At 44.7% G+C, this 119,166-nt stretch overlaps 11 protein-coding genes, 1 non-coding gene and 2 pseudogenes across 17 annotated transcripts; 4 read left to right on the top strand and 10 right to left on the bottom strand.

Annotated features, from left to right (window-relative positions):
- Positions 1-8,134: 8,134 nt before the first annotated feature.
- On the top strand, positions 8,135-15,443 carry LOC117847236 (uncharacterized). The gene is made up of 7 exons (XM_034728405.2): positions 8,135-8,426; positions 8,523-13,445; positions 13,570-13,733; positions 13,970-14,212; positions 14,315-14,437; positions 14,523-14,618; positions 14,832-15,443. Exon 2 carries the CDS (start codon positions 8,570-8,572, stop codon positions 13,433-13,435), a length of 4,866 nt encoding a protein of 1,621 aa, XP_034584296.1. The 5' UTR covers positions 8,135-8,426; positions 8,523-8,569; the 3' UTR covers positions 13,436-13,445; positions 13,570-13,733; positions 13,970-14,212; positions 14,315-14,437; positions 14,523-14,618; positions 14,832-15,443.
- Positions 15,444-18,251: 2,808 nt separating this feature from the next.
- Positions 18,252-18,391, bottom strand: LOC117851067 (small nucleolar RNA Z247). Its single transcript, XR_004639438.1, has one exon. It is a non-coding gene; the product is annotated as a small nucleolar RNA Z247 (small nucleolar RNA).
- A 1,333-nt stretch (positions 18,392-19,724) lies between these two features.
- On the top strand, positions 19,725-25,318 carry LOC117847951 (disease resistance protein Pik-2). 2 transcript variants are annotated; one of them, XM_034729258.2, is made up of 5 exons: positions 19,725-19,985; positions 20,756-21,698; positions 22,312-24,442; positions 24,514-24,673; positions 25,161-25,318. In XM_034729258.2, the coding sequence occupies exons 2-4, from the start codon at positions 20,836-20,838 to the stop codon at positions 24,628-24,630; spliced, it is 3,111 nt and encodes a 1,036-aa protein (XP_034585149.1). In that variant the 5' UTR covers positions 19,725-19,985; positions 20,756-20,835; the 3' UTR covers positions 24,631-24,673; positions 25,161-25,318. The 2 variants fall into 2 exon arrangements, with proteins under 2 accessions (XP_034585149.1, XP_034585147.1); XM_034729256.2 differs by having other exon boundaries at positions 19,726-19,985; positions 24,508-24,673.
- A 449-nt stretch (positions 25,319-25,767) lies between these two features.
- On the top strand, positions 25,768-27,377 carry LOC140222404 (uncharacterized). The gene is made up of 2 exons (XM_072292918.1): positions 25,768-26,739; positions 26,894-27,377. The coding sequence occupies exons 1-2, from the start codon at positions 26,670-26,672 to the stop codon at positions 27,064-27,066; spliced, it is 243 nt and encodes an 80-aa protein (XP_072149019.1). The 5' UTR covers positions 25,768-26,669; the 3' UTR covers positions 27,067-27,377.
- A 294-nt stretch (positions 27,378-27,671) lies between these two features.
- LOC117847953 (GDP-L-galactose phosphorylase 1) lies at positions 27,672-32,359 on the bottom strand. Of its 2 annotated transcripts, none has more exons than XM_034729260.2 (8): positions 32,204-32,359; positions 30,784-31,213; positions 30,271-30,386; positions 30,132-30,191; positions 29,068-29,292; positions 28,779-28,961; positions 28,099-28,350; positions 27,672-28,003 (listed from the first exon to the last, which is right to left on the bottom strand). In XM_034729260.2, the coding sequence occupies exons 2-8, from the start codon at positions 30,854-30,856 to the stop codon at positions 27,806-27,808; spliced, it is 1,107 nt and encodes a 368-aa protein (XP_034585151.1). In that variant the 5' UTR covers positions 30,857-31,213; positions 32,204-32,359; the 3' UTR covers positions 27,672-27,805. The 2 variants fall into 2 exon arrangements, with proteins under 2 accessions (XP_034585151.1, XP_034585152.1); XM_034729261.2 differs by lacking the exon at positions 32,204-32,359 and adding an exon at positions 31,655-32,172.
- A 654-nt stretch (positions 32,360-33,013) lies between these two features.
- LOC117847952 (WPP domain-associated protein) lies at positions 33,014-37,007 on the bottom strand. Its single transcript, XM_034729259.2, has 5 exons — positions 36,505-37,007; positions 34,381-35,810; positions 34,081-34,207; positions 33,681-33,782; positions 33,014-33,599 (listed from the first exon to the last, which is right to left on the bottom strand). Exons 1-5 carry the CDS (start codon positions 36,520-36,522, stop codon positions 33,546-33,548), a joined length of 1,731 nt encoding a protein of 576 aa, XP_034585150.1. The 5' UTR covers positions 36,523-37,007; the 3' UTR covers positions 33,014-33,545.
- A 1,968-nt stretch (positions 37,008-38,975) lies between these two features.
- On the bottom strand, positions 38,976-42,641 carry LOC117847169 (diphosphomevalonate decarboxylase MVD2, peroxisomal-like; annotated as a pseudogene).
- Positions 42,642-46,600: 3,959 nt separating this feature from the next.
- Positions 46,601-47,779, bottom strand: LOC117849399 (plastocyanin, chloroplastic-like; annotated as a pseudogene).
- Positions 47,780-48,022: 243 nt separating this feature from the next.
- On the bottom strand, positions 48,023-53,576 carry LOC117848916 (uncharacterized). Its single transcript, XM_034730504.2, has 9 exons — positions 52,467-53,576; positions 51,351-51,480; positions 50,721-51,205; positions 50,559-50,639; positions 50,331-50,429; positions 49,812-49,925; positions 49,654-49,725; positions 49,052-49,123; positions 48,023-48,895 (listed from the first exon to the last, which is right to left on the bottom strand). The coding sequence occupies exons 1-9, from the start codon at positions 52,785-52,787 to the stop codon at positions 48,635-48,637; spliced, it is 1,635 nt and encodes a 544-aa protein (XP_034586395.1). The 5' UTR covers positions 52,788-53,576; the 3' UTR covers positions 48,023-48,634.
- A 2,926-nt stretch (positions 53,577-56,502) lies between these two features.
- Positions 56,503-60,406, bottom strand: LOC117849398 (uncharacterized). Its single transcript, XM_072292917.1, has 4 exons — positions 59,092-60,406; positions 58,520-58,765; positions 57,912-58,103; positions 56,503-57,005 (listed from the first exon to the last, which is right to left on the bottom strand). Exons 1-3 carry the CDS (start codon positions 59,878-59,880, stop codon positions 57,972-57,974), a joined length of 1,167 nt encoding a protein of 388 aa, XP_072149018.1. The 5' UTR covers positions 59,881-60,406; the 3' UTR covers positions 56,503-57,005; positions 57,912-57,971.
- A 147-nt stretch (positions 60,407-60,553) lies between these two features.
- LOC117849772 (homeobox-leucine zipper protein HOX33) lies at positions 60,554-66,968 on the bottom strand. The gene is made up of 18 exons (XM_034731438.2): positions 66,570-66,968; positions 64,979-65,138; positions 64,698-64,816; positions 64,518-64,608; positions 64,330-64,425; positions 64,139-64,252; positions 63,951-64,034; positions 63,535-63,690; positions 63,338-63,412; positions 63,117-63,223; positions 62,796-62,991; positions 62,456-62,644; positions 62,291-62,371; positions 62,066-62,200; positions 61,638-61,969; positions 61,335-61,440; positions 61,092-61,241; positions 60,554-61,001 (listed from the first exon to the last, which is right to left on the bottom strand). The coding sequence occupies exons 1-18, from the start codon at positions 66,791-66,793 to the stop codon at positions 60,855-60,857; spliced, it is 2,562 nt and encodes an 853-aa protein (XP_034587329.1). The 5' UTR covers positions 66,794-66,968; the 3' UTR covers positions 60,554-60,854.
- A 14,200-nt stretch (positions 66,969-81,168) lies between these two features.
- On the bottom strand, positions 81,169-85,766 carry LOC117850848 (nuclear transcription factor Y subunit A-7). Its single transcript, XM_034732728.2, has 6 exons — positions 85,533-85,766; positions 84,506-84,657; positions 83,834-83,991; positions 83,016-83,087; positions 82,357-82,521; positions 81,169-81,810 (listed from the first exon to the last, which is right to left on the bottom strand). Exons 2-6 carry the CDS (start codon positions 84,531-84,533, stop codon positions 81,592-81,594), a joined length of 642 nt encoding a protein of 213 aa, XP_034588619.1. The 5' UTR covers positions 84,534-84,657; positions 85,533-85,766; the 3' UTR covers positions 81,169-81,591.
- A 2,740-nt stretch (positions 85,767-88,506) lies between these two features.
- On the bottom strand, positions 88,507-103,485 carry LOC117850842 (cationic amino acid transporter 1). 4 transcript variants are annotated; one of them, XR_004639377.2, is made up of 19 exons: positions 103,325-103,485; positions 102,072-102,229; positions 101,524-101,974; positions 101,309-101,431; positions 100,339-100,629; positions 99,892-100,236; positions 99,501-99,779; positions 99,105-99,417; positions 98,386-99,030; positions 97,667-98,088; positions 97,462-97,584; positions 97,296-97,376; positions 96,975-97,028; positions 96,747-96,898; positions 96,428-96,482; positions 95,798-95,902; positions 94,935-95,156; positions 94,126-94,203; positions 91,463-93,591 (listed from the first exon to the last, which is right to left on the bottom strand). XR_004639377.2 is itself a non-coding variant. In XM_034732718.1 (6 exons), the coding sequence occupies exons 5-6, from the start codon at positions 90,800-90,802 to the stop codon at positions 88,846-88,848; spliced, it is 1,791 nt and encodes a 596-aa protein (XP_034588609.1). In that variant the 5' UTR covers positions 90,803-93,591; positions 94,126-94,203; positions 94,935-95,156; positions 95,798-95,902; positions 96,428-96,471; the 3' UTR covers positions 88,507-88,845. The 4 variants fall into 4 exon arrangements, 1 of the variants encoding a protein (XP_034588609.1); XR_004639375.2 differs by having other exon boundaries at positions 96,443-96,482; XR_004639376.2 differs by having other exon boundaries at positions 91,463-93,585; positions 96,443-96,482.
- An 11,611-nt stretch (positions 103,486-115,096) lies between these two features.
- On the top strand, positions 115,097-116,807 carry LOC117850018 (protein LURP-one-related 10). Its single transcript, XM_034731792.2, has 3 exons — positions 115,097-115,433; positions 115,874-116,110; positions 116,205-116,807. Exons 1-3 carry the CDS (start codon positions 115,176-115,178, stop codon positions 116,598-116,600), a joined length of 891 nt encoding a protein of 296 aa, XP_034587683.1. The 5' UTR covers positions 115,097-115,175; the 3' UTR covers positions 116,601-116,807.
- The last annotated feature ends 2,359 nt before the right edge of the window (positions 116,808-119,166 follow it).

Below are 119,166 nucleotides of genomic sequence, written 5' to 3'. Positions count from 1 at the left end.
TGTGCATGCAGGTACCCCGGCTCCTCCGACGTCGCCCGCCGTGCATGGCACTGTGCCTGTGCATGCGCCTGTTGCCAGGTCCTAGTCCGCTCTTGCACCGCCGAGCCCTGGAACACGGTCGCCCAGCTCGCCCCTGACCGGCGCTACTGGCCCTGTGCATCCCGCACAGGCTGCTGCCAGTAGCGCCCCGGTCGCCTCGCCGACTGCACCATCCGGTGCTGCTGCCCCTGTGCCATTAGCACGGGTTGCTGCCAGCAGCACCACGGTGCCAGGTGCTGCTGCCCCTGTGCCATCCGCACGGGTTGCTGCCAGCAGCTCCACGACAACCGGCCGCACCATCGCCACTCGCCCGGTCTCCATCACCCCGGTCACCAATGCGCACTCAATGCGCACGCGCAGCAAGGCTGGCATCGCCCAACCTGTGGATCGCCTCAACCTCCACACTGTGCCCATGTCGCCTTTGCCGCGCTCTATTCGGGACGCTCTGTCAGACCCCAATTGGCGCTCCGCTATGCAGGCTGAGTATGATGCTCTTCTTGCCAATGACACTTGGAGCCTTGTTCCTCGGCCGCCTGGTGTCAATCTTGTGACTGGCAAATGGATTTATCGTCACAAGTTGCGGGCCGATGGTTCCCTTGATCGCTACAAGGCTCGCTGGGTATTGCGGGATTTCACACAGCGCCCCGGTGTTGATTATGATGAGACTTTCAGCCCACTGGTCAAGCCTGCGACTGTCCGGGTGGTTCTATCTCTAGCATTGTCTCAGCAGTGGCCCATTCATCAGCTGGATGTCAAGAATGCATTCTTACACGGCACCCTCACTGAGACAGTATACTGTGTTCAGCCCAGTGGTTTTGTTGACTCCTCACGTCCGGATTATGTCTGCCGCCTCAACAAGTCTCTTTATGGCCTGAAGCAAGCGCCCCGTGCCTGGCGCCACAGGTTCGCTTCACACCTTGTGTCCCTCGGCTTTGTTGAGACTCAGTCTGATACTTCATTATTCTCATACCATCGGGGTTCAGATACTGCCTATCTGCTGCTGTATGTGGATGATATTGTTCTTACTGCCTCCTCCGCCAGATTTCTCCAACAAATTATTGCAGCTCTCCAGCGTGAGTTCGCCATGACCGATATGGGATAGCTACACCATTTTTTGGGCATCTCTGTGACACACTGTGCTGGTGGCCTTTTTCTCTCTCAGCGGCAGTACACTCTGGATGTTTTGGAGCGCGCCGGGATGAGTGCTTGCAAACCTTGCAGCACCCCTATTGACCTTCACTCCAAATTATCTGCAGATGGGGCTCCGATTGCCGACGCCACACAGTACCGCAGTTTGGCTGGTGCTCTACAGTATCTGACTTTCACCCGACCAGATATCGCCTTTGCAGTTCAGCAGATTTGCTTATATATGCATGATCCTCGTGAGCCCCACCTTGCTGCACTCAAGAGGATTTTGCGCTACCTGCAGGGTTCTCTCTCACTTGGGCTGACCATGCGTCGGTCACCACCTGCGGAGCTAGTTGTCTACACTAATGCTGACTGGGCCGGCTGTCCCGACACTCGACGTTCCACCTCCGGTTACGCAGTGTTCCTTGGGGACAATCTGGTGTCCTGGTCCTCCAAGCGTCAGCCAACAGTCTCCCGGTCCAGTGCAGAGGCCGAATATCGTGCTGTGGCCAATGGTGTTGCTGAAGCTACTTGGCTCCGCCAGCTGCTTACCGAGCTTCGCCACCCGCCTCGCCGTGCCACCCTGGTTTATTGTGATAACATCAGTGCTGTTTACCTCTCTAGCAATCCGGTGCAGCATCAGCGGACAAAGCATGTTGAGATTGATCTTCACTTTGTCAGGGAGAAGGTCACCCTCGGTCACGTTCGGGTACTTCATGTTCCGACGACATCACAGTACGCCGACGTCTTCACCAAGGGCCTTCCTACCTCGTTGTTTCAGGAGTTTCGATCCAGCCTGAACGTCCGCCATGCTCCCGATCAGACTGCGGGGGAGTGTTAGCATATTGTATATATAGTAGGTCCCTTAATTGTGGATGTAATCACGCGCCTGTGCGATAGGCTTGCATGCCACCCCGGCTGCCCTATATGTACTCTTGTACACGTATGGAATACAACCAACTATTCCTACACTTTCAGGATCCTCATACTTCAGACGGAGAGGAGCTTCTCGTCGGACCGTGAGTTCTCAATGGTGATCACATCAGCATCCATGTTGATGATGGAGTGGATGATGGAGGCTCGCCATGCACAAGCACATCGATGTCAAGGTCCTCTTGGAGCTTAACAACCTTGCTGATTTCCTCCTCAGAGATCCTGCAATGCACATTTCCAATAAGCAAAACCGCCAACGTAGAGACAAGTAAAGCATTAGAATTAACTGTTACTCACTTCTTTGCCTTGTACCCTCCTGAGCTCCACAGTCGGCGAGAACGAACCAATTGTGGTTGTGGGAAGGACTGGAAGGTTCAACTTCTTCTGCTGAGCATCCAATCTAGCACTAACGTTGGTAGCTCATCAGGCCACCGCCCGAGGACGATGCCACTGCCACCCGTCGTCTCCATCCGCCGCCGCTGTGTTGGGCTCCGACGGGGAACGAAGCATCGAAGAAGCAGCTCAGCAGAGTAGTTTGGTTTGCTCCAATATTTCAAAATTCCCATGGTTGGATGACTTGTAACATAGGGAATATGGTATCCAAAGGCATGGGAGCATATATATATGCGCCACTCATCCAACAAGTGCTCATGCATCATTCATCCATCATGAACATTTTACACGATCCATCAATTTTTTCATTTGCCAGAGTTGCCATGCCGTACGTGTGTCTACAAGGAAACGAAGGGGATGAACTTGTGCAACTATATATACATGCTTAAGTGAATCTCGTCAGTTTTTGACCTCCGCCGGGGTGCTCTCATGGCGGGCACGGCGAGCGAAGGCGCAGCGAATCAGTGCTGCTGCCTCAAGGCGACAGCGATTGCGGCAGACGCAGGCCATCCTCAAGCCTCACGATGCTGTCTGGATCTCCGCACGGCTGGACCCGCGTTGCGCCTGGTCCGCACGGGACAGCCTCCCGTCCCGAGCTCAGGTCGTGAACCGATGTGGCTCATCGGAGAAGGGTGCCGGCATCAACTCGTGGCGGCAACATCATGCCATGGGTGGCCGTCGGTGGGAACCAGATGTAGGTTTCTCTTATCCTCAGGTTAGGGTTTCTTGATGGATAAAATTTGAGGATTTCTCATAGGATTTTGGGGATTTGCTGATGGGATTCAATTTCACCTTCTCCCCTCCTTCTAAATGCTTGTGCATGTGTCAATTTCAAGAATCGAGGACTAATTGTGCCAGATTTGGGGAATTCAATGCGAATTTGGGGAGGAACTGATGAACCCTAACCCTAATTTCTGAAATTAATCATTAACAGGGCTTAATTAACCATGAATTAACCTTAATAGGGCACCGATAGGCATGATTAAGATCTAATTCGGTACTTTCTTGACTTAACAGATCAAGGATAGACTTAAAACTTTGAACTTAAGCATAAAACCGAAGTAGATTAAAACTGATTGCACATGAAAACACACTTAAAACTAACAGTTCTAATTTTGCATCTAATCACGTATAAACTTGAACAGAGTAGATGCATGCCAATTGCTCACTTAATCTCGATCTAAACAAAATTTTAGGACTCATTATTAGGCTAAACCAGCTCTGGTGCCAAATGTAGGAAAATAACATGACTGATTCTTAGGATCTAATAGCCTAATGACATGAACACCTAAGAATTTAATTAATTAAGGACTTAGTGGCACTTACTTGTACATCAGTAGATGCCCCTAAGGCTGCTGATGTCCCATCACAAGAGGACAGTGGTTGACGCAGATCATCTAGTCCGTGCCCATACCGATATGATTAGCCTAATCTCGTTGGGATCAAGATTCCCTTCTTATAGTACGGGCCGTCCTAAGGACCAGGCCATTAGTTGGGTTTGTTGCCCCTTGACCAGGGCAACGTGGGTGGCCGTCAACTCCTTAGGACTCGGTCCTCTTTGACTAAGCCAAGATCAATTCCAACAGATATGGGTTGGGTTTGGTCTCGATGCGTTATGTAGACCGAACCTAGATCTGTGTGATCCATAAGAACTTAATTAAAATTAATTATCTGATATCTTTAAGGTTCTTACAATTCTTATAGAGAGGACTATCTAAGCAAAACTCAATATTGAAACTAGAATCCATCTGGCTCCTAATAATTTTGTTACAATTTCCTGTAAATTTATAGGTCGTTTTGACTTTTCTAGATTCATAGATATTATTATGCATCTAGACATACACTATATCTAGATGCATAATAATATTTATGCACCTAGAAAAGCCAAAAGGACCTACAATTTGAAATGGAGGGAATAGCTCGCTAGATACCCCTCATCTTTGGTTGAATTTTGTGCCGTATAGTCCTCTTGTAATGTAATATGCGTGTGTGCGGTGCCTACAAAGGACCGCGTTGTAAAAACCCTATTCCATTCTTCTTAATACAAAGATGTGCAGCTCTCCAATGTGTTCTCGAAAAGATAGGAGTGGTGCTTTGAGTCAACTTTTTTTTTCCTAGAATACGCAGGAGAGCTACGTATCTTTATATTAAGAAGAGTAAAAAATGTTTTGTTACATCGCGGGCCTACCGAGCGCATGCACACGGATCAAACCTCAATGGTAGTTACATGAATGCACAATACAACCGTAAACTACTCTAGCAACAGGAGGGAGCAGTTTCATATGAAACTTGCTGACGCCGGCCAACTGAAAGTGGCAAGGAACTTGGCTCCGGCCGCGCACCAGAGATTGGCTTCCTCTGAAATGGCACGAGATAGCTCTGTAGGATTCTTCTCCGTTGCTCTATTGAAGACTCGATCATTGCGTTCTTTCCAAATTCGACACGAAACCAGCATGAAGGTGGAATCAAGACCTTTTCTTTTGGCAGCATTGAGTCCTTCTCTCTTTTGCAACCACCAGTCCATCAGAGAGGCGTTCTGAGCCGGTGCAGCGTTCTGAATGGTTAGAAATGAACTGACAGCGTGCCAAACCTGCTGGGTGTAGCAGCATCTTGCAAAGAGGTGTTCTGAAGTTTCGATTTCCTGATCACACAGCGCACAATCTGCCCTATCTTGCAGCCCGTGGCGTTGCCTTCTCACCGCTGTCCACAGCCTCTCCCTGAGGGCCAACCACATGAAGAACTTCACCTTGAGAGGTGCCCAGGCGCGCCAGATTGATCCGGCAGCAGGAAATTTAGGGCCTGTTTGGCTCACTAGTGTTAAAGTTTAACACCCGTCACATCGGATGTTTGAATGCTAATTAGGAGTATTAAACATAGGTTAATTACAAAACTAATTGCACAGATGGAGTGTAATTCGCGAGACGAATCTATTAAGCCTAATTAGTACATGATTTGATAATGTGGTGCTACAGTAACCATTTGCTAATGATGGATTAATTAGGCTTAATAGATTCATCTCGCGAATTAGCATAGGGTTCTGCAATTAGTTTTATAATTAGCTCATATTTAGTTTCCTAATTAGCATCCGAACATTCGATGTGACACTGTTAAAGTTTAACACCTCGTATCCAAACACCCCCTTAGTTGAGCCAAGGAAGAATGCTTTGTATGCCGATTTAGCTGAGTAGATGCCTGTGCTCTCCCATCTCCAGGACACCCTGTGTTCAATTCCTTCGCTTAGCTGGATCCCTGCAATCGTGTGCCAGAGATGTACATACTGGGAAATGGCGTTCACTGTTGCCCGTCCGGCAATATCCCGGATCCACCGTTTGTCTTGTAGGGCGTCAGGCGTCAGCTACTGTCCTGGTTTTTCTGATTTTGGGCCTGATGAGCTGACAGAGATCAGGAGCAAGGATGCATGGAGAGGATTGGCGTAGCCAATTGTCCAGCCAGAACAAAGGTAGATTACCATCACCCAAGTGGACTTGGATAGAAGCCTGAAACATATGATGGAGGTTGTTTTCCTGCCCAAAGTCTGTCGGTAGATTTTTCCATGGCCTGTTGGCATCTGTCTTCTTGAGCCACAACCATCTCAATCGGAAAGTAAAGGATGCAATGCGCAAATCTGGAACTGCAAGGCCACCAAATTCAGTTGGCCTGCAAGCCGTCGGCCAAGTTACCATGCACTGGCCAACATGAGCCTCGTTCTTACCTGCCCAAAGAAATCCTCTCCTTCTCTTGTCAATTTCTTGCAGGACCCAATCAGGTATTTTCAGAGAAACGAGTGTGTGTGTGCATATGGAGCTCATTACTGCTTTAACCGTTGTCAACCTGCCAGCCTTGTTCATAAGAGGAGCTTTCCAGGTGGGAATGGTGGCGGAGACCTTATCAATCAAAGGTTGGAAATGTGTCTTTTTCAGATGTCCAACAGTTAGAGGCAGGCCCAAGTATTGGATAGGAAATTCAGTAACTTGTGCAGGTATAATATTCCTGATTCTGTTAATTTGATCCTCAGAGCAAGCTATGGGCGCTATCAGACTTTTGTGAAGATTAGTATGAAGGCGTGATGCATTCCCAAAGAAATTCAGCACCTCCTTGATTGTGAAAAAAAAATGAGTGAGTCAAGGTTTTGCTGTGCCATCTTGCTAACAATGCAGCAATCCATGCACATCCGGCGATCATCACTCATTGATATACACATCTGAAGGACAGAGCCTTCCATCTCTCCCTCACATAAGAGAGCTTGTTGTTTTTGTTTCCCTTGTCGTATGCCTACTTCTTTATCTGTGCCTTCCATCTCCTGAGCAATGAGCATGCCACCTGAAACTGACTGGATTGATACACGGATACGGCAGCATCAGCTTCCTCCGATGAAGAGCCATGTGTGGAGCGAGCATCACGAGGCTTCCTCCTAAATGGTGCTAACTGAAATTTGTCAGGTTTCAGAATGCATTCCATATGGTGCGGATCGGAGGGTAACTGAAAATTATCAACCTTCTTCTCTATTTACCTTGGATTAGATAGATCCTAGGATGTTTTCTTCCTCAAGACATGGCAGCTGTGAAAGTGTCATCATCATCAGCGTGCCCCACCCTGCTGCTCATGGCACTCCTCTTGGCTCCAAGTAAGTCCATATTCACATAAAGTTCATCCTCAAGAACAGCACTGGTGGCTTCGAAAAGCCCTTCTCATATTAAACCGATGGAAGAAGCCTCGCGCTATTGTCCACACTGCGATTTTAGTATATTGACTAAGTATGATGAAAAGTGAGGTATCAAGGGTACTCCTTCCATCCTAAATTATAAATTATTTTAGTTTTTTTAAATTTATAGGTTTGCTATGCACCTAGTCCTGATAGTCCTGATACAGAAGTAAAAAGTATGAATCTAGAAAATCGAAAATAAATTATAATTTGGAACGGAGGTAGTAGTAACAAGTAATCCAAAACGAAATTTGTGAGCAAACGCCGCATTCCAACCATGGAGCCGAATAGGCTCAATAACCTATTCCATTTGGCTAGGTTAGTTAATTGGTTAGTTGTGGACTTGGTGACCACGTCCAGCTCACCATGACCGCGTCTCCTAGTTTGTTTAGTGTACATGCAGGCACGATCCAGCTTACCCTAGATCATAGATCCGTTGCAATTAACCGTCTATTGCAATCCTTGCTGATATATAAAAAACACGATCAGTGAGAGGATCAACGCGTTTTTTACGGTTGTTTCACTAATTAAAACAAAAAACAAACTAATTAACAGCTAATATGGAGCACCAACCGGGTGGGTACGAAAGGATGACTTATTGACAGGTCAATGCATAGTTTTTTTTTGGCAGAATGCATTAGTGCACATCTTCAGATTGACGATGTCACCGTATGGATAACGAGCACACCTCTCGTTGTCGAGTGTCGCCTACCAGCAAAAGAATAATTAACCGAAAAATACTCAGAACCCGATGAGTGCACGACAAGCAAGGTATTAAATATAACCAGCTGAGCTACGCCCTGTACGCATACATTCATTTAGAGAGTAGGATAAATAATCACATGGAGCAAGAGGGAAATTAAAGAACTGGGCGAAGAAAACAAAAAGGGTTGGAAAACTGATGAACCAGCTGACCAAAGGACAATACACGCTGGCATGATTACTTGAATACTCGCTCCGTGGCAGTTGAACCGTGGGCGTAGTGGACCTTATAAATAATGTTCCTGGTTGTTCCGCACCGCTCAGCTCGTCGATCACCTCTCATCTCCGCCGGAATCGCTTGAGCTCTCCATCCTCGATCGACGTCTGCGCCGGCGCCCTCCCGCGTTGTGGTTCCTTTATTTCTTGCTTGCGGACAGTAAGAAACATGGGACCTGTGGGCTAGCATCGATCGTGTTCTCGACACAACTTTGGCGATCAGATCCTGCTCGTTTCTCTGGCTAGATTATTGGTGAGTAAGCATGTAAAGTTTCCTCCTGCAGCAACATCAGCATCAGTATTGCTCGGTGGCATTCGCTAATGGTGGTTTTCTCTCCTTTGCTTGCAGACGCATCCTACTCAGAGTTCTTTTCGATCCAGTGGTGGCTGGTGAGGATGGCGAATGCCATGGTCAGCGCTGCGTTTTCGGTCGTGGGCAAGGCGCTGTCTCCCTTGACGGGCAGCCTGCTCAAGGACTGGGCAGCCAGCGTCGAGCTCGGCTCCAACGTCCAGGCCCTCGAGCTCGAGCTGCTGACCGTGAAGGCTCTGCTTGAGCACGCCATCGGCAAGGACATCGACAACTCGGCGCTCAAGGAGCTCCTGGTGATGCTTCAGGAGCTCGGCTACGACGCCGAGGATGTGTTGGACGAGCTGGAGTACTTCCGCATCCAGGACGAGCTCGATGGCACCTTCGATGCCGCCTACGAGCATGCCAAGGGTGGCGCGCACAACCTGGCCCTTAATGTGCGTCACACCGCGAAAGCTGTTGGCAAACGGATTTGGTTGCCCGCATGCTTGTCTCCTGGCGCCAAGCGGGAGGCACGCAACAGCGACGACACCATCGTCTCCTCACCACAGCACACCAGCCAGCAGGCTAATCGAGAGCTCAACGATGGACGCAGGGAAAAATTCGCTTCCATAGTGTGCAACACCGTCGTCCACGCTGTTGGTAAATGCTTCCCTTGCTCATCTCTGCCACCTGCTCGTGATGATGATGACAATGACGACGACAATGGCTTCTTTGTTGAGGTTGATCAGGGCATAAAGATATCACCACATATTGTCAGAACAAGCAGCCATCCACAGCCACCCCATCCCACGCCCCGCGGTCCAGGCCTTTCGCTCACTCCGCGACCTCGTATCCTCCCCTCCCCCCGCCGCCGCCGCCGCCGCCGCTATGCTGAGCTTCACAGCTTAGGTTCCTTTTTTGAGGAAACTGGCATAATGCACAATTATTCATGGCAACAAAACCAAACAAATGATCCACCAAAGCTGAGCTTTAATAGGGTGGATGCCTCAACAAGAATGCAGCACATTGTAGAGCAACTGAGACTCGTGAAAAAAATGGTGTCTGGCATTATTAAAACGTTAGGTCCTAACTGGAGTGCTGCCCCAAATATTGCACGTCTTATCACCACCTCTGAAAGTACAGAACCCAAATTGTATGGGAGAGATCATATTATGAATAGCATCGTACATGATATCACACAGGGTAAACATTCTGGTGAGGTCCTCACAGTCATTCCAATTGTTGGTCCAGGGGGCATAGGAAAAACAACTCTTGCACAATATATTTATCACAGTGGACAAGTGCAACAATATTTTGATGTCAAGGTTTGGAAATGTGTGTCACTCAACTTTAATGCGAATAAGCTGATAGAAGAGATTGAAAAATATATACCTAAAGTTGATGGTGAAAGTACTACAGATACTGCAGGAGAGTTGATTGGACAAAGATTAAAAAATAAAAGGTTTTTGCTTGTATTGGATGATATCTGGGACTGTAGCAGTGAGGATGAATGGAAACGGCTACTGGTACCATTCAAAAAATCACAAGTACATGGTAATATAATTCTAGTCACAACTCGGTTTCAAGCACAATCACAAATAATGATTAAAAAGATTGATCATCAAATAAGTTTGAAAGGTTTAGAGCATGAAGAATTCATGGAATTGTTCCTAGATTTTATCTTTGATGATGATCAATCTAGAGAGGCCCAACCTGACCTCTTACTCGAAACTGGGGATAAGATAGCTCAGAGACTAAAGGGCTCCCCTCTTGCGGCAAAAACTGTTGGTAGATTATTGAAAACCCAACCTGACCTGGTTCATTGGAATAGAGTACTAGAAAGTAAGGAATGGGAGCAAATAGACGGCAAGGATGATGACATTATGCCTGCACTGAAGTTGAGCTATGATTGCCTACCTTTTCAGCTGCAGCAATGTTTTTACTATTGTGCTTTGTTTCCTAAAGATTACAAATTCGATAGAGAAGAGCTAATTAACTTCTGGATAGGACTAGATATTTTGCACTCATCACATGGTGAAAATAAAAGGGTTGAAGATATAGGCCTAAGCCATTTGACACGATTGGTAGGACATGGATTTTTGGAAAATGAAGGAAAAAACGATGGAAGTGCTTGTTACATTATTCATGATCTCTTACATGAATTAGCACGGAAAGTTTCATCTCGTGAATGCCTTAGCATAGATAGTTCTCAATCTCAATTGAACTCCTTACAAGTCCTGCCATCAATTCGCCACTTGTCTATCAACATAGATGGCACAAGTGTCAAGGATAGATTGACCCTCAAAGGTTGTGTGCAGGATTTCAATACATTGGGTAATAAAGGATTAAAAGTTGAAAAACTATGGTCTTTCATGTTATTTGGGGAACACCATGGTTGCTTTGTGAAGGCTTTTGGTGATTTATTTAGGGAAGCAAAGGCCCTTCGTGTTGTTTTTCTATCCGAAGCTTCTTATGATGTGGAAGATTTGTTGCACAACTTTTATAATCTTGTCCATCTTCGCTACCTTCGGATTCAAAGTTCTTCTCTAGGCCGAATAAGATTTCCCAACAAACTTTCTAGATTTTATCACATGATGGTCCTAGATGCAAAACACTGTGATATTGTTGACTTACCAAGAGACATGAGCAACCTTATCAAACTACGTCATTTTCTTGTTCAACATGATGCAACACACTCTAGCATTGCTGATGTTGGGAAATTGAAATCATTACAAGAGCTACGAAGGTTTACGGTAAAATACGCGTCTCAGGGTTTTGAATTAAGGCAGGTTGGACATTTGGCAGAGCTTTGTGGATCATTATATATTGGTAATCTTGAAAGAATTCAAGAAAAGGAAGAAGCTGATGATGCAAAATTGATACTAAAGAGCCGCCTACATGAGTTGATATTTTGTTGGGAGAATATTTGGCGATCTACCAATGACTCTACATTAGAAGAACATGTCCTTGAAAGGCTTAAGCCAAGTAGCAACCTTCTCAAGCTATCCATTATAGGGCACAGAGGAGCCACTTGCCCTTCGTGGCTTGGTATGGACCTCTCAGTAAAAAGTTTGGAATCTCTTTGTCTAGATGGAGTAGCTTGGAAAACATTTCCACCTATAGGAGAGTTGTGGCTAGTTAATGTGCCTCATGAGGAAATTTCAGGCAGTATCCCAGATAAAAAGTTTGGAAATTTGAGAAGGCTAAACTTTGAGAACCTAACAAGTTTGAAAAAATGGGCTGTACATGCCCCTTGTCAATTGTTTCCTTTCTTGGAAGTGCTTGTCATTAGGGGTTGCTCTAACCTTCTGGAGTTGTCATTCTCACATTCTGCTTGCTGTCAACAAGAGAAAGTGGCATATGCAAGTTTGTTTCCTAGACTCTCGCAGCTCGTGATTAGAAACTGTCCACAGCTATTGTCATTTCCTCCTGTTCCTTGGACTGAAGCTCCACGCTCCATTGAGATAGAAGGAACTGGCTCTTCATGTCTTCATAAATTGGTTTATGCAAAAAATTCCAATTCTGAATATTGTTTGACAATTGAGGGAAAGGAAACTCCTGGTAGCACGTTTGTTGATGTGCTGGCTTTTCAAAATCTAACTAGACTGAAAGAGTTGAGGATGCTCAGCTGCCAGCCTATGGCACTTCATCACTTGCAAATGCTATCATCCCTAAGGACCCTAAGGATGTCTTGTTCGAATACAGCCTTTCCATTTGCTGAATGTGATAGCCATGTCAAATACCAATTTCCAGTTGAATTCTTGACCATCGATGGGTGGAGTGCTAGCGGGAAGGAGTTAACACAGCTACTCACCCACTTCCTGAAGCTATCAGAACTGAAGCTGTGGTCTTGTGAGAAGATAACAGGGTTGAGTGTGATGGGACCGCTCGCAATGGCAACAACCAGAGCATCATCTTCAGCTAACAAAGAGGACAAGGCACAAACCGAGCAGGATGCAAAAGCAGAGGAGGAAATAGTCGCATTAGCAGCAGAAGGGCTGTTGCTTTTGCCTCCCCAACTGCAGGAGTTGAGTATCGTCAACTGCACAGAGTTAAGACTCCTCTTCAATCCCCTCGAGGACAAAGAAGATGGACGAACCGGGCAAGGAGTTGGCCTCCAAGGTCTGAGCTCCCTCCAACGGTTAAGCGTCATGAATTGCCCCAAGCTACTCTCCTACTCGTCTTCATCCTCCTCTTGTTTCCCCTTACCCAACTCTCTTGAATACATCCGTCTTGAAGGCACGGTGGGCATGGAGACGCTGGAACCTCTATCAAACCTCAGCTCTCTCACAAGTTTATCCACAGCCGGATGTGTGCTTCTAAGAGGCGAGGGATTGTTGTCTCTCGTTGCTCAAGGTTGTCTCACCAGATTATACGTCGCAGGAACGCCCGCTTTGTTTTTTGATCACGAGCCCTCATGGGTGCAAGAACAAGAACACCAATCCCGTTCCTCCAAACTGCAGGAGCTCAGCATAGATGATGTAGCTGCAGCCACTGCTACACCCATATGTAGTTTTCTCCTTTCCTCGCTCACTTCATTAAATTTTTTCGAGGATCAATTGCTGGAATGCTTCACAAAGGAACAAGAGGCCCTTCTGTTCGTCAACTCCCTTGAGGAAATCAGTTTTATGCTCTGCAGCAGACTGCAGAACCTCCCTGAACGGCTACATAGCCTTCCCAACCTCAAGAGATTATACATCTGGGAGTGCAAAGCCCTCCGGAAGCTGAACGGCCTCCCAAGTTCACTGCAAGAGTTGGTTATCACTGGTTGTCCAGAAATCTCGTCACTGCCCAGCCTCCCAAGTTCATTGCAAAAATTAGTGATCAAAAGCTGCCAAAGAGTCGATAGGCTGCCCAAGGTGGATGAACTTCCAAGCTCACTGCGCGAAGTAGACGTCCGTGATAGCAGAAGCGAGGAGCTAAGGAGGCACTGCCGCGAGTTGATTGGAATAGTTCCGATAGTCAGAGCCTGACAAATCCAAGGTAACAAAGAGGTGGAACTTCTCACCCACCAATTTCCCTTGCTTCCCCTTGACTCCATAAACGTCAGTCATTCTTGTTTTTTTATTTGACCTGGATAACCCACTTGTTTTCAACTACTGTGCAGGGCTCTTCTTCTGAATTGTCAAGCATGAGCATCTTAGCATGTGCCTTCCACCTTGTACATCAACTGTTTTAGTATATGGAAAATCACACTCGTAGTCTTATACATTCTTTACATGTCCAGCCTGTTGATTATTTTTGGAATCAGTCTTCTTTGCTGCTGTGCGGGTAAGTCCAGAAAACAGATAAAATTTATAACCTTTTTCATGAATTTCAGACAATTTGTTGTTCCGCTGTATGTTGTGTTCCTGTTGTTTCCTTCTAATAAAACTTGCGGCAAATCTCTTGCTGCCCTTTCGGAAAAAAAAAATTCTGCCAATTTGGTTTCTTCCACAGTATGGAGCATCCTTGTGATGCATTTAACAACTTGCCAGCTGAAACTAGAGCTGATTTTTTGTGTCCAGATCACCAGATGCACTGATTTACTCAACTAAAAGGAGGTCAAATTTGCATTCGACGTATTTGGAGTGATGATTGCCAAACAGGAGTGTTGCTTGGAGCCAAAGTTTGCCAAGCAAATTGCTGTGCCATCTTTCTAACAATGAAACAATCAATGCATGATGCACGTCCAGTAATAATCAATCATCGAATTATCAGTATACAATTCTGAGCTCTCTGCAACCGGAAGACAGGAGCCTATGAGCACGGTAATCATCCTGTTGTTTCCCTTGTCTTGTGCTTACTACTTTACCTGTACTTTTCTGAGGATGCCAACTTTAACTGAATGAATTGATACACGAACATTGCAGCATCTTTATCCCATGCGGCACAAGCGTCATATGTGCAGCAAGCATCATGAGGCTCCCTACTAAATGGTGCGAACTGAATTTTGTCCGGCTAAAATGCATTCCATGCTAAAGGGTAGCTTTATGGTAAGCCTTCTTCTGTTATCTTTTTACCTTGAGATGAACCGAAAGCATCCTTGTGGGTTATAAGAAGGATTTCCATTGATTACAGATATCTATAAGGTTTCTTCCTGGAGACATGGCAGCTGTGGAGGTATCACCATCACTGTCCTCAGCCTGCTGTTCATGGCACTACTCTTGGCTCCATGTAAGTCCATCTGCAGACGAAGAGAGCTCAATTACACAGAACGCTCTACCCATCAATGTCAAAGAACAAGATTAATTATTTCTTAAAAGAAGAACAAGATTAATTGCTTGCAAGCTAGTCTGTGGTTCTTTTTTTGGGTAGCAAATGAAATTAAGTTGCAACTACTGATGGTAACTTCTTCTTCTTTCTTTCTCTTTTTTGCTTTCCTTTCAGGCTGTGGGGCCAACGCGGCATGTGACAAGTGGCTGAGCGACAGATACCAGATTCTGCTCCTGTGCAGTAGCCATACATGCAACGAGAACTGCATCGCGCGAGGGCGAGGGCACCATCAGGGGGAAGTGTGGCTTACTCATCTTCAGGTCCTGCTGCTTCTGCGCCAAAGAATGAACGTTCCAGCATAGCTACGACTACGAAGCCTTCCTCCCGTATACAAAGTCATCCACTTCTCAGCTGAAAAGAAAGAGGCCGGGTTTGTGTCAAGGTGCACCTACACTGTTTAGTGAAAGACGGGAGCACTCATGGCAACATGTTTGTCCCTTGCGGTCCATGTCCATCATCTTTGCATGAACTGCCATTAGGTGGAAGCAATTCTGAATTGTCTGAATTTCATGAGACCTCCTGCTGCTGGGATAGTGGAATGTGCAACTTGAATTTTGTCAGGTTTCAGAATTGTGTAATAGCATTGCATGCTCACAACCAACTGTACCCTCAAAATCTGATCAAACTATATATTGACATGTAATTCATGGTGTAGGATCTCTAATCTGTAAGGTCTTTTATGTCTATACCCTGACATAAGAATAAATGAATGCAATTACGCATGAATGGCAGCACTGACCTGTCCTCATCAAGTTTCAGAGAGCCTTCCAATGTAGAGCCTTCTCTTCTCTGCTGCTGCTCTGCTTCGATTTGGTTGCGGAGGGGAATGGGAAACCCCGGCACTCCAACATCTCCACGCGCGAACGCCATTGCGCTTCGGCTGCCTAGCACAGCGCCTAGAGGTTGATGGACGCCGACGCCCGACGCCACCACCGGCCCCCATCGGCCGTTGTTCTCGTCTCCGACCCTTTTCTTCTCGCTAGGGCGTGGGGTGGTCCGCGATGGCGGCGAAAGGCACGCTCTGTCCGGTCGGCAGGGCGTGGATAGGAGGAGGCTTGAGCACTGAAGCCGGCGGGCTCGTCGGGGGTGGGTGACCGGAGCCGCAACGGGCCCACGGCCAGTATGGCAGCTTCCGCCAGCCCCAAATGTTTTGCAGAACACCCCCCTCAGTTGGATTGCCATTACAGATGAAACCTCCTCATTTGGACCGTGATTATTAATCGCAATCTGATTATTTGCATAAAACCTCCTAACTATTTTTCAATTGGTCCCTCTTTGTAGTCTTGTGCTCCTGTTATCCTTCTTCCCCATTGCTCCCGCGACAGTGACGGCCGCTTCGTTGCGACGCATCAATGGGCTTCCGGCTGGGTGCAGCTAGCTATCGCCGCAGGCGACAAACCAACGGATATCACCCGCAGGACGACCCATTAACATCCGGCCTAGAAGGACGTCGTTTTCCTCGCGACGAGTTTGTGACTCCCGTACGCCGCCACCTTCTTCGATTCGCGCCGGCATTCGCCCCTGCGCCACCCTTGACCTCCGTCTCCGGCGGCTCCCGCCGGCCACCGCCGCCCTAACCCGACTCCACCGGGAGCTCGCCATCACACCCCCGCCCCCTCCGCCGCCCACTAGGTAATCCTCCACCACCCACGACCGGCGGCACTCGCCGTCTCGCCGCCCCCCAAGCCGCCCCCCCCATCCCCGATAGCCGGGACTCACCGGAGACCCTATAGTTGCTAACTTATAATGACAAACAACAGTAGAACTGGTGGCTAAAATGTTGAAAGTAAGGACCTACACTAGTCGCTTTTGGCAAAACAAAACCCAGAGCTAAAAAGCTTGCATGTCTAGGTGTTAGTGGATTAGTACCACAGGTCAGTTAAGTCTTGTTGAGCATAGTTGCTCAGCCTTGTTTGTGGCACCTCTTTTCAGGTGAGGATGATGTTCCTGAGTTCGCTGCTAGTTCTGCTTGGCCTACTCAGCTCCCTTCGGGTTGGACGGTTCCTCGGACGGTGAGGACAGGGGTCAGTGATGTCATGATCGGCTTCTTCATGATATCGTGCAATGAAGTTTAGTTTCCATTTGTTTTATTTCCGCTGCTTGAACACTCTACAAACTATGTTTGAATTTCTGAACTTTATGTTGTAATCAATCGATGCACTTTGATCTGGATGCACTTTGTTTAATCTGGATGGACTGTTGTAATCTCTGTAACCACTCACCATCGTGTGAGTTTTGCTTTCTCGATCCTGCGTTACGTAGTTTTATCGGAAGAAATCTGATGGATGACCGAATTGACTTGTTTAAAGTACATGATCGCGTGTTAGGTGACTTAAGTGTGCTTTAGCTAAGTTAATTTAGGCGGTTCCGCTACAACACCTCAATAGATCCTAGAACATGTTTAGGAGTGTTTTAGACAGATTTTTTTGAAATGAACGCATCCAATCTACCTTAATAGACCGTGAAACATGTTTGGGAGTGTTTTGGAGCATTTCTTAACTAAATGAAAAATGATGCGAAACGGGTGCATTTCGGCACCCGAATGTAATGTTTCCGTGTAGCAAACTTCCGATGGATTTTTTCATAACGAACGCATCCAATCTACCTCTTTAGACCCTAGAACATGTTTGGGAGTGTTTTGGAGCATTTCGCTACTGCAGTTAAAACGATGCGAAATGGGTGTGTTTCAGCACCTGAATGCAATGTTTCCGGGTAGCGAACGTCCGACGGATTTTTTAGCAACGAATGCATCCAAACTAACTCATTAGAACCCAGAACATGTTTGGGAGTGTTTTGGAGCATTTCGCTACTACATGAAAAACGATACGAAATGGGTGCGTTTCGGCACCCGAATGCACTATTTAAGGGTAGCGAACTTCAGTTGTTTTTTTCACAACGAACGCATCCAATCTACCTCAATAGACCCTAGAACATATTTGGGAGTGTTTTGGAGCATTTCGCTACTGCACAAAAAACTTTACAAAACAGGTGTGTTTCGGCACTCGAATGCAATGTTTTAGGGTAGCGAACTTCAGACGGATTTTTTCGCAACGAACACATTCAATCTATCTCAATAGACCTTAAAATATGTTTGGGAGTGTTTTGGAGCATTTCGCTACTGCACGAAGAACGATGCGAAAGGAGGTAGATTTTTATGCAAGTTTTTTGTTCAGTAGCAAAGTTCACATACCAGTTTGAGTCATAACGATAACCAGTAGTAGCTGCCCCTGCTATCTTCTGATTTTGTTGATCTTCATCATCATAATATCTATACCAGCAGCGATTTGCTTCATATCCTACCTTCTTGCAATCTGACAAACTGTCTTGTTATTGCGACCACCTTGCTTGGATGCGTTGGTATTGTTAGAGCCGGAGCTATTGCTGCGGTATGATCCTCCACGCCCACCATTGCTACGACCACAAGCACGGTTGTTGTTATTGCCATGACCATGACCACCATAATTATAGCCGCGTCCTCTACTAGCCATATTACCTGATGATTGGAATTGACCTTCTTGAAACATCTCCAATGTTGATCATAGGTGAGCAATTGATAATACAAGTCACTCAGGGAGAGAAAACCAACGGGACCAAGCATAGATGACACAAAAGGGATTATAATCATAGCCAAAACCATTCAAAATAAAGTGAACCATCTCATTATCATCTATAATTTTTCCAACTAGCTCATCTTTAAAAGAACACATCTTGGTGAAATAAGCTGAGGAGGACATGTTACCCTTCTTGGTTGTTGAGAGTAGGACATGCAGATTTGCAATCCGCGCCTTGGAGTGTGATGAGAACATCCTCTCAAGTGCCCCCCATGCTCCATCTGTTGTAGTCGTTGTTGCCACCGGTGCTGGTGCATCCTTGGTGAGAGAATTCAGCAGGTAGCTTAGTACTTGCTGATCTTTTGCAATCCAAGAGTCGTGCTCAATATTGTGAACAATTTCCTTCTTGCTGTCCGCCGTGACCACCTCCAGAGTCTTGGGCGGCTCAGGGATAGATCCATCTAGGATCCCCATGAGTTGAGCTCCGCGTATAGCATGAAGAAATTAAGCCTTCCATTGGACGTAGTTGTCTCGAGTTAATTTCTCGGAGACTACTCCTAGTAGCACTAGCGCAGGGGCTGATGACGATGCTATAGATTAGTTTGGGAGGTTTGTGGAAGAGGAGCTGATGACGATGCTATAGATTAGTTTGGGAGGTTTGTGGAAGAGGATGCTCTGATTACTATGTAAGAGGATGAGGAAACGTGGTTGTCTATCATGGTTCGTCACGGTTATGTGTTTATAAAGGGTAAAATTCACCGAGAGATTTACATGGATACGGTCGTTGTAATCATCTACGACTCGATGCTTTGATTGTATTACAAGAAAACCCTATCTCTAAGCCAAACCGAGTCCATCTAGACCACAACCTGCGCGCGCACACACGAACCAGCGCACATATACTGTTTACACGTTTATCTCTAACATTGGCATCAATGTCAAAGCAGACTGTGATCTGAGGAATACCCCTGGGGGGTAGGAGGAATGCCAGAGAGGTCGAACTTGCCCAGCAGGTTGTTGTCACGGGTCCCAGTCCTCTCACCCTCGTACACCTGGATAAGAACATACACCTGCTGGCTGGTTGTCCGAGCTAGTATGAAGAGAAGACCTGCATGCTCCGGTCGTTCTTGGTGGCACTCCTTGGAATAAAAACAGTCATGACAGTGAGCTCACTAAGAACATACGCACATGGTGGTACGAATTGCACGTGACGCCGCTCGAGATCTACGATGGTGTGCAGAGACTGTCTACAAAGCACTGACGAGCTTGTTATAGTTTACCGTTCCCCTTGTCTGTTGTCTTGTACGCTCCCTCGATTATTAATTTTACATTAGCAATACATCATGCGTGCACGTGACTTTTCCTGCGATTCCGGGGCTAGGATAGACGCGCATGCAAATAAATACACTGTAAAGGACAAGTCATTCATTGGACATGCCAAACTATACTCGCTAAAAAGAAAAAATATTGGAGTGGTGGAGGGATCGACATTGGAGTGGTGGAGGGATCGTCCGGATAAATACTTATGTATAATTCTGACTCGTACGAATAGCATGTGACGCCACTCGAGATCTACGACGACTGTGCCCCGAGACTGTCAAAAGACCGGCCGCAATAAACAATGAGAAATTAAAATTATAAGCTATGGAGTTGAACTCAACCACCCATCAATCCTTCATTCTTTCCTCAAGCACAATCGAAGAGCTGAACCAGCAAGGTGCGTGACTTTAATTTGGCTCCCCATATCTTATCTACAGTTCTTGCTTAATGGCCTCGATCTAGATTTCTTTCTTTCTTTTGAATGAATTGTCCTCAGTCATTTTTTCTTTTCTGGCTTCCCGTCTCCATGCTTCTCGTCTGTGCTTTAAATCTTAGCTGGCAGGTTTCACAATTAATTAGCGTGCATGCGTAAATTTCTCTGAGTTGCTCTGTTAGAAAGGTTGATGATTAATTCGGGAACGAGAGCGTTAGCAAAGGTTGTAGGTCCTTCTGAAGGAAAAAAAAGCATGAGTAATCAAAGATCATACACAGCAGTTGTTTTTCATTGCTCCTTATTAGAGCCCGTAGAGATCTAGTATCAGTGACGCACTGCTACCACCTTGCTACCGTTCTTACACATATATATTGATATTGGATTGCACTTGTGTCAACTTGATGCATGCCTGGGTGAGTCCATAATCATCAGTTACTGTAATGTTTATTGCATATATCTCCCTTTTGCACCCCTGTTGACTAAGATATATAAGATATATGAAATTAGTCCACCAGTGCTTAGTTATCTTTATTCGATTGTGATCACTTTTTCATCCACATTTGATATGTGTTTATTACAGGAACCTTTAGTTTGAGCTATGTGTTTGGCATTAAAATCTTCATTTTCGTCACTTCTTTTCGTACATGTATACACTGTCTATACAGCGATAGTCATCACGCATACATACATATTTCTCTCACGTGTTTACTGTCAATGGCCTTGTATGCTTGCAGGTGTTTACATGTATTAATGCTGAACCTGTTATATCAGCTCTGCACATGCCAAGCATATTTTTTCATCTCAAGAGCTAGGCATGGATCTTGTGGCCGGGGCGGTAGGCAGCGTCATCGGCAAGCTCGGCGAGCTGCTCCAGGCGGAGTACAAGCTGCAGAAGGGCCTGCCTGAGCAAATCGAGTCTCTGAAAAATGAGCTCGAGAGTGCGCAGACGGCTCTCAGCAAGGTGGGCGAGGTGCCGCCAGAGCAGCTCGATCCCCAGGTCCGGCTGTGGGCTAGCGAGGTCAGGGAGGCGTCCTACGACATGGAGGACATCCTCGACACCTTCCTTGTCAGCATCGTCGACGTAGACGCCCCAGCTGAGAAGAAGGATGGCCTGCTCAAACGTCTCCAAAAGAAGATGTCCAAGATGTTCAGCAAGAGCAAGGCGCGCCACACCATCGCCGGCGCCATCGAGGACATGAAGAAGCGACTCCAGGAGGTGGCTGACCGCCGTGACAGGTTCTCCGTTGCGGTGGCTCTGCCTGCCCCGGCGACGAAGCCGGATCCTCGCCTTGCGGACATGCACAAAGAAGCGGCGCAGCTCATCGGCATCGACAATGCAAGGGCGGAGCTCATAGCCATGCTTCTGCCGGCGTCTCACGGCAATGGAGATTCTGACGTCTCTGGCAGCAGCAGCAGCAGCAGCAGAAAGATGAAGATAGTTTCTGTGGTTGGAGTTGGGGGACTGGGCAAGACGACTCTTGCCAAGGCAGTTTACGATGAGCTTGGTCCGCGATATGATTGTGGAGCCTTTGTTCCCATTGGTCGGACACCTGACCTGGCGCAAGTCTTCAGCAACATATTGTACCTTCTCGACAAAAACGAATACACGGCCATTCACAATGTAAAGGACCAATCCCTGCTCATCGGAGAACTCCGAAAATTCCTCCAAAACAAGAGGTATGCATTGATTAGTAGCCACTTATATTAATGCTCTTAGCTAGATGACAAGAATATCACATCAAATTAGTAGTTTCTCCACTTCATCTTTTTCTATGCCACACCACTTGTGTGTGATTGCCATTGGAAGCTTACATTGTATAGAGTTATGAAAATGTTTCTGTTTCCTTACGAATTTTTAGTTGAGCACAACTTTCACAAATTCGAGGCTTCAACGTGAGCACCAAGCGGTTGTTATTCCTTAACTATATCGTAGCCATAGACTATCCCAATGTAGTCTTTGATATGCCATCTATTGGGATGTAGACATTTAAAGTTACTCCCTGATAGGCTATCTATCATTATACTAAAACAATTGAACTTTAAGGAATGAGACTCTATTGTAGATAAAACTCTCCTGTGTTTATAAAGATAATATTTACTTTATAAACTACAATATTTACATCAAGATCATAAATATAGAGTAGATTCTAGATAATAAAATACATTACATTAGTAAATTTTCCCTAGCATTTTTAAGATTTTATTCTATACTTTGTCACTCTTCTTTTCTTTTATACATTCTCAACAGTTTATCAACTCTGGGTATTGATTTGTACTGTCATGTTGCCAGGTACTTCATTGTTATTGACGATGTATGGGACATAACAACTTGGAACATAATCAAATCAGCTTTGGTTAACAATGACACTGGAAGTAGAGTAATCACAACTACTCGCAATCGAGAAGTAGCCAGCAAGGAGGAGGTTTATGAGCTACGCACACTTTCCCCTGATCACTCAGAGAAATTATTCAAAACGAGGCTGTTTGGTGTTAATGGTGAATATCCTACTAATCACCCTGCTGCGGCATCTGAAAAGATTCTGAAAAAATGTGGTGGTATACCATTAGCTATCATCACAATGGCCAGTTTGTTGGTGGGTAAATCAAGAGAAGATTGGTTTGATGTGTGCAACGCTCTTGGTTTCTATCGTGGTAAGAGTAACCAGCAAGTAGATGATACTGAGTGGATATTGTCTCTTAGCTACTATGATCTGCCTTCTTATCTAAGGACCTGCTTACTGTATCTAAGTGTGTATCCAGAAGACTATGAGATTGAGAAAGATTCTTTGATATGGAAATGGATAGCTGAAGGTTTCGTGGAGAAGAAAAGAGGGACCAGCTTGTTTCAGCAGGGAGAGGAATACTTCAATCAGCTCATAAATAGAAGCATGATCCAGGTGAACGAGTCAGATTACTTGAGCATAGTATATGGCTGTCGAGTTCATGACATGGTGCTTGATCTCATCCGTGACTTGTCATATAAAGAAAACTTTGTGACTATCTCAAATGATGATGGAGGAACATCACCACATCAGAACAGGGTGCGCAGGTTAGCTCACCAGAACAGAATTATGAAGCAAACTCAGCAGGACGATCACATGGACATGGCACAAGTGAGGTCATTGGTTGCCTATGATTGTCATCTTGAGAGTTGGGTGTCGTTGTTGCATCCAAGCTATAAACTCTTGCGAGTGCTGGATTTAGAGGAATGCAGTGTACCTTGGGAATGTTTGCTGAATCTTAAGCCCCTTGGAAATCTGCTTCATTTGAGGTACCTTGGTCTACGACGTACAAGTGGTATTCACGAGCTCCCGGAAGAAATAGGAAAACTGAAGTTTCTACAGACACTTGACTTGAAAGGTTCTGCCTACATGGTACTGCCATCATGCGTTTGCCAGTTAACGCGGTTGGTCTGCCTACGTGGTGGCAGCCTCTCTACGTGCGTGCCGGATGGGCTATTCCTTAGGAAGGTGACGTCATTAGAGTGCCTGTGTATACGTATTGATAATCTAGATGAGGAGTCCCAGCGGCAATTTATGAAGGACGTTGGCAACCAGAGCGAAGTCAGGGTGCTCGACATTTATGTCGGTCGCTTCAAAGGGATGGTGCAGTCAGATCTAGTGCATTCACTAGGCAATCTCCGCAAACTCCAGCATCTGGCACTGACACATTATAAATCGAATCTTAGTCGCTTTGGAATTGAAGCTGCAACGAGGGAGTGGGACAGAGTGGTGCTTCCGCGGCATCTCGGGTATTTGAATTTACAAGCTATACTGTTCCATCATCTGCCATCGTGGATTAGTCCCGCGCGTCTCCCCATCCTCCGCTACTTGTCGTTGCATGTGGATCATATCGACGAGTCAAGTCTGCGAAACTTGGGTGGGTTGCCAGAGCTTCGTTTCCTCCAGTTGTCCACGGTTCGGCCGTCGATGGCTTGCATGGCAACTGTAGCTAATATAAATACTGCGGTCGATGGCTTCTTCCAGAAGTTGAGATGTTGCGGTTTGCATGGCTGGATGGTCCAGTTGGTGCTCAACGAGGACTCCACTGGTGTTTCATTTAGCATCTGGAATGGGATAGGTGCTATAGCCTTTGGTTCCAAAGCAAAGGACGAGTATAACAGATCAATAGCACCACCGCCCGTGATGCCGAACCTCCAAGAGCTTCGTTCTAACGTTTCCGTCAGGGCCTTATATAAGGATGGAAATGGTAGCTGTAGTGATCTTGGGCTGGAGTACCTCCCTTCGCTTCGCAGTGTCGAAATAGGTTTCCACGGTGAGGGTGCCTCTGATGATGATGTGGAGAAGGCAGAGGCTGAGCTGAGGAACGCAGCACAACTCCATCCCAACCGTCCCAGAATCGAATTCCATCGATATTTCATCCCAACGGTCTCAAAATTTACAGTCCAAGATGACAAAGAGGTACGTGCGTGGTAACTTCCAACATGCAATTCAACTTTTTTTTTACTAATAAAATTCCTTCCCAGTTCCAGTCCGACGATGGTGATAATGTTTCCGCGAAAGAAGAGGAAGGCGGGGCCTCAGCAGCTAGCGATGAAGTTGTTGTCACGGAATCAGGAGGCGACAACCCCGCGACACCTAGCTGTTAAATCTGTTCAATGCAAATCAGTCTTGCCTCTTCTACGTACACATGTACGCGCAGTCTCTCCACGCTATTAGCCCATCCTAGAATCCGTTACTACATGTTTAATTGTTGCTCACTTCGTTAGCATGATGCATTATGCCCTATTTATAACTCCTCCAGTAATATATATATATATATATATATATATATATATATATATAAAATCTTTGCACAGTCAGTACTTGGTACTCCCTCCATTCCAAATTGTAGGTTATTTTAGTATTTCTAAATTCACAATTTGCACTATGTTTATAGATATAGTATATATATAGATGAATACCAAAAGCTATGAACCTACATATGCTAGAATGACCTACAATTTGGGTTGAAGATAGTACCTTTTATATATATTGTTCGGTAGTATTTTATATATTGCATTTGACATTTACATACGTACATATATCCATTCTTGTGGCTGAGTTCCGTTTCCGGTGACTTGTTAATATCGGCATGCAACTTTTGTTGAACTAAATAGATTTTTATTTTCCTTGACAGTCCTCACACAGGTTAAGCTTGGCTTGCTCGGTGGGAGGAGTTAATTTCAAGATCATGGAATGGTGGCAGTGCGTGTTACCTGGCACATATTTGGTTTGAGATGCCTGTATTTGTGGCGCAAGTACATTCTTTTAAATATCATGTGCACAATATTTTCATTGCTTCTTAGCCAAGAAAAAACAAAAAAAAATGCAAGAAAAAAGTAAAACCTGAAAAACTACAAAGAAATTTCTTATTTCTATATTTTCGTTTCTTTTGAGTAGGTGGGTAGAGAACTCCGCCTATGCAATTTTAAGGTAACACTTAATTTCGCATAGCTAGTCCCAAGCCTAGAAAAAGGAAGAGGGGCTACCCATAATTGCTGAGATGTTATAAAACTCTGAACCTTTGGTTCTTCTTATTATTGTGTGTTTCCATTCGTGACATTCATAACAGACATGCTCAGGTTTGAACAGTGCTGCATCCTAGGAGGAAGGATCGTTATAGACAATGTCTTTGATAGTATTTTTATGATGCAAATGTCAATCTGTTGGGCGAGTGACCCGCCATCACACCTCTGCCTGCCGCCCGGTCCTGCTATGCTTGCAAACAGTGGTGTGGAGACACCTCTGCCTGCTAGTGTGTCTGCCGCCCGTCCTGCTGTGCTTGCACCCGCCGCTGTGCTTGTGCACAAGGAGGGTGTGGCCCAAGCTGCCATCGAGCAACAGATATTAAGGAGGTCATTTCCTTAATTTTTCATCTTGTGAGTTGTTATATTACTATTTGGTTTACACTTCATAGCTAGAAATGGTGCTGTGCACTAGCACTTTGCTAACGCGATGTAATACTAATATCTGTGCTGCAAACGCTGTTTTAAGATTTAAAGCCTGAGGTCTGAAAATTGTGCCTCTGCTTCCTACTTCATGGAAAAAGCCTTCAAGGTCTTCTTCTCCTCCGCCGCCGGATATTTCTTGTTGCGTTCCCTCTCGTGCTCCGTCTGTCTTCTCACCAGATGTTCTGCTCCGCCTTTACCGGGCATTGGGTTAGCGTAGGATCCCTCATCCCTGTCGCTGCCGGCGGTAGAGGTGGCGATGGCCTTGCGGCAGTCGTTCGGTTCTTGGACTCCTGCGACGTGTTAAAGTCTTGCTTTGGCCTGGAGACGTCCTGGATAGATTGGAATCAGATGGGATTGTGCTGCGAGGCTTGTTGTTTCCCTTGTCTTATACCTACTGCTTTATCTCTGTTTTTTTCTGAGAACTGAAACTGACTGGATTGATACATGGCCATGGCAGAATCTTTATCCCATGGGGCACATCAGCTTCCTCTGATGAAGAGACGTGTGGAGCGAGCATCATGATTCATGAGGCTTCCTACACTAAATCTAAATAGTGCTAACTGAAACTTGTCCGGTTTCGGAATGCATTCCATGTGGTGTGAAGTGGAGGGTAGCTACATGATCATCAAGCTTTCCTTTTCTCTGTTCTCTATTTACCACAGACTAGACTGCCTAGAAGGTTTCTTCCTCAAGACATGGCAGCTGTGAAGGTGTCATCAGCAATCTGCCTCACCATGCTGCTCATGGCACTCCTCTTGGCTCCAAGTAAGCCCATCTTCAAACAAAGAGCTCAATCACACAACAGATCGAACTCTCTGCATGCCAATTTCAAAGACCAAGATTAATTGCTTGCAAACTATCTGATTCCTTCTTGGTAGCAACTATTGATGGTGACTTTTTTTCTTCCTGCCCTTTGCAGGCTGTGGGAGTAAGGAGGTGTGCGACGAGTGGCTGAGCGACACATACCGTATGCTGCTCCTGTGCAGCAGCTACATATGCAACGAGCACTGCATCGGCGAGGGCGCCACCAGGGGGAAGTGCGGCCTGCTCTTCGTCAGGTCCTTCTGCTTCTGCACCAAAGAATGCGACTGAATCCAGTGACCTCAGCTGTGATGGTGACTTTCCATTTTTCAGCTGTGATGGTCACTGATGAATAAGAGCACAAGGTTGTGATCCAAGGTGGTTGCTCAGACCTTCAGATCAATCAATAAAGCATTTTGCCAAATATGTGCACCAAACAGTTGGTGGTTTTATGCATATATATTGCAGTAGAAATCGGTTGTTAAACTTTTGTTTTGATTTTTTTAGGCGTTGGTGAAAAGTCACTCGTGTGTGGTTGGAGGGAGCAGCAATACATGATATCCCTATTGTGTTTTGAACAGCGGTGACAAATGTCTAGTTGAGCTTTGTTTTCTCGAGACTAAACACACATTTTCAACAAAATGAAATTTTCATCGTGGGCATGAAAAAACTCTTCAGCAAAGAAGGTATGCGTTGCTCTCTGGTTCAGGCAATGCTGCTGCATCTTCTCAGTCAGATTGCCAACACTTTGCTGTATTCAATAAGACGATCGCACACTTGCAGCAATGTCAAACTAAACATGCAGAAGAGATGTTTGATCTAGATCCCAGAGTCACCAGCAATCAGCAAAGTGCTACGCACGGTTTCCCAATTGACTCACGTCAGAAACAGCAAGCTTTTTTAGGGAAAACAGCAAACTTTATTGATCAATCCTGATGTTCAGACATAGTTCCACAATGATCATATAGACAAACTGCTAAACACAGGTGGTTCAGACACGTTTATCACTGTAGTTACATTTTGCATGAGCTCACTTAATAAGATCATCAGCGATAGCACAACAGAGATGCTTCAGATCTTCAAAAGCACCATCTTGGAGTGATGCTGAGGCCATTCTGTTCGAAATTTCAGTCTCAGAAGCATTGTCAAATTCAGACCTGGTGTGGTACACGAAGTAGCCACCACACTCCCAGGCAGGCAGAGAGCAGCCAGCAACCAGATTTTTAACCTTAAACCAAAAGTTAAGATATTCATATGTTTCCATTCCTTAGTTGCTCAAACAAAATTTGCTTAGAAATAAAAAAACGGTTTAATAAATTTCACCTGTGGAAACAAGAAAACCTTTGTGCCATTGTTGGAAATCAGCAGGCTGTATGCAGCAGTGTTGTCATGCAGAGAAAAACATATCTCACTGACAACATTGACAAGTGCTTTTAGGTTGTTGCTGGTGAACACAAGAGCTTTTAGGGGGTAGTCAACCGTTTCAGACACAATAATGTCCGATCTGGCTTTTCCATCATGTACTGCAACAGTGGAGGCAGACTCCACTGGTAAAGGGTTTGCAAAGTAACAGGCCTGCAAGATTAGATTAAATTATATGATATTGGATTCTCCTCTACAATATACTGCATGCAGCCAAACAGGTATTTCTACCATCTAAAAAAAATCTTACTACAGAGAATTTGTCTACTCAAAGATTTTTTATTATAATAGGATTTTAGAACCATTGCTTGAACCTATGCCAATCTGCCTTATGAAATTTTACACATGTTAGAATTAAAATAAAAGAACATTTCGATGCAACAAAAGGCAGACATATGAGGTACGCTGTAACGACTCATTGTGGTACAGACTGCATAACAATGGTTTAATACTTTGTGATGAGTTTATGCTGACAAACAGCTCGCCTCTATGAAATAAGAAATGTAATTTGACATGTGATAAGTCAACATATAGATGAAATAAGGTGGAGGTCATAGGCACTGGGAATAGGCAAATGTTACCTGAAAAAACATGCGATCTGACATTACAGATGTTCCACCATCAAAGAAAACCCTGAAGGCAGCATTGTTTACTTCAAAGGCAATTTTTGTAGCCAGTCCAAACATCCTTTTGTCCCAATAGCAAGAAAGTTGATTGACTGCAGTTGGGACCAAGAAGATATGACCATATTCAACAGGATATTCCTTCAGGGAGAAAACGTCCATCAGAAGGGAACAAGCACAATGCGGATGCCAACTAGCATAGAGCAAGGGAGGGTAGGCAGTTACTTGCAGCAACACTAAAACATACATTTGCAATCAGGAGTAGTCCATCCTTAGGTGGTGATGCCAAAGGAGCAACCTCAGGTCTATCCTTCTCTCCTTGTGCAATGCACAAAAGCAATCCCTCGTAACTCTTCATACTATTTGGCTTCAAGCATCTGAAAGACTCAAAGAACTTGTCGTATTCCTGGGGGGAAAACGAATTCCATTTACTGTTCAGCTGACCAACAAAATTTCTTCCACCTTCGATGACCTGTACAGCCATTCAATTTCGATGATTCCAAATAAACTCAGGGCATATGCGTAAGACCTAATAATTTTGTAAGTAAGGTCAATGGCCCAGTCATATTTTTTATGGGGAAATATATTAATAGCATTTCAATTTCAGAAATTGTCAATGATATATATCAAAAATATTGTTTGATAGTTAGCCAGCTTAAAATTTCCAAAATTGCAATGTGCTTCCAAGATGTGGAAAGTGATAACCATTTGTTAGTATATTTCCTTTATTTTAATTCTTACCACCCTATTTTCCTGCCAGCCAACACACCTTTCACATCCTATCCACCCACAAACTCTACTGCTGGCCTACTGCCATAGCCAATTCAAAATTTAGTACATGTATAGGATTCACAAATAGATCACACAGTCAAGCATTTGGCCTTAGACGCCAGTACAATTGTAGATAATCTCCTAACAACCACCACAATGGCAGTGGCAGTGCTGGTCAGTAGGAGAGATGACAATCTGAGCAATTGTAAAACCGCAATGGCATTAGAAGCATAAGCAAGAAAAATATAATTCCAACATATAGGGGTGTGAAAGTCTGGCAAGATATTAGGCTGCTACCATGCCACTGCGTTAATGATGTGGCCAGAACACTGCTACTCTGCAACATACTGGTAATTCACATCTGGGGTAGGTAGTGGGGTGGGGAAGATCATGCAAAAAGGTGTTTTAACTATCACTACATGTTAAAAAAGCAACACAATGTTGCATACTACAAACTGATGTGAACAAACAGACACCATTTAAGGAGTTCCCTGAGCTCTTAACAATGGAAGAAATGAATAAAGCTTTTATTTGGATGACCTTAAGTTGGCAAGCTGTAACGTCATAGTCCAAGTGGCCCTTCCAAGCAAAATTATCCCACTGGCACAAAGAAAAATCACAGGTTACATATGGTGTTATGAGAATTCACAAAATGCGCCAACTCTTGGATTTACAAAACCTGAGAAAGAAGGATTGTATCAAGCAAACTTGGACCACACTGTTCAGAGCATACAAAGCTTTTAAGGTTATCATTTCCATGTTCTACACTGAAACAATATAGATGTGTCTTCACACCTGAAGATGCAAAGAGGAGTTTAGGAATTAGGACTAACATCAGTACAAATGAAAACTGAATATGTGACGCAAATACCAGTGAGAGAATAGTCAATTTGGTTCTGCAAAATTGTCTAGATGTTGTATTCCAAACCAACCTTTCGAGAATCAAGTGGGCACATATTATGAACTGAAACCGCGACATAACTAACTGATCTGACTCACGTAACATAGAGTTTTACTACAGAGAAAAACAAGTTAGCCAATTTATACAAGCTTTTTTGGTACTATTTTATTTCCAGTGCTACAATAAATGGAAGTATAGTGACATGGAAAAGTAGAATATTTTATTTAGGATGAGAAGATGGAAAATCAGTAATAAATGGTATAAAACCATCTGAAAGAAACTATTGCTAACCTTCAGGTTGATCCAGAGGAGAGTTCTTGCGCAGAAGCGAATATTCACCTTCTACCTTGGAGGCTGACACCATACTTATGATGCTTTATATATGTATAAATGTAACACTAGCTGAATATCTAGTTATCTACAATCCTAATTCAGGCTTCAGCAGAACCACCACCAGCAAGATATGTCAAATCAGAAGGATGCCCTCCAGCAGAGGGGAGGGCACCACGACCACCGTGAAAAGAAGGGGATGCAAGCAGAAACTTAGGAAAACACTGGGCACATTGTCTTCCCCTTCTTGGTGTAGTCCGGGATCCTATCCTTGGAGCCGTGGTTGATCCTCTAAAGCCAGCCCTATTGGACCAGCTATCCACCTTTGCAAGTCCAACTTGGTTCTTCTTAAGGAGCTTCCAAAAGGTGCTTGGATCGTAAAATGCAGCACCTGAACATGAGCAAATTTGAGTCGAAAGATCCAAAATTAGTATAGGTCTTAAGAGAGTACAAAATACGACTGTGTTAATAATCTCCAATTTTTTCACAACTTTTAAATTTGTGGAGGACCAATAATAAAATATGTCTAAACAAGTACACAGCCAGAACACATCAGACAGTAGAAATATTGTCAGATTCACAATCACAAGTAAATATTCCAATTAATTGGTCCATAGGTGATTTTTTTTAAGTCTCATGCTAAAACATATTCCCGCACACTGAGGAATTTCTTTTAAGTAAAGGATGGAATCACAAATGCATATCCATGTCAGCCTATGTTTGCACATGTATGATGCCAACATGTACAACATATTCCCCTACCATTGCAAGTCTAAACCTTGTAAAGAAACAGTTAAGCTTTCTTATCACTGATAATATGGTGCATGCACACCTTCCCATTCTTCCAAAATGGTAACATGAACCGGGCGATTGCCAACCAGCTGGCGATTCGGGGGAACAGAAAGCATGTATTGCCCACTCCATGCGCACACAAGCCCCCAAGAGCATGCCTCTAATTCCATCACACGCCCTAAAGAACAAGCAGACTAAAATCCAATGCCTTCATCCGAAATGCGTGCCTCATAATTCAAGAGCACATAAGCCCCCAAAATCCAGGACTACCGGATAGCTCTAAAACGCCCAAAGGAGTGATTTTTTCCTCCTCCATCCACTTTCCACCGCTCCAGTACGAGCAATTCCATTGAACCAGCACCCTGAATCGGGGTGCTACCGCCATCCACCACCAACACGGCAGCAATCCCCTCTAACAGCACGCATCGCCCAAGAAACAATGCATGCACGCGGCGGAATCGAGGGGAAGAAGAAACACCTAACACACACTTCGCTACAGGGAAGGAGCCAATCGCACAAGTATGAAGAGAGATTGCAAAGAGATCAAAGCAGATCAAAAGAGGGGCGGATGGGGGGAAGAAATCGGTACCGAGAAGCAAGGCCGTCGGCTGGGCGCGTCCCGTCCAAGAGTGGAGGAGATGGTGGGGACTGGGGAGGAGAAACGTGTGGAGACGAACGCCTGCGGGGGGAAAGTGGTGGTGAATTGGCACTTGGCTTCTCCTTGTCCTTGTTCAGAAGGCAGTCACGTGAAACTCACCAACCTGATAGAATCTCCGAAAAATGTCATACTTTTCAAAAATAATTTTTAAAAATTCTAGTGTCTTATTGAGTTATTGTATAGGAGTGTGAATGGTGGCTCGATGAACATCAGAACATGGATGGTGAAGAAGTCGCCTTGGGGATGTCTAGGCATCTGTTGTCTGGAGAAAAGGTAGTGTTCTGCATCTGTATGATATTGAGTAAGGCATGTTTTGTTGTTTCTTTCTGAAGTAAATGATTTTTTTTGGACAGTGAAGTAAATGTTTTGTTGTTTCTACTGACGTATGTGCATTGCTTCTTGTGGTGTAGGTACATGTTGACATGTTGTGGTGATGCCATATGTTCTTCTTGAATTGACAAATATAATGACTTTTTTCCCTTTAAAAAAAAGGTAGTGCGTAATGAGTGGAATTATCAAATTTAGAATTGAGAACTAATGTTCCATTAAATATTTATTATGAATGTCTTTTAAATTTAAAGTGTTTGTTAAATATATGGAGGGAAGCATCGATTTTTTTTGTAATTTAAAATATGTTTTAAAAAATGTTTATACTTCATGAAGTCAAACCAAGTGCCACTTCATTTTCAGATCATGAATCTACTGGTCAAAAGTATTATGGTCATGTCCATAGGTACCTCCTTCCACCAAACGAAAGAATCTTCATATATTTTGGACTGCAGCAAACAACTGGTACAACACATTTTTACTGCCCAATACAAATATACAGCACAGGACCACAAGAAGCTACACAAATTGAACAAACTATCACCCACATACAACCTAATTAAAACTGCAATCGCTACAGATACATACAATTATGCTACCCAATACAAGTATCAGAATCTAGAGTCACTGAACAAGTCATTGCCCACTTGCATCCTAAAACTGCAATGACACGAATTGACCTTTTGAATCTGTAATCTAAACGCAACTATAACTGCACACTACCACAAATGAAGCTAACAAAGATTAAATCGGTTACTCTGGCAATTGAATAGTCATGGCTACCCTTTCTTTTAGCACAAATAGTCTAAGTTAGCAAACTTCTTTGCTGTGCGTCGATACAAATGCTATCCAACAGCATATTGTATCGAAGTTTTGTGACTCCTCGGGATTTTGCACGTGTTTGTATGGACATTAATTTGTGAAGATTTTTCTAGGTGGCATGGTGCTAAATATTTTCTCCTTTCAACACCTTCTGCACAAGAATCAAAATCTCTGTAACCTGCAAACATAGAAAACGTTATATCCTGTAAAATCTCAGATAGCGAGAGACATGAATTTATATGTAGAGTATTTTTCTTACCCCAGGGTAATGCTTCAAAACTGGAGAATAATGATCAAGTGCTATATAGATTTTCCCCAGGACACTTAGAAGGGTGTCAACTTCATCACCAAGTATATCAACCTGAATTACAATAGGAAAAGAAACAGATGCTCTCATTACATGGGAAAGAAACTAACATAACAACGGTTTAGAGCCAAGGGTGAATGTCCTTCACGAGAAATGGATAAGCAATCAATGGGCAGTCATTCCTTTCTATGTCATCACTTTGTGAGGCTTTAACATCTCAAAGCAATTATCATTGCCTGGAATTTAATTCACCATGAACCTAAAGTTTCTTTGTTCCATTTTTGTGTACTATGGCAAATGTAACTTAGCAGGTCAAAAAAAAGAATGGCAGAAACTTCGGAAACAAACTAACCTCGGCTTCTGCTTTCCGAAGATTTGAACATTTAATCTCAAGTATTTGCTTATACCAGAATTCTTTTTTCCTTAAGACAGCAACTTGCTGCACCAATGGGTTAAACTGACAAATCATACTAGTCAACCTGCACAGAAAAAAATGAACAATTAAATATTACATACTGAATCTGCATGCTTAAAATACATAAAGTGATTACTTAATATGCTGAGAGTCAACGAGCCTAGCTGAGCAAGTGTGGTCCTAGATAAAATAAGGAACAATAGAGAAATGTGAAAGCATTTTAGCTAACTTCCACACCTGGTTTCATTTCTTTTCATAGTTTCTGCTAATCTGCTTTCAAAATCACTGTATGCTTTTGACAACTTCTCGATACTGGCAAGATCAGATTCCCCTGTCTGTTCACTATGCCTCCAAATGCTTTGTGCTGGTGTTTTCTTCATTTCCCGGATGGTGGCATCAAGTGAGCCATTCTGTTTTTTGGCTTCATCCAAAGCAATAGCCATAGAAGTTAAGTTTTCAGTCAGCTCAAGTATCTCTTGCTTGCATACTTGGATTTCCTGCATAGCCTCATACAAACATCTTTTCATTGAGTTATATTCGCTCTTTGACTCTAATATCAGCAGTTCTTGCTCACAGACTTTCTCCTTGAACATCAAAATCTCATCATTAACCAAGTTGACTTGGTCATGATGCTGCATTATTGATCCTGCAATTGATACTAGTTGATTATTTTCATACTTGAGCTTTTGTCTATCTTCATATATAATATTTAACTGGTCTTCTTTTTCATCAAGCAACTCTTTGAGGAAGGACCCCTCCTGATTCATATCATAAATCTGATTCTCGTAATCATCAAAAGCTTCCCTGAATATAGACGAATCCAATAAATTGTTCAATTGTCTCTCAATCTTTACATCTTCAAGTTCAACCCTAAGCTTCTCGAAATTATTCAAGAGGTTTGCCTCTGACAGTGAGTGCTGAGCTATTTTGCTCTTTGCATCTGAAACTTGCGAGGAGAAGTGCTTAACCTCCTCTCTTTTATCAGCCAGCAATCCTCGGAGACGATTATTTTCATGAAGTAACATGCCGATCCTGTCCTTCAATCTGCACATATCCTCACTCTCATTACGCTCAAAACAAGAATTCTCTTTCCCCGACGCTATCTCACCCAGCTTAGAAATGGTTTGGAGCAACTTTGATTTGATGAACTCAAGCTCTCTCTCTTTCTTAAGAGGCAATGAAGCTTTAGCTTTTGCATATTCCCTTTTCACCCTGAACAGCTCTTCTGTCTTCTGATGCAGCTCAGACTCATGCTGTCTTCGTAGTTTTAGCCATTCTGTCTTGAGAAAATTAGTGATTTCTTCACTTGGCATGTGTTTCAGGAGAGAAAAATCTGGGATCTCAAGCATAACCTCACTTGTATCAGTAGCTTTCTCTGTTAGAGGAGGCTCATTATCATCTTTCACCTTCACAACGATCTGGTCTTCTGGACTACTGTGGGATTGGTGAGGATGCATACCAGATTCCGAACCTACTACAACACTCAGAATACTGTGAAGCTCATCTCGCAGTACCCCAATCTCAGAAACCTTCTGTTTCCAATTCCTGTTCAGAGTGCTGATACAGTTCTGATGCTCCCATACCTTCATCTCAAACTCCCGTTGCAAACCGCAAACATAGTCCTGAATCATGATGTCAGAGATCTCTCTCTGCAGTTCATACTCCAACTGAAAAATAAAAAAATATTTGACCATGCGAGTCAGTCTAATTAGTATAAGATGATTTCCCAAGAGATATAGCAGCAAGTAATGCAGAATGCAGTCAATTAGTCCTTCCAAATTCCAAGAACACCACGCATAATTGTCAGAAATAACTATTCTCCTATGAGAATGATGAGCTGTTAGCAGACCTAATACACAAAAAGGTTGAAAAATTGTTGTCCAACCCATGTGAAACTAGCAACCAAAAAGGTGAGATTTTTCTACCAAAAAGCAGACACTGCCAAGTGCCCGTCGATGTTGACCACCCAAACACACGCCCTACAGTCATTTGCCGCGTCAAGAAGCAAGAGGCAGAAATAAAAACATCTCCTTTAAGCAATTACGACTTCACCTCCAATCCAATACTGACCAGCGGTAGCGGTAATTATCCATCGACATACAACAATCCAATTTACTGAAAGAAAAACAATGTGCAAACTGTGGACCACAACTAACGCATGGCATGGAACCAACACAAGAAACAAATGAATGAACCGGACCATTTCTGCAAATTCCTCTCTGTTCCTACCGCACCAAATCCAGAACCAAACCAAAATTCTAACAAGACAAATAGAAACAAATCGACTGCATAATCTCAGGCTACTAGCACCGGCGGCAAGGGGAAGCATTGAAGCGGAAGGAGAGATTGTGGTGAACTCACGGGGTCGGCCGCCTCCATCTCCGCCGCCGGACGGAGACCCTCTGCTTAGCTCCTCTCCAACCGCCACGAACAACGCGGCGACAAAGACTCCTCCGCTCCCTCTTGCTCTCGCTCCGGTTCCGAAGTTGCGAGGGGCGCGGCGCGGGAAAACGAGAGCAGGCGCGGCGCGGCGAGATTCAAGCGAAAGGCGAGGCCTTTTTCCTGTAAAGGCGCCTCCTTTTCGCTGCGCTGCCGCTGCTTAATTGAGCAATCATCGAGGCCAAAAACACTGCAGGCGCCGCACTTGGGCGAAATCGGCGCCAAGCAACTGCTCGTTCCTGTGTCTGTGTCACTGTGTGTGGAGACTGGTGAGAGGGAGCCAGGGAGGAACCAAGGAGGAGGGGTGGTTGCTGCTTTGGCGTGGGTTCAGACGGGACTGGGAGCGGACAGGTAGGAAGACGGCGACGCTGACAGGGGAGAGGGGAGGCGTTGCGTTGGGTTTGGGGATGGCGCCTAGCTGGTTGGTTGGAACGGTTTGTCCGGGGTGCCACGGCGTCGTTGCTGTCGACGCTTTACTCCGGCGGTCAGCCCAGCCGGGACGCTCCGCTCCACGCACTCACGGGGTGCCCCGCTCCTCACCGGCTCCACTGCTTCGGGAATCGTGCCAACGGGACAAGAAAAGGTATCTTTTTCCCCCACGTTTCAGCCCTTTGTTTCAAACTATTTCTAAAATAGAACATGCGAGGAAAGTACAGAAGATAGCAAAAACGGATGCGACCGTACTGCTTACTTGGTCGTGCTGTACGTATACTTGGATTTGGGACTCGTACTCTGCAGAATGAGAGAGAGAGAGAGAAAATCTGATGACATATTTGCAGATTGAGCGTCTAATTGACGTGTAGATTGGTCATCATATAAGGTTGTAGATTTTTTTTTTTGAGAGAGAGAGAGGATGTAAGGTTGTAGCTAATGATCAAATCTGATGACCACACGTGATTTGTTGCAGTTGATGAAATGCACGCAAGATTGTTCGGGGAAAAAAATGAAATGTACGCACGGCTTTTATTACAAGATCAAAGGAATAAACAACCAAATTAAACATGGATCAAATGAACTGTGAAGAAGCCGTAAACATGGATCAAATTAAACATGAGGCATGTGTTATGCGAACGCTAGGCATCAGGATTACCTCAGGCCAACCACCTTCCACTCTAGCTGGGATTCGAACCTAGGCTGGTTACTCCACGGATGGGGACCAACTGATTTAGGAAATTTAATTCTAATTAGGAGAACTAAACTAAATGATTTAGAAAATACCATTAGTTTACAAACATTTCATGAAAGACCGGAGGGTTGGCAGGTCGTCCGTCAGGTCTACTTTGAGTTTGAAGTGGAGATGACAATGGTCAAACATTAGGATTTGCCTAGCGTCCCTTTTCGATGCGCTAGTGAGCTGTTTGGTAAGGTCGGCGCTGTCTTCCACAATCATGGCAACGCCTTTTTAGTAGCTTAAAAAATTGTTTCATAAGCAAGCGCTAACACTGCTAATAAACTCCACGGGAATGCTTTTGCTTGTCTCTTCTGCTCTCCACCCATAAAAAAAAAATGTAGAACACACTAGCTAATCTATCATCTCCTCTTCAACAAGAAAAATACTATTTTATTTTTTTTCCTAGCATTTGGTTGCTCCTTTTGCTGTCCTTTTCTTATCCCTAGTACGTAGATCTTTTCTCACTGGCGAGTGGTGACCTCCTACTGTTTCTTTATTTTCCTGCCGTGTTCCCCCTATCCAATACGATCGATGGTAGTGGCTATCCGTGCTCTGACTCCTTCCCTTCCGATCCGTATGCCACCACAAATCTTCCCTTGAATTCCCTCCTGAATCGCCGATGTAACGGCCATGTTTCTACACTAAATGATTTGACAACAAGAGATCATGTTGCCTAATGGTCGTGTAGCATCAGCACGAGGTTATCCGTATGTGTCGTTGACTTCCATGTATTTGTGTGAGCTTAGCATTTTGGAATTGAGCTCTACCTGTCTGATTAAAGAAAGGTGGTTGCTGTGATGAATTGCCAACATGATATCGGCCGTACGTCAGGCCAATTTGGAGTACAGTAGCCATGGCATGTGATACAGCCATGCAGGTTACATACGACTTTATTGCCAATCTTGCAAAAACTTTCGGCAACATACGAGCTGGCTGGGAGGAGAAAACAAGGAGACAGCTTATTCCACAATCTTTTATTGAAAACAGCTAGCCATTCATGCCCTTTATTTAGCATCAGCAACAAAACACCAGGCCCAAATGGATGGATGGATCATGGATGGACAATTGCACAGGATGAAACCTACAGCCCTACAAGTTACAGCAAGATATGTTCTAGTTCCCAGCATGAAAACCAACCGGTACACAATCTCAATGTATCAAACCAAACTACTCCCTCCGATTCCAAATTATAAGCTATTCCAACTTCCTTGGAGTCAAAACATCTCAAGTTTAACCAAATTTATAGAATAAAGTACTAACATTCATGATACCAAATGAGTACCATTATTTTCTTCGTTAAATAAATTTTCATAGTACATCTATTCGGTGCCATAAACCTTTGTGATCCTCTCTATAATTTTGGTCAAATATAAAATGGTTTGACTCTCCAAGAAAGTTGGAATAACTTATAATTTGGAACGGAGTGAGTAGTAATCTAAAATTACACCACTTTTGGGAGCCCCGTGACCGAATCGAGCAACGCTTGGCTTTCGTCAACGCTTGGCTTTCGTCAGCGACAACGTTTATGCCAACCCCAAGCCTGCTGCAGATGAAGTAGCTAACGTCGCCCTTGAATTTCTGGTCATGTATCTTCATCTCTGGAGGCGCCGGGAGAGCCTCAACATCTTCTAGGGAGTGCAATCCAGCATCGCTTAGAATTGATTTGTCGCCGACCAAATAGCTGCGAGGTCATGTTGATCGGATCAGATAGATCCATAGACCTCTAAAGCAATACAGTCAGTGATATTGAGTGAATTTAATAGTGAATATCAGACAGACCTGCTCAAATCCTTGTCTTGTGGAGGGAAATAGTACAAGAGCTTCTGGAGGAGAAGTGCAGCGGTTTTACGGTTTCGCGCAATTAAAACAGCGTTAGGCCCAGCATCAAAGGTGTAGGCAACCTGCCATTAGAGAGGCTCATCATGATTAGAGGTGCCTACTGCACACTCATAAATGATCTCGCTATCACATCAACTGCACCAGCTCAGCAATGATAGCTTTGTAGTATGGATGAAATGCATATCAGACATCACAATGAGTCTATATAGCAATTGCTAGTGTCAAAACGACAGCAATGTTGGAGGAGAGAAGGGTTAAAAACTGGAGAATAAGCTCATTTTGGCACTGCTTTTAGACACATGCTAAGTATTATCTTGAAGTTAAATTATTCAATCCAGTTATGCAAGTAAAAAGTGCTTTGGCCAGTGCAGTAAAAACTTCTCGAACTGATATATTCATGAAATTGCAACAGAACCTATTGGATGTGTTTTGTGCTATTGTAGCAATATTCACTAGGAATGGGATACAACAACAGAATTAACTGTATTCACTAGCAATATTCTAAGATAGAGTTCAGGATTTTTTTAAAGAAAAATTGCCAACAGACGTTCATCAAGAATAATAGAAATACCTGTGGGCAACCTTCCAAGTGGTTCCACTTTTCCACAAGACTAATTATCCTGCAATTAGTTGAGACCTAAATTAACTATGGTATTTCGGGAGCAACAGAATTCAAAAGCAATACATTGCTAAAAACATACCTGTGTGATGTATCATTCATATAAAAGATGGGAGGGCTCGTATCTAAACATACAGCATGAAACTGATTGCTATCTGCACAAGTTAACTTGGCAAACAATTCAAAATCGCGATTCTTGATAGCCTCTTCCATTTTCAACACCCGACTTGGCACTACAGTCTGAAACAAAATAACAACCAGCGCAATGCACAATAAGAACATGGGAAAATTATTTTTGAGAAATTTAAGCTCCAACAAGTAAACCTTTTAATCAAGTTCAAGTTCAGAATGAGAACATAATCACCTGGGCCCTGTACTGCAAGAGGGGACTTGTTTCAACACTATCCCGCATCCCACTGGTGCTACTTGTTTCCTTCTGCTTTGAACTGACCTGATTCACAGATGTGCGTCAACTATTTACGATATCAGGTAGAGCAAAATTAAGGGGAAATGTACAGGTAAGGAACATGAAAAGGAGTTACTATGCAATTCATAATTGCTATCACTGAAGCCACATGACAATGAGAAGAGTGTGTAGCAGGAGGTCATGTTGAATATAGATCACATACCACTGCAATAATAATTACAAGATCCTTCCAATGTGCTTCATCAGCAAGCTGCACCGCAATACTGTCACTTCCATCATCTTTCTGTGAGCATACAATAAGGCCTCACTTAGACTTTCTGAACAGGAAAAGCATGCATTTAGCCTACGTTGTTTCTCTGTCATAGCCACAGTACTGCTCACTTTTCCCATACACCATTTCACAAATCCACCATAAATACTGCGGCATGCACTCCCAGATCCCTGCCTGCTTGAAGTTTGACAAATATAAGTTTAGGTTTACAAGACACATAATTTACTCGCATAATGATTGGCAAAATCCTTGCACTGTCTCAAGGGAAATGCGCATGAAAAGGACAGCACGAAAATGTTGGAAGTATTGTATAAATATAACATGCACAGACCTTGCTATTGAAGAAAGTTCTCCATAGTCTTCTTTCACATTCATTAGCTTTCCAAGAGTGAAAACTGCAGATTCGATAATAAATTATTATGCTGTGATAAATGGTTAATGAAAGAAAGAACATGAAGAAATATTTATGAATGACTAAGAAACAGCAGCTAATTAAAAACATAATAATGGCATTAGTAAAATCACCATAAAGTTACTTCCAAAATATTACAAATCTACAGTTTTTACTAGTGTAAATGTGTAACTGTTAAAAACAATCATTCAGTGCACTAGATAATGAGAAGTGAACACCATTTTATTTTTTAGAACCTACAAGAACATCATGATGTCTGAAGAGACTGTACCGAGGCAAGCAAAGCCAGCAGCCGAAGAGGCCAAACCAGCAGCGGTGGGGAAGTTGTTGTGCGAAGCTATGTGGACATGCAACTTCTCCCAATCCTCTTTCTTTATCTTGATCCCCTTCTTCTCATCCTCAAAATCACAAGCACGCTTCCTGATCTCTCTCAGGCAGCTCTGAAACCTTCCTCCTGACAACGAGATCTCCTGCTCAATTCAAACCAGAATCCTATGAAAACTATGCCATACAGAAGGATGATCAACTTTTCGATGATGTGTTTCATCAAGTCCTATACTACGTACTAGGATTCTATATATGCCAGTTAGCCAATGTCCAAAGTAGCAATCCTGCAACTACTGATAATAGACATACAGAAACCAAAAAGGCTGGGCATTTTTTATTTAACAAACGACAAAATTTTGGAGCTCTAGAAGCTACTTCGATCCAGATCCAGATCGAGGCAACAACGGCCACTTCGATGAACTGAACACAGGCATCAAAGGCCTGCACTAGCACACTTGAAGTGAGTCTGTGAGTGAGCAGGCGAATCCCGGTGACGCACCTTGCCGTTGAGCCACATGCGGTCGGAGGAGAAGGACGGGCTGACGGCGACAGTGGTGGTGGCGGAGAGGTGGTCGGGGTCGAGTGTGACGCTGACGCTGTCGTTGACGGGGAGGATGAGCGCCTCGTCGCGCTTCCCCCAGTACTTGATCACCGCGATGTTGGTCGGCGACCGCCCCGTCGCCATCAGCACCCACTGCCCATCCTCCGCCGCCGCCATCGGAACCTCCTTTCCTAGGTATCCTAATTCCTAGCGTATCGCCGAAGATCGCCGCGAGCGTGTCCGCATGCGGCGGGCAGCGGAGACTACGAGCCGATGGAATGCCGCGAGTGCGAGAGCTTGAGCGGCGCGGCGAGAGAGCCCACAAGGCAGCCTGCGGGGAGCGCGGGAGGCGGGAGCGGCGGCGGAGGATGCCGTGGATGGCGAGCACGGGCGGCAAGGAGGAGCCCGGACTGGAGCTTGCTGGCGGAAAACGGCGGCGCCGCTGCTTGCCTGGATGCAGCGGCTTAAGTGATACAATGGGCCGGCTTGGTGGGCTGGGTAGGCTTGACAGCCCACTTGTGGCTTTTCCTCTCTCTTTTTAGCAGCCCTTTGCTTTCTTTTTTTTCTTTTTTTTTTTTTGCGAATAGCCCTTTTCTTTCCTTTTCTTTTACTATTTGACATGTACGTGTGCTTCTTCCTTGAATATATCTAAACACAATTTCAAACAGAATAAAGAAGATCATCAAAAAGTCTAATTTTGCCTTCCAAATAATTGTGTGCATGCTCACGGATGGTAATCTATGCCGCGTACCAAATGGTTCGAAGGCTCACACTTACACGAGGGCCTTCTGGTGGTAGGGAAAAAAGACACGAGAAGTATATTTGTCCGTACGTTGTTTCAATCACTACAAGGAACTCAATTGTACGTGACAAATTTAAAAAGCTAAATATAGCTATATTTTAAAACTGAGGTATTTTTTTAATATATACCGTGTTTAATCACTCTCACACTATCGTTTCTAAAAATACTTGTCTCAAATTTTTCTACCCACTTCATACTTGCATGGGAATGCCTTACATAGATTGTGTATATTTCAGATTTCTCAAAAGGTTTTGTAGATGGTCTCGTTGCTTCTCTGGGAAAAAAGGTCTTTGTGCCTCTTGCTGCATTTAGCTTATGTGTGAGTCCTTCTGTTTTCTCTATTTTCATATTGTCTTGTTGATCTTAAATGGACTAGTTTTTTCTTCATCTTCTCTAGTGAAATGGCATGTAACCATGTTTGAGAAAAATCGATGTATATATAAATATTTATCTTTTGAGATCTTGTCATGATTAGCTTGAGATTGCACAATTTGGTACGGAGTGGTGTATTTATATATTTATTTAGTAGCGCTGACCATTTTTCTATTAGTCTTAGCAAGTATTGATTATATAAGGTAAAGAGAAATAGTACGATGTACTCTATAAAAAAAGTTTGAATGCAAGGGGAGAGGGGGCATATGCCCTGGCGTTTAAACGAGGCTATCATACACAATGTTGCTGGTCAATGATCATTGCTATAGCTACTATACACAATACTATAAAGACACCCTCGCAATCCATTAACAACATTCAGTAACAATATCGAGGACATCTTTTTGATCACCCTAATTATAGAGGCGACACCATTTTGAAAAAAAATATACCTAGAAAATGAATATTCCCCAAGGTGAATAAGAAATTCGTAACTCCGGTTGTGCCTCTATTAAAAAAAATTGAATACAAGCACAGAAGGGGGGCATATGTCCTGGGCATCTATAGGATGCTTAAATTAATCTCATCATTTATGTTAACTTGGTGACGTGTCACGGCATAGTGAAGAATATGTACAGTGTTAGTTTCATCTTTCTTTCATGGTCAATAGTGCATACCTTTTGAAACCCTTAGGTATAGCGACAAGCTTTCTCGATCATTTTGATGCATTTAAGCTTAAATTATTCTTGAGCATGCGTTTACCTACTAATAACACCATATAGTTTTTGTGATTCTCTCTTGGTCCTCAACATATACAACAGCACCTCCTCTTGGAAGAAAATATTGTTCAAGCATTTAGTTTCTAACCATTTTTTGCCGCTGGACATAATCCTTTCTCTCACTGGTGAGTGGTCACTGGGGAGCTCTCATCTTCTGCAATGCCATAGTCTACCGGTGTTTTGAACCTTCTCTTTTTGTATGCCATTGCCATCACATCCTTTAGTTTCCCCTTCATTACTCATGTAATAGCAGTGTTCGCCTAAACGGTGTCTAAACAATGGAGGAAGGTCTTTGTTTAGGCTGTAAACGGTCCATTAAACGGAAATGGGTTTAAACAGTCAAAAAAGGATTAAACGGGCTAAACATCCTAAACAGAATGGAATTAAATGCCATTATACATACTAAATGGTCGTTTAACACACTGTTTAGGTGAACACTGTCAATTCCACTTGAATTCTTACGTCCATAAATATATATACTTTAGTTTTTCCATTGATAAATATTTATATATAGTTTGTTGCATGCATGAATATATATACTTGGTATTTTATATGCATAAATATATATACTTTCTAAAATACTTGATCTTTTATGGGCATGATTATATATAATTTAATGATAAAGTGCAAAATTGTTTAGACCGTTCAATTTCATCTAAACACCATTTAAATTGTCTACCTACTGTTTACCGTTTAGAATTTAGAATAACACTGTGTAATGGACTTTGTACACTAAATAATTGGCAATAATTCTGACCGGTAATCTCTTTCTTCGAAACCTGAGCCAAGCTCAGGCAATACATTGGGCCACGTCATATGTATATTGCTAGCCGTGGGATCCCGTTTGAGTGGCTCAGATTTCTCTAGCGTTTAGCATGGCCCGTTAAGCGCCTGCAGTGAATATCAACATTTTAACGTAGCATTTTCGAGACCCTTCTCTCCTCGATCCATGCGGCGGCGCGGCGCGTCCCTTCCGCCGCCCGAGCAGTTGCGCCCGCTGGGGAGATGAACCTGGAGGCTTGCGGGCCTTGCCTCGAACGCGGGGTGAAGCAAGACCGGTGAAGCATGAGCGCGTGCACGTAGGGAGCCCACCCCCGGCGGTGTTGGCTACCTCGCCGTCGCGCGCAGCGGCGAAGCAGCCACGCTTGGCAGGGGACTGCGCGGGGCAGCCGCAGTAGTTCCCGTCGTGCGTGAGGGGAACGACGGCAACTGACCGACGACGCGTAGAAGCGTGGCGTGAGGCCAGAGGCGGGATGTTCACCGGTCACCGCGTTTGTGACCTTGGTCCCTGGGATAGCATTAGCAGTCAGCAAGCTTGCTATCAGTTGCGACTGCTCCTTCAGGGTCTACCGTCCATCAAGTACTACCAAGCTGTAGATTCGTAGAACTCTGTTGCTATGCTCAAATAGCTGCCGTTCACCATATGCTCGATGAAATCTCCGAGTGGGAATTGCATTGTGGTTGCTGTTTCATTCAAAGATTAATACTGTTGGTTTGGTTCCTGGTCAATTAAGCATGCGCTATTTCTTCCTTAACAGTGAGAAATATGGGCTTTGCTTTTCATCTGCAGTGAGAATTGGCTGGTCATCAGCATTGCTAACAAACTATGATCACCATATACTTTTTTTTTCAATTTTGATATACCATTTTCGGTAGGAATGTGCATATAATGTAGTAACAATGTAAAAATATCCTAATTTGTGGATTTAGCTATGGTTTTTATTTACAACTATTTATTTCAGGTTCACGACAATTTGATTTTATGATGGATCTAAGCATGTATTTATATATGGTGTCATGTATAAAAGTATCCTAATGTGCATGTATTTATTTAGATATGGCTTGAGTTGGCCAGTGTCCTTAGTCTTCGATGTAGTTGGGTTCAAGATTAACAGGAGATACACACTGGCCCAACTCGTGTCAGGCACACTGGCCCAACTCAAGCCAAGTGCGGCAACAGCCGCGCCATGGGCCTATTCGGCTGGACTTAAAAGCCAGCTGAAAAGCTGAAACGGTTGATTTGTTATGAGAGAAAAATACTGTTCGGTAGCTGATAAGCCGACTGAATAAGCTGAAACAAAGGGCAGACACCCGAGGCATTCTTTGACTTCTATGCATGACCATACCATCAGCCAACGCTTCAACAGTTGTATAACCCTTGCTTGTCCATTTTTTCTCATGTTTCTTCGCGTACAGAAACCACAATTAAAGGTAGTATATTATTATTATTATATACACACATTTTATAGAAATTAAAATATACACTCAGTACGTACGTACGTATATACACATATCCTCATGGAATTATAGTATTATACATATACATCGTAAAATACGAACATGCTACGTATAGTATACTCAACCAATTACCCGGCCGGGTCTCTCTCGCTCATTTGCAATTTAATTTATTTATTTATAGTATAGTACAAGCAAAGGCAAGCAAGCATGCTAACTAATACTACAAGGAGGTGGATCCAGCGATTCCAGCATCATCCATGTAATGGAACAGTAGTAATGGAACGACGGCGGCCACGTGCAGTGAAGAAGAACAAGGGTCGCTGGACGGTGACCTTTCCGACCATGCCGGCGCCCTGGTGCGGCGAGCAGTAGAAGCCGTAGGTGCCCGGCACGGTGAGGGTGACGGAGTAGGTCTGCCCGGGCGCGTTGAGGAGCTCCTCGTCGCCCTGCGAGATCGCGGCGGCGTCCGGGCACCTCGTCGTCGTCGAACACCACGTTGTGCGGGCCGGAACGTGATGGTCTCGCCGGACGTCACGGTGAACTCGCTGGGCACGAAGGCGAGCCCGCCGTCGTCCGTGCCCAGCATGCAGCACCTCCTGCGCCATGGCGGCGCCGGCGCCGCAGACGGGGAGGGACAGCAGCGCGCCGGCGGCCGCCACGGCCACCGCCGCGGTGCCCGCCGCCTTGCCGAGCGAGGCGCGCGCGCGCACTGTGGTGGCGGGCCTCCTGGTAGTCACGGTGGCGCGGGCTGGCGCGGCCGCGAAAGCATGGGCGGTCACGGCGGCGGAGCAGGAGAGGGAGGCCACATGGCGTGGCGAGCTCTTGTGTCTAGCTAGGGTGGTGCTGGCTGGGAGTCGAGAGCAGGGAGCAGCAAGCTCTACTAGTAGTAGTACTAGGTAGAGGGTGAGGCCACCTGGTCAGGGCAGCAGCGGCGAACACGAGAGGATCAGGCATCAGGCAACAGGCAACAGCAACGGACAATTGGTGTAGTGTTGTGTCGTGGTTTGTTTGGTGTGTGTGTGTGGTGGCTTCGGCTGCCTACGCTTCCAGACCCTCGTCGTAGCTGCATTGTTGTATTCTGTTTCCTTTTACTAATGAAAAAATGCATGGTCAGACACTTTCCTGAAAAAAGTCCAACGGGTGGCTAGCGATTTTTTTAAAAAAATTAATGCTAATTAACTCGTTATTTACATAAACAAATCACGAATATACAAAATTGGCATGTGTCAATGTATGTGGCTCCAGTTTTCTTCTTTCTTTCTTTCTTTCTTTCTTTCTTTTCTGCAAGTTATTGTCAGGATGTTAGGATGGAGTGCACAGGTCAGGTTTTATCTAAAGAGCAAGGCATGGCAAATTTGACAGCAAAACAAGTGAAGTAATCCATAGCAAAGATACCCATTCATCACGCCGAGCACAGACGTGGCAACACAAGTGTGCTTTAGTGAACGAGCAGTAAAAAAAAAACAAGAGAGAGAAGCCAAATAAAATGGTGAGCGAGAACTGAACCACTATTACCACCAGACCAGAACGGGAGAACGCATCCACAGCAGTACCTAGAAACAGGCAAAAATAACAGCACTGGGAACAAGACTTCTTTTACCACCAGAGCAGATTATCAGTAGGAATAAGAAATGGGCAATGGTTATAGTCCAGAATTAGACCTATATTATCACCTTAGAACGATACAGAACATGCTGTCAGAGTGTTACAGCAGAGAGACCTTGATTGTGCAAGTCTTTCAGAGGATTAGGTTTAATCAGTATACAATGTTACAAGCAGTAAATTCCAGGTGGGAGCTTTTAGTGTATTTACAGCCAGTCACTACTATCACCTCCTTCGCTTCTCCAGAAGATAATACCAGAAATTACTACTTTGACTAACATGAACATCCCTTCATATCTCAACCTTCTTCCAGTCCAGGCATGATGTTTCGGCGGTCTTCCAAATGTCGATCCCTAAACTACTGAAGTTAATACATCACAGAGACACCAGTGTTTGATCATAGGATGAATAGCATACTGTTTTGCAGCTAAACTCGTGGGATGTTAGCAGAGGGAACCAAGTTCAACAGTGAGACTTGTTACACCTATTCGTTCGAGTGTTCCTTTTACGTCCTGTTTCTCCTTTCGAACAAAAATTAGTTGCCCGCCCAGGCAAATTGTTGGTCAGTCTATTTACATTCACGAGGCCTTGCGTTATCGCCTTCTTTCCAAAGCGTGGTCACCCGAGACCCCTGCTGCATACTGCCATACCCTCATGATGATCTCCGCCAACTTTTAATCCCCTTTTGGGGCAGTTTGAATGGGCTCCAGCTTTTCCTGCGCTTTGGGCTGTCAGCAAAGACGCCTGATGCCAATGCCTGCTGAAGCCAGAGCTCAAATTCATCCTCAGGGATCATCTCCGCATCCAAGCTGAAGGGATACCGGGAACTGTAGGATCTCTGAGGCATCCTATCTGCTCCAACCATGTTCACCATAAAAGTTGGACCATGAGTGTTAGGCTTACACTCCATTCCCTGGTAATCAGCAACAGAAAAATGAATGAGAGAAGTAAATTTGCCTCTGCCTGAAGTAAATTGTGTTTTCCTTAATGGAGCAATGAAGCATTTCATGAAAATAAAACCCACATCTGTAAGCAATACATCAAAACATAGATCAAGCTAGAGACTCACCTGGCAGGTAGCCCACTCAGACACATCAAATATTTTGCTCTCAGCACAAACAAAAGCTCGGGGTATTTCCATCTGAAGTGAAAAAATGCACATTGCTCAAATACAAAGAACTAAAAAACTATCTGGGGACATTTCATTAGGAAAATAGGCATGCTAAAACTGAATAGCTTCCAAAAGTGCTTTGTATTCAGAATTAGAATGATTCTAACTCGTGTGAAGAAGAAATTTAATAGAGATTGAAGCTGAATGACCAAGACCAATGTACTTCAGGAATCCACCTATAAGGCTATAACAGCCTATAATATTTTCCTTCAGTAGCATAGTCAGATGCCTTACATACTTGGCCTATTACACCTAAAATGAATAAACCTCAAACAAAAATTGGCCTCAGAAAGTATAAGATTAGCTTACTTCATTTGTCCATCACACTGGCAGAATCATAGAATTCACATAATTGTTAATTGTGCTTTCATTTACTTCATTTTCCATTTGTTTGAAACCACTCCATACAAATTTTTCAGCAGTTTAATTACCAAAACCAACACTGTTCCTAAGTTCCTCCATTTAAAATTTAAATTTATAAAAGCAAGACATCAAAGTACCTTGTAGGAGGTTGAAAATCTGGTTTCAACCCATCCATCTCCATCCTTGGCTTGATGATACTGATCACAACCCTACAGCGACATGATTTCAAATAATTAGCTGCAGTGATACCCAATCAATCAAAAAGTACCTGAAAAGTCCATGCAGGGTGCCAAACCTGACAGAATCTTGCTTTTGTTTTGCTTCTCTTGGTGCATATCCATATATGGAAATTACCACACTTAGTGCATTGTATACGCCTGGACTCTTCGGAAAGAAACTCTACCCCACCCTACAAAAAGTTGTCTATCAGGTAAGTTTATTTATTACTATCCATTGGATCACCCAAGTTGAAAACACCATGTTGTGTCTCTGACATGTGGACCCAGGGCCTACATGTCAGCCTCACGAGTAGCAGCATTTTCCCAGTTTGTGCATCTATGCAATGGCACCTAGCTGGTTTTCTCAATAAGTTACAATGTACTCCCACTGTTCCAAATTGCAGGTCGTTTTGGCTTTTCTAGATACATAGCAAAATCTATGTGCCTAGACATAATGTATATCTAGATGGATAGCAAAAATCATGTATCTAGAAAAGCCAAAACGACCTACAATTTTAAACAGAGGGAGTATGGGATACTTGATTGGATATATAGAAAGAGTAATATAAATTGCATAGTAACAGAAACAAGATCACCTGTTGAGAGACAACACGTGATCTTGGGGTCATTTTCTGTGATTCTTCTTTCCTCAGCTGTTCATCGTAGATGTTTCTCTTTGTGAAATCAGAGAGGACCTGCATGGAGGTGTGAACACACAAGTTACCTTCATTGATATTAGAATAGTGATAAATAAAGGATACACTATGGGACTGAACAATAATCTAGACAAATAAAAGCCAAAGTATAAACATAAGAACACTTGCCTCGTAAGCTGATTGAAGCTTTTTGAATGATTCACAAGCCAATGGATTCCCCATATTTTTATCAGGATGTACAAGCAGGACCTAGACAAACAAAACACAAGACCATAAAATTAGAGAACAACGACACGAATTTCTCTTTTATAGGGGGTTGTGACGTATTACCATTCTGTGGTATTCTTTTTTCAGGGACTTTTGATCAATGCTTCTATTCCGAGGTATGCCCAGAACTTCATAGTGGTTTGAACCATCCATTATCCTCTTAATCTCATCCAATGAACTAGAATCAGATTTAACTACTTTACTAGGAGGTTCCTCTTTTTGTACATGTAAGACATCTTGGGTGGGTGATGAGCAATAAGGCTTTGCAGAAGACACGGTCTCAGGTTCACTGTCAGGAGCAGGAGGGAATTCACAGCTACGATAGAACTCATCCATAACTGGATCAGAATCCTTCATATCTTCAAATTTTTCTTCAGTGCTTTCCTCGTATCCTTGCAGTAACTTATTAAGAAGATCATTTGCCAAGAACGAAAGGTTGAGTGTCAAGAAGACTCCAAGCCACCCAACACGAACAGCCACACAATAAATAGCATATGTGGTCAAAATTGGTATCACATATCGAGCATGTTTCAGAGAGCACATACAACCTGCATTACCACATAGAAGCCTATTATCAGGTGAAAGAGTCAGATAATATGACTAATTGGGCAAAAGGAAACAGGTTATGGAGTTGTGGGAAATAAGCATTCTCAGGAGCAGATATATATATATATATAAGTTCAAAAAACAAACCTCCAGCAACTAGAAGCATTCCTGTAATCCAAAAGTAGCCATACATCCACATAATCAATATCCCAAACAGCCCAACAATGAAAAGGCCAGGTGTATAGCCCATATAGTGAACAACTGCACCAGCAGCCCCCTGAAATATTGAGCTATTAAGAAATTAACAAGCAACATATCTTCTGAGATCTTTCTAAATATGAAATCATGTACCCTTACTTGCAAGTTAAAGCTACAAAGCATACAAGTACATTTTGATGACAATGAAAAATGCAGTCAGCATCAAAATGTCAAAACCTAACAGAGAGAAAATATCTGGGGACCTAGCACTAGGATTCTTCCCTTTATTTTATTCCATTTATACAGTTTGAATTTATGCTATTAATCATAAATATTAACCTATTAATGAATCAAACAAACTGTAGTTAATTCAGCATGATGCATGAAACAACTGAACATCAACTTTGTAAGTCTCTTGCTGAGATGGGGTTATACGTTACTCCCCACAGGGTACATATTTACAGATATGGTGCATTATCATAAATAGCAAGCCAATTTACGAAAAATAGGGTAGCATCATGCCACAGTACCAAATTGATTAATTGATCAATCATATATTCTGAAACTGATTTCATTATCATAGATTGCACTAGTATTGCGCGATGTATTCACATAACAGGATTAGGTCACGTCATGCTCATCCAAAAGTTGTGCTTCATCACCATCCTACCTTTGGCAGCAAAACAAACTAGATAGAACTAAGTAGTGGGTGCAAAAGAAGCTTAAAAACGCAACGAGCAGTTCATGCTTCATACAGATGTTACTTTGAGATAGCATAGAAGAAGAGTACTACTAAAAGCTTCACACAAACATTTCGCAGCAGCAACATGAAGCCAACCAATGCTGCCACAGTTTAGGCCATCCTATCCTACTTTTTTCACCATCCATCAGGTAACACTTTAACTACACTTTTGTAAAGAAATGTAAACTCACATGCACCCCAAAGTTGGATAGCAAAAGCAGCACATGGCAAGATTTAGAATCTGTCACACATAAATCCTTATCCGGTAAATCTGAGCTAAAGTGAAGTAGCAACAAGACAAGCTGCATTTGCAGAGCACGAACCAGGAGAAGAAGCGCGAAGAGAGCCCACGCCGGCGAGGTCATGCACACGAAGAAGCTCCAGAGGATCACGAACACGGCGGCAGGGCCGAGGCTCGCCACCGCCAGCACCCCGCGCGCCATACACCCGCGCCATTGCAGCAGCGCGGCGAGCGCGAGGCGCGAGGAGGTGGCGCAGGCCCGGGACACGGCCGGCCAGTGCCGATCGACCAGGAAGGCGAGGCGCTCCCGGCTGCCGCACGCCGCCGTGTGGGCCCACGCCAGGATGTGCTTCTGGGACAGCACCCACCTCCACGCCTGCTTCCACAGCCCCAAATCCGCCATGGAAGCCCGCAAGAATCCGGCCGGAATGCTCAATCCAGAGAGCGCAAGAACCCCATCTCCCCCCCAATCGAATTCAAAAAATCGACCACAAGAGCCGCAGCAACAGCCCGCTGGACTCCCGGTAGCAAGAATCACCTCCCCCCAAACCAATCGAATAGCTCCAAGAAGAGGAATAACCGCCGCAACTAGCTCAAGAACTCGCCAAGAACCACCGCACCCTACGGGGCCGGGCCAGATGATACCCGCGCACACCGGATCGAGCTCTAAAACCACTTGCCGCCACCTCAGCAGAATTGGCCGGAGCCACTGGAAACCGCCGCTTTGGGGCCAAGAAACGACGAGAAATCCCCGGAGGCGGCTCAGAAAGGCGCCATCTTTCGCGGGGATTGCGAACCGCCGACACCTGCGGGTGGATCTCGCGCCGGTGAATCGGCGGGGAGATGGGGTAAAATAGAGGGGAATCCGAGCTTTGGCACAAGCGGCGCCCTCCCTTTTGGTGGTGCTGTGCTTGCTTTTGCGGCTCTCGGCTTGGCTCGTGACAAAAGAGGGATTGCGGTGGAGTTAAAAGGGAAAAGAGAAGACGAAGAAGAGATCTTGCAAAAGAGGGGAGAGAGAGAAATAGGGAGAGGGGATTAGGGCTGTAAGAAGCTTGGGAGGAGTGAGAGAGAGAGAGAGTGAGGGAGAAGAGTTAACTGTTGCTACTGTCTATGCAATGGGGGAGGTATGGGCAGTGCAGCCTGCAGAGGTGCTGATGGATATGGGGTGGGTGGGTGGTTTGAGAGAGATTAGAGAGGGAAAGAGTGTTTTGTTCTTCAGAGGAGAGAGGGAGAGGTTAGAGAAGCTGCCAATTGAATGAGCAACAGTGACAGCAGGAGGATGAGTGGTGATAGTGACTTAAATGTTGACAATTTTATGAGTTGGGAGTTTAATCTCTTTTTGGTTAATGATGAGAACGGAAATTAATACTGGTTCAAAAATGGGTAGATAGTGAGAAAATTTGGTCGTGGTAACAGAGTTCATTTATGTTGTGCTTAGCCTTAAATTTGAGTTATTAATCACGGAAGATTGGAGTGGTTAGCTGCTTCAGAATTACTCATCCAGAATGGTGGCAATGAACGGAAATCGGTAAGGTTGGCAGGGGTAACTTGGGTATTGTGAGGTGTCAGCTACTACTAGTAAAAAAAATTAAAGGGAATTTTTCCCCTCTTGCCAAAGTTATGGTATTTTGAAATTGAGAGAGTAAGAAATGTTTATGATCATTCTTTACTTTGTTTAGAAAATACAATACAGTAAGCCTAAATTACCATGTGTGAGGCACGTTTTGCTGCCTTGAGAAAACACAATTTCACCATCACCTGAGCATGATTATGCTTGCAAAAGTAATGCCAACCTCTCGTGCCTCTTCTTTTCCTCTCGTCCGAAGAATTCCGTAACAATGTAGGAGTTTGATAGCCTTTTTCTCCCCTTTCTTTCTCCATCTTATTTTTCTCCCCTTTTCCTTTTATGTGGGTCCATGCATATATGCAGCTGGTTTCTCCCTTCAAAGTCCAACCATTTGCTTTCATCTGCCTATTCTTTATACTGCTAAAATTGCAAAATACAGGTGTCCACATGGGTACCAAACACAAGAGAACAAAAAATGATATCAAGTCGAGAATAAAAGAACAAAAATAGACAATTCCTTTCCTGTCCCTGGTCATTACAGTTTGGTACCAAAACAGTTGGGGCGTGTTGGATCAAACATAGCAATTGTGCGTGGATGAGGAAGATGAACCACCAGAACTAACGTAGCGTCCAAAAGGTTACAAACTTGAAATTTGTCCTCACTATGCAAATGGTGCATTGCAAATGTCCTGACATTAACCTTTTTGTTTGAAACCTGCAAGAGAACATTCCAAGAGTACAATCTCTGTCCTTTCCATGCAATTTGGCATGGTCCGGGGGTGATTTTGCAAAATGAAATCAGTGAGTCACATGCTATCCACATGCCTAATTATTGGGGCAGGTGCTAGTAGAATTATAGGGCTGCATGGTAAAGATAAAAGAAATCGTTTTATATAAAAAAAAAGATAAAAGAAGCATGCCTCCTAGTTGACCTGTGATGAGATGAGATGAGATGTGAGATTCTGGTAGGTCAAGAAGCGTCTGCATGACCCCAACCAAGATTTGTTTTGGCCTCCAAGCAAAGCGACTTGGCATTTTTTTTATTTCTCTTTTACCCTTTTCTTTCTCCCCTCCTTCTTTCCTTTTTCTTTGCTTATTTGATTCATTCTGCATAGCTACTAGTATGCATTTGACCAAATTTTGGTTTACAGATCACAACTCACTGGGGGTGATTGCATCATGAATCTGAGATCAGATGGCAAAAGAATATGGTTTTGCTTCTCAATGATTGCATGCATTTGCCATGGCACAAGGGTAGCAGACACAGATACTTTTGGACTGCAAATCTTGACTTGGCAATTTAAATGTGCATTTGGATTTTGCACGGGTTTTGTAACATTATCTGCAGTGGCAAGACTAGTCTACCAAACCGGCATGATGTAAACATTTCTACCTTGACTTGGTGCAATTTGTTTTCAATTGTCATTCTATAATCTGCAATCTACAACAAAGAGAAAGTCAGATGAAGTACTCACATTGAACTCCGAACAAGCACATCTCTTTTCTCTTGACCTGACTTGGTGCTTGCTGTTGCTTACACAACAACCCTGCAAACCTCACCATCCGTCACATTCCCTCCCTGCATGTTTTCTAATCCTTATGCACATTATGATCCCCAAGTGCCCATTTCTTTCCACGGGAATGAAAAGTTCAGAAACGTCAACCTCCAAAATATCGTGTTTTCCGACAACAAAACCAAAATGATGCAAATCAACTCTTCTAATATTTGGCACAATCATCATATGGTCCAACAGTAGCACTGCAAATTGGTGGATAAACAAACCAAACGACCGGGTTGGATCGACAACGATGGGTGAGGTAGATGAACGGGAGAGAACCACTTCCTTCACAACTCACAAGCCGTCGACTTGCCATGCTACCTGCTCATCTGGAGGTAGTCAAGGAGTTGGCTAGAGATTGCATAGAAGTGTATAGCTTTTTGCCAATAATTTTATCTGCAAAGATGAGCAAGATGAGACGGCATCTCATGGCCCCGACATTCCCTTTCAGCGACCCCCGTGATGGAATCCTTAGTGTCACGTCTCATGATTTTCAGAATATTTTTCAAAGTAAAATAACTCTAGTGCTTTTCTTTTATTACCATGGATAAATTAGTGAGCACGGACTTCGAAAATGCTATGAGTGAATCATCAGCGGATCAAACTTGCATCATACCATGACTAGACAAAAGTGCAGAACAGAATTATGAAGCACAGAAGAATTCTACCTGCCATGCTAACTTGTAAAGCAAATAATCGGCGATTCAGCCAAAAAAACTGTTACTGCAGTGTAACGCTATTATTAGGTACTCCCTCCACAAAAACTGTTACTGCAGTGTAGCGCTACTATTAGATACTCCCTCCAATCCTCCGTTCCAAATTGTAGATCGTTTTAACTTTTCCAGATTCATAGATATTATTATGCATCTAGACATACACTATATCTAGATGTATTTATGCACCTAGAAAAGCCAAAATAACCTACAATTTGGAACAGAGGGAGTATTTCTTCTACTTTGTTCGTTCAAGTTCTCTGGGACAACTAAAAAGAATGAAAAGAAATAAAGCATGGACTTCATCTTCATAGAATTTACCTGGAGATGGATCCAAAGGAGGGAACAAAAAAGAAACAAATTACAAAAATAATCGCCTGGCCCACGGCATCAATCAATAATGAAACACACAAAGTGGCGTGTGGGCGGCGGAATAATCTTGGACGCCACAAAAGTCTCCACTTTAAATCACAATCATCACCCAACACGCTGCAAAACAAGTGGCCAAATACATGCTTCTGAATGCAAACTGCCACAAGAGTCTTGTCTATTGTACAGCTTCCTTGGGCAGATGGACCATGGATCGGTCCGCAGCTTGGCTTTGGCGAAATATTAGCTCGCATGCCTAAAGAATTATATTTGATGATTGACTTTGCGCTATATCATTGTCACCACCAGGCTTAAACTTCAAGTGATAAGCTCCGAAGAGGGGCAATGGTATGAGCTGTTTGCTTTCTGCTGAAGCTAGCCCAGACTGATCCCATTATTTACATGGCAAGGTCCTGACAAACAAAGGTAAAACGAGACAAGGATTAAATACTGCAAACACACAAAAGCAGTGGTGCAGCATTATACAAACAACAAAATTTTGCACAGGACAACTGAGAACAAAGAAATAATCCAGGGAAACACAAACAAGCAGAAGAGGGATTAGGTGCTCTGAAGAGTTTGTTTATATTGGCCTCCGTAATGTAATTTACTGATTCCACGGAGTTCTTTTTGCATGTGAATTATGTTCAGCTACACCATGCCACCATATTGCATGACTGTTTCAAAGCTTGAACTTGCCATCAGTTCAAATATAGATAGTTAAGATGCAATTCCTTATGGACTTTGTCAACACAATTCCCATCCAAAAACATGTAATGATAGAAAGCCTCTGGTATCTAAATTATGACCGTCACAATCATGCAATTAATTTTCAATGAGTGAAAATTCTACTGGAGAAGTTAGCAACAAGAGCAACAAAATTGAGGACTGAGGAGTTTACAGGGGACTAAATCTCCAACCAAAATAAACAAATGGAACAAGTAACAAATGCATTATTCTGATCTTGCAGAAGCATGGTGGTTGGTCCCATACCATGCCAAGAAAATGCTTCACTGTGTGCAAGCACTAAAAAGGTGTTACTCTTTTTTTTTTGAAAAATTAAAAGGTGTTACTCATGAAACTCTCTAACAAAAGTATGTTACATCATTACAAACTACAAGGGTATCAACAACATAAAGCTAAATAATATGTGTCAGTAAATTCTTATGAGTCTAATAAACAATTGTTCAGTTGATCAGTGCAGAAAATTGAGTCAAAGACGCAAGAGAAAACACGTGAACGATTAAAACTAAGACACTATCCAGCTAATGTATAAAACTGCTGCATTGTATCCAAGTCACTAGTGACATGATTCTTACCAAAGTCTAAGCGGGGAAAATTCGCCCCCAAGAACTACATCAACATCCATGCTTTGGTGTTCATCTGCGATATCCTGTTACAAAACGCTTGATTTCTGCGAAGTCTAATACTGCCTCCACATTATGAAAAGAAGAACTCCACTTTGTGCTTATCAAATCAACAAGGAACTCAGACTGCTTATTGCCATTAGTCTGCCAAACACAAACATAGAGGTATTTGAGTGTTACATTTCTTTGGAGCAACAATAACAATATAACAAGATTTGCAAAGCAACATGAACTATGTGCATGTCACTTTGTAAGAAATGAGTCAAAGCTTAGTAAGGGGACAGGATTGGGGTAGTCACGAATCATAATGGGTGCAGAAGCAACAGTTTTCTTGTCTCATAGCTTGAGATACTTCCATAAGAACATCAAGTCTTTTAAACAAATTCAATGTTGCTTTACTAAGTGATCATAGCAATTAAAGTTCCAATTCAGTTATATAGGAGAACATCTGGAAAGGAAAAAATTTAAGTTTCCAAATAACATAAACATGCTGAATTCATGAATCATATGTGCAGTGATAACATAACAGACTTTGAGAAAAAGTCTTGGATGATGTTTACCTCAAAAACAAAGAAACCTCCAGGCTTCAGAACTGAAGATAACCCTTCACAAAGATGGAGCAGATGCTCAAGGCCGTCCTTGCCTCCGTCAAGCGCCAACTTTGGTTCATGCCAACCAACCTCAGGTTGCAGTCGAGGTAGATCATCAGTTGGTATATATGGGGGATTACTAATCACACCCATGAGTTTTCCTTTCACATCTTCCAGAGGTTCAAACCACGAACCGTGCCTTATTTCAACTTTATCCTAATTTCAACATAGCAAAACTCTAATCAACAGTGAGTTTCTAGTACTTCTGCAAGGTCAAACAAATTGAACTATGCTTAATAATTATAAACCCGGAGCTTGTTGATAGTTTTCCCTTTTACTTCCCAGACCTTTATTGACACTACTTAGGGTGTGTTGATGTGTCGCTCATAAATCTTTAGGTGGATAGGCTATCAGAGAATGAGAGATACAGCATGTGCCGAAAATGCAAGCTGCAAATTAGCAGTTTGACACCTCGAACAAACATTTGAGCCGCGTTCTTCCTCAATTTCAAAGGGAAACACAATCCCTAGGCTCACGCTCACCTGCATTCCGTACCTCTGGACGTTGAGCCGCGCGACCTCGATGGCCACCTCGCTGACATCAACTGCGAACACCTTCCCCTCGGGTCCGAGCTCCCTCGCCACGGCCACGGCGATGGCGCCGCTCCCGGTGCCGAGGTCCGCCCACCACCCGTCCGCGAACCCCTCCACATTCCTCACCATGTCCACCACGGCCTCTGTCTCGGGGCGCGGGATGAGCACGCCGTCCCTCACGGCCACCACCAGGTCCCGCCAGTGCTCGTTCCCGACCACGTACTGGAACGGGCGCCGGTCACGCACGTGGCGGGCCCACATGGCCTCGAGGTCGCCCAGCGGCGCGCGGAGGAGCGCCGGGTCGGAGGAGGGATCGGCGGCGGCGGCGGCGGCGGCGAGGAGCCAGCGGAGGTGGCGGTGGAGGTGCGGCGCGGAGGGCGGGACGAGCGCGGCCGCGCGGCGGCGGAAGGCGGCGAGGGCGGCGGCCGGGGCCGGGTGGGTCGCCGGGCGGAGGAAGAGCGGGGTGGGGTCGGCGTCGGGGGGCGGGGTGGGGTCGGAGAGGGGAGTTGGCGGCGTGAGGGCGGAGGCGGAGGTGGAAGCGAGGGGCTTGGGGCGGAGGAGGCGGTGGAGGGGAGGGTTGGGGCGGTTCGGGCGGAGGGAGGCGAGGGGGCGGGAGGAGAGCGAGAGCATGGCCATGGCGGGCGGCGGCTTCACGGGGAAGTGGCGGGTGCGGCGAGGAAGGAAGGGGACGGATGTTGATGGGCTGGCTGGGTCGAGCCCGACCGAACTCCACGCCATTCAGCCCGTCATCGTCGTCATCATCACAAGCCCACCACGGCTGCATTGACAGGCCCACGGCCCGCAGTGCATCTCTCCATTGTTCATGACCACCTCAAAGATGATAGTACTAGGTCTTTAACCTAACACAAACTGCAGCAGCAGCACTGTCTGGATCCATGGGGTACTGAAACTTAGAACACAACAGGAATAACAAACATTTCACGTCTCGATTCGTTACAGCAGCACAGCATGACATAGCACACAGGATAGGTTGCATCCTGAATCCTCCTATCCCCTCTTCTGCCCTCTTTTGCTTAGCTACTCTCAATTTTTCATGCCACCCCTTCTTTCTCGCCCAACCCACGCTGAAAAACACAGTTCGACTGAAAAATACACTGGTCCGACAACTCTGTGGACACTTCATAGCAGTGAAAAGTGCAAATCTCCTTCACATGAACTGGCAAATACCAAAGATAGATCACTTGCAAGCAGATGTAAGCTAGTAGGAATTATGCATTTGATATAAAGAGTGACTGACTGTGGTCTTCATTCACCTGGCGCCCTCCAGGCTCCAGCTCCCAGTTCAGTGTAGTCAATCAAACAGAGGCACATGAAAAAATGAGGAAATTTTGAGCAACACAGCATCAAGCATTCAAGCATACTTCATCAACCCATTCAGCATAGCACAACATCACCGAAACCATGCATGGTCAATGATCCATACATCTCACAGATGATTTAGTACTAGGTCTTCAACCTCACACAAACTGCAGCAGCACTTGTCTTGATCCAGAAGATACAGAAACTCCAAACATAGCAGGAATAGCAAACATTTCAGGTCTCGAGTCATTACAGCACACATGATACAGCAGCACATAGGTGCAATGCAAGCAACTAGGTAGTAGGATACAGTCACCATCTGATGGTGGTGATGAGGGCTTCGTCCAACCCTTTGCTCTGGCGAGTGAAGTCGAAGCACAGGAGCAGCAGCATCAGATGAAGGTCCAGTTGACGAGCATGAGCGCCAGGCCCTGCGGCGCACCGTCATCGCCCACCACCTTCCAGGCCACCGCCTGCTCGTACGACGCCTGCCGCCCCATGCTCGACCGGCACACACCGCCAGGGAGGTACGCAAAGCCCTGCCCAGGAGAACAGACGCAGCCACATTTTCAGACTCAATGTCTTTCATCATGCATGCTGGGAAGGGTACAACCCTGGTCGATCAATACCTGCTGCATGATCTTGGGGAGCTCCGAGAACAGTAACTTCCGCCCCTCTTCGTCAAGGACCCCCTCCAGCGGCATGTCCTGGATGTTCACCATCGTCGTCTCTAGGATGTCAAAGCCGGCGCTGTTGGCGAACTTGAGCATGAATGGAGGCTGCAGTAGTCGACAACAAATCAGTGCCCGGTTTCAGGTTATGGCATAAGGTAGCAATTGGATCATGAAATCAACAGGCATTCACCAACTGACCTTCAGAGAGCAGCAGAGAATTGCGTCACTGTGCTTCCAGAAAGGCATTAGGGGATTGTCCACGCCTTCAGTGTCCGACCAGCGGATCTCCGATCCAGTGTGCACCCTGTAATTTTGAAATCATCAACAACTTCGCAACTTTATAACACAAATTCCAGGATAATGCTTCGATGAACACAACACTAATACATGTTATCGATGAACAGAACATTAATAAATTCTATAGATGATCAGAACATTAACAAAACCAGTGAGTGTGCATCAAACAAAGAACGCTCAGCTAGCTGAGAAGTAAGGTTCTACCTGTAGCTCCTGCCAATCCAAGTAGCAAGTGCAAGTGCCTCAGGAGAGCCCGGAGGATGCGGGTGCTTCAGTTGGATATGTGAGCCAAGGCGGGAGGGAGCAATTGCCATGGCCACCCTCTGCACAGATGCCATCACACCCCTGACATACTGCCTGGCCATTGCTGCCACACTTTCACGTAGGTGATTCTCGAATGAGAACTGGAAGGCGATAGTCAGGACTGATCGCGTGGTGCATGAACCCGACGCATCACTTGGGGAACGTGAGCCTGCACCTGATCCAACCTCAAGCGCTGAAGCAAGGTCTAGTGTGCGTGTGGCAGAGGGCACATCCTGCAGTTTGAGTGCATAATGAATAACCAGTGTGACAACTGGTAAGGCCAAGAAATTGGACTCTAAGATTAACTAATTAAATAAAAATGTACTAACCATTTTATCATCCAGTGGTATAACACGGAAGCCTGAGGGTAGCAATGGCGCATCATCAGCAAAAGATTCATCAATAGGTGCAAAGACAAGCTGTGCACATGCACCAGGAGCACTCTCATCAACCCCAGTGCAAAGCTGTGATAACAGGTAATATACATGCGATCAGAAGAATATAGAAAAGGCCATGGACCATAAACCAAGAATCAAATTGGAAAGGCCTAATACCTGCAGAAGGAACATATCTCGAGACATAAGCACCTCATCGTGGCTAAAACCATGTCCTTCAAGCCTAATAACCTCCAAGGACTGCAATCAAAATAGTTAGTTAGATGGACCTTATATTGGCTCTTCATAACAAGAGGGTGAAAGGGGGCGCATTTAATCAATTACCTCATCATGCTCCAATGTTCGTGCAAGGGGTAGTATAACCTGGTTGCCCATAAATCCACCAGCCCTTAAACCTGGCACAGCATAAGGGTTGGCCCTCAAAGAGGCGGCAGAATATGCATCAACACCAGGATCGGCCCATTCAGAGCGATGCTCCCTCAAGAATCGCACAAGTAAAGCAGGTGGCACATTCTACAATATCCAAAGAAGTACATTGGAGTAAGATCAAATATACAAGAATAATTTTATTTAAGCAAACAAGCATGAAGACTGTTTGTTCAGTCAACTAGATGGAGTATATATGGTTACTTAGAAAGGAACATGATCGAGCGCATGAACAAACCTGCAGTAGCATTGATGCTTTTGCGCACATAATGCCACCCCCTATAGCAGAAAAGAATGGGGAGGGGCTGACATGAGACCCAACAAGTTTGTTTGGAGATGAGTTGACTGTAATTGTAATATCCTCAGGGCCATCACTGCTCAACAAAGGAGACCAACCATCATCTGGAAAACCACTCACAGCATCATTGAAGCCTCTGCAAAATTAGAGTTTGGATTTCAGAGCAGTAATAGAGTAGACTAGCATGGAATGCTATTACAAAACAAAGACACTCTGGGAAATGCTTTTAAGAACAGAGAGCTATTCAATCTTTGTACATACCTGCTGAGTCTTTGACTGAAGGTTCTGAGAACAGCTGGCTGGCGCCCAGCACCATAGGGGATTTCACCACTTGATTCATGTGCAATTTGCCTAATGTGTCGCAATGCCTGTACACGAACCAGTACATGTCACTGGTGCATCAGTAAAAACTACAGATTCAGGAGTACCATAAAAAGCCCAACAAGTGCATAGCAACAATAAGAATGAACAGTGAGACATACCGCAGCTGTCATCTTCTGTGCCAGTATCTTAGGAGATTCATAGAGTGGTCGAAGAACCTCAGGCACACTCTTAGCCTGTTGTAGAAACGCAACATAAATTAGACACGCATCTCTGCTCACCAAAAAAGAATAGCTGCATAACTTACAAAACTAGTCAAGTGCAAACTTGTTAGTATGAAAGACTCGCTGCTACTTACATTCAGATCAACATGATCCACAATGTAAATCATGGAGCCTCCCCCGTCACATGGTCGAATCAGATAACCACTAGGAAGGACCTCAGCTCTGATAAAAGTCGGAGCATTAGGTCCACAAGGACCTCCAGTAGACTGAGTCAATGACCTTTCACAGATCTACAGAACAAGACACAGCAACATTGTTACCAATACTGTGGGTAAGGGACAAATATAATGGTAACGCAAAAGAAGTGTCAGTTAAGCACCAATTAGCACAATGGTGAAAAGAAACAATTTACAGCAGCATTTGCACAACTGAGAAAAGGGCATTAAAAAATTAACAGCAGGTAAGTTAAATCCAACAAAAGATTAAGCTTCGTCGGAGCACAACAATGAGAATAGAATGGCAGCAGGTAAATCAAGTAGGTAAGTCATACCACAAGACTGCCATCGTCAAGGCCACTAGTGTATCGGAGCGTCCAAAAGTCGCGCGGTCCCGCCAGAGTTGTCAGTGCATAAGTCTATAAAGTAAAACAGAAATTAACACTGTCAACAAAATCATAGCATACAGGTACATAAACAAGCACATAAAAAACTGAACCTGTGCAGACATTGAGACATATACCTGCATATATATCAGCTCAATCGTTCCACCATTACCCGTAGGGATAACATGGAGGATTTCAACATGCCGACAATCGCGATACCACGATGCGCGATCCTTAAGGATCTCAGCAACCTAAATGGAAATTCATTAGGAAATACCTTATGTCTGCAGAAGCTAAAAGAAGTCAAAACCAAGGAGAATCAACACACCTTTGTGGGCTCAAGGCTCACAAGGCCACAAGCTCGTGCTGCTACGCCACTGCAGTTGTGCGAAACAGCGATGATTCCAACGGAATCCGGACCAGGCTGTAATCAGCATAACATTTGAAATGGTTAGAAGTATCAACAACAGGTGCGTCATAAAATTGTACAGTATACAGTGTGTACAAGCACATTACCTTCATCCCAACCATTTGCACCCAGTTGACAGCAGTTCCAGTCGCCTTGGACATGAACTCTGCCAAGGTCTCCTCAGCAATAGCGAGTAGACTGCACAAAAGGAAAAAAATAACGTTTATTAAAATCACATAGAGCAAATGCAGCCTTGAAAAATGAATGGAACCAGGTTTTCCAGTTACCCTGCTGGGTTGTTCGCATCCCTTTGTGGAGGATGCGGAACTGCTGGGTTTTGCTGTTGATACTGCTGACCACTTGTCACCACAGACTCACAGCTTGTATCTGTGGTGGCTACAGAAGGCTGTCAAATTACAAGCAAATGTTACAGCAAGCAAACAAAGATAACACAGAAACTGGAAACAACAAGGCATAGAGTAACACACTATTGAATCAAGAATGCAGCAAATGTATTCTTGATTCTAGTTCAAGCGAGGTAGCATGGAAAAAGAGAAAGAGAGCTCACACTGTGGAGTTGATTCTTCATATACCCGTTGTCATAGACGAGCCGGGACACCTGCTTCTGCAGCCGGTCATTCTCCTCCATCAACAGCTTATTCATCGCACTCAGCTTCCGGTTCACAGTTTGCAGGCGGGATGCCTCCTTGCGCTGCTTCTCCCGGCATCTACCAATCACAAGAAAGCACGGTTCAGTGGCAGGCACAACTACAAAGGCAAAAGTCTATACAAACAGTGGCTTCCATTACACAGGATTCCCTCCTGGTTCTTGATTGGCACAGACCGAGAATGAAGATAAAGCATTTCGGTAATATTCTCTTATGAGATGAGCGGGAGATCATTATACAGGAATGTATGGAAAAGGTGCAGCAAAAGAGACAAAATGGCTACTACTATGTAAGAACCGATATATGTGAATCATTGCCTAATTGAAAGTGATGTGTGTCTGCATCTATGAAGTCTGGTCAAAATTAGCACTTCCTGAGCCCAGGGTGAAAGATTCTTGGTTCCTTTTACCCTTCACGAAAGCTTTTTTCTTAAAAGGTGTCGTTATTCTCATTCCTGCATAGTAGCACCACTAAGAACAAAACTGTTACCCAGCTTTTAATCAACTGAAAAAGAAGGCAAAGTGATATAGCCTACGAGTTGATGTTCAGAGGGGCCTGAAGCACAGTGAACAAGAACACCGCCACTTAGGTCGAAAAGACGGGCCTCAACTTAGAATGCTGTTGGATTGGTCAACACCGGAACACACAACGCTCGTGGGGAGAAAACAAGAACCCAAGGATTTTGTGGTGTGGCACAACACAACTACCACCTGCTTCTATTTTTCTTTCTCGTGTTCTCAAATTCAAGTTACAAGTACCATGATATAGAGGTAACCAACACAAGTGACCCTACATTCTTGACTTCTTGGCAGTTGGCACAAGGAAAAAGGCACCATCCTCACATTCACCCTTATGCTAGACAACATGATTTAGTTCTAACAGAAACAAAGAAATTCCAGGTAGCAAGTCATTGTCACCACGAGTGGCAGCACATTTGCAAGAACGCATAAACCAAAAACTCCTTCCCAATAAATCTGACAAAGATTGTTGCGTTAGCTCCCTACCTAACCCAAACGATGCAAAAAGTATGTGGCACTAGTACTGGAGATACAGGAACCCAAATCATTGTGCAAAGCTTCTCAAAATCTTTTTTTAAGAAAAAAACGAAGAGTATAAGCACAGATTCAAGCGAACCAACAGGGGGCCTCATTTCACAAAATCTCTGAAGAACAGACAGATTTACCCTGGGAAAATGACCCCATTGCCACAGCAAAGAACACCCAGAATCACTAAATCACTTCGAAATGTCCCATTTTTCTTCAACCCAACATGTTAAATCTGCTAGACAGCCAAGACTCCAACTTTACAGATACAAAGGCCATGAACGGAAGCCCATTCCACAAACCAAGCAAAGAAACCGTCCAAAAATCAACCCAAAACCAAATCTCTCACACCGAAACCGCAAAAAACTGCTCCTTTCTGCGCAAAAAGTAAATGCAGGGAGAACAACAATAGATCGAGCGGGGGAGGCGAGGGATGCTGCTGACTGACCTGCGGTTCTGGAACCAGACCTTGATCTGCTTGGGCTCGATGTTGCTGAGGATGGGGCAGTCCCTGATGAGCTGCTGGCGGCGCAGCGAGCTGGGCTTGGGGCACTCGCTGTAGACGCGCTCCAGCGCCTCCACCTGCTCCGGCGTGTACCGCACGTACTTGCCCGTGTCCACCTGCGGCGCGGCGCCCGGGGAGAGCCTCTCCCTGCTCGCAACCGCCGCCATCGTCACCGGCTGAAGCACGCTAGCACGAGGAAGAAGAAGGGGAGCTGGAGCCGCGAGCTCCCGTGGGCGCTGCCATGGCGGGCGCTGGGCGTGTGTGTGCTTGGGGGGAGGAGGTTGGTGGGTGTGGGGAGTGATGGAATGGGAGGAGGAGAGCTGGAGAGTGGAGAGGAGGGCAACAAAGCTCTCTGGGCTTGTTTAATAGAGTACTGCACTACTGCAGCAGCAAGGACTAGTTTTTTTTTTTTTCAGCTTGGCGGGCGCCAGGCGTGTGCGGCTTGGTCTTCCTCTCCTCCCGTTTCAGTGTTCTAGAGCTGATTGGTCCGTTGCCAAAAATTTGGCATGTCAAAATTTTGGCTTGAAAAACTTGCCAACATTGTGGTAGGATAGATGTGAGACATGATCAGCTTTTTGGCAGCAAATCAAGTGGTGGCCCAAGAATTGGTTTGCCAAAATTTTGGCAGCAAACCAATCCGACTCTTACTCTTTTGTATTTGGATTTTCTTGTTCATTCTGAAAAATAAGAGATTTTCTACGGTAATTTCATTATAAATTGGTATCACGAGTCATTTGAATTAAAAATTTTAGTGTTCTAAATGAAGATATATATGTTACTCTTTTAGCCCTATTTGAGAGAGTTTATATGGGCTTCAAATTCACATATTTTGCACAAACTGAGATACTGTAGCATCAATTAGATTTGCAAATCAAAATAAAAATATATTAGAAACTTAGTAAAGCTATTTTTTAGTTTTACCAATTTTGACTTCATTTATGAAGGGAGAAACCCTTCCAAACGGTACAAGACATCATTGGAAAAAATGTGATAAGAGCGTAATGTCATGTTTGGAACAGGAGATATGCTTAATTCTTCCTTAGTTTGTCTAGACCTTCTCTACTTTGCAAAAGTTCGTGAAACCGTTGCATAGCATCCTGTTTGAAATGGAAATCAGCATAAAAATGCTATAAATTTCTTAAAATAAAGTTCTTCTAGAATGACTTGAATATATTTTTGCTTGTTGGATGCCCTAACCTACAAAATTTGAAGTACATGTTGCCATTCGAACTGTTCAAAGTTGGAGCACCGTGCTGTCCGAAACAGAAAGGTTTGGTAGAGTTCACAGGATAAGCGGCAGCTTTAAACAGCATAAAGCTCTGTCAAAGCGAGATTCTTTTGGCATTAAGTATTTTTACATCACGCTTTTTAGAAGTCTGTGTGACTGGGCTTATTTTTTTCCCTCCTGGAGCATGGCTTCTATTCTTTTCAAGATTTCGGCTCTTTCCATGAAAAAAATTATATTGCACGAGAGCATAAACACAGTGCCTCATAAACTACACTACAGTGAGTCAGTGACAGTGAAGTGATGGCACTGTCAGCTCAAATCAGCCTCCGCAGTGATTTCAAAAATTTTCTTTTTCGGACCATGTCTCTGACTGAGAAAATGGAAATGGCAATTGGCAAGGCATCCGGGTTCTGAACCTTTCAAATCCGTCTCAGCAGTCAGCAGCACATGTGCAAGGAGGAGATGCTGGTGTGATTGTGTGAAGTGTGACCAAAACAAGGCAAGAAGCAAAAGATTGGATTTCAGAAGATTCATGAGAGGCAGAGTTTTTGAACTTCCTTTTCTTGTGCAAACTTATTAACTGCCTTCAATGTAGAGATGGACTGGCATTTGGGCAATGGTTGGGCAGGGGCAGGGAGTGAAATGATGCCCTCCCTCTCCCTTCTGCTCATCGAGCAAGCCACAGTAAAAGCCTTCAGAGCTCTCGCACACTGCACACGCCATAAAACTGTTGCGTCCTCTGTGCAGCTCTCGCAGATCCAAACAGTGAAACAAACTGTGCCTTCTGCAAGGGTGAACACTGAAGAGTGAACAGTGAAGACACACCGCTGCGAGGAGGCAGTGGAGGAGCGGCCGCAGAGGATCCCTGGCTGCTGGTCCCCTGCACGCCACATTGACGCTGGACCCGTACGCGCACTGGCTGCACGGCGCTCTGAGCGGACCCGGATTGACCGGTCTCCGGCCGTCCGATCTCGCACGGACGGCCGGGATCGGAGCTGCCGTACTTCTCGAGCGCGATTCGTCCGTCCTCGCAGTCGCAGCGGCGAGGATCTCGGTTGTCGTTTTGTCAGCCTGCATTATTCGCTGCTGATCTCTTTGTAATTATCTGAGCTGGGGATTTGAGAGCTCGTCGTCGATTCCCATGGCGGAATCAGACTTGACTCCTGAGAATGCATGCATAGCCATAGCTCGGTGGAGGCAAAGCGAAGCAAACAAAACCCTAGGTCCTGCGTGCTCTGTTCTCTCCTCAGCTCCGTATTGCTGCCGTGCATGCATGCAATGGCCGCCGCCCAGAGGAGCCAACAACGGCCACGTGTACCACGGCGCATGCAGGTGCAGTGTCTGGTCTGGGGCTGCACGCGTACGTCGTTCTAGCTAGCCCGGTGGTACAGTGTAGACGACAAGACGACGGCACGGGGATGCCTAGGAGCCTGCTGAAACTGAACAGTGTTGATGTGATGCGACTCTCTACTGAACATCCCCCTGCACTCTCTGCAGCAAAAAGTATGCCGATGCTCTGTGTGCATGGCAGCTCCAGCAGCCTTTCATCATCAGGCAGCAACAGGCATCAGCCGTGTTCATTCGTGGGTTCATTCCATCGGTCCCGGCCTGTGTCTGTGTGCGTTGCATTGCAGTGCATCTCCGCGACGTAGCTCGTGACCGCTGGGCGAGCTTGGCGACCCAAATGCATGCATGCATGCATTGCTGTATGGCACAAGAAAAGAGCCGGTGGCAGGCATGGGGTCATCTTGTATAATGCGTGGATCTTTTCTTGTGTTGAAAAAAGATCTGGAGAGTGGATATACTAAGGTCTGCATGGTTCGGAGAGAGAGGAGCGAATGGGAAAAAAGGGCACAGGCGGGGAGCAAGTGACGTTGGAACGAAGATTTAATACTCTAGGGTACTGACATAGGTTATATCCTGTCCACCCATACCAGCAAACAAAGCTTTCGATCATCAATCCTTCATTCTTCTACTCGAAACAATCACCGGCATAAACATACAAGCAAATAAACAAGTACAACTAAGAACAATACACCAAACAAGAAACGCTTAAAACGGAACTATGTTTGAAAAGACAAAGCTAACGAGAGATTATTATCAAACAACTAAAGACTATGTGCTAGATATATTTTAACTCAAGAAAATCATGTGTAAAGGTTATTTCATAGAAACGCCTTATGTTAGAATTAACACAAATTATATTAATATCTCAAAAAGCTGCAATAAAACTTAATCAAATTTTATTTGTAAATGTGTATATATAAATTATACAAATTAAATTTATTCAGAAAATAACTTAGGTGAGAACATCTAAGCGCATAGCTTTCTTATTCCTGTTGAACTAACCAAATTTAATTTAAAAACACATTTATATTCATATTAGTCAATTTAACATTTAATTATGAAAACTCAAAATATAACCTACATAGCTTTTATTTATAAAACAAATTAAATAAACATTAATCAAATTAAATTTAAATTATGAAAAATCGAGGTATATCTCTAATTAGCTTTTAGTCGGAAGAGTTGTTTAAACAAGCACTAACCAAATTTACATTATTTATGAAAATACGAGGTTGAACTCTAATTAGATTTTAGTTAGAAAAACAAGTGTATAAGTACTTAATCATATTAATATTTGAATAAATTACAAAACAGAGAATATGATCAACATTGCTTCTAATGCGTAGTTTAAGTTCATAAGAATCTAATGCAACAAGAACAAGGTTAAACGGAGCTAAAATGAAGGTTTGGTGGACTAAACAAGGTTGCAAGGACTTAGATGCGATAACTAAAGATCAAAAGGGCTGGCATAAAAGATTGGCAGGACACATGGAATAGTGTTCACCATTAGGTCAAAGCCTAGGGTTAGATCTGTTAAAGAGCTCAGGTTGGATCTAGTTGTGAAGATTGGTAACTCCTTGGGGGTTATCTGTGAGAGTTGCAAGACACAATAGATCTTGGAGGAAAATACAAAGTTTCTTGAGGTCTAATCTGCAGAAGCTCAAAGCTTTCTTCCTCATAGTTGACGGCGGCATGGGCGGCCAAATCGCTGGCGCTTCGGGCGGCGAGAGGCTCAGGCGGGTGGCGCATTGCCGAGGGGAGCTAGAGAGTATCGATGAGGTGTGCTCACCGAAGGCGGGGAGAGACAAAGGTGGCTGGAACCGAAGTGAATCGGTGTTGCATCGATGGAGATGGCGGGCAGCTTGGTGTGGCGGTGCGGAGCTGCTCCGACGACGGGATGTGGATGGCGACAGGTGGAGAGCGTGCGTCTCGGCGTCGTGGTCCTCTTGGCGGTGTTGATTTGCACCAGCTGCGTCCAGGAGCGACAGAATGGGCGGTGCTCGGTCGGTGGTGGCGCACGGCGGATGGTGACTCGGCCTTCGTGTGGTGGCGGCGCTCCGGTGTACGACAGGCGTCGAGGATAGGCAGAGGAGATGCGCGACGTCCTGGGTAACTCCTCGTGGTGGCCGCTTGCTCCAGGAACGTCGGGGTACGGCGAATCGGAGCGGTGGAGGCAGCAATGGCGCTCGGCTTCGGCGGTCGATGGTGTGCGGCGCTGCGTGAGTAGGTGGGGCAAGGCGAGGCGCAGGGCGAGCAGCAGGGGCGCGGGGTCAGGTGCTCGGGCGGCGGCTTTATAGGGCACGGGGCAGCCACGGCTTGGCGCGCACACCAAGGCCGATGGCAGCGACAGTGCAGCCTTGCGGCTCTGGAAGAGCTACTGAGCAACTAGGCCGGACTGGGCACGGGGCGTGCCTTGCGGGCTCGGCCTGAAAGGAATGCGAGGCCCACCTGCAGGAGAGGAAAGGAGGTAGAGCCAGGTAGGGTTAGAGTCTAGTGGGTTGCATTGGGCTTGGTTGAATCCGACCCGATAAGGATTTTAGTTTTTATTATTTTCCAAAATATAATTTCCAGTGCGAAAATAAATCCAAAATATACTAGATAATGTTTTGAAAGAACTAAAAAATATCCAAAAAATTCCAAAAAATCCAGGAAAATTCTTAGAGATAGATTGGGACACGAGGAGTCCAAATAAAATACTTGAAACTCGTAAAAAAGAATTTAGAGCCTTAAGTAGATTTAGCTCTAGAAAAATGAGAATAATTTCAGAAAAAGCTAAAAAATTCTCGGAAGGATCTGGTCATTGACTCAACGTATTTTAAAACCTTTTTTGCACTCAAGAAATACCAAGATGCATTGGCATGAATGCAACACATAGAACAACTACCAATTATTTTCCTATACTAAATTTCCTTCAAGAAAATAAATATTGGAAAAAAATTTAAAATTATGAGAAAATTATTATTTAATTATATTCGTTTTAATCACATCCTGAAAATTCAAAAATTTCAGTGTGTGACAGGTGCGGTACGGCGTTGCGGGGATGACAAACCATGCGCTCACCACCATCAACCGGTGAATTTTGATTTTTTTCAGTAGTGAATTTTGATCCTAGCAATCTAACCGGTCAATCAGCATGACCCCTTTTTGAAAGTTTGGATGTCATAAGGGATATTGTTGCCGATTTGTGATTATGTTACTACTATCATTCTGTCGTTAGGATGTATGATTTCAGCTTTGTATCTTGAATTTCAGTGTGTGATTCGGTAGCATGGCAGTAGAATATTCTTAATTAAGAACTCTGTTGTACTCTGCTTATAGAGCTCCTGAAGATAGGCTGATTGATATTGTGATTTGTGAGGGATGCAAATCGTAGAGAGGTAGATGCATGTTTGGCTGACATGTGGCCATAATTAGATCACATTACCATTTATTGCTGAACCACGATGGAATTCAGACTTCACTCTTTTCATCTCTTCGAATTTACTAGTCTGAATTATGCTAAGTCTAACCTTGCTTCCTTAACTCGTTAAAAATCTTCATCAGAGGCAAATGTCCCTTCAATTTGCCTAAACGTGTCCCTAGCTATATTAGACTAATGTTTCTACTATATTTCTAAAAAATATTAAGTCTTATTATATGTTAAATCATTTGGGATAATCCTTATGCTTGCCCAGTTCTGGTTGATGTTTTTATTCAAACTAGGGACAGGTCTATATGTATTGTGACATGTAAGAAGTACGCGTGTTATATGGTTAATCTATAGGTTCATATGTTATGTGTATATATTCTCATTGATCCTTTTATATTTTGTGCATGGCTAATGTTTTTAGCACAGCAAATTAACAAAGAAAATAGTACTTTTAGTGGTGTAATTTGTTTTGTCAAGGTACCTTGAATTACATAACATGCATAGTAGTGGCTCACATTGCACATTTTTCCAAGATTCCTGTCACTAAAATAGGCAGTTTTCATTATAGCATCAGGCATTCTGTGGTATGTGAACAATTCTGGTGGTACATAAACGGTACACTTGACATTTGATCATGTAACCTTTCGGGTTTGTATAAACTAAGCACCAAAATATTCTGCGTAGTGAGCTATATGTACCATTGATGTATGCTATGTCTGACTAAGTACATAGGCGAACACTTTACTATGCAATATACCTAAGAAAAAATATCATTGTATTTTTGTTTCTTTCTTACGGGTTGTTTTATTTTTTGTTTGGTACAGCCTTGCCTCCATACAATGACAAGTGCGATACATGTGTGGTACATGTTGGTAGCAAGCCAAACTCTTGGCACGACGTGCATTAATCTGGAGGTATAAAGAAGCTCTATACAGGTGTGGTACTCGTGACATTGGATGGTAGATCTTTTAGGTGTAAAATTTGTGCATTTTTCTCTCAGTGTATCTAAATGTTATTTGTGTTATTAGAAAGTAAGGAAAGAGTACATATTATATAGACAAGATGTATGCAATTTGAGTCAACATACATACATTGTATTTTTTGAGAGGTGGTACATGTTCCTTCAATTGTATTATTAAGTACATGGTACTGTGTTTTTAAACATGTACCCGTGTTCAAAATGAAATAAATATTTTTTTATTCTACCTTGGATTCAAAATTTGAATTAACGGATGAGGTTAGCTTTGATATGAGAGGTGGCAAGAGTTATTTTCTTCTGCCTTAGGTTCAAAATTTGAATGAGCGGTTGTCAAACAGGAACGAGTAGTACAGGTATCTAACACAAAAACAAAAAAAAATTCATATATGTTGAGAATACATCTACAAAAGGCAAAATTGCACATATCCCTTTGCGAAACAAATGGTCACGGTAGAATCTATGTCAACTCGCGCGAGTAAAACGTCCTTTTCGGTGATGTTGACCGTGCATGGGCACAGGGGCACTTCGATGGCGTCTACAGCGCTACCACCAGCTGCTGGCTGCTGCTACCAGTAAACTAGCTCATCGGCAAGCCGAAGCCTGTAGGTTGCGGCGTGCGTGGGCGAGCTCTGCCGCGTCCATTATTCCAGCCTCTCTCTGCAGCCGCAACCCGCAGGCCTCGTACTTGCATTGCACTGCATGCGCGAGGAGGAGAGGGATCTCTCTGCATGCTTGCGTGCGTGCGTGCCGACCTGGACCTGCCGCCGTGCCGGAGACCGGTGGCGGCAGTGAGCTGTCCGTGTGGGTGGCCGGCCAGCGACCTGCTGCTGCTGCTAGCCGCAGCTGCAAGCTACTCTCTGCTATAGTAGTAGAGTAGCGAGCCAGTGTACAGGAGGAGCTTGCATTGGCATTGCATGCTTGATGCTCATCTCAGCTGCATCGTAACAGCTTCCGTCCATTCTGCCGGGCCGGCCCCCGGCATCGGCAGTGACCTGCCCCTGCCGTGCATCGATCCATCGCTGAAATAATAATCGCCATGGACCCAATCACACACGGACCCGCACGTCGGTGGGGTAAGTTCCTCCGAGGTAAGGTAACAGGTGTCACTGTTCTTTCCTGGTTTACACCCCAATGCAGGCCTAATTAATTACTTTCTCACTACTCTAACAGGTTGTTTGGCTCAGGAGGCATGTCAGAGATTTAGATACTAATTAGGATTATTAAATATAATCTAATTACAATACTAATTACATAGATAGAGTCTAATTCGTGATACGAATCTATTAAGTATAATTAGTCTATGATTTGATAATGTGGTGCTACAGTAACCATATGCTAATGATGGATTAATTAGGCTTAATAGATTCGTCTCGCGAATTAGTCTAGGGATTCTGCAAATAGTTTTATAATTAGTTCATATTTAGTACTCTTAATTAGCCTCCAAACATTCGATCTGACAAAACTATAAACTTTAACCTCTGTTATCCCAACACCCGTGACATTAACCGTCGAGAGGAGAGGGAAGAGAAGGACCATCGCGGTGCTGCGTTGGCAAAGCTCTGGGCTTGTTGCTGTGGCTGTGCCTTCGGGAGGAGTGTCCGTGGCTACCTCCATGCCTGGCTGTGTCTCGTCGCGTATGTGTGTATCAGTGTACTCCGTATGTGTGTGTAGGAGCCTAAGCATACACCTGCATCGGGCCACGGGCCGTCTCTCTGCGGCGCGGCGCAGGCCGAGAGGTCGGTAGGATGCGCGTCGCCGCCGGCTTTTGCTGCGCCCACGGGCGACAGCGCCGCACGCCACCGAAAAGCCAACCCCTCCTCCGTCCGCCGCCCGCGCTCGCTCCTGTCCTGGCTAGTCTTGTGATGTTTCCTATCAGTGCGTCAGAGATGGTCGATCTCGCCATGGGTGTTCGAAACTTCAAATTTGAAGGTTTTCTTTGAAAGATTTTCGAGCCTGGAGGAAGTTTGTAGGATTCGAGATCAAATGTAATGTCGATCAATTTCGACAGTTCTGGGCCATTTCTACTTGGCTTGCTACCTGCATCTGCATGCATCAGCTCTCTCGTTCTTGGGGCGTGGTGCCGGTGCTTTGTCAGGGTCATCAGCTGAGCTCAGGCCGGCTCAGGAGGGCATCGGCATGCCACGCAAACAGAGGGTTCCAGGACCACTTTGCCATGGCAAAGAGAATATTTGGATACGGGGCATCATGGACCTTTCCTGTGGGGCTCTGCCCCTGCTTGCCGCTTTGGTCCATTCCATCTCGGCTCAGTTTCAGACTTTCAGCTCTAGTAGTAGTAGTAGCATTGCAGGATGGTACTAACACTTGCATCGCAAAATTAAACAAGACCTATTTCAAAAAAAAAAAACAAGAAAAACCTACAATAGATCGTGACACAAGATGTATTTAGTACTAGGTTTTCTTGCTACTGTAGTCAATAATCCTAAAACCACAAGAAAAATTTCAAATTCTTCAATGCCCTGGAATTCGGAGTCCACTGCCTTTCGGTCTGTTCGCTTCAGCTTAGGGGGTGTTTGGATATGAGGTGCTAAACTTTAGCAGGATCACGTCGGATGTTCGGATGCTAATTAGGAGGACTAAACATGAGTTAATTACAAAACTAATTGCACAGATGGAGTCTAATTCGTGAGACGAATCTATTAAGACTAATTAATTCATCATTAGTAAATGATTACTGTAGCACCACATTGTCAAATCATGGACTAATTAGGCTTAATAGATTCATCTCGCGAATTAGACTCCATCAGTGCAATTAGTTTTGTAATTAGACTATGTTTAATACTCCTAATTAGTATCCAAACATCCGATGTGATGGGTGCTAAAGTTTAGCATGGGGGAGCCAAACAGGTCCTTATTCAGCCGGCTTATCAGCCACCAAACAGTGTTTTCTCTCACAACAAATCAGCCGTTTCAACTTTTCAGCCGGTTTATAAGCTGAAGCGAACAGGCTGGGAAGTGGAAAACATGACGACGACGACGACAGCGATCCATGGCATTGGCATCCAAGGCGCGACAGGTTTATAGACGACGGGCTTTTCAGAGCCCCAAATGGGCGTAATTAGTGGGGCTGCTAGGGGATATCATAGTTTTATCACCTCTATCGTGCTCTCTGCCCTAGTGTTAGGGGCAGGCAGCGCGTGCGCGTGCGCGTGTGCATCACCTCGAACCAAAACCTGTCGACGAGTTGTGTAAATGATATAAGAATTTGCATCTTTTTTGTTAGAATTTTAGTGTCTTTGGGCTTTGGTTGGTAATGTGGCTGGCTTGCACCCAAAGGGATGCCACTTGCTCCACGATTGCAGGCTTTAATCCATGATCACCAACACCAAAACGTGCTTCAGATTTAGAAAGAAAAAACTAAGAATTTCGGCGAGAAAATGCGTGCGTAGCGGAGGAAACGGGGGAATAAAATAGGTAAAGCACGTGGTCGAGAATGATACGGGATCCGTCGTAGGTTTAGAGATGCTACACGGTCCGTTTTCAGAAGGTTCCTGAAAGTGCATCAGAAATCTGTACTCTGAAATTGCCCACTCCCCTCTCATCAGGACAGTGGGTTATGTGAAGTACTCTTTTTAGAGATCTTGATGATCTTGCTGTAATTTGCTGAAATGTGCAAAGATTGGGCACAACTTTACACCGGAAGGACGACTGGTGACCGTCCATGCATGCCACCTCCATCATCACTCTTCAAACCCTTGTATCTTGCAAGATCTACTATCCTTTCACCAGCAACAGCAAGGATCTGAGATGAACAACCAGAAGGAAACTGCCCTCAAGATCTTTTCCAGGTTTCCAAACTGAAGAAACCTGCACCCTTCAATTCATCAATGCACAACAACAACAACAACTGCAAAAGGTGATGTGCATTCAAACGAGCCCCCAAAATGTCAAACCCTATCTACAGGCCAAGATTTGCTCTTGCATCGGTAATTCAGAAAGAGGCGCAGGCCGAATTTAACTCCAGCGAAAGTGCTAGGCGCTGTTTGCTTCAGAATGGCAGGCGAGCTGGTGGCCCTGCGCGGCATTGAAGCACCTGGTGCAGGTCAATGGCGGTGCTCATGGATCATGGATGGGAGCCGGTTCGAGTGCTCTCTGCTGGCTTTGAAATGGAAAGCTCGAGCTCTGTCTCCCTCTGATGCATGACTGACAGAGCGCATTCAATTTGGTCGCTACTGTTGCAAGCTACTACGGAGTATGCTGCACTCTGCGTATACAGAGCACTGTTTCAAGCTACTATGCTTCAGTTCTTATGGATCTGATCTGATCTGGCCAATCACATGTCATTTAAAGTAGAGTTTAGGGTGCACTAACTGTGTTCATGATTGAGGAGATGCAGTGATGCAGGCCATTGACTTCAGCTCAACTTGTTAACCACCAAATTGTTTTTTCATTGTTTGCTTGCAGGTACATCCAGACATCACACACACTTGTTTTTGAGAGCTCACGAGTTTGTGCTTTCTGATGGACAGCTTTTGTTAGAAGGTAATAGTAACAAAAAGGAGAAGCTTTTGGCTGAGTGGCATGGAAAATAAGGTCATTACAAACAAAAACAGCCTTTCAAATCCACAACAAAAAGCAAAATTTGTCAAGATCATGCAGCCAAAGGAGCACCACATTTTAGCATTTGCTGACCATGGCATATCTGATCTGGTTAGTGATTAGTGGTGTACAATCGCAGCCTTAACCCCTAAAAACCCTACCAGGAGCTCTGCTTTAGTTTGTCCGGAAAGCCACTTTCTTGGCATGGAGTGAGGGGGGCACCACCAACAATCACTTTCCAATAAAATCCTTTCCCTCTTCTCTCTCTATCTCACTTTAATCCTTTCATTCCTTTTTGTTTTTCTCTCTCTTCCATTCCACGGGTGACAATTCAGAGTGCTGGCCACCCATCTCCCTTCACTCCCAAGCTTGTCACTGTCTTTATGCACTGAAAAGAAGAGAGAGAACAATTGAAGAAAAGCGCCATGCTACTTTCCAAATTCTTGATGGCATTTTAGTTTTGTCTAAGGTTGACATCCACAGCAAGCATGCGTGGCAGTATTTCCTTTTGTGCTTTTTCATGAGTCTCATAGCCAATGCATCCTTTCAGCATTTCTTTGTCAATTGTCAGCCGGGGACAATCATGCATGCTGCTGCCAGTACTAGACATAGTGGCATGTATGTCATATCACTTTGTAAATATGCTTGCAATTGAGTATCAAGTAGCAGAGGAAACAACAAAAGGACCAAAGCCACAAGAACACTAGAGAATGGTACTGCTAATATTCTTCAGGTCACCCCCAATCTTGTAAAGATTGATAAGACTCTGAGTGAGATGTAGCCCCAGGCTTTAGTGTCTGTACTTGCAGATGGTGCATGCATAGCCAGTAATTGAGTGCACATACACATACCTCCGACTACTTCATGTAATCTCCAAGCTGCTACATAAGTTAACATCACTACAATCTCATTGTTGTCATCCAAATAAACCATGCACTTATGCCAATACTACTGGGATGATGATACGCAGTTGCAAACTGCAATGAAACAAGAACGTGGAAGCACAAAGTTGCAAGCAAGGAAACAACAAGTGTAGCAACAACCACCAACCATAACAGCGCAATTAATGAATGGGACATGATGGATCTTGAGAGAGGAGAGGTCAATGTGCCTGGCTAAAGGATCAGACTGCCTCACTCTATCAGCAGAGTGCAATGCAATGTGCCAATGCATGCTTGTGGCTGTCTAGTCTGTTTGGCCCTGCTTGCCTTGTCCCCCCTGCAATGCCATGATGATAAGGGCTCATCTCACTTTTCACATGCCTCTCACTTTCCTTTCCTTCCTAGACCACACCAATTACATGGCAAGAATCAAACAAAAACAAATGGGAGAGAGATTGCATGGAGCATGGTGCAGCAGCACTCTTGGAGTTGGGGTCATGGGCCCTGGTTTTGTAGTGCAAGCAAAGCATGTCAAGAGGCCCTTTCACTGTTTCTCGAACGGGGAGCTCTACTTGTCTCCTCTTTTTCTATACCAGTTTCCTTTTGGGATGTCTGTTTGTCTGTCCATGGACACATCTTGATCTTGGCCTGTCTATCTCAACTAGCACTATTCCATCAGAATTCAGAAATGGACAACGTGGTCTTAGATTCAGAGAAGCACCTTCATATGCACTGACGACAGTCAACCTGTGTGGAAATCCTATGTAGCCAACGAGACCCAGCTTCACAAAGCAAATGCATGCAATTTCTTGTTTTTCTTTTTCAAATCTGAAGATAGAGATGGATCAATCAACCTAAACTTGCATGGGATGGAAGCATGATTGGTGTCTGTACGTGCATACAACTTTGCATTGGTTTATACTTTCTTGTTATCTTTTGCATAGATACTATGCTGAACATGTTCAGATTTGTGGTCACTTGTCATGCACAATTATTCAGATGAGGGTCCAATTTGCATGTCAGTTCCCACGCATCATTGGTGTGTTAAACCCATGTTAGTATAGTAGTAGCTTGTGGTTTAAGCTACAAGTACGGTACGGTGTCGGGCGTGGCCATTTGTTTAAGAACTTGATATGATCACGGTAGAGTGCTTGGTGTCTAAGATAATCACGTGGGGCATCAATGTCTGAATAAGTAGTAGTATTCAGAGTCTCAGAAACATTGTGCCAGAGGTTAATTTTCTGGATTTATGGTACTGGAACTTCACAATCAGAACCATCCATGGACAGTTTCATCTATTGCAATTGACCCCAATTGAACTTGCTAGAGATTCCTAGAGATTCAGTTCAAGGAAACCTAGCTCTAATGATTCATTTTTCAAAGATATGCTTTGGTTCAGGTTTTTTTACGAATCATATGCTAGAAATTCAGTTTTCAGAAACATTTTGACTGGAAATCCATTTTCAGGTCGTTGGGACCGTTTTGGGGTCACATGACCGAGTTACTAAAAACAAAAACATGTACTAAAGAGGTCTTGTATGTGATTTTCAGAAGAAAAAAAAATATCTACAAAGGAGCTACATTTGCGCACGACCGAGCAACCTTTTTCTTCTTCCGCAAAAGCATTTTCCTGAATGCTCAAAGCTGTCTGTCAGTGCAGAGATACAGGCAAGTTAAAAAGAGTCGGTGACGATCCATGAAGAAAGCCCCAGGTTCAGGTCTAGCAGATGCAGCTCTTATCAGCAGAGACGTTATGCACTTTCTTGCATCGTGCATAATACCTTTTTGTTTCCTTTCTGGTCTTTCCAAGCGAACAAAAGGTGAGATGTGCTCGTGCAAGAAAGGGTGCAAAATACGCTTGGGAGTTCTCGAGAAAGTGTACCCTGCAACACCCGAGAAAGTACATTCTTCTTGGTAATCGTTTGGCAATATTTCAATGCTCTCGAGAAAGGCCAATGACAGAATGATGCAGTTGCCAAGGCCAAATGTTCTTCAGGTCATGCCAATAGCATCTGGCAATCATCAAGCAATTCGATGGACAACAGATTAACGCAAACACCATATGTTAGGAGGCCAAAGAGTGGGTCTCTCGATTTCCAACCAATTGTGATGGTATCATGTGCAGTGAATGGATGAATGTATGCATAGGAAACAAAGCTAGATTCAGATGAGGTCCTCACATGTCCTACATTAGGGTTTATTGTCATCAACATACACATAGCCAGGGATTACCCAAATGATGACGCGGAACAGCAGGTTATGAACACCCAAGTTTCCAAGCAAGCAAACAATGGGCCGATATGCTACAAAGGCTTTTTCTGAATAACTGACTGAAGCTATCCATGAGAACACAATGCTACTCAAATTGTACAGAAAAGGTGAATAAACTGAGGACCAAACCAAACTGCAAAACCTGTCTGACTTGTCTATGTTTTTTCTATGGAACATGTCCTACCACAACCAACACCATTCTTGCTGTTGCCCGCTAGCAATTACTGTACAAAAATGTTTGCCATATCTAGCGTCAGGGGCTTAACTCTCTTGGGATGTGAGTTTTCGAAGCCTCATTCATGACTGTCTGCCCGATTAGCTGAAGATGCACCGTTAGGAGAAGGAGGGGTTGACGGTTGGCCACTCTTGTGGGGCACAACTCCGTTCTGCTTCTCTTTGTGACTGGAGTCGGAGTTCTCTTCCTTCTCATCTGACTTTGAATTGAGAAACCGGCCTCCAGCTCCCCTAGCCCTTTTCAGGGCATGCTGATGCCGTGATTCATGGAGATAAGGCTGTGCAGCACGTGTATCAAGTTAGATACAAGAAAGCAAGTAACTACAGGATCATCAGAAATAAAAAAAATTACACACAAAAGTAAATAAACATTCAAGTTGTTTTTTTGTTCCAGATCACATTAAACAGTATGAAACGTGTAAGCAACTTGCAGTGAGATCATCTAAGATTCTCAGAATTGAAAGCTGCATGATTCTCAGAATCCGGCTTAAAAGGCAGCAATTCAGACTTGCTTACATATTCGGTATTGCAACTTTGTGAATGTGTGGCATCCAATTTGTATTCCTGAATCCTTTACCCTTTTTTGTGTGATAAGCAATGCTCGTGCAGGCATTAAAAAAATGTTGTATTTTGGAATTTCAGATATCATAGATGTTCACCAGTAGTTTATAGTACAACGTGGGGCAGATCGATCTTCAGGTAGAAGTAGGGAGGGTGGATTGAAGAAATTTGCTTGATTATTTGCTCTAGCATCATGGACAGAAAAAGCTAATTAAAAGAATCCAGTTCATATCGCACTGCAGGAGATAGTTACAAAGATTTACCTTACGGCCCTTGACAAGCTTCCTTTCTGATTCAGCTTTAGCCCGAGATTGGCGTCGCCTTAATATGGCATTGTATTGTTTTGCATTTACATACACAGGCTCTTCAATTGCATCAGTAGGCAGAGGTAAGCCAGTTGGATGCATTCCGACCAACGGTGGATGCATCTGCAAAGTTCATCAATTTTATTAACTCCAACAGATCAGCATAAACAGAGAATGTTAATAGCATAAGAAGATCCATGGTGATGCAATGATCCTTTTTTTTTGATTGATTGCAAATCTGAATAGGCAATACTAGCAAAATTTGTTATTGAACTACCCTTCTTGAGGCACCCAAGCATGTTTAGCTGTACTTTGTACTACCTCTGAGAGACTGACTGCAACTATTGGTGGCTTGAGGTAAGCCATAAGAACTAAGGAGTCAAGTAAGATGAACTTGGTGACCATCAATCATTTCCAAATTTAGGTAAATCATCAAAAATATTGAGATGAGGCACGACCCAATTTCCATTAACAAGAATAACGGAAATACATGAGTTTGAGAGAACAGGTAAATCATAAAAGTTCCACAAAATGGAAAGAACCTAACATTTGAGGAAAGATTTTATTGGATCACAGTGACTTGTGTTTGCTAACAGAGAGTGTGCATAAAAGCTTACCATTGGCTGTCCACCATAAGCTGCATAAAGGCTTCCATAGTATGGGTCAATATTTGGGTAGGCGTATTGACCCTGCCAGACACAAAATATGAGATTAGCCAACACAGTTCTCAAAATATCCCCCAAAATAATGCATAAATCTTTATGGAAACCTGTAACAAGAAGGTAACTGAAAGGACAAAAAAACTGCAACATTCATTCCAGTAAAGGACTAAGAAAATGCTGAAACTATAGCAACAATTATTAGATTAAAAATAATAAAAGCATTCACATAAATAAAAAAGAATATACCAGAAAAACACATGCAAGGTAACAATTTAGACTAATAAGTAGGAAACTAATATTCATTAGGAAAAAATTGGTACCACAAAGGTGTGTGAATTCTCAACGAAGAAGCTTTGATATTTTAACAGTTGAATGTGGTAGGCGATTTAGTGACAATAAGAGATGAAGAAGTAACATAGCAGAAATTTTGAGATGGGGTATATAACTGATACGAGCAACAAAAGGTCTGAACTAAAACCGGAAATATTTTTTGTTTCACTTAAACAACAGGGGGTGCATTATGTTGTCCTCACCACTTTATAGGAGCTTTGATCTTAGTATGTTCTGTTACTTTTGAAGTAGTATTTGAAACAGGGGACGCGATTTGATACTAATATGGTATTTCTTACATAGTTACATGCCTCACTACGACCAAAACCTCAACCTTTTTCATGGACACAAAATTCAAAAGGAGAACTGGAGAAGACCAAAGACTGAGAAGAACCCAGTTACGCTATTACTTATCAATAAGTGAAAAGTGACAGGTGCGGTACCATTGCATGGCCCATGTCATGAGGGGCATAGGGAGCCACATAATCCGATGGTGTGCCCACTGTTGGTTGACTATCTGAACTAGTAACTGGTGCTTCTTGCTGATCCTCAGGTTCAGCTTGCTTCTGCTGTTGATGTTGATCCTCAGCTCTGTGGTCACCTGCCCAGGAAGGTACACAAAAAATTGAAAAACAAATGATTGACTTAGATGTCCGTACGTGTTAAAAGATGAAAGAAATAGCTGGTACTGGATGCACCATCATTCATCACGTACTAACAAGTAGCAACAGTACAATATAACATTTTATATGGTACCAATTGTTATATATGGCGCAGAGGGCACTGACCAAATTTCCACCAGCTATAAATCTATTCAGCAGCACTGGATTACAGCTGCTATACCATATTACCATGCATGCATGCCATCACTGATACAAACTAAATAAAATTCCCTATTTTATTCAAAGAAAACTGCTTATGTTGTTTGGGAAGCACAAAAGCAGTGAGCATGCAGTAAATTCTGATAATGAATAGTACAGAAACAAGTGGCACGTGTTCCAAAAATAGTACACCAAAACTAAAGTTACAGTTCAACAAAGCAGTACTGCAGTGCATTAGACTACAGTGTTACTGTGAAAAACAACACGACACAACATTGGATCAATCAAGCATACCTGAAACACTGTGAACAACAGAAGTCATGATTCCTTCCTTCGCAAGGCAAAGCACGACACAACGAAGATCAAGCACAGAGCAATGGCAGACTAACTGGGACTATTCATGCGATGTCTTCAGCTCTTCATGGATGAAGCACACAAAAACTTTCCTGAAACCAAGCGCAGAGCTCATTAATTAGTAATACATGGATGAAGCACAACGAAAAAGATTCTAAATCCAACTGTAAAGCATCTCCAGAGAGGCAGAAACAACACATGGTGATGTTTTTTTTAATAATAAACGACCTTTGAGAAGACCATGCCGCAAAAGAAAATTAAGTTTCTAGATGGAAATAGGAGTTTTATCATTGATCCCAACCATAAAAACAGAGATTGAACCCCATCGCAGCAGGAACTTGAAAGGGAACAATTGAAATGGATGCAAGTCAGAAATACTCCAAGTGCCCTATATAGTACCAAGGCAGAGCAATCCTTACAAAAGGCCCGGGAAGCTGTATCGGCATCTAATTTGCAAACAGCAGAACACGTACTCTACAACCTCCAGCCACCAAAGTTGACTAGCTGTGTCTAGGTAGCCCGGTTGGCATAATAAGTTAGTAATAACCAGCAATTGCCTAGAAAATTTAGGGTGAGTGAACTTCCCTCGGTTCCTGTGCCAATTTGAACTAGCTGTTTCAAATGAAATTCCTGTGTTCGAAACAGGAACCGATAGATGCTCAGTGAGTGACAAACCACAAGAATTCCCAAACGGGCGTGGGGGCACGGCGGTTTGAATCGAACCCCATACAGTTTCTGGAAGACAAACCGCACCGCACCGCACCTCGGCCGAATTGGTCCCGCGCGGGCGGCGAATTAGAAGAACCTTCTCGAATTACGCAGGGATTGGGTAGGCAGCGCACCACGGAGCCCACGAATCCACAGGAAATCGAACAATTAGTGCGAATTACCCGGATTGGACCGCCACGGGACCTAGGAAACAGCGGGGAAACCACCGGGAGCGAGGGCGGGGTTGCGGATTACTCACCGACGTGGGGGGAGGAACCAACTCGCGGGCCCGGGTGGATCTCTCTCTCCACCCGCACCAGACCGGACGCGGGGCCTGCGGGATGCGGTGGCGGCGGAGGGCTCGTCGGAGCGAGGGAGGAGGAGGAGGAGGAGGGGTGGCCGGCGGCGTGGCGATGGGAGGGTGGTTAGGACCTCAAATTTGAGAGCAGGGGTTGGAGGCGGCTGCGTGGTGGGGCGCAGGGGGCAGGCTCGGTTGCATCGCAGCCACAATTTCATGGCCAATTTGGCTTTAGTTTACTCGCCTTTTTTATTTTAACAATAATTAATTACCACATGGTAGACTTCCTTTTACTTTAATTTTTTTTTATTTTTACTTTATTGGTTTAAATACAGCACACTGTCAATAATAGAGTCATCTTATTGGGTGGCGCGAGAATTTGAGTCCAGCGACACTTCACCAATGGATGCTTATAGTAGTACTATATAAAAATCGGTTCCGGACATAGTTATGTGCATTTTTCAAGTAACACGGCACGATTTTAACACGATTGCCTAATCTATGTAAGTTTGATGTCGAAAAAGCAATTTTTCATAATTATAACCTCCAACATTACAGAGGCATTGCTCGTAGGAGTTTGGGAAGTTTGGGATGTTTACCTCAGAATTGACTAGGTTTAAAAAAATACTATTTTGATACATTAACTATCCAAGCAAAAAAAAAATTGACCTGTCATTGAAAAGAAAAGAAAGAAACTGGAACACAAAAACCAGAATTTGCCTAGTAGGCTACTAGTAGTAAACCAAACCAGCCATTGTTGGTAATAATTAATAAAACCCTGGACGGGCACGTGATCAGGGCCGTCGGCTTGCGGTGGCGGCGGACGGACGGCCAGCGGGCGCCCCACGCACCGCGTGGTGTGGGGCCCGCTCCCCGGCGTGACGTGTGGCTGCGGCGGTCCCTGTCGCGCGTGGCCGCCCGGAGCCACTCGTCTCCTCCACCTCAGTCGCCTTTTTTGTCGTCTTCCTCCTCGTCCCGGACCCGTCATCCCAGGGAACGTGTCATCGCCGGCGGTTAGGCTTTAATCACGCGGCTGACAGCGACGACACTCTCGCGCTCCAGCAGGGGTTGAATTGAACGGATCCATCAACCAAGCAAGCAGGCTGCATGAGAGCCCATTTCAGAGACCGCAATGGATGCATTGGGCCCACTAGCAGTAAGCTGGGTCGAGAGTATATTGGAAGCCCAGCCATTCTTGTGCCCAGTTAAAAGGAGAAATGGCAGCCCAAGCAGTTAGGGGCTGTGGATTTTATCATTTGCACCAGGCAGAAATGGCAAGGCCAATTCACTGAATATTCCCGGTACTCCATGAATGCATGTATGCGAATGATCCTAATAAGTCTCCACGAGTGTCGCCAAGCACCACAGCGACCTTATTGTGCTCCTACATTTTCTGTGCAGACCACGATCATATATAAAAAAAACTCGACCCATTAGCGGAAGAACCCTTCGAAGACATTATGTTAAAGATAGAAGGCAACCTCGATCATGGGTGGAGAAAATCCCCCGAACCCCGACTTTTGATAGTAGGGGGATTTTTCTTTAAACTCTAGCCTCGTAAATGCACTCCTCCGAAAATTCAAACCCAAGTCTGTTGACCTAAGTTTGAGTGTTCTAACCACTAGACTAGGCTACAGGTGTGAGGTCACTTCGCAAACCATGATTACATAAGTTAATGGTATAGTAACAAATAATAAATTTTACTGCACACGCACAATATCTCCATCCATTGGCTCCGGCCACTGCCTATGCAAATGCCCTCCTTACGTTTGTCAAGTTGATAACCATCGCAAAAGTGGTTGAAAATATTCTAATCGGCATAGATCTTCGCTTAGGGGTGTTTGATACCCCGTGCTAAACTTTAGCACCTGTCACATCGGATGTTTGATACTAATTAGAAGTATTAAACATAGTCTAATTACAAAACTAATTGCACAAATGGAGTCTAATTTGCGAGACGAATCTATTAATGCTAATTAATCCATCATTAGCAAATGGTTACTGGAGCACCATATTGTCAAATCATGGATTAATTAGGCTTAATAGATTCGTCTCGCAAATTAGACTCCATCTATGCAATTAGTTTTGCAATTAGCTCATATTTAGTCCTCCTAATTAGCATCCGAACATCCGATGTGACCCTGCTAAAGTTTAGCACCTCGTATCCAAACACTCCCTTATAGGATCCAATTTTAGTTCGACACAACCAATTTTGCACGGGCTTGGAGGGGGCATTTGCCCCTCAACCCCTACATGGCTACATTCTTGCTCATGTTTCTCTTTCTTCTTTGTTTACAAGGTGGATCCACCACGCTCTGTGACTTTTCTGTGGAAGTGGTGGACACTCTTCCAAAGTTTGATACAATATAGTCATCAGTTATACTGGTGACTACATCTCTTCCTCAAAAGAATCCACTCCACTTCTAGTTAAGAAATAACTATCTACAGTGTATTATGTAACTCCCTCTAGCATCAGTACCATCATAACTCTCCTAGTGAGACCAAAATTAAAATTTTCAGCTATTTAACAAAAAGTAACTATCTTACTTTGTTGAGTTTATTTAGGAGGGGCGATGTCGTGCCATCGTAGACTCACGAATGTTACGTCACCATGTTCTCATGCACATTCATTTACAAAATCTTGTGATATCATGAGATGTGATTATTCCTACAAGAATACGTGTTTTGTTTGTTTTGTGTCTTTGAAATGCTTGTCATGTTATTCATTATTGCCCGAGTTTATAGGTTATACTTTGTTGGCATCTAAGCAGGGCCATTATTCAACTTCAGGAGTCCCTTTAGTTTCGCTATTTTGTTGGTATTATATGACTTGGAATAAGGAGGTACGGCGCATATGAGGCATGATGTTGTAATTAATTAATAGAAGCATTTCATTCTCCAAACGAAAAAAAAAATACAAGGATCGAGAACGTGATGGATGAGGCATAATCTTCTTGGCCCTGCTTAGCCCTAGTTTTTTTTTTCTAGACAAGTCCGCGATTTTTGAGTAAATTGAAAACTCTTGGGATTTTTATCTAGGCCCTTTCAATAGGCGGCCCGTTAGGCCCATTAACCAGATGGATCCATCGGGCCCACCTTAGGCCCATTTCGTATCGGAGTGCCGGGCCACACACTAGAAGCACCACCAGTTACTGGAGAAGATTACGGCATGAAACTATTCTAATCCCTAAAAAAATCTTCAAAGAGGCATATAGCAGTGACCTTATTAAGCAAGCTACATTTCTTATGTACACACGGCATGATTGCTCAGTTCTCAGTTGCCGCCGTCGTCGACCGCCTTGCCCGCGCCTTCCTCCACCCGGGCGGCGTCGGCCTCGCCGGCGAGCGCCTTGGCCGTGTCGTAGGACGCGTGCAGCCCGAAGAGGAAGTAGTAGGCGAGCAGCGCCGCCGTCCACACCCCGAACCGCACGAACGACGCGGCGTCGATGGACCCCAGCAGGAAGATGTTGATCAGGATGGACGCCGCCGGCAGCCATGGCACCAGCGGCACCCCCCACGTCCTCGGCGTCCGCGCCATGGGCACGCCGACCTGCAGGAACGCCGTCGCGGCGAGCCACGCGGCGCCCGTCACCGCGTACGGGACCCACCCACTCGCCGCCATCCCCCAGCACACCGCGGTGGCCACCGACGAGGCGAGCATCACGGCCAGGCACGCCGCGAGCTTGTTCCGGTCGGCGGTGGAAGTCTCGCCGGCGACGTAGTAGCGGCGGACGAGGAGGGCGACGGCGACGAGCATGAAGATGAAGAGCGTGGAGATGGAGAGGAGGTTGGAGAGGATGCCGAGGTCGGTGAAGAGCGCGATCACGGCGGTGGCGATGGCCATGACGACGGTGGCGTTCACCGGGGTGCCGAACCTGGGGTGCACCGCCGCGAGGCACGGCGGCACCATGTGCGTCCGCGCGATGTGGGTGAGGTATCTGGCCTGCCCGACGGCGCTGACGAGGAGCACGGTGGTCATGCCCTTGAGCGCGCCGAAGGCGACGATGTACTTGGCCCAGTCCATGCCGGCGGCGGTGAAGGCGACGCTGAAGGGCGCGTCGGGGTCGAGCTCGGCGTACGGCTGCATCAGGCAGAGCACGAGCGCGAGCACGCAGTAGACGACGGTGGTGAGCGTCATGGCGCCGACGAGCCCGATTGGGATGTCCCTTGCCGGGTTCCGGGTCTCCTCCGCCATGGTGGAGACGGCGTCGAAGCCGATGTAGGCGAAGAAGAGCACGGCGGACGCCGCGAACACGCCGCGGGCTCCGAACGGCGCGAAGTCGGCGGTGAGGTTGGATGCCTTGGCGCGCGTGAGCCCGGCCACGACGATGAAGGCGATGACGGCGAGGTGGACGATGGAGAGGATGTAGTTGAAGCGGGAGGAGCCCTTGGTGCTGAGCACGGCGAAGAGGCAGATGAGCAGGACGACGGCGACGGCGATGGGGTCGAGCCGCGAGTAGTCATCGGCGAGGGAGGTCGCGTGGATGCGGAAGTCGTTGGGGTGGTGGTTGAGCAGCGTGGCGAAGTAGGACGTCCACGACCGCGCCACCGCCGCGCCGCCGATGCAATACTCGAGGAGGATGTTGCCGGCGGCGATGAACGCCATGAAGTCGCCAAGCTCCACGCGGAGGTAGGCGAACGAACCGCCTGCATGCATCAATGGATGAATCTCTTAACTGATTAGCATTTTCTGCATACTGATCGATCGATGCATGTAGGCATGCAGATTTGATCTCTCGATGCATTCGTCAATGCAGTGCAGGTGTGAGATCGATGGGCGATCTGATCGGCTGGTGCGGAAATGATTTAGTACCTGCGACGGGGATCTCGACGGCGAACTCTGTGTAGCAGAAGACGGAGAGCATGGCGGAGACGCCGGAGACGGCGTAGGAGACGACGACGGCGGGTCCGGCGGCCTCCTTGGCCTCCTGGCCCGTGAGCACGAAGATCCCGGAGCCAATGACGGCGCCGATGCCGAACCAGATGAGGTCCCACCACGTGAGCGTGGGCTTCATGTCGGCGCCGCTCCGGCCGCGCACCTCGTTCACCTCCGCCGAGTCCAGCGACCGCGCCGTCACCCGGTCCCGCAGCCGCGGGCCCGTCTCCAGCAGCGCCCGACCGTACGCCGACCAGCTGCGGAACGACTCCTCCGGGAACAGCGATCCTCCCCCGCCGCCACCGCAGCAACCGTTGCGCCGCCGAACCTCGCCGCTGCCGGCGGACGCCGCCATGGTGGCCTTGCCGGCGAGAGGGTCAGAGGGGGAAGTGGCTGGTGGATCGGCGCGCGCGCGGGGTGGGGGTTTGAGGGGACGGTGAACACGTGTGCGCAGCGCATTTATAGTGGAGGCGCGTGCCCTAGCGGTGATCCCCGCCGTCGGGTCGTTCCTCCATCGACGGCGGGAGGCGGTTGAACGAGATTCTGTTGCAGCGCCGCTCGGAACTGCCTAACAAGACTCTGCTGCGGATCAGCGGACGCGGTGAATCTGCTGCTGGCGGGCCGGGCAGAACCGCTTGCTTCTACGCGCATATGGAATCTGAATCTGGGCCGGGATGCCTAGGAGGAGGCCGGCTGCTCAGCTTCTTCTCAGGCCTGGCCCAGGATCGTGGCCCGTATTGTCAACGTGGCCTTTCATCAGCTGTCAAACAGTCCCACTGAAGGAAAAAGACACGAGCGACGACGAGAGAGAAAAATGAGCACGGTGATGCTCTTTTTGATGTGCTCTTTTTGACGCAGGTCCCACACGTAAGTCGCATTGCAAGATTGTTCGTAACTCATTAGCTTGCCAATGTCTAGTCTAGGGTTGCATTTGATCGCCAAGATGAGGGTAGATTTGCCGAAGAAGCGTAGAACAAACCAGCAAAATCTAAATGTACAATCCAAACAAGCCGAATAAGCACACTTGATATGCATTGTTTTGCCTCTTGACAACAGTTAGGTTTTGACATATTACACTGTTATTACAAGAATTTGGCAACACACAATGTACATCCTTTTTTGACACACATTACATTCTTCTTCGACGACTGAAAGGAAAACAGGGTCTTCACACACTTTTTTTACAATTAGAATTGAGCTAAGCACCAATAAATTGATGAACGTAACCAAAAAAAGGTCATACTACTAAAGAAAAAAAACCCATAGAACACAATGCTTTGGGAGTTATCAAGGCTTAGTACATATTTTAAGAAATTGATTCACAATCAAAGTTTCCAAACAAGACCTAGAGCCGACCTGCCGGATTCGAACCGACCATCAAAGGAAAGCATGGGATATCTCATCCTTTAACTTGACACCATTGCTCACCTATGCTCTTCCAACAAAGAAGGCCGGATACAGTGATATACAAGCAAACAGTCACATCTAGTGGCCTGTAGTTTTGAATTAACTGAAAATGACCCCGGGATAAACTAACTAGTGAGGACACGAGTCACCTAGGCAGATAGGGTTGGATCCTTACCAACTTTATTAAGAGCCAGGGGGGGAGGGGGTGTTGAGCCCCCCTATACCGCCATGAATTTCATGGAGCCCCCCTAAGCCCCCCCTACAAATTTGAGGTGGAAGAAGAAGGAAAGGAGAGAAGGGAGGAAGAAGAAGAAGAAGAAAAGGAGAAGGCTCTAAGCTTCAATCCTGCCTTCGCAGCGAAAGGCTAGGGGTACATCTCAACCCCCTGTCAAGTTGCGATTTATGGGCTTATGGCACTTTGTTAACTCGTGCCTATTTGAAGCAAAGAAATTTCATAGCAAGCAATACAATAGTACCGAGCAGCAGTAACAGTAGTAGTTTGTCTGGTCATGAATAATCGATGGGACAAGAGCTAGTTAAACATGTGAAAAATTGACTATCATTAACTTTTAAGACGTTTAGCTTACGAGCGTGGAATCCTAATCAAGTACTCCATCCGTTCCAAAACACTAGTCGTTTTAATTTGTCCAAGTCAAACTTCTCTAACTCTGACAAAATTTACATAAAAATATATTACCACTTATATACCAGTAATTATACTATGAAAACATATTTCATGGTGAATTTATAAACTAATTTGATGTTATATATTTCGATACATTTTTCTGTACACTTGACTAAATTTAGAGGACTTTGACATAAAACAGAACTATAACATGCATTTTGGAACAGATGACGTATTTTGACCTAGAGGGAAATATCTAGGAGATGACAAGTTTTTAAGCTTCATGTGCAACCGCGCTCACTTTTGTTTTGTTACTGCACACCACCGGGTTCAGTAGTGTTCTTTTTAGTGTCCAAGAACTAGGCCCAGGAAGAAATTCATAATCCCTGGTCCACACCCAGGCCCAAAAGTTAAACTACAACTTAAGTAACGAAGGCCTACTCTATCGTCCAAAAAGTTGCAGGTACAACTACTTTATCTCCTCTCCAAAAAAAGAAAAAGAAAAGAAGACGAAAAGAAAGAGATAACTACTCTACCGATGTACTGAAAGAGTGTGCTTCACATGTCACCGAAAATGGGCCTGGGTTCTCTACAGAGTGGACTTCAGCTCCAGCAGCAGCTAAGTCCAGCAACCTACACCACGTTTGAAGAGCTTAAGTGATCTAAGCAACGCGTCCATCTTTCAAGGGTGATAGCGAATAAGTGAAAGCCAATCAATATCTCCCATTCGTTTGCTCCTTAGAGCATGCCACGTTTTCAGATCCCTCTTTTGCTTGCCTCCTGTGTTCATGCTCTTCTTACTCTCGCCTTCATCAGCCCGTGCAGGCTTGCTAAGATTTGGCTAACCTTAAGGGTTTCTCACTTATTCAGATTGTAAAATCTCTCGAAGAGGTGCCTCCATCATATCACATGCATTTTTGGGGGGTCAATCCTTTGGCCATGTTGTCTAGGCAACCAAAATCTTGGCCATATGGTACATGGCTAGTTCATGCACATTACCAAGTCACCAAGGAAGCGTGCACGGGCTCGATCAGCGAATGACACACTTAGGCTTGTGGATCCATTGGCATGTATACGTCCGAGCAAGCAAGCTGCCGAGCCTAATTCTGTGGCTAACACAAAACAGTGTAAATCAGAGGGGTACTGTTGGTGCTTTCATGGTACAGAAAATGTTACTGCATCCGGTTAAAAACACACGTGACATGACATGACATGCTCTACAGTACAGTGTATGCTTTTGACCACTGCTTCCACCCCAAATTGTAGGTCGTTTTAGCTTTTTTAGGTGCATATATGTGCAAACATATATTTCTATGTATTGTTTCCATTGTAATGTATCACATAATCTAATAAGTTTGTGAGATTACAAAGTATCTTTTTTAAGACAAATCCAAACTTTTCTATTATGATGTATCCATAAAACCTAATAAATTTATATATTATAAATCATCTTTCCAAGAGAAATTGACACGTGGTTTTTATTGTCTCTGAGCTAAATATTTTAAGATCTAATAGTCAACGTTTCAGAACTTGCTTGTCCAAAGCAGAGTGTTTGTGCCCGGAGGGAGTGTTACTGGCTCCAATGCTATGATCAAAATGCACGAAGGAAAGTATATGGAAAACCAATCAAGAGATGGAACACATACCACACGCATTTGGAAAATTCGTGGACGCGTACATGCATCACCTCATGGATGAATCGACAGGTCTGCGCAGCTTTATACCTGCAACAACAGGAGTAGGTCCATGAATAAACACTTGCACCGCTTTACATAAAGATACCTTGCGCCCAAGTGCACTACCTATTATTTGCACAAAGTGACAAAACAAAATATGAAGGGTGCAGTAAAAAGCTCCTTTCACTCATCAACAAGCACATGAGATAACACATTTCCTCCTGGCCAGACCATGTGTGTTATAGGTATGGATGAAGTGGCTAAAACCGAAAGCCCAAAATGTTGCAATTCGTGTAGACCCGGGATACAAACAAAGGTGATGCTGTTCTTGTATTTCAAGAGTACATGACAAAATAGATCAAAGGTCCATGAAGCAAAGATTGGAGATGCCTCTCATGTGCAATCGAGAAGGGCCATCCAATAGCTAGTTTCACACTGCCGTCCATGCATCCACATCAAATAGGAGGCGTCCATTCAAGTCAAGTTGATCAACAGAAGAGCAGGGGGCATCCGAGCAGTTCAGTTTGGTGCTCACACTTCTCACAAGAGGATGCGAGTACTACGGTATTGGCTTTTGTGTCATCATTAACAGCTAATTAAGTACTCAAGTGACGAAGAAGAGAGAGAGAGAGAGAGAGAGAGAGAGAGAGAGTTTAAACCAGTTTAACTTTAACTTTAACCATTTAATTACCACCATGTAAACTGACAATGTACTAAGTCTGCGCCTGTACAAGAGTTTGCAACTCTACCCGGGTGTGAGAAAGAACAATAGTATTAACCTTGTCAGAAAGCAACGATTTACTAGCTCAGCTCATCCTCAACTGATCCCTCATGCCCACCACCTCCAGAAGGCAGCGGCGACATGACAATGTATCGGCCCCTTACACCATCCTCGGGATACCTTGAAATTAATCTCATCTACCTCAGATAAGTAGAATGTGCAGTTTCTTCTTGCAGTACAGCATGTTCCACAACCCCGCACTTCGACAATTATATAAATCCTGCAAAGTAGACACAGCACACTCTAATTAACAGAAAACATTTTTTTGAGTTCAAATTGCAAGCTGTTGTCTTTAGCATGTTTTATTAAGCAAGACAGCGCAAGGTTTGGTCAACAAAGCAGAGATGGTCGTGTTTCCTATTGGGTGATTTGTTAATACAATGGGAAGTAGGAGTTGCGTTCACCACCACGATAATAATAGATCTAAATGAACATTAGAACAACTTGGCCTTGAATCCCTCTCTACCTCTCCAAATTTGCATGTAATGGTCAATTAAGATTCCAACAAAATATATGGGGCATCAAATTCTTGGAAGTATGAAAAAACAACTGATTTCATCAATCGGAATCCTCAAGCGAGAAATTCCAACATATAGCATGCAACTATGCAAGCCTGTACTGCAAAGTACACTGGATGGAATTTCCAGGTGACCATGGCATGCCCTTTCATGTATTAGATAGGTGGCATGAATCATGATTATAACCAGATGACGTCAGAAATATTTAGCACTGATATCAGCATGGTCATTAAAGGCGTAGTCAGGGTCATGGATAGGTATCAATACACACATACAAAAAGACAGCAAGCTTTTTATGTATAACAGTAACAACTGAACCATGGAGTACTGGGGTCAGGGGTACCTTCCAAATAAATCTGAGAACGACACTTGTATGCCAAAAGTCCAATACAATGCAGTTTAATCCACATCCACTCATCACACCTATATACCAATTCCAGTCTAATCCCTGAAAAAAGAAATTATCAGAAACTGTGGTACAAATTGGAGGCAGTTTGACAAGCTAAATGTCCCATTTCCAATTCAACATGGTGCGAAAATATATGCCAAATAAATTTGGAGAAACATGGGGCCCTTTGGATTGAAGTATTTTCAAAGAATGTTCAAAAGGATTTCAATCCAAACAAAATTTTCCTATGATGCTGGTTTGGAAAAAAGAGAAAAAAGAGATCAAGGATATTCATAAAGGATGACTTCTAATGCCCATAAATCTGTAGGAATGTAACATTGAGCTTGGAAAAATTCAAATGACTGTGGACACATCTTATTGCAAATTCTTGTGGTATTTTGTCCTAAAGGATTGAATAAGCTACAAATTAAGGGTGTGATGACGAACGAAATCCAGCATTCCAAGTTAAAATCACAAGAAACATGGCTCAGGTGAGAGAATTATATGAAAACTAATATATGAGTTTCATACTGCAAAAAAAGGAACTCATGAGGACTAATCTATTTCACACAGCCAAAAACTCACAAGTGTTGCAGTTACCTCAAAGGATGGCCTTACTTAATTCATTGATCCACGGCACCTAAGCAAAAACTGGATAGTTAGGACAAGAAGATAGAGTAATGAAACAGAAGTAATCTGAAAGCTAACAAAATCATGACCATGAGGACCACAAGACATTTATAACTTTTAAACATTAAAAATCATGACCATGAGGAACGCAAGTCATGAATAGGACTAAACGACAGTGATGGCCGAACTTAATACCAGTAAGTCCATTTAAAACATATTATCTTCATGAAATAGACCTCAACTTAGGATAGTGATAGCAGATTAGCAGATTTACCTCTGGGAACCACAATAGCACGGGATCTTTTTTTCCTCCAGAGGAAACTTGTAATTATATGTAAGTTCCTCCCCAGCATATATACGCCTCTTTGCATAAATGTAAATCTTCTTCTGGCCGTCTACAGTGATCACTTTTGTATAGCAATTTGGCTGACACAGAAAATAAGAAATCACTACTTAGCATGTTACAGGTATCACAGTTGATTTTCTTTTCTTAAACACTTACTTCACAGGAATGATTTATGAACCTTGCTAACCCACCACGCTTAGTAGCATCGACCTGAATAAATCAAGATATTTAATGAATGCTAAAAAGAAAAACACAAGGAGCAGTAAAAGAGTTTTTGTTCATCAAAAGAAAAAAAATATGTCCAACCAACTAACGATTTCCTTTATGCTCTAGCTAACCATTTTCACATAGTTTGCTCATCCTGTATCGCTTTGAACAATATATGACTTTCTTATTTCCGTAAGCAAAGAAAAAAATTTCAAGACACCAAAGAAACACTGCATTCAGAGGATGTAAGGTATGATCTGTATCACCTACCACATAATCATCATCCAACCGAAAAAGGTAGCTGCTTCCAATCCCACTCTTCTCATATTGAGCCTCACGTATGTCCGAAACCTGTAGGGTACAAATCAATCTCTAACACATTGCTCAAAATTAGCACATCAGTTAAGGAATGGTTGATTGAATAATGTATAGTTACCCGCTTGCGAATCAGGTCACCAACATATTCTATAACAAAATCTTCTGCTTCGATCAACTCAAGGGCGACCAGACCCCAATCATGGATCTTGCTCCTCTGAAAACGTAAACGCTTTTTCCTTGCCTACACATCAAGAAAGTCATAAATGAGTATGATCAGAACCTCATAGAAACAGAAATTCATGAAATATAGAAGTTCAGTTTACCTTCATTTGAGTAATTTTCAGCAGCTCAGCACCTGTATAGGCTCTTAACAGCCGCCGCAGCTTAACCCGATTTGTTCTTGCAGATGAAACCATCTTGTCTTGAGAATTATTCCACAACTTCTTATTTGAGGCAGAAAGAATAGAACGGACACGATACCCTCTCACACGAGCTCTTTCTGATGGAGTAGCATTTCGCGCCCAGTTACGCCACTCCCATCCATTAATCGAAGCTCTAGCACAACCATCTGATTCAGGACATGAAATCATCAGGTCTACCTTCAGACTGGCCTCGCTGGAAATGTTCCTGCCCTTTCTTTTCTTGACAGGCTTCGTGAGCATACTAGTATTCATGGCATTATCGTTCACCATAGGTGTTTTGTTAGCAACCACCTGCTTCTTCGTTGGATGAGATGACCTGGTTCCTGGAAAGGAAATGCATATCAGGGATTGGGATTTCGTTCTTTGAAAATTTTCGGTCCCAATCGGAAAAAAAAATGAATTTTGTGAAATTCCAACAGAAATTTGGACTAAAAAGTGTATCTTTCGATGAAGAAAGTGAATTTTTGGGCAAAAGTTAATTTCGGTCATCACCAAAAAAGACCGAAATTTCACAAAATTCATGAAATTTCGGCTGAAATTTTGAACACTGATGTGTATCACAAACATACAAATCTACGTATGATGTATCAGAAGGACAGGAGGCAGATTAGAAGACTTACTTTTTGGCACCTCGCTGGAAACAAGTTTCAGATCTTGCTGGATATTCAAATTATGAGCGTTGTTAGCAATAGCCAGAGTCTTGGTTCTTTTTTTAGAGGGCTTGTCCACAAATGAAACTCTCTTTGATGTTGAAGCTTTGTTCGATTCCTGGATATTTTTCACATTAATCTTGTGGTCAACAAGCTGACAGAGAGGTTTTGAAAGCTGCTCGTCCATTGAAAGTTCTACAGGTTTTTTTGATGATGTTGCTTGACAGGTTTTCTTGGATTTCCTCTTCCTGTAGTATGTATATTCTTTGAGTTTTGATGATCCATCTGCAATTTTAGGTACAGCATTTTGCCTATTGTACCATGAGTCCAAGCACTCCCTAATTGTATCTGAGAAGAGAGATGTCCACTCTCTCACAACATTCTCATGTAGTCTTTGCCGGAAGAGAGCCAAGGTCATATATCTAGAAATCACAGGAATAGAGTTCATTGATCTCAAAGGCTGATATACGATTTTCTCCTTAAGTGGTAAGGGAACTAAGCCAGTCTCCACTCCAGGAGGCACTTCATCAAAACTCTCATCCAACTCTGCTGTCATACATATATCCATCTTTTCAAATATCCTTGCATAAGACACAAGGGGTAGGCGCTCTTCTCCTGCACACAATCAAGGGGATAAGAAACCAAGCACAACACAGGCAGAATGTAACAGAAGGATGCTGCTAATTTACCCTGAGAACTGAGCATTTTATCTGTTGTCATTTCAGCAGCACCCAATGGTTCATCTGAAGTCGTTTCAATTGAATTGGCTCTTGTAGCCACAGCCATTTGAACAATATTCAGCTCTTCATCTGCAGCCACTTCAACGGTATTCAGCTCTTCATCTACACCCATTTCAATTGGACTGGTTTCTATGGCCGTAGCCATTTCAACAGTATTCAGTTCTTCATCCACAACCACCTCAACAGGACTGAGTGTTTCATGCACAGACACTTCGGCTGAAATCGGTGATTCCGGTGCATGAATAGGCGTACCAATTTGTTCCTGCAATGCACATTTACCGGGAAAATGAGTGAATTCAGGGATATTAGTAGAAATCAAGATAAAATTCCTAATTATCAACTCGCCTGATCAATACTGCTTTCGAGTCCATAGCATAAACAATTTGTTATCTCCTCTGCAATGACCTCCTCAAAATAGTGAAATAAAGATTGCTTTGATGAGATATATAATTCATTTGCCAGCATCCTCTGGGCTACTGCTAAGGGGTCAGAAAATAAAGCGGTGCTTGATTCACACTTCCTATCAATATTGGCTTCTAGTGAGGATCGAGAGAGGGAGAGCCCAGCAGATTTTGGTTCAAATCCTGGTGGAAATTCCGTTTCACATTCAGTGGCGTCTGAATCCTAAAAAACCATTAAAGTATCACAAGGTATCAGTTGTGAAACAAGAAACAGAGGTTTAAAACACTGAACCATTCTATCAGGAAAGAAATGCATTTAGCCCTAGTGAAAACACCTTTGATGACATTTCATGACTGTCTTGGGCTTTTATGTTATCAGGGGTGACAGAAATAATCGTAGAGGGCAGATTCAACTGACAATTTCTCTGAAACCATACATCACTGTAGTCCATAACAGGGTCAGACAGTATTCCGTCCCATATATTCTTCATGGCTTCATAATAAATTGTTTGCCAAACTGCTGATAGTATATCAGCAAATGTATCATGTACTGCTGTAGATTGAATGGCCACTGAAGAATCCACTGGGGCTCTATTCGAGTTGCCATTTTCTGGAATGGTAGAAGGTTTGTTAATTTTGACCTTAAGTTTGGAAATCTTCATGTTGCTCACACTGTCAGGCTGCAAACAGCACAATTAGGGCATGTTATTAAATATCGAAAAGGAATAGTAAGATGCAACACAGCTCCCTTGTTAGACAAACCCCTGATAGATAAAACAAACCTTAGTAGCTTGGTTCTTCAGTTTTGCAGCCAATTGCTTCTCAGTCTTCTTGGAAGCAATTAAATCTGGAAGTACACAGCTGAATATTTCATCAATTAAAACCCTGCGAGCTGATTTCATTATCCCCGCATGCAGCTGATGGCTGACATCACCAACTATGTCACCCACTAAGCCATTTAATGATGCAGAATCATTAGCAGTAGCTTCCGAACGTTCTGCGTGTTCCCCACTCCACGAACCAATTAGTGACACAAGTGTGAATGGGCCAAATTTGCCATCAACATGGTAAATCTACAATAAAAATATCAGAGTAATTCAAAATGTGGACTGTGATGAGAATTGAAACTTGTTCATAAACAAATATGTGCTTGCAATTGGAGGAAATGTGCAGCATGAGTGTATGACAGTGCGAAGGATCTAAACGCACACCAACTTTGTAGCTTATCTTAAATCAGGAACAAAATGCAGGGAAGACTTCCAATAGGAATTTCAACAGAATATTATCATAGATTTTTCTCATCCATTTCATGCAAATCTAGATCTACACCTCAAATGGTATGTGGAATTAATATGATGTTCAGCCTGGCTGAGCTACCGGATTCTTTGTCCTTGCCAAAAATGGAAATAATGTGAAAGAACCTATTCCATTGTGATATGCTAATCTAATATAAAGTGCCAAGGGCGTTCAATGCAATTATTGAACCAAATTTCAAACGGGTTTTCCAACCGGAAGAAAGAGACTGGAAGAGAGAGAAAATCCTCTAACGAAAACCCATTAGCATATCTAACAGACTAATATTCTTGAGCCAGTGACAGATATGATCAAATTGCAGCAAAGTACTTCTCACAATGGAATTGCTTAGCTACACAGAAGCAAACAAGAAGGCGACAATTTTCAAGTGTACACACCAGTTTTGCATGCACAGAGCACTAGTGTGATTCAGAAAGAATTTAGTAGCTGATTACCTACCATTGAAAGATCCTGGATATAGCTATTGTGATGCCAATAGGAAAGTTCAGCAAGAGAATGTGGCCCTTGTCGGCAGCCTTCCGCATCCTCAAACATCCAGCATGATTCTTCACTTGAAAGATCCTAATAGGGAGAAAGCAGAGACCAACGAATTCAGGAAGGCAGGCAGGCAGGCGAAGGATGAAGCAGAAATATAGACAGAAAAGCAAGCATACATCTGGAAGGACCATTTTAGCATGGGAAGGGATTTTCTTTGTCTCCATGTATGCATTTGGAGTGGAAACCGTGGCACCAAAACTCCGTTGTGAAAGGAACTGATTCAAAAAGCTTAAGGGCACAGGATCAGCCGTCTTCCCACCAAAAACAGCATAGATAGCAAGGTCTTGAGGCAAGAAACCAGTGGACAGCCCCTCATACAGCTGTTCAGGTGGGTAAGGTCCACACATCTGCCCATGCTCGTTCATATACATGCAACCTTCCAAGTATTGATGTTGGAGGTATGCACCATATGTTCCATTTTGACCGGCTGAAAAGCCGAGCCCAGATTTTGGATAAACCACACCGCTGTTAGCGGTTGTACAAACACTTTCCTGCATTGCAGGAAAGACACCAGTATTCTGTGTTTGGTCACCACTACTGGAAGCCACTTGATGCTGCTCCAGGCACCTGATAAATCATGCAGGAAAGCATTAGCAAAGCTCTAACTTTGAATAGAAGGAAAGAGAAATGATGAAGAGATGCAATGGTCAGTGAAGCTTTGTACCAGTCGAATAAGTTCCCCCCTGAATCATCACATGCTGGCACGGAAGAGACCTGGGGTTCACTATCCGATGACTCAGCCACCAACAACTTCAGACGCTTCCTTCCAGTGACAGGATAAGAGCAGCGGAAGCCTGACAACATTGGTTCAACATCCAGGCCCTGATCACAAGAACAATGACACAAGCACAATTGTCACACACAGATCAACCGTATATTTCAGAAGAAGAAAATCAGTGGACAACTGGACACCATCAACATTGCCAAAAATGTTGCAAAGCAAGGACGATGGTTGGAGCACAACTACTAAAACCAGAATGGATTGGCAGTTCAAAAACCTGGGAATCAGAATCCTCGCAGGTCTGTTGTGGCTGAAAGACCACCCCTACAATTGAACCACCTTAAACCGGTGAAACCAGTTAGACCGCCCGATTCAAACTGCCTAGAAAACACGGTTGCTGAGTCATTGTAGGATGAACATGATGCCGAGGATGATGGACATGACCACCCCTACAATATGTCATTTACTCGCCGTCTATACTTTGCTTTTATGTGATTTCAACACAAATATGGCACGCTGCATACAGTTAGGCGTCTGCCATGCACTTTGCCACAGCAATTCTCGACAAAAGGCTTGGTAGCCGAACCGTTTGACACCAGTTGGGCGTGCTGAGCTCACCAGAGAAGCCATGACAGAATCGATACCTCGTTGCACAGGAAATCGACCACCATCCTATTATCCCCTTTTCCAGGTGCTGATCAAAAGAAAATCATTCTTGCCCTCATAAAAAGGAACAATCCTCCTGCTCCCCATTCAGTTCTCGACCCTGAACAGACCCCGCTCCCACATTTGGATGGACTAAAGTATCGGCCTACTCGTACCTGCGGAGGGAGGAATCGCTGCCAGCCTACGTCGGGGTTGCGCTGCACGACTACACGATCATCGGAGGCAGAGCAGCGTCGCGAGAGCTGGGGAGCACGCGAAGAAGGCCGGGGACCGCGGCGACGGCAGCTCTAATCGAGTAGCAAGCGTGCGCAGCACGGCAGCAGGGACGGATCTGCGGATTGCTCGCGCGGACTGAAGGCGCTCGCCGGCCTGAGCGGCGGGCTTGCGAGCTTGGGCGACGACGTGTGCGTGCGCAGGACGACGGACTCGCCGGATCGGAGGGGAGGGAGGGGGACGGGGGCCAGAGGACTCGCCGATCGGAGCTGCGGCGCGCGGGGGATTAGAGAGAGAGGAGGGGGGGGGGGACTTACCGGATCGGAGTGGTGCGGCATGCCGCCGAGTTTGGGGCCCGCCCCGCCGGCGTCGGGCGGCGGCGGCGAGGCGCTGGATCGCGGTAGGTGAGGGTGGATGTGACGGGGGGATTGGGAGGGAGGGGGACTGTGGAGTGGGGAGAGATGGGGACTGGACAGAGAGAGGCGAGGGTCGGAGGGTGGAGGACGTCAGGACGAGACGAGGGCAAATTGGTCAACCAGCGAGTGGGCGCGGGCGTCCGCCTCCCGACCGCGCGCGAGGAAGTGGTGACGGCCTCGGCAGTCGTGTGATCCTTTCCTTTTCACCGCGCGCTTCCGGCCTCGATCGCCGCGCATCCACCGTGTTTGAACCTGGCGCCGTGTTTGGAAAGAAGGACGGCGTTCCCCGGGGGTTTAATGGATGCAATGCAAGGGGAGGGAGGGAGGTTTGGCAATGGTGGCGGGCGAGATGGCGGCGGCATGGGTGAGGCGGCGAGCGGAGGTAACTCGATCGGACGATCTCAAAGCGGTAGCGGCGGAGATATCAATAGAACGAGGTAGAGCGATCGCCCTATCTAACGTCGGAGGCGAGATCTCTTACCTAGTATTGATGCTAGAGCATATGCCGCGTATGGGAGTCTTGGGGAAGAAGACGACCAACAAAGGCGCGAAAGAGGTACACTGCATGCTATAGTGGGCCGGCCCAGATGTCGGGTGAGGATGACGATAAACCAACGGCCCAATGTGGCTACGTAACCGTTGAACAAAAGATTAATTAGATCCATACCATGGTAAGTTTGTGCTATTTCAGAAAATGCCACTACAAATTTAGAAGCTATTCATCACCAAAAAATGGAGAGGTTGTGTGTGTATTATGCGTATTGTTGGAACTCCTATCATCCTTTAACCTAGGTATATAACGTGTCCATCATCTTCAGCCTAGAATGTCGATGTCTTCCTCAATTCAACTCGATCGCGCAGCCATCTCCTCTATTCACCCCTTCTTCTCCATTTATATGGAACGATAAACATTTATGCAATTCGTACCATATGGTCACAGAAGCAGCATTACATCACACGCATGGGGTGCTTTGCTGGGCTGGGCTGTGGCCCATGGAATTTGTGTTCGGTCAGGTGGGTTGGGAGCACATGCGATCCACTAGTAGCTCGTCGCGTCTGCATGGGACTCACGCCGCCGCTTCGGCGCTTCCTTCAGAGTGAAAAAAAAACAGATGTAGGGTGTGTTTGGTTGTATGGATGATCCTGGATGGTGAGGTTCATCCAATTTACTTGTACCATATGGTTCACTCTTAGTAGTAAAATAATGTATTAAGTAGGATGATTTCATCCTGGATGGGTTGGTACAATTCACCCAACCAAACAAAAGGATCATTATTATTTTGAACCATTTTATACATGAATTAAATGATACAACCAACCAAACAAACCCTAAGCGACCGGGATCCTATCCAACCGCTGGCTCTGCCAACAGAAACTTGCCTCACCTGATTAAACGAGCTGTGTGTTTCTACCTGGCCTGGTGAGGCATGAAAGGCTTCCCAGAAAAAAAAAACATCTCCTTCCTTCCTTCCTTCAGCAAGCTCCACCTCTATCCCACCGCTGCCATGGCGCCGCTGCAAGTGGACCAAGGTAGTTTGACTCAACTGGCCCGCGCGAATATAAAATCTCAAAATCTGCTTGCATGGTGGGTCTAAGCGCACGTCCTCAGGCAAGATGTGCGGAAAATTTTTTTACGAGGACAGTCCCTAGAGTCCCTCCCATGCGGACCTACCATGGATTGTTGCCGCATGCGCATCCCAGCGATCCTACGGCAACTGCTTTTATATCGGCTCCACCATCAGTCCAACGTGGCGGCTCGGCTCCCCAGCGTAATGTAGGCAGCTAGGCTCATCTAGAGCATGCGTCGGGGCGATTCGACTCCTCAAGTTGTCTCCTACCCAAGCGCGCTGCCCAGTTGCTAGATCTTGCAGCCGCCGTACCTAGGTCCACCATCGCGCTTCGGCAGGCTCCATACCTAGGTCGTTTTCGCTTTTCTAGATGCATAATTTTTGCTATGCATTTAGATATAATGTATGTCTAGATGCATAATAAGCTTTATGAACCTAGAAAAATAAAAAATGACCTACAATTTGGAACGAAGGGAGTAATGTTCTTTTGGTAGGTTGTTGAATTACCGAGGGCTAAGAGAGCACTTTCTGCCATAAGTCTCATCTTCAATGATCTGCTAGTAATATCAAACAATGTTCCGTAGGATCTGCAGTTCTGCACTACTCAAGTTAGAAGTTATCTAGAAATTTTGCATTGGCATGATCAATTGTCCACGTATGATGTGTACCTGCTCATGCATGTACAAAGATTTTGTAATGACAAAGTGTCCATGTAGAGAGATCAGTGTGCACTGTATCTTTTTATCTGAAACGGATTTGGATTCTTTGAAATCTGCAATTTGATGGATATGTTAAAAATATGAATGTTTCTGGTTTCTTAATAATTAGCAAATAAAATCAAGTGGTATCTACATGTGTAAAAAAATGACAGGTTTATATCATTTGATGGACAAAAGTTAACAGGTTCATGTGAAGAAGAGAAGTGGTTCAGTAAAATTGTTTTGAAATAAATACCTTCATATTCTAGATTAACTGGCATAGTGCTATTAGTTCAAACTGGATTCAGTAGTAACATTTAGACGGATTCCAATCAAAAGCATCTTCTAACTTGATTCCGGAATTCTTGATTTAATGGGGTTCTTGTATCTGCAAATCTGCATAACAATCATCATGCTCTGAACTCTAAAAACAGATTTCTGAACATTCAAGTATGAACTCATTTCAAAAGTTGATGAATGTACGCAACGCTACTATATGCCAACAGCATAATAGTTGATTCGTTGATCGCAAAATCAAAGGGCTCCAATCTTGTAGCATTTTGCAGAATTGCTAGCAGGAGCATCATGTATTCATGTGTACAGGCAGGCATTATAGACATTGCGATGACTTATGCATTGAACCTCTATTCTGAATAAAGCGTGTCAAAGCGGCAGCAGGGGCGGCGAGGGAATGCTGCCGGCGATGAGGGAGGCGGCGAAGGTGGTGGCGGCGGCGACGTACATGACCTCGAGGAGAGATCCGCGTCACCGTGCACCTTCGCTTGGAGCCGAGTGAGCCGCGTCCTCCGGTGGAGCCGCGTCCATTAAAGCGTCTGGAGCCGAGTCCGTCATGAGCGTCGGATTGCTGGAATGCGCACGCGCCAACAATCCACGGTAGGTCCGCAGATCGAAGCGCGCTCCGATACCCACGCAAGACGCTAGGGCTTCCGATCCTCCAAAGCGCCCATGGAGCGGCGGCCGCGGCAACGGCGCAAGAACAGGAACCCGACGGTGGAGGAGTCGCGGAGGAGCATCCACGACGTCCCCGACGACCAGGCTCCTCCTCCGCGCGGCGTGCGCATGCAAACGATGGCGCCGCGTCGTCTTCGCCGGCTCCGACGACGGCGGCCGCTCGTTCCTCCGCCTCGCCCGCTCGCGCCACCCGCCCGTCGCCACTACCACAACAATGACGTTGGTCGTCCGATCGTGTTCGCTCCCTCGTCGCGGCCCATCGACGGCGGCCGCTTCTCCCTCGACACTACAACATGACTGAACATACAAGGCATTTTAAAACGCCTTTAAAAGTGGCAAAAACGCTTTAAAAGACTTTTCCAGGCATTTCTGAAAATGCTGGGGAAAACCTGGACGTAAAAGTCTTTGGTGTCATTTTTCAGAATGCCTTCAAAGATCAGTAATAAAGTCATCTTCAGAATGCCTGTATTACTTCCAGAGGCATTCTGCGAGGTGCCTTTGAAGCTTCTTAGCGCATTTTCTAGAACGCCCTCAAACACAGATGGAGGCATTTTTAAAAAAAGCCTTCAAAACTAAATCACCCAAGAAGAGCTTGCTGGCAGTACCAATTCAAGATATTCCATTTGAAAATGAACCGATAAAATCACACAACCATACTAGATACATCCAAACACTTAATATTTAAGATATACATGATTTAGTATCCATATCTATAAGTAAACACAGTCGATAATGCTAGAAAAGTAGCAAATATCCATCTCCAAATAATGTTCCAGTTCCAATGTTTGTATCCTGACTCCTGAATGAGACAGGCTGCTTGCTCACTTGAAGAGATAAAAAACTAGCTTGTTCAATCACAGATATACATCTAACTATAAATGTGGAATCAATAGATCTTGACCCATAGCCTGCCTTCCTATCATCTCACTTGGTTGATGCTTCCTGCTTGGAAGCAAACATGCATGGATGAGTACAGAATGGATAAATACATCTTGACAAGAAAAAAAGTGTGCTTGGTGCACAAACCAAACAAAAGAATTTTCAACCAACTAACTGTACCATGCACTGTATATGTGAAAAAAATACAGTTTTGCAAGGGAGTTGTATTTGCTAACTTAAACAGATGTTATTTGCATCAATGATGGTAACAAATGACTAACTAAAAAGAGTGGGAAACTTACTTACTTGGTCTTTTCTTTAGTCATCTTCCTTGCTGACTTGCTTTTAGTCACAGTTTGTGAAGCACCATGGACATTATTCAACTTGGGTTTCATGATCTGCAGGTTGGTTAGAACAAAACAAACTTGAGTTTCATGAATAAGAAGTAATCAAATAAACCACCTAAGTGCAGAGACCATACATTTCCCGAGGCCATGCTATACAACGGGCAGTGGCATTTCCCAGCTTTTGAATCTTCCCATGCGCACGAGGCAACATGGTCATTTGGTTAAAAACAACGCTGATAAGTACCTCAACACAATCAGCCAATGGATGTCCATCACTACCTTTAGCTTTGCTATCTGTTCTCTGAATGGTCCCCATTGCCACCATCTTTTTACTGTTTGGTGATGCCAAACCAACCCCCATGCCACACTTTATACCTTGCATCTCATCCTACAAGGAAATTAATTAAACTCCTAAGTGTTTGATCTATCTGCATATTAGGAAAATATTAATACGAGAAAAAAGTATACCTCACTCACCTTATTAAGTGGTGTCTGAAATTTTCTTGGTTTCTTTACTTTCTCCTCAAGGCTTTGCGGACTTGGTTTTTTCCTTTAGTTTTTGCTGGACAGTATGTTGTGATGTACTGCTCTTTGTTTTTTGCTGACATTGGTAACACAACATTGCTTGTTTCCTGATGATTGAAGAGAAAATAGTCAGCAACGGCAGCTGATTATAGTAAATAACCTCAATAGACATATTTTACCTCAGGTTCTGTTCTAGGTCTCCTGTTTGGATGTAAAATTGAATCTCCTTGGTTATATTAGCACCACTCGCTTGCAAATGATCTCTAGGTACTGGATCAACTTTTGGACTACTTTCAACAGAAGGGCACCTTATTTGTGGTGCTGAAACTTGACTTTTCAGTTCATCATATTGCTGCTGCAACTTGGTTTGATTTGACATTAGAGTTTGCACAACACTCCAAAGCTTCTTTAGCTCCTATCAATTAACACAAATAAACTTTGCAATGCAATGACATTCTTGTAAAATTCTGACTTGGCTGTTTGTACTGCACTATTTAGGGTACAGACATTCCCAAGTTGCTCACTGCTTCCATTTTCTTTGTGCAAAACTTCGGGAAGGAGCAGAACAAGAAGAAACTTAAGCAAGATTACTGTAAAGCCGCGGTGGTCAGTAGATTAGCTAACTTTCCTTTCAACATTTTCTTTTACTATTTTTCGAGTCGGAGCTTGTGGCTTTTCTTTTGCCATGTGTTGCTCTGAGCTAAATTTCAAGTACCTTTACTAACGTATTGTGACATCTACTCCACTATAATCATGCATTTCAAATTGCATGTACTAACAAATTAAGATTTAGCATCTATAATCAAGTTGAAATTGCGTACCCAGCTCTGAAATCCTACCTTGCAAAATTTGCATATTGGGTTACAAGAAACAAATGATAGCAAAGTTTTACAGTAAAAAATTATAAAGATTGCTCGCAGAAAAAAAAAACTCCATAGCAACGCAAGGGCATTGTGCTAGTAAGCACCAAAACCAAGTCTTTACATGGGCTGTTTTGCTGGGCCGGGCTGCGCTGCGGCCCATTAAAATTGTGCTGCGTTGTGTCCGTTTCGGGTGAGCAGCACGGGACAGGCGGGGCCAAAAGCTCGTCGCGTCTCCGGTCTGCATCGTTGGCCGCCACTTCTCCGATCCCTCGCTCGCCGTTAGGGCTTCCGATCCTCGAGTGCGCCCACGGAGCCGCGGCCGCGGCAATGGCGAAGGAAGGCGGGGACGGAGGAGGCGGAGGAGCCGAGGAGCATCCACGACGTCCCGGACGACCTGCTCAGGCAGATACTCCTCCGCCTCGACTCCCCGCTCTGGCTCCTCCGCGCGGCGTGCGCCTACCGGCAGTTCCGCCGCGCCGTCGCCAGCGCCGACAGCGGCCGCTCCTTCCTCCGCCTCGCCAGCTCCCTCCACCCGCCCGTCGTCGTCGGGCACTACCACAACTGCAGAGTCCGCCCGATCGCGTTCGTGCCCTCACTATCGCCGCCGGCGCCACCCATCGACGGCGGCCGCTTCGCCCTCGACTTCCTCCCCCGGAGCATCACCACCACCACGGATTGGGAGGTGGCTGACTGCCACGGCGGCCTCGTCGTCCTCTGCAACAGTCAGAACTCCCCGTCAAACCTCATCGTCTGCGACCCACTGACACGCCGGTACCAAGGGATCCCCCATCCGCTGGAAAAGCTGGCCGGCTTCGTCGTCGCGTTGCTCGACGGCGACGGCGACGGCAACATCTCCATATCGAACTTCAGGGTGCTGTATCATTGCTTCCACGGAGACGGAGCACCACGCCAGGTCTGCGTGTTCTCCGCCGCCGATGGCGGCGACGGCTGGCGGTTCCTGAGGCGGCCGTCGGCAGGAAGCTACTACATTGGGCACGTCGCCGGCCGGGTCGATGGATCCATCTACCTGGGCTCGGTGACCGGCAACGTCAGAGTCCTTGACAACGCCAGCATGGAACTCTCCGAGGTCTACTTGCCCATCGGCATTGACAAGTCGAAGGCTCCCCGCATATCTACGTTCACCGTCGTCCATGGCGCCGGCGCCAATCCCACATCGCCGCCGTCGACGTGGATCATCCACGTGCACGGCGAGGAGCTGGAGTTCTACCGCCGCGTCCGAGGCGGCAGCGGCAGCGGCGGCGAGTGGGTGCTCGAGCACAACATCCCCAAGCTGTCTGAGGTTGCACGCGGGCTTCTAGCCGGCTGCCCGGAGGAGAGACTGGAGGTGTACGTTATCGCCGTCGGCACTGGGACCGCCGTCTTGTCGGCAGGGGACCGTGACGAGAGGAAGTTGCTCTTCTCCATCGACATGGACACGAAGAAGCTGGCGCCCAAGGAGAGCTTATCGCCGGACGAAGGGGACTCTCACCAATTCACCTACACGCTGCCATGGCCTCAGCTCTTGCAGGCATGCCCTAGCTAGCTGGCATGGCAAAGCGACTACTCTCCACGGTCAGATTTATATTTATGTCGTCGTTCAACAAATTATATCGCATGAGTTAGTAAACTTATTTGATCTCTGAAATTTTGCTTTGCGATGTTGTTCATGCAGGATGGAATATGAGTTTGGAGTACGACTTAAAAGTCTTTTGTTTTGTGTTATTCATGGGAAGTTTAGGGACTAACTCTCATGAATCTCTCTTATCAGGTTTATATTGTTGGTAATTGAATGTGAAGTGTAGTTTTAAGTGAAAGATGGCTTAAGTTATAATGTTCACTCCCAAACCCACAAACCAAAACATGGATAAGAGCTCCCTCTCTCAAAGTCCTCCTTAATTCCGATGCGTACAAAATAGAGAGGCTTAATTCCGTTGCGTACGAAATAGAGAGGCTATAGTGACGCTATAGCGGTTGATGCTAGCTGCCGCTACAACAGCGTTGTACTAATTAGCGAGCTATAGCGGCGCTACAGTGAGTTATAGCGGAGCTATAGCGGTTGAGCACAGCTCTATGCTAAATCCCATAACCTATTTTGTACATTGGTTGCAAGTCAGATAAAGGACTAAGACTATTCCTTGTTGCTCAAACTTGCTACAGAAGGACATAATTTCGCTACTCTTTGCTGAGGGCATGCATTTGATTGCTGCAGCATGTAGGTTTTGCTGTGACCAACGTCCAACTAAGTCTGAGGCATGGGAATTTTGCTACTGCTGATGCGACATGCATACTGTTGCAGCTACATGCATATTGTGAACGTGATCGTGTTGCGTATTGGTGAGTACCTTGGTGAGTCTGGAGCCTGCGACTACTCGGTCCTGGACGAGAGGGTAGTGTGCTGGGTCGGAGGAACTAGTCCATTGATCCTTTCTGTAAAAGGTGATTGGCACCTCGGACCACTTGAGGAATGTAGGTGTTGCTTCAATGAACATAATCTCTCGGAGGGCTAGTTTCTGGGATCGCTTAGTAGCAATACTCGGTGTGCTGCTGAAGATGACGTTGACGGTATTGGACGAGTTTTGAAATTTCCCGTTATCGCCTGTCGTCTTTGTCTTCTTTGGCCCTTCCCTTATCCTTTGTTCCAGAAGGTTCTGACAGATCTTTCATGACTTTGCGTAGACTATAGCAATCCATTACAGAGTGCTTACTATGTGGGTGTCACGGGCACTGCTTCTTCAGGAGCTCACTGAATGGAGTCCTTTCTTGATTCCTGCCACCTTTCTTGGAAGACTGGGACATCACCGCGACAGTATTGTCTGGCTTCCCCTTGCGATTTTGACCAGCCGAGTAGTTGCCTCGGTTGTCATTATTGGGTCGATCATTATGGTTCTTGTCATTGTGTTGGCCATTACTTTGATTGTTGTTGTTCTGGCTCCTGTTATGACTAGACTAAAACCTCTCGATCTCTTTGTCTTCTTCCTCTGTCCAGGCTTGTATCATGATCTTGAGAGACTTGATATCTTCCGGACGTCTCCCGCCAAAATCTTGGAACATACGGCGGTCGTAGAGAGTTTTGGAATCAATCTATGGCGTCCCGCTCTATGATGTCCATGATAGTGGCCTTCTTGTCGAAGAAACAACGTAGATAGCTACGCGGGGTCTCTCCTAGTTGCTGCTTGACTTGAGACAAGTCGATCCTGTTGCCAGGACGTTGCATTGCTCCCACGTAGTTGTTGGTGAACGCCGTCTTGAGGTCCTTCCATGAATTGATGGAATTTTTACCAATGATTCGAGCCATGTGAGTGGTGCTGCCTCCATGCAGATGGGGAAGTAGATGACCTTGGTGTTGTTGTTTCCCCCAGCTACTTGTACTGACAGCGAGTAGCACCGGAGCCATTGGACTGGATCCTGCTTGCCGTCGTACTTGGTGATGCCCGAGGGTTTGAACTTCTCAGCTGGCGTTGTCCTCCTTACACGTTTGGAGAAGGCGGGGAAACCATCACTGTCATCTCCTTGGTACTCGACTTCGTGCTCGCGGCATCGTCCTTCAATGATGGTACGGGTGTCGCGACCGGCGTTGATCTTGTTTTGGAGGTCTTCTACTGGACGTTCAGGTTCTGAGTTAGGCCCAAGGTAGCCGCGGCCTCTCGAGGGTCCTGCTTGACTAACTTCAGGTCCAGCTTGGCTTGGTCTGACACTTCCGAGTTGTCAGGATGAAGGGCCTCTATGGTTGCTGCCATGTTGACTTCGCTGAGATGGAGTGCCTTGAACCGACTGTATCGGGCCTCGCTGATCGAGTTGGAATTGTAAGGCGAACGGGTGAAGGAAAGGGGTAGGCTGATCGGCTTGGATGGGTCCAGGCCGTCGGCCTGGCCCTTCCTTTTACCACCTCGCTTCCAGCTTCGTCGCCAAGTCTTCTTCAATGTTCTGGAACCTTATTTTTGTATACGTGTGGGCCTGACACGTCGGTAGTTTCAGGATGAGATTGATCTTCAATAACTTTTCAAATCTCCGCTTGATCTTCTTTGATTCCTCCTTGATCCCGAAGCGATCCTTGTCATATCTTCACAAACTTGATCCTTAAGTCATCTTGGAGGATTGCTTGCAAAAAATGAGCGTCGGTGGAGGCTGAAAACCTTAGGCCGATTGGCTTGAGGGGCACCAGGTCGATCGGCCTGGACCCTTTTTGTGCCTCCTGATCTTCATCTTTCTCTAGTCCATTGCTCGTTCAAGGCTTTATCAAAAAATGCATATTTAGCCCAATTTCCTACAAAAATATAATATCCTTTAGAATGTCTTGCATATGCGAAAATGAGGTTATTTCATGTGCAAAGTGGTGGGTTAGTATAAGTTAAATAGCACGAAAAGTGTGTCAATAACGAGCGTCAACACTTAGTCAAACTTAAGATACTTTGACTTTCCAAAAAGTTGGAATGGCTTAGAATTTGGAATGGGGGGAGTATTTTTTTTTACGAAACACACCAGGAGCTTACAAACGTACATAGACTCGCTCATACGAACACACGCATGTATACCCTACCCTTATGAGTACCTTCGAGAGATTAGGATTGCTGGATCTTGAGATTGATAAAATCACCGCTACGTACCTGGACAACACACGGACCGGCTAGAAGTAGACTAAAATATAATCTTAAGTTGTAGCTCCATGCCAGATTTTGGTTAGTGGGTTAAAATAAAATTCTTTACACATTTATTTTGGGACCATATAATGGTAATACGCCCGCTCCAAGAATTCTTGACTCTGCTAAACCCTCAGATCGATCAAGCCAGCCAACGTTATTTTTTCCATTAACTGTTCTGGTATTTTAATTAAAATTTTGGTGCAAAAGAAACGAAAAATTGACGGTGCTGGCAAGCACAAGCTATGGTGGCGACTGGCGAGGTCTTACCCGTCGTCGCTGAGCGCACGACTTTACAGGTCTCGAGTCAGTCGTCGTTGCTAGCCATGTGTTACCACAACTAACCTTAGGTAAAATGTGGCAACCACAAAAAGTGTGGCTGGCGGTTAAAAACCTAATCATGAAAAATATGTGAAGCAGGAGATACGACACATGGTCGCTTTCATTTTTCGTTTTTCTTTTCCAAGGGTACGTGTCTTGACGATTCAATAGGCGAGAAAAGATATATAATTTCTGATTCTAAGTTATGTGAACCTTTGAATTGTCTCAGTTTTCTGTTTTTATCACTTGTATTTTGGTTGAGGGACTCTCAAGCCTCTGCTCTCAACTTGGGTAAGCACATCAGATGACCTCTTGTATATGCAACGAACTATCTTATACTGCAGCTGCATATACAAGTTTTCTGTTTTATTTTTCTTTTTTGACGTGAGTAAGGTGTGCTGTTTGTAATTGGAGGGCTGCTGCCTCATCAGTCTTTCTTCACCGTAACTCCGTTGCCATCCTTGTATACACAATTGGCAAAGTAAGAAAAATGAAAGCTATTAGGTGTCCTTTGTTTGATCAATATCATCACATGTTTTGTATTGAAGGAAAACTACTCCTGTGTTTATGCGTGAAGGTAAGACTTAAGAGAAGTCCATTACACCTTCTTCACTACTCCAAGTCCAACAAATTAATAGGCAAGGAATGTTACTCAAAATTCTCATTTGTCATTGAACAGTTACCCACATTAATTCGATAGAGTACTGGTAATTTGTTAGGGAAAAACCGTAAAATATATACATATTTGTGGTCATTATTATGCATTGACCTTGACCTGTTCTAGACCCCACAGTTATTCCTGTTCTTCAAAGAGATGTGCACAATCTGAACGTGTGATATCTGCATTTATATACTCCACTAAAAAAGAAGCAGCGATCACATACATCGACCAAGCACAAGCGGCGGCAAGGCGAGCTATAGCAAGTGGTGATCCTGACCGAGATGGCGTCACTACCCTGCCAAGCTCCAAGCAGGGCCCCGGCGCCGGCGGCGCCGGTGGCGGTGGCGGTGGTGTCGCCGCTGTTCTGCGCGCCAGACCTGGTGCAGCTGACGGTCCAGCCCCAGGAGTCCAGTGGCTACACCGTCACCAACGCCTCCGGAGCCGTCGTGCTGAAAGCCAGGACCAAAACTCTGAGCTTCCACAATCGCCTCCTGCTCCTCGACGCTGCCGGCCACCCCATCCTCACCTTGAAGGAGAAGGTAAAAAAGAGTAGTTTAGCTAGGCCGACCTAGATGGGCTAAAAGATGCGTCTTTCTTTGATCTGGATGTCAATTTGATGGCGGCATCTGAATCGTTGGAAATTGATGCAGCTGGCTTGACTGACCACTTGAGTATGGGTGACATAGCAACAACATACTGTACTTTTATTTCCTGCTGACATATAATCTCTATCACAATCTAAACTTCTTCTCCCTCTAGGTCCGAATTAGATGTCGTTTTGAGGTTGCCCTAATATAAGTCAACTATTTCAAAATTTGACTGGAAAAATGATTTTGATGTATTGAGTTTGGATATATGAAAAATGTTATGAGCAGATTTGTCTTGACATGTAGTTTCACAAAAGTATATTTTATTCATATTTTATAGCAATGCCAATTATTATGGATGACCTGACTAGAGCGCATGCATGCATTACCAGAAACTTACTATGCACCACAGATGGGAGGTGTTCAGAGGGGATAGCTCCAACGCTGGCGATTTGCTCTTCTATACGAAGAAGAAATCTGACACGGAGATGGACGTCTTCTTGGCTGCCAACACTATGCACCGTATTTGCGATTTCAAGATGCAGGTTGACTACGACGGCAGCAAGGCTTATTGTGCCTTCTATCTTGGCAACACAAACGCCATTATCGCTCGGGTCGTCAGTACGTACGTACGTACCGCAATTATATATTTCAGACGAGTTCATTCTCCAACTGTTTCTTAAACCTTTTTATTAATTTGCCACTTGCATGGTACGACTGCAGATGATGAACCGTAAGCACGGTTTCTCCACTGTGCTGCTCGAGGTATTCCCTCACGTTGACCATGTGTTCGTTGGGGCTCTGGTTATGATTCTGAATGAGATTCACAAAGAGGATTGCAGCGAATCCATCGACTTCCCATCTGAGGATTCTCCCGTGGAGAATTGCCCAGCTGAGCATCATCCGGTTGAGAATTATTCAGCTGAGCTGGTCCCGTCTGAGGATTCTCCCGTGGAGAATTGCCCAGCTGAGCATCATCCGGTTGAGAATTATTCAGCTGAGCATTACCCAGCTGAGCATTATCCGGTTGAGAATTATTCAGCTGAGCATTACCCAGCTGAGCATTATCCGGTTGAGAATTATTCAGCTGAGAATTATGCGTTTGACTTTTTTGGATAATAAACCCAATTCCTCGCGGTACTTAATTTTTAGGCCATGATGATTGGCGTCTGGACCATGTTCCTGCTCCATTTCCATGGAACTGTCATGCAAGAAAGCCCTAATTACCATGTGAACTTGATGTAAATTCTTTTCTATGTAAATTTGGACCACATTTGTACTGTTGACCTCCCTAATTAGTTGTATCTTAATCCAGTTTTAAGTCTTGATCCTTTGTTCTGTGCATTTTTGAGCTCAGCTGCATGGGGTAACCTAGGGCACTTCTCCCTGCGCAGGCTACCAAACTGCCATCTAACAAACACCATCTAACCCTAGCTCATGGGTCTGGCTGGGCTGGCTCGAGCCTAGCTCACGGCATGGCTGAGGCAGTCTAGGCTGCCAAACACGCCCAAAGGGCAAAGGGAGAAAGAATCTGTCGGAGTTGCTCTAGCATTGACGTGGTGCGTGGGCAGAATCATCAGTTGGTATCTCTGTTAGAAACTTGTACAACGACGTGTTCAACCTGGAGGAAAGCGGTAAACGTAATTCAGTATACAATGCTGGAACGACAAGGGCCCACATTTGGTATTGAACTCAATTTAATACAAGGTCTCCAATATCTACATCTAAACGGACCCTAAACGTAATTCGGTATACAATGGTGGAACGACAAGGGCCTATATTCAACTCCGGTCGATGCGCCAAGCGTAACCAGACAGGCCATAAGCCTATACGTGGCATTCGTGGAATCCACACTTGGGTTAAAGGACCAGCTCGTGCAGATCACTGCTGAGGAGGGTAGACAGGTACTGAAGCATGCCCCGGTGGAGCCTGCTGCTGTGGATTGATCACGCATGTATTGCAGGAACTTGCCAGAAGTGATTGCACTACGTAGATCTGGCAACCTGCTGCACATAAGGATCGGGCATAATAGCGTCGGCGATGAAACTGTATCAGCAACGGTAAGAATATAATGGTGGAGTTGGTTGACGGTAACAAGTGCAAATGTGATGTTGCAGATTGCTGCTGACCTTGGAGTTCTCTCAATGGGACAAACTGGACGTCCTCCCAGTTGCATTGAGCTCCCCAGTCGCTTACCATTGTCAGCGCCCAGGATCTGCAGGCTGGGATTGTTAAGTGGACCGAAAAGAAGATCACAGGACAGTGCATTGCAATCCAATAGCCTTTGTTTTAGCATCAGACTAGAATAAAGTACACCATAAGTAGACAAACTTTCTGGCAGATGCAATGCAAGTGAAGGTGTGCGGTGCGGTTGTAGATTCATCGTATGGATGGTATACGTACTACACGTGCAATTGAAAAGCTGCAGAGCCGTGCTGCGATAAACCGCCAGACCAAAAGATACAATATGCAACAGCTCAGCTTGAAAAAGCAAACATTGTGAGGTGTTAAGGTGAAATTCCTCCACGTTGAAGGCAATTTTGCAATTATGCATCCAGCTACAAACTTGTCGGATATCTCAAACTTAATTAAGCTGCTCAAGATCCTTCACAATGCCGTACACCTCATGCGCATGCTTTACCATAGAACGGTTGTTCATCATCTGATGAGGTACAATTCACTTGTTGCACCATACTTTATAACCAAAGCATCCCACGACTCTTTCGCATCTATCGAGTCCACATAGATATCGACTAGACGGTCAGAGAGCACGCTGATGATACATCCCACGAAAAGATTATTGGCATCTGCGAACTTCTGCTGCTGCTTAATATTCAGTTCGCCTTCTGGTTTGCCTTTTCTTGTGTCCCAGATGTGCCTCGCATTAAGTCAAAGACGAACCTTTGATTCCCATCTCTTAAAGTTTACACCAGAAAACTTTTCTAGCCTTAGTGACTCAGCAAAACTAGCCATCATAAAATCAGCAGATTGCATATTATAAGATTTTTGGATAATTAGGCAATTGCTGTATTAATTTCTGAAATAAATAAATCATGACAATAGCAAACCCAAGTATGCAATTCTCTAACATACTAGGCAATAGGAACAACATAATAATGATCTCAAAAAACATGATTAAAAACCATATCAGATCACAACATATGTACTAAGCAGATGCATATTGTCGTTGTCAAGATTAGCGGATCAAGACTACGGCTAGTAAATTTCTTTTATGCGCGTAAGGCTTCGGATGGTGGCGTGAGAGGACACGGGGTTAGACTGGTTCGGGCAGGAAAAGCCCTACGTCCAGTATGGGGAGCTGCTCGTGTTACTCACGCGGGGTCTGTAGTAGGGGGTACAAACGGGCGAGAGAGGGAGCCGGTCCCAAGTCTCTTGGGTGTGCACTGATGCTCTAGAGGTGAGTGTGTGGGTTCTGTTGGCTTCAGAGTCCTCCCGGTATTGGGGCCCCTGGTTCTCCTTTTATAGCGCAAGAAGGACTCAGGGTTACAGGTGAACCGGGTGTGGGTTCTGTTGGCTTCAGAGTCCTCCCGGTATTGGGCCCCTGGTTCTCCTTTTATAGCGCAAGGAGGACTCAGGGTTACAGGTGAACCGGGTGTGTGGAGAAGTAAAAGAGATAAGCCAAGCAAAGTAGAGTACAAGGAGAAGGACCAAGTCCCCGGGCCGC

The sequence above is a fragment of the Setaria viridis genome, chromosome 3 (genome assembly GCF_005286985.2).
Source record: "Setaria viridis chromosome 3, Setaria_viridis_v4.0, whole genome shotgun sequence".
Classification (NCBI taxonomy): Eukaryota; Viridiplantae; Streptophyta; class Magnoliopsida; order Poales; family Poaceae; genus Setaria; species Setaria viridis.
The sequence above is the reverse complement of the archived record's forward strand: the minus strand, read 5'-3'. Positions and strand labels throughout refer to the sequence as shown.

What these genes read in the sequence shown, in the direction of transcription:
- LOC117847236 (XM_034728405.2), top strand. Translation starts at nt 8,570, where the DNA reads ATGGCGAATGCCATGGTCAGCGCTGCGTTTTCGGTCGTGGGCAAGGCG.
- LOC117847951 (XM_034729256.2), top strand. Translation starts at nt 20,836, where the DNA reads ATGGATCTTGTGGCCGGGGCGGTAGGCAGCGTCATCGGCAAGCTCGGC. An exon ending in AAATTCCTCCAAAACAAGAG is followed by an intron (nt 21,699 to 22,311) that starts GTATGCATTGAT and finishes TCATGTTGCCAG; the next exon opens with GTACTTCATTGTTATTGACG. An exon ending in CAGTCCAAGATGACAAAGAG is followed by an intron (nt 24,443 to 24,507) that starts GTACGTGCGTGG and finishes ATTCCTTCCCAG; the next exon opens with TTCCAGTCCGACGATGGTGA.
- LOC140222404 (XM_072292918.1), top strand. Translation starts at nt 26,670, where the DNA reads ATGGCAGCTGTGAAGGTGTCATCAGCAATCTGCCTCACCATGCTGCTC. An exon ending in GGCACTCCTCTTGGCTCCAA is followed by an intron (nt 26,740 to 26,893) that starts GTAAGCCCATCT and finishes TGCCCTTTGCAG; the next exon opens with GCTGTGGGAGTAAGGAGGTG.
- LOC117847953 (XM_034729260.2), bottom strand. Translation starts at nt 30,856, where the DNA reads ATGGTGTCAGCCTCCAAGGTAGAAGGTGAATATTCGCTTCTGCGCAAG. An exon ending in TCCTCTGGATCAACCTGAAG is followed by an intron (nt 30,387 to 30,783) that starts GTTAGCAATAGT and finishes TTGCATCTTCAG; the next exon opens with GTGTGAAGACACATCTATAT. An exon ending in CAGATCGCATGTTTTTTCAG is followed by an intron (nt 28,351 to 28,778) that starts GTAACATTTGCC and finishes CTAATCTTGCAG; the next exon opens with GCCTGTTACTTTGCAAACCC.
- LOC117847952 (XM_034729259.2), bottom strand. An exon ending in ATGAAAAGAAATGAAACCAG is followed by an intron (nt 34,208 to 34,380) that starts GTGTGGAAGTTA and finishes TTTTCTGTGCAG; the next exon opens with GTTGACTAGTATGATTTGTC. An exon ending in TTTTGAAGCATTACCCTGGG is followed by an intron (nt 33,600 to 33,680) that starts GTAAGAAAAATA and finishes CTATGTTTGCAG; the next exon opens with GTTACAGAGATTTTGATTCT.
- LOC117848916 (XM_034730504.2), bottom strand. Translation starts at nt 52,787, where the DNA reads ATGGCGGATTTGGGGCTGTGGAAGCAGGCGTGGAGGTGGGTGCTGTCC. An exon ending in CACGTGTTGTCTCTCAACAG is followed by an intron (nt 49,926 to 50,330) that starts GTGATCTTGTTT and finishes AACTTTTTGTAG; the next exon opens with GGTGGGGTAGAGTTTCTTTC. An exon ending in CTGAGTGGGCTACCTGCCAG is followed by an intron (nt 48,896 to 49,051) that starts GTGAGTCTCTAG and finishes GCTGATTACCAG; the next exon opens with GGAATGGAGTGTAAGCCTAA.
- LOC117849398 (XM_072292917.1), bottom strand. Translation starts at nt 59,880, where the DNA reads ATGGCGTGGAGTTCGGTCGGGCTCGACCCAGCCAGCCCATCAACATCC. An exon ending in TCCAGAGGTACGGAATGCAG is followed by an intron (nt 58,766 to 59,091) that starts GTGAGCGTGAGC and finishes TGTTGAAATTAG; the next exon opens with GATAAAGTTGAAATAAGGCA. An exon ending in GAGGTTTCTTTGTTTTTGAG is followed by an intron (nt 58,104 to 58,519) that starts GTAAACATCATC and finishes TGTGTTTGGCAG; the next exon opens with ACTAATGGCAATAAGCAGTC.
- LOC117849772 (XM_034731438.2), bottom strand. Translation starts at nt 66,793, where the DNA reads ATGGCGGCGGTTGCGAGCAGGGAGAGGCTCTCCCCGGGCGCCGCGCCG. An exon ending in TGAAGAATCAACTCCACAGT is followed by an intron (nt 64,817 to 64,978) that starts GTGAGCTCTCTT and finishes GTAATTTGACAG; the next exon opens with CCTTCTGTAGCCACCACAGA. An exon ending in GATGCGAACAACCCAGCAGG is followed by an intron (nt 64,609 to 64,697) that starts GTAACTGGAAAA and finishes CCTTTTGTGCAG; the next exon opens with TCTACTCGCTATTGCTGAGG.
- LOC117850848 (XM_034732728.2), bottom strand. Translation starts at nt 84,533, where the DNA reads ATGACTTCTGTTGTTCACAGTGTTTCAG. An exon ending in TGTTGTTCACAGTGTTTCAG is followed by an intron (nt 83,992 to 84,505) that starts GTATGCTTGATT and finishes CTTCCTGGGCAG; the next exon opens with GTGACCACAGAGCTGAGGAT. An exon ending in CTTATGGTGGACAGCCAATG is followed by an intron (nt 82,522 to 83,015) that starts GTAAGCTTTTAT and finishes TGAACTTTGCAG; the next exon opens with ATGCATCCACCGTTGGTCGG.
- LOC117850842 (XM_034732718.1), bottom strand. Translation starts at nt 90,802, where the DNA reads ATGGCGGCGTCCGCCGGCAGCGGCGAGGTTCGGCGGCGCAACGGTTGC. An exon ending in CGTCGAGATCCCCGTCGCAG is followed by an intron (nt 90,219 to 90,384) that starts GTACTAAATCAT and finishes TGATGCATGCAG; the next exon opens with GCGGTTCGTTCGCCTACCTC.
- LOC117850018 (XM_034731792.2), top strand. Translation starts at nt 115,176, where the DNA reads ATGGCGTCACTACCCTGCCAAGCTCCAAGCAGGGCCCCGGCGCCGGCG. An exon ending in TCCTCACCTTGAAGGAGAAG is followed by an intron (nt 115,434 to 115,873) that starts GTAAAAAAGAGT and finishes ATGCATTACCAG; the next exon opens with AAACTTACTATGCACCACAG. An exon ending in CTCGGGTCGTCAGTACGTAC is followed by an intron (nt 116,111 to 116,204) that starts GTACGTACCGCA and finishes GTACGACTGCAG; the next exon opens with ATGATGAACCGTAAGCACGG.